General features: G+C 41.3%; 1 protein-coding gene across 16 annotated transcripts; it reads left to right on the forward strand.

The window, feature by feature from the left end:
• The first annotated feature begins 2,600 nt into the window (after positions 1-2,600).
• Positions 2,601-95,366, forward strand: LOC112248903 (far upstream element-binding protein 3). 16 transcript variants are annotated; one of them, XM_024418327.2, is made up of 20 exons: positions 2,601-2,734; positions 9,238-9,349; positions 18,409-18,442; positions 19,882-19,931; positions 20,108-20,179; positions 24,480-24,537; positions 24,873-25,053; positions 52,745-52,843; positions 53,132-53,236; positions 53,353-53,455; positions 53,658-53,758; positions 55,794-55,938; positions 68,718-68,753; positions 74,103-74,263; positions 75,906-75,976; positions 76,073-76,158; positions 79,870-79,938; positions 80,117-80,238; positions 85,594-85,662; positions 93,292-95,366. In XM_024418327.2, the coding sequence occupies exons 1-20, from the start codon at positions 2,639-2,641 to the stop codon at positions 93,298-93,300; spliced, it is 1,779 nt and encodes a 592-aa protein (XP_024274095.1). In that variant the 5' UTR covers positions 2,601-2,638; the 3' UTR covers positions 93,301-95,366. The 16 variants fall into 16 exon arrangements, with proteins under 16 accessions (XP_024274095.1, XP_042175500.1, XP_042175497.1 ...); XM_042319566.1 differs by having other exon boundaries at positions 68,718-68,741; XM_042319563.1 differs by having other exon boundaries at positions 55,797-55,938.
• The last annotated feature ends 29,511 nt before the right edge of the window (positions 95,367-124,877 follow it).

Here is a 124,877-nt window from a genome sequence, read left to right on the forward strand (position 1 = left end):
GTCTGTTCTGGACTTGGGTACTGTGAAGAGAACTTTGGTGGCATGTCTTGTGGGGTATCAAATCAAATGCTATTTGTCACATGCGCCGAATAGAACAGTGAAATGCTTACGTACAAGCCCTTAAACAACAATGCAGTTAAGAAAAATACAAAAAAAAATATTCAGAAATAAAAGTAACAAATAATTAAAGAGCAGCCAAGGTGAGTAATCGATGTTTTGATGTTCAGAAGCTACTTTCGGTCATAAGAGACGGTAGCAGCAACATTATGTACGAAATAAGTTACAAACAATGCGAAAAAACAAACAAAATAGCACAGTTGGTTTAGAGGCCATAAAACAGCAGCCATTCCCTCCGGCGCCATTATCACAATATGCATGGGTGTTCGAGCTGTGTGCTAGTAGTTTAAACAGACAGCTCGGTGCATTCAACAAATCAATACTTCTTACAAAACAAGTAGTAATGAAGTCCATCTCTCTTCTACTTTGAGCCATGAGAGATTAACATGCATATTATTAATGTTAGCTCTACATGTACATATAAGGGACAACCTTGCTGCACTGTTCTGGGCTAGTTGTAATTTTCCCAAGTCCCTCTTTGTAGCACCTGATCACACGACTGGGCAGTATTGTTTCTGGTATTGTTGTTAAGAAGGCAGAGTAGCGATTTATTATGGACAGACATCTCACCATCTTAGCTACTGTTGCATCAATATGTTCTGACCATAAATGTACAATCTAGGGTTAAATTTAATCTCCTCAACTCGCTCAATTTCCTCATTATTAATTACAATATTTAGTTGAGGTTTAGGGCTTAGTGAATGATTTGTCCCAAATACAATGTTTTTGAAATATTTAGGAATAACTTATTCTTGCCACCCATTCTGAAACTGACTGTTGCTCTTTGTTAAGTGCTGCAGTGATTCGAGTGACTGCAAGATATTTTCGTATAAAGGCATTTCTACCGCCATTTCTCGCATAAATAATGTTACAGACACAAAAAGATCCTACCATGTCGAACAAATTGTCTGTCAGCATTTATAAAATTGTACCAGCATATTGTGTTTCCATCAGCCTGGTCATTACTTTTTTCATGAGTCAGGTAATTAATCTGCATGAAATGGCTGTATGGAAACCAGGTTAATTATGTTTTTTTCCAAGCAAGGCTTGTATTGCCATTGTGAATAAAAGTCTATCTTTATAATGTAGCCTACAAATAAACATGTCTCCAACTCATATAACACACACACCCGCAAACTGAAAACGTGCACATTGTACAATAAATTATCACATTAATTTGCACATATCCACTGTAGGCCTATTTTACGAACTGCGGCAAAATTGGTTCCTGTTTCAGTCACGTCTTTGGTCATGTCCGCGTGCGTCAAACAAAATCACCCACATGATTGGTTGACAATAGAGCCTCCCACAAGGCAAGCGATGGCTGCAGGGTGAATATTACGAGCAACTGCAAAAAACTTGTGCCATGTTCAAAACAACTGGGAACACTTCCGAGATTTCAACACAACCGGGAACTCAGAAAAAACGAGCTCCGACTGAGAAAATTCGTTTTAAACGGTCATCCAACTCGGAATTCCCACTCGGGAACTCGGGTCTCTTTCTAGAGCTCCGACATGAATTTCACTAACGTCATGATCTGACCTTGTATTTTTCAGTTTCCAGTTGTCTTGAACGCGCCATTACAGTCGGCTTGCTGTCAAAACGGCATAACCTCTGATCACATGATTTATGTGAAGTTCATGCAGTAGGTGGGAATCGGACAATTTCCAGACCAGCCTTGGCCGGAAATTCGTCACTCGTTCATCCCGTGATTGTGTTTTCAGCCACTGGTAGCTGGGTGCTTTATGAGCTACAGTCAATTATGAGTGCATGTATACTTATATTAAATATATAATTATTAATATAAGCCTACACTATGATAGCCAGCACATTAATTAGCTAACTAACGTTAGCCTGCCTAGCTGGAACTTCTGAAGAAGGAAAATGTTTTTCTACAATTTCCAAAAGATTACCAAAACAAAAACATATGTACTTTTTAACGAGACGTTTGTGCCGTCATGTGCATCAGTATCACAGTTTCTAATTTATTTGCGTTCGTTTTTACTTACACTTGTATGTTGACTTCTCCAGTGATGTTGTTTTTAAATTATGGATTTTTATTAGCGGATTATGGGGCGGTTCTGGCCCCTGAGTTAACATAATTGTACACTCGCAAAACCGACTAAGAACGAGGGCTTAGGTTGCAAATTTCCCTTGTTTGGCTAATCATTTGGACCACCGTCCAAGATGGCGACGGGGATTCCCCCAAGGGCATAAGGCTAGCGTAAGTGGACGAGGGTGTGTCTTAAGTGTTTGTACTGCAGCCCTGACAAAAGTGATTTACTCGAACGCGTCCAACAATTGAGCAGTCTGGCCGTCACTGGTTATCACAGCTACAAAGTACACAATTATAGCTAATCCCCACAATGTGATTATAAACCTAACATTAACCAAACCGATAACCCTGTGCCTAACCTTAAATTAAGACAAAAGTGAATTTTTTTTTTATTTTTTTTTTACAATAGCCAATTCTGACTTTGTGGCTGTGGTAACTATTTACAACCGAGAAGTCTGGGTGGAGATGATGATGGCGGAGTTGGTGCAGGGACAGGCCTCCGTTGCTCAGTCCGGAATGAAAGCTGACGGCTTCGCCCACGCTTTACATCGGGCCCGACAGGTAATAGGAGTAGAGGAATTCGTGAAGGAATCAACTGAGGTTGAGCTAGGCCTTTTAAACGACTAATAAATAACTTTTATTTTAACTCGCCCATCTCTGCAGCTTGTGCTATGTGTTCATGAAAAACACTAGCCAGCGACCTAGCCAGCTAGCTAACATTCTAAGCTAGTTGACAACCACAATAGTTTCGAGTTTGCAATGAGTACTCGCGTGTGTTCATTTTGGCTGCAACAGGTCACGCCTGGAAACGATGTTTTTATGTAGTTTACCGTGTTGTTACCACGAAGTCTTGCAAGTTAAGTTATGTTAAGATCGCTACAGTAGCTAGCTACGTTTTCCACACGTGTCCAAATGCAACTTGTTGTTCAGTCACTGAAGTTCTGGGGTCGAACTGTGTGACCGTGCTCTCAAACCCATAACAATCCGTGACAAGTAGGCAAAGATTCCAAACACACCCACACGTTTTTAAACAGATCGTTATCCATATTGTTTCCCAGTTGTAAACATCATTGACTCAATTGCCCCCCGTGCAAGTAGGCTCCATTATGTAACTGGCAAGCACCATATTATGCACTGTGCTGGTGTGTCTAGTTAGGAACCCGATTAAAGAGCAGGTAAGGGTAAATTGTCACTAGTATTAGGGTGTTAGACTCCTGACCCAAATTGAACCAGGTTGTCTCAGTCTTGAACCAATATTCGCATCGCCAGAATTCAATCTGGAAAACTATTTTTGATGCTATATTTATAGTAAATGTAGCAATTATATGACAAAGGAACAACATTTCCACCTCTTCCACTGTCAGCAATTACTTATGTTGATATTCTTGAGGAATGTTAACTCACTGGTTTGAGACCAAAATCAACCAAAAATAGCTATATATTGAAAATACTGTGATTGAAGAAAAATTGTTAAGAGATTAAATGAATTATAATTTCTACACTTCAATATGGTTTAAATAGTTCAGACTGGAGTAGAGATTTAAAAACATTTTTTTTTTTACTCAAGACACCAACGGCCCATTAAAAACACTGTTTTAGAGGACAAAATTAAACTGTGGTTTTTGTGTTATACTTTGTATTCCATGTTATATACTTTGTATTCCATGTTATAGAGAAGCTTCCCAGGAACACAGAACATTTTATATCATGAGGATAGGATTGACAAATTCTGAGATATCTTATTTAAAATAGATCGTAAAAGGACAGGCCAATGTTGATCCCTTGTCAATAAAGCACCAAATAACCTGTCTGGATTCTTAAATTCAACACCTTTTGTCCAAAAACACAAGATCGGCTAGTCATAAGATCGGGTGGTCAGAATTGCTGTAGAACACAGAGATGACCCCCCCCCCCCTAAAAAAAAAAGTTTAAAATGCTATATTATGCTAAAGATGTACTTCAGATGGGGTGGCTACTAATTAGGCATTACGGAATACGTCATTTCAGTCATTTAAGCCCAATAATTTGAAGTAGGGTGGTCATATTAACAAATCTTCATGGTTGATGAAAAACAGAGTGGGTAACAATTTATGAAATTAGAATACAACTTTGTATACTGCTTTATGCAAATTAGATACATATTATGCTAATTCATTTGTATGGAATGAAATTAAGTATTGCTGTTTTATGCGGAACTGGGAGTTTATACTGAGGAGTAAGGTGCAGCCCGCGCACGCACCTGGGATGGTAATGGAGGACATATAATTGAGATTACATAATCATGAACAAAAAGCAGGGATACTATTTACCAATTAGTAACTGCTAGGCTGTATATATCACAGTAATGTTCTATTCAGTAGGCCAACTGATTAGGCCTAGTGCAAAATAATACGCCCAACCCTGTGCCTGTGCCACCTACACACAGTCTAACACAGACACACACTTCTCAGCATCCCCACACACACTAGTGATGAACTGATATGACATTTTTGGCCGATACCGATATCTGATAGTTTCCTTGCCAAAAGAACTGATACCGATAACCGATATTAAATATTTTAGTGGCCTTTTAAGCATTCTAGTACAGTTAAATAGTTAACACACACATGGATGAAGCGGTCTAAGGCACTGCATCTCAGTGCAACAGGTGTCACTACAGTCCCTTGTTCGAATCCAGGCTGTATCATGTCTGGCCGTGATTGGGAGTCCCATAGGCTGGGGGTAGGCCGTCATTGTAAATAAGAATTTGTTCTTAACTGACTTGCCTAGTTAAATAAAGGTTACACAAACACCACACAGACAAAAAAGGTATTTTGTTGGCATTTACTAATGTCCCCATTACTAGTAAAACATAATCAAAACCTATTTATTTCACTTACTTGCTGTGTTTACTTGACTTTGACTTGTCAAATAAGTTTGTTGACCAATCAGGACCTGAATATGACTGCACGTCACATAATAATTTAATGCATTCATACATTTTTTTAAAAGTAGTTATTACACATTGATTACACTCACTTGTATTTCAAATGTCACAACGATTAATCGATATGTGTGCTATGATGGTGATAAAGTTGTCTCGCACACCTACAGTGCTGGCTATAAAAAAACCTAGCTAGCTCATGGATGCAAACAATGTTCTTCCCTAAAAACATAGAAAAAATACATAATCTGTTTTAGTAGCTATAGTTAGTTGTAGCTATTTATTTTCATGAACTGAAGTTCAATTTCAATAGGTGAACCTCAAGTTACAACCTAGCTAATACTTACTCACAAGGATTCCTAAATCATTGCTAAGAGTAATGAAAATGACTGCAGTTTCTTCTGGTCATTGTTTTCAGGCTGGTTGTATTGGTGCTAGCTAGGTACCAAGCTAAAGCTAGCTACCCCAGAAGTTGTGGTCGAACAAATTATGCTTTATTACCAACTCTGTATTGCAAACACATTGTTCGTGGCCGGTGTTTGCTGACTTTTTTTGTACAGCTTTGACAGTGCTACTGTATCTTTTTTGACATGCAAAGACTCAAACGGTGTTCCATAGTATGTATATCGTGAAGCTACTAGCAGTGACGCTATTACTGTGTAACTCCAGTAGGGCAACATCTGAAAAATAGCGCACTTGGTAGTGGTACCGGTGCTCGACCAGTCGGCGAAAGTCAACATCACGCATGACAGAGAACGGTTCATTGTCAAGGGCAATGAATTCCATTATCTTGGCTTTAATGGATTTCGCCTTTGAGATGTCTCTGAAATGGTCTTACTCTTTCAAATGACTGCTTGACTTGTTGACTGCTTGATCCACACAGCAGACATTGTGGGCTAGTTTAGGAATGCTGTGTTGCACGTATAGAGCAAAATTGTACGTGGCGTCGTTACGTCATGTACCTTCGTTATACAGGTATGCACGTCAGCTTTGACATCGGTTTTGCAAATCGGGCGTTGAACTAGACATCAGCCGATACCGATGTTGGCATTTTGAGCTTTTATCGGCCGATTCCGATATGTTCACTGATATATCGTGCATCTCTAACACACATCACACATAGGCTGGGTATGTCTGTGTTAGGCTAGCACAGACACACACTTCTCACACACAAGTCTAAACTGTAACACAGTTTAAGGTAGGTCTACACCTGAGTTGGGTTACATTGTAATGTATTTTTTGGTGTTGATGCGTTACATTGGTGATGGGAGGATAAACTCCACCATTTCCAGTAAGAGACATTTGGTGAGCTCTCTGCGAGCCAGCTGCACAGAAAGATAGTTAGGACACATTTTCAATTCACTGATATTTAGCTATGTTTTTATTGATTGTAGGGCTGTAGCCACTGTTATTGTAGTTTTTACTTGAAAGAATAAAACCATCAGTCACAAAAATTGCTTTTGGTTCAATACAGCTGCAATGGGGTGGCAGTGTAGCCTAGTGGTTAGAGCATTGGACTAGTAACCGAAAGGTTGCAAGTTCAAATCCCTGAGCTGACAAGGTACAAAATCTGTCGTTCTGCCCTTGAACAGGCAGTTAACCCACTGTTCCTAGGCCGTCATTGAAAATAAGAATTTGTTCTTAACTGACTTGCCTAGTTAAATAAAGGTAAAAAAAATAAAAATGTTTTTTTTTAAATGGCACGTTACAACGGTATCAGGCTCTCCCACACAGCTAGCAAGCTAGCACAGGTCATGGAAATGGGGGTGGCGAATGGTGAATTTGGACCAATCCCTGACAACCCATCATCAAAACGTAGCTACGAAGCTCTACTTTGTAACCTGCTATGTTTTTTCAGTGTCTCTGAGAACATTTAACCTTATATTTCAGTCCAAAGTATGTTTGATGACCGTAGAACACACTCAGGACTTTCCAACACTTGTTGGCAATACAATGTCACATCAATCTTATTCTGGTATAGTGAAGAATACCATTCGCAAAGAGCAAATATGAACACCGATTTCACAGGATTCAGAAAAAGGGCTGTCCCACAGATTTGAACGTTTTAAGCATGACGCTTGATTTAAATTTGGGCTCATATTGCGTAAATATCATGACGTACAGTACTGGGATTTTTAGACAACTCCCACATTCATGTTTTCAAATGATTTATGTATTTTGACGGCAAAATTGTTGACATTTAGTGAAAATTGATTTGATTACTGCAGTTATCTTTGTAGAATTCTCGCATAGCGTCCATTGTTTATCGCGTTACCTAACACCTTAGTACTATATTATGTTTTTTCACTAGATTCCATAGATAATATGCCTATTTGTGCTACATAAAGGTTTTGGGTAAACGTAGATATTACAATGCTCCCTCTCATGCAAAATATATGTGATTTGTTTGATTGAACCCTCTATCACATTGTTTGACAGAATGCTCACCAACTAGCTCTTTGGCCCCAAAACTCATGGATAGAGGTGATAACAATTCGGCCTCTGAAAGATTCAAAATCATCTCAAGTGTCGACAATACATTTTTTGGAAGGGGAATGGTTGAACTGCATGGCTCCATTGGCTACTCAAAGCTCAGATGATACATTATTAAATCCTTTACACTTTACACAACGTCCCCATGTCTTTTAAAGCACGTGACGGTGAATAAGAGCAACAGAAAATGATTCTATACAGTGTTGCACATTTTTATTTTTATTTTTTTTCCTTGGTTGTCATTTGATTTCTCAAGGTTAGGCTATTTGGTTTAGGCATTTCAGTTGCCGATGAGTCAACCTTGTTGTGTTGTTCAGCAGATAATAGCTCTAGCACTCATGGTTACAAGTGCTTTTGACGCAATTGCCTGACGTGGTCATATAGCCCAATAATGAACTAAATGGCTTAACATTACTCCTTATAGTCCAAGGACCTTACATGTTCTGTTTAGAGGCGAATTGGCTCTGGCAGTCAAAACAGACAAATACTCCACCTAAATGTAGTTGCAGCCAACAGTATTTTTCAGCGACAAGACGTTTGTGGGGCCAGTCTTCCCTTTACACACAGGTCTTCTTGAGTCGCCGATGGCTAATTAGCGCATGCACGCTTCTGTTTTCCATAAACAAGCACTGTAACATGGACAGTGTAGCCTTTGGGCTGGCCTGTTACATGACACACTGCATTTCAGACAAGCCCACTCTGATTCTCCAGTTGTTTTCGGCCTGTTGTATTATTATCTCTGGTCTGTAAAAGATGAAGGAATAGCTAGACTTGGTGCCGTCCCACCCTTCGTCCCCTGGCCCATTGGGTTCTGGCTAGGGGGAGGCCTGTCTAATATGCTATTAACTCAGCCTGCTCCTTACTGGCTGGGAGTGGGTTAGTTTAGCCAGCACACTCAGCTTTATACCTGCCGTAGGCTCATCCCTTAGTGTACCACACACATAAACGGACATATGCCCATCCAGCTGTGTGTCTGATATAGAAACTATTGACAGATCAATCACATTCCATTTTCACCCCATCTGCCAGTCGCTTAAAACCTGCAATCAAATCAAATGTTATTTGTCACATGCTTTGTAAACAAAAGATGTAGACTAACAGTGAAATGCATACCTACGGGCCCTTCCCAACGATGCAGAGAGAGAGAGAATTGAGAAATAATAACTCATAATAATAAATACAAAATGAGTGACAAAAACTTGGCTATATACACAAGGTACCAGTACCAAGTCGATGTGCAGGGGTCTTCTGTCTGCTTTCCATAAACAAGCACTGTAACATGGACATATGGCTGTGTGGGAAACCTAACCCTATAAAGGTGTGTAGTAATTTGTTGTTTTTTAAAAATTCCTGCTGATATGAACAATATGTTCCTTATGTTTCCAAAACCGTACTGCAAGCAATGCATTTTAATGTTCAGAACAAGCGTCGGAGCGCTTAACAAACTTCCCCGGCCAGAAGATACTATCGTCACTAAAGGTAGCGTATGAATGGGCTTTAGTGGTCATAGGACTGGCAATTTTGATAAATGTAATAAGCAATTTTTTGGTGAAATGTTTCTCAGATTGTAACAACAATGAATACAATGGATGGATGAACTGTTGTATAGAAAATATGTGAAGTAATTATTATTTTCCTCACATTTCAGATGGCAGGAAAAATGAGGAATGAGCAGATTTCTCACCTAAACAGTTCCCCCCCTATTGTAGACCCCTCCATGTATGGCTATGTGGACCAGAAGCGATCGGTGGAAGACGGAGGTAAGCTGGTTGCTATTAGCCATTTCATTCTTCTCTTGCCGGCGATTTTAAAGGGATAGTTTCCTGAGGTTTTCACAATGTCTTAACTTTTTTACCTTGAAACGAGTCCATGAAAGATTAGTCACCAATCAGACATGCTTTATCTACTCATTTGCTGGATGCAGAGTTCATCAGAGTTCAAGTGAAGGTCAAGAAAATCATAGAGAAAGCAGACTGTATTGCAATCATCTCTGATGAGTGGTTGAATGTTTGTGGGCAAGGAATAACTAACTACATCATCTCCACCCCTCAACCAGTATTCTACAAGAGCACAGACACAAGGGACAACAGACACACTGGTCTCTACATTGCAGATGAGCTGAATGCAGCCATCAATGACCTTGGACCACAGAAGGTATCTGCACTGGTGACAGACAATGCTGCGAACATGAAGGCTGCATGGTCTAAAGTGAAGGAGTCCTACCCTCACATCACACCCATTGGCTGTGCTGCTCATGCATTGAATCTGCTCCTCAAGGAAATCATGGCACTGAAAACGATGGATACACTCTACAAGAGAGCCAAGGAAATGGTTAGGTATGTGAAGGGTCTTCAAGTTATAGCATCAATCTACCTCACCAAGCAAAGTGAGAAGAATAAGAGCACCACATTGAAGCTTCCCAGCAACACCTGTTGGGGTGGTGTTGTCATCATGTTTGACAGTCTCCTGGAGGGGAAGGAGTCTCTCTATGAAATGGCCATATCACAGTCTGCCGATATGGACATCCCCATCAAGAGGATCCTCCTGGATGATGTATTTTGGGAGGGAGTGGTAAGCAGCCTGAAACTCCTGAAACCTATAGCAGTAGCCATTGCACAGATGGAGGGAGACAATGCCATCCTGTCTGATGTTCAGACTCTGCTTGCAGATGAAAGAGAAGAAATCCGTACTGCCCTGCCCACTTCACTGTTGCTCCAAGCAGAGGAAACTGCACTTCTAAAATATATCAAAAAGCGTGAAGACTTCTGCCTGAAGCCTATACACGCCACGGCCTACATGTTGGGCCCCAAGTATGCTGGCAAGAGCATGCTGTCTGGTGCAGAGATCAACAAGGCCTATAGTGCCATCACTACCATGTCTCGCCACCTTGGATGATGGATGAGGTCATGGTTCTTGGCAGTCTGGCGAAGTACACTTCCAAGCAAGGGCTTTGGGATTGAGATGCAATATGGCAGTTGTGCCAACATATCCATCAGCCAGCTGGTGGAAGGGACTTTGTGGATCTGAGGTTCTTTCCCCTTTTGCCTCCATCATCCTCCAAATCCCACCAACATCAGCCGCATCAGAGCGCAACTGGTCCTTGTTTGGGAACACACTCACCAAAGCATGCAACAGGCTGACCAATACAAGGGTTGAAAAATTGGTAGCAATCTGAGGCTTTTTCGAGCCTGACAGCGTACCATCCTCAACAAGATTGGACAGTGAAGATGAGGCCTCAGAGTCTGATGTTCAGAGGTGGACATTGAGGTCCAGGGAGAAGACATGGAAGCTTGAGAAGAAGACAACCAAAGCTTTAGTTTCAAGACTATCATTTTACAGATGTATGTTGAAAACGTTTTTGGGCGATGCGCTGGATCATTGGGGATCATTCAATATTTCCTTTTGTTGTTTAGTGAAATCATCCCATGTGGAGAGTTAACTAATTTAATTAAAGTTCAATTCCACCTCTGAATATTCCCCAAAATGTGCAACCCTTTTATGTACATAAAACATAGATTTGAATATTATTCCAAGGTAGCAATTTTCTACCTTTGGACCCTGGTAATCTGTCAGGATCCAAAGGTATTTATTCAGTATTACAGTTTTTATTTTCTTCATCACAAATCCATTCATCCACAACCCAATCTAAGCTAGGTATGAAGATGATAAGGGGCAACAGTTTAGAGACATCTTCATCAATTTAATCTTAATACAAATGTCATTGAGTCTGAAAACATATGGGAGTTGTCGAATGGACCATAGCAATGGGGTAGAGATTTGTATTTGAGATCCCAAACAATCAGCATTTTGACACTACTGAGCTGAGCCAAGTTGTACTGCACTGGCCTCGTTACGCATGCACCGTCGTTGCTGTAACCAGGACAATGTGAAAAGAAAATATCAGAGCCAGCATGACAGTGTGAAAAGGGTATAAGAGTTGGCCAGTTCTCCTGCACTGGACGCCCTATCCTGTGGCGATGGAAAAGCGTACAGTCTTAAAAAGCCAAGCTAAGGAAAGTTGGATTTGAGTGACAAATGCCATTGTTTGCTATGATGGCACTATCCCGCTGCTCCTCTAAGTCACTTCTTTTTATTTGTCCATTTTGGGGGCCTGCCAGGCTGATCGTGGGAAGATCCATACTGAGTTGGAAGATTAAATACTGTTTAAATGTGGTCCTACTGGAACTGACTGTAGCCAATGACACCCGACTGGATTACTGTCTGTGTATTGTCTGTCGGAGAGAGAGAAAAATGTACAATTTGAAATCCATGAACCGCTGGTTTGCTACAATGGAAATCCTCCATAAATCTCTGAGACCTAAGCCACCTTCCTTGTGAGGCACCTACTGTAAAAGTTCCCATCAGCTAGGGATAGTCTTCTAATAGTGTCACACTATGCAAAAACAAATTTTCTGACCATTTAGAATATATTTAGCCAATTAAAAGATATCGTCAATGCACGGGGGGTTGTAATCTCAGATCATTTAGATATTCAGTTTGGAATTTTAAGACCCCTTTAGGTATAATATATATATAAACATTTATGTTATTAGCCCACAGGAACACTTTGAATAACCAATGGAAAAACAGATGGTCCAAAAAGGAAGTTTGTCCTATATATGAGAGATGTAAAACTCCAGGGGAAAAAATAAATGTCCTCTCACTGTCAACTGTGTTTATTTTTCAGCAATCTTAACATGTGTAAATATTTGTATGAACATAACAAGATTCAACAACTGAAAAAGACATGTGACTAACAGAAATGTAATGTGTCCCTGAACAAAGGCTGGGGTCAAAAGTAACAGTCAGTATCTGGTGTGGCCACCAGCTGCATGAAGTACTGCAGTGCATCTCCTCATGGACTGCACCAGATTTGCCATTTCTTGCTGTGAGATGTTACCCCACTCTTCCACCAAGGCACTTGCAAGTTCCCAGACGTTTCTGGGGGGAATGGCCTTAGCCCTCACACTCCGATCCAACAGGTACCAGACGTGCTCAATGGGATTGAGATCCGGGCTCTTCACTGGCCATGGCAGAACACTGACATTTCTGTCTTGCAGGAAATCCCGCACAGAACGAGCAGTATGGCTGGTGGCATTGTTATGCTGGAGGGTCATGTCAAGATGAGCCTGCTGGAAGGGTACCACATGAGGGAGGAGGATGTCTTCCCTGTAACGCACAGCGTTGAGATTGCCTGCAATGACAACAAGCTCAGTCCGATGATGCTGTGACACACCGCCCCAGACCATGACAGACCCTCCACCTTCAAATCGGTCCCGCTCCAGAGTACAGGCCTCAGTGTACCTCTCATTCCTTCGACCATCACCCCTGGTGAGAAAAAAACCACGACTCGTCAGTGAAGAGCACTTTTTGCCAGTCCTGTCTGGTCCAGCGAGGGTGGCTTTGTGCCCATAGGCGACGTTGTCGCCGGTTATGTCTGGTGAGGACCTGCTTTACAACAGGCCTACAAGCCCTCAGTCCAGCCTCTCTCAGCCTATTGCGGACAGTGTGAGCACTGATGAAGGGATTGTGCATTCCTAGTGTATCTCAGGCAGTTGTTGTTGCCATCCTGTATCTGTCCCGCAGGTGTGGTGTTCGGGTGTACCGATCCTGTGCAGGTGTTTTTACACATGGTCTGCCACTGCGAGGACGATCAGCTGTCCGTCCTGTCTCCCTGTAGCGCTGTCTTAGACGTCTCACAGTACGGACATTGCAATTTATTGCCCTTGCCACATCTGCAGTCCTCATGCCTCCTTGCAGCATGCCTAAGGCACATTCACGCAGATGAGCAGGGACCCTGGGCATCTTGCTTTTGGTGTTTTTCAGAGTCAGTAGAAAGGCCTCTTTAGTGTCCTAGGTTTTCATAACTTTGACCTTAATTGCCTACCGTCTGTAAGCTGTTTGTCTTAATTGGATCTACCCATCCCGGATCCGGGAGCGTTGTCATCAACCACAGTAATTAGCATAACGCAACGGACAAAAAATATTTTCTAGAAAATATTCATATTCATGAAATATAGTGAAACACAGCTTAGCCTTTTGTTAATCACCCTGTCATCTCAGATTTTGACAATATGCTTTACAGTCAAAGCAAGACAAGCATTTGTGTAAGTTTATCGATAGCAACCTGGTCACGAAAAGCAATCAAATTAAATAGTTTACGTTTGATGAGCTTTGGATGTTTTCACTCACAAAACTCCCAGTTAGATAGCAAATGTTCCTTTTTTCCAAAAATATTATTTTTGTAGCTGAAATAACTACGTTAGTTCTTCACGTTTGGCTGAGAATTCGACCGGAAATTGCGGTTACGACAACGCCGAAAAATATTCCAAATTAGCTCTATAATATCGACAGAAACATGGCAAACATGGTTGTTTATAATCAATCCTCAAGGTGTTTTTCAAATATCTATTCGATAATATATCAACCGGGACAGCTGTATTTTCAGTAAGACCGGGAGGAAAAATAGCTACCTCTGTCTATTACGCAAGAATTACTCTGAGAGGCCTCAGCCGGACACTTACGCAATGTAGTCGCTTACGCTTATTCTTCAACATAAAGGCGTGAAACTACGTCAAAATGCTGTAACACCTTGGGGAATACGTAGAAAAAAGAATCTGGTTGATAGCCCATTCACTGCTCAATAGGGACTCATCGGAACGCAGAGCTTTCAAAACATGAGTCACTTCCTGATTGGATTTTTCTCAGGCTTTCGCCTGCAATATCAGTTCTGTTATACTCACATACAATATTTTTACAGTTTTGGAAACTTTAGAGTGTTTTCTATCCTAAGCTGTCAATTATATGCATATTCTAGCATCTTGTCCTGACAAAATAGCCTGTTTACTTTGGGAACGTTATTTTTCCAAAAATGAAAATAGTGCCCCCTATTTTCAACAGGTTAATGACCGTTCCACAGGTGCATGTTCATTAATTGTTTATGGTTCATTGAACAAGCATGGGAAACAGTGTTTAAACCCTTTACAATGAAGATCTGTGAAGTTATTTGGATTTTTACAAATTATCTTTGAAAGACAGCATCCTGAAAAAGGTTATATAAAAAAGACCAGGACATTTGTGGGAACATATTTACCCCCCTTTTTTAGGCACTAAACTACTTCCATATATACACCAAAAGTATGTGGACACCTGCTCGTCGAACATGTCATTACAAAATCATGGGCATTAATATGGAGTTGGCATGTACCTGTTCGTGAGAGACTCTCCTTTCGATAGAGAGGCCATAATAGGTTGTAGGCCAAACTGTTCGGACGCTACAGACGTTTTTGTGATAAGACCGATTTTCGGGACATCATGGTCTGAGACACACCGCTGTAGCTCAGCCACCTTACATCGCAGATGCGAAAGGATATCTCTAGCTTAAACAGACAGAAATAGACTTGAGGGTTAATGAAGCCGGTGATTTATGTGGTAAACTCCTCAAACCCGTTGGATGAATCCCAGAACATATTCCAGTCTCTGCTAGCGAAACAGACCTTGAAGCTTAGCTTAAAATAGATTTATGGTCAGATTTGCTAAATGGAGGGCGAGGGAGAGCTTGTATGTGTTTCTGTGTGTGGAGTAAAGGTGATCTAGAGTTTTTTTTGTCTTCTCTAGTTGCACAGGTGACATGCTGGTAGAAATGAGGTAAAATTGATTTTTAGTTTCCCTCCATTAAAATCATTAGCCACTGGATGAGCATTTTCTTGTTTACTAATTGCCCGATACAGCTTGTTGAGTGTGGTCTGGTTGCCAACATCAGTTTGTGGTGATAGGAAAAATATAGATACATTCTCTTGGTAAATAGTAGCTTAACATGGGGTATTCTAACTTTGACCTTGAGACTTCCTTAATATTAGAGATTGCCCACCAGCTGTTCTTAAAAAATTGCTTAGGGATAGGAGTCCCGCTAGCGAGACAACTTCCGGTGAAACTGGAGGGCGTGCAATTCAAATAAATGATCATAAATATTATGGATTTTAAACATTTATGTACATATAAGTGTCTTATATCAGCTGAAAGCTTAAATTCATGTTAATCTAACTGAACTGTCTGATAGCTATTACAGCAAAAACATGCCAAGCGATTGTTTGAGGACGGCACCCCACATCAAAATATTTTTCCACCGGCACAGGGTTCATACATTCACAAATAACGATTAAAATAAATATTGACTGACTTTTTGAAAATCCTCCTCTGATTTGTCATCCAAAGGGTCCCAGCTAAAACATGTAGTGTCATTTTGTCATATAAAATTCTTCTTTATTTCCCAAAAAGGCAGTTTAGTTGGCGCCATCAATTTGAGGTATCCACTCGTTCAACAGGCAGAGAAAGGAATCAGAAAATCTACCCCTTAACTGTTTCAACAAGTCAAAATAAGTTTCTATTTACTCCTCAGATACCCTAAAATGTAATTGAACTATAATATTCATTTCGGAAAGAAGTATGTTCAATAGGAAACCGATTTTAGCAGGTGCGTAATGTCTTCATGGCGCGCGCAAACATGATTTTCCAAGACTGTGTACCTCAACTGATGTTTCTTATTTGTTTTTAAAGTTACAGGCCTGAAACCTTGATCATTGTCTGCTGACACCCTGTGTAAGCCATAGGAATTGCATCCAGGGAGCTAATTTTCAATACCTTTCTCTTGCAATTCTAAGAGTCTCTCAAAAAAATTCTGGTTGGTTTTTCTTTATTTTCTCCTACCATTTTTATTGTGTTATATTATCCTACATTATTTTAACATTTCTACAAACTTCAAAGTGTTTTCTTTCCAATGGTTCCAATTATATGCATATCCTGGCTTCAGGGCCTGAGCTACAGGCAGTTTACTTTGGGCACGTCATTCAGACAGGAAGTGGAGAAAAAAGGGGCCTAGCCCTAAGAAGTTTTAACAAAGACACACCCCCCCAACCTTACCCGATGCTGCAATACGGTCTTGACGATGCATAGAAAAACCAGCTAGAAGTCTCAGAGAAACATAGGATATTACAGTTCTTCAGTTCGCCAATAGAACAGAGGGTAGAGGCAGATTATTTATTTGCCAATGTAGTTTTGGTGAGCAGTATGTCTTGCACCGCCGACTCGTTGAAGTAGAAACCATCTAAATCGAGGTTAGTGATTGATCATTGTTCTGATGTCCAGAAGCTTTTTTCGGTCATAGGAATCATTATGTACAAAAAAAAAGCTTTTTCAACTTTTTGAGTGGCCCGTCCAAATTCGCATAGAAATGTGAGTGAAAGATAATCTGTATGTCGACACCTGCTCGTCAAACATCTCATTCCAAAATCATGGACATTGATATGGAGTTGGTCCCCCCTTTGCTGCTATAACAGACTCCACTCATATGGGTTGGAACGTTGCTGAGGGGACTTGCTTTCATTCAGCCATGATCATTAATGAGGTCGGTGGCTAATGTTGAGCGATTAGGCCTGGCTCGCAGTCGGCTTTCCAATGCATCCCAAAGTTGTTCAATGGGGTTGAGGTCTGGCCTCTGTGCAGGCCGGTCAGGTTCTTCCACATTGATCACGACAAACCATTTCTGTATGGACATCGCACTGGGGCATTGTCATTCTGAAACAGAAACTGTTGCCACAAAGTTGGAATCACAGAATCGTCTAGAATGTCATTGTATGCAGTTTGGGGAAGGCCCTTTTCCGTTAAGATTTACCTTCACTGGAACTAAGGGGCCTAGCCCGAACCATTAAAAACAGCCCCAGATCATTATTCCTCAACCACCAAACAATCATTATTTCTCAACCACCAAACTGTACACTTGGCACTATACATTGGGGCAGGTAGCATTCTCCTGGCATCCGCCAAACTCAGGTTTGTCCGTTGAACTGCCAGATGGTGACGCATGATTCATCACTCCAGAAAACGTGTTTCCACTGGTCCAGAGTCCAATGACGGCGAGCTGTACACCACTCCAGCTTGGCATTGCGCTTGGTGACTTTAGGCTAATGTGTGGCTGCTCGGCAATGGAAACCCATTTAATGACACTCCTTATTTTATTTATTTTACCTTTATTTAACTAGGCAAGTCAGTTAAGAACAAATTCTTATTTTCAATGACGGCCTAGGAACAGTGGGTTAACTGCCTGTTCAGGGGCAGAACGACAGATTTGTACCTTGTCAGCTCGGGGGTTTGAACTTGCAACCTTCCGGTTACTAATCCAATGCTCTAACCACTAGGCTACCCTGCCGCCCCAATGAACAGTTATTGTGCTGATGTTGCTTCCAGAGTCAGTTTGGAACTCGGTAGTGAGTGTTGCAACCGAGGATAGACTATTTTTACGTTCTCCATGCTCCAGCACTCATTGGGCCCGTTCTGTGAGCTTGTGTGGTCCAACACTTTAGTTTAGTTTTTGTCTTTTACTTTTGGTTTTGTACACCAGGTTTGAACAGCTGAAAATAGAGTGTTTTTGCTTATGGAAAAGATATTTCACAGCAGTATAGACGGTACATTGATTCTCTAAGGAATGACTGCTTGTTTTGTCACAAACAGAAATTTGGCAAACTATTAGAATTTCTGCAACCAGTAAATGGCGGAGCAATTTCTGGATATTGCACCTTTTTATTTTCAGCTCCGAAAAACATACAAAATAGTATAATTGGAACCTGTAAAAGGGCACCCATTGCAACGCATTTCAGGCTCTTTGGCATGGGTGCAGCCAATAATTTTTTCTTAATATATTTCGTATTAAAATATTTTTGAAGGAAAAAAAAGTTACCTTCACTAATATATTTTTCTCTCTCCTCTGCATCTCCCTCTGGCCCTGGTCTCCTTTCCGGCTGGTTCTTGCCGCCTCCCCTCATAGTAGGTAACCAGCTGGGAGCCATGGTACATCAAAGGTAAGCCTGTAGCCAGCACCAATTTACCCGCTGTATTGACAGACAGTAAATACATATTGATTGAGCAATCTGTGTGATTACTCCCTCTCCTCCACTTCATTTTAGCTCACTATCCAACCCAAATACACAACACTGGATCCCCAGCGGGATAGCGCTGAAGTACTTAGACCAGATAATGATTTGTGGACAGCTTCACCGTCTTCTGCTTTGCAAATATAGCGAAGTCTAAAGTATTATGTGTGTGGGTAACTGCCAAAATAAAGGAAACACCAACATAAAGTGTCTTAATAGAGTGTTGAGCCACCTTGAGCCAGAACAGTTTCAATGCCCTTTGACATAAATTCTACAAGTGTCTGGAAATCTATTGGAGGGATGCGACACCATTCCTCCACAAGAAATTCCATGATTTTGTGTTTTGTTGATAGTGGTGGAAAACGCTGTCCCAGGCGACGCTACAGAATCTCCCATAAGTGGTCAATTGGGTTGAGATCTGGTGACTGAGATGGCCATGACGTATATCGTTTTCATGCTCATCAAACCATTCAGTGACCATTCATGCTCCATTTGTGCCCTGTGGATGGGGTCATTGTCAGCTTATGGGAGCATAGCATCTTATGGGATGTTAATTGTTTAATTCACTCAGGAACCTCACCTCTGTTGAAGCACCTGCTTTCTAAAATATACTTGGCATCCCTCATTTACTCAAGCGTTTACATTATCTGTAGTTCATATGTTCTATCACAGTGATGGAACAGCAGATAAGTGTTAGCCATAGCCCTGTAGTGTAGGTGCGCAACATAATAATTTATTGACTCATCTGCTGGCCTATCTACACTGTATCCGTCTACTGCTACTGTCCACAAAAATATTAAATTGTCATTTTTTTACACGTACAAAACATTAAGAACAGCTTACTAATATTGAGCTGTGCACCCCCTGCCCTCAGAACAGCCTCAATTCATCTGGGCATGGACTCTACAAGGTGTCAATCATTCCACAGGGATGCTGACCCATGTTGACTACAATGCTTCCCACAATTGTGTCAAGTTGGCTGGATGTCCTTTGGCTGGTCAACCATTCTTGATACACCTGGGAAACTGCTGGGTGAAAAACCCAGCAGCATTGCAGCACTTGTCAAAACCGGTGCACCTACTACCATACCCCATTCAAAGGCACTTAAATATTTTGTTGCCCATTCACCCTGTAAATGGCAGACATTCACAATCCACGTCTCAATTATCTCAAGGCTTAAAAATCTTAATTTAACCCGTCTCCTCCCTTTCATCTGCACTGATTTGAAGTGGATTTAACAAGTGACATCAATAAGGGATCATAGCTTTTACCTGGTCAGTCTATGTCATGAAAGAGCAGGTGTTCTTTATGTTTTGTACACTCAGTATATATCTTGTCTCTTTTCACCCCACCCTCTTGTAATTTAGGGCTGTTTTGACAGAAGACTTCCAAGTGCCTGATAGAATGGTTGGATTCAGTAAGTACATGTTATGGGAGGTACGTTATGTGGTTTGGGATGTTTTTGTCCTTGGATGCTTGATTTTGAGTTACGTTAAAGGATGTATTTATTTTGTCAAACTGACACATTACCTGAACTATTTTCTCCACTCCCATCCCACTTTTTTTCTCCCCTCCTTCTCCCGCTTATTTTAGTCATAGGCAGAGGAGGTGAACAAATTACGAGAATCCAGCTGGAGTCCGGGTGCAAGATTCAAATTGCCTCTGGTAAAACAGTTCTAAATATACAAATCAAATTTTATTGGTCACATACACATATGTAGCAGATGTTAATGCTTGTGTTCCTAGCTCCAACAGTACAGTAGTATCTAACAATTCACAACAATACACACGAATCTAAAGTAAAATAATGGAATTAAGAAATATATAAGTATTAGGACGAGCAATGTCGGAGTGGCATTGACTAAAATACAGTAGAATAGAATGCAGTATATACATATGAAATGAGTAAAGCAGTATGTAAACATTATTAAAGTGGCCAGTGATTCCCTGTCTATGTACAGTGTAGGGATTCATGATATATTGGTGAACATATCGGAATCGGCTGATGTTAGCTAAAAATGCCAACATCGGTGTTGGCCATATGTTTAGTTTAACGGCAATGTTAAAAACCGATGTCAAAGCTACCATGCATACCTATATAACGTAGGTACAGGACGTAATGACACCACGTAAAATGATGGGCTTCACGTGCAACAAAGCATTGTTAACCTAGCCCACAATGTCTGCTGTGTGGATCAAGCAGTCAACAAGTCGAGCAGTCATTTGAAAGAGTAAGAACATTTCAGTGAGACAACTCAAAGGCGAAATCCATTAAAGCCAAGATAATGGAATTCATTGCCCTTAACCAATCAACCGTTCTCTGTCATGGGTGATGTTGGCTTTCGCCGACTGGTCGAACACCGGTACACACTACCAAGTGGGCTATTTTCTGATGTTGCCTTACCGGAGTTACACAGTAATAGCGTCACTGCTATTAGCTTCATGACATAGATACTATGGAACACCGTTTGGGTCTTTGCGTGTCAAAAAATATACAGTAGCACTGTTAAAGAGCAATAGTGGAATTTGCGGTTTGCCTTCAGAATAAAAGTATGTCATTGACAGTGATGCAAATGATTACAAATAGTAGCATTATGCCATACTTTTATTTTGAAGGCTAACCGCAATAGTTAACCGCTATTGTGACTAATCCTTATTGTGGCTAGCTTCACATAGATGGTCCGACCACCATTAATCAAATAAGAACTGTATTATAAATTAGGGTTAATTTAGATGACATCATGCTATATAGTTAACTAGCTAGCTATAGCTACTGAAACAGATTGTCGTTTTGCTATGTTTTTGGGGAAGAACTACATTGTTTGCATCAATGAACTAGCTAGCTTTTTTTTAATGATCAGCTTTACCAGCGTCATAGCATACATATCGATGAATCGTTGTGACATATGGAATACGAGTGATGGTGTAATCCATGTGTAATAACTATGTAAAAAATTATGTGACGTTCAGTCATATTCAGGTCCTGATTGATCAACAAACTTATTTGACATGTCAAATTGTGTTATTTGATGTGTTAAATAGTATATTTTTTGACACGCAAAGACCCAAACAGCGTTTCATAGGAATCCTGGTTGAGAATGAAACGACTGAACAAATGAACAACGAAACAGCACAGCAAGTAAGTGACAGAAATAGGTTTTGATTATGTTTTACTGGTAATGGGGACATAAGTAAATGCCAACAAATAACTTTTTGGTCTGTGTGTGTGTGTGTGTGTGTGTGTGTAACCTTTATTTAACTAGGCAAGTCAGTTAACTTCTTTGGGATAGGGGGCAGTATTTTCACGTCCGGATGAAAAGCGTGTCCAAAGTAAACAGCCTGCTACTCTGGCTCAGAAGCCAGGATATGCATATTATTAGTAGATTTGGATAGAAAACACTCTGAAGTTTCTAAAACTGTTTGAATGATGCCTGTGAGTATAACAGAACTTATTTGGCAGGCAAAACCCAGATGACAAACCATCCAGGATTTTTTTGGGGGGGGTCACTCTCTTTTCAATGGGTTTTCATTGGGAATCTAGAATTCTAAGGCAGGGGCTTGCAGTTCCCATCGCTTCCACTGGATGTCACCAGTCTTTAGAAATTGGTTGAGTTTTTCCCTTTGTGTAATGAAGAAGTACGGTCATTCAGAATGAGGGTAACTTGAAGTGTACTGTTAGATAGAGGCGCGTGACCAGAAATCCTGTATTGAACGCTGTTTATCCCGTCTTCAATTTGATCGATTATTTACGTTAAAAAATAGCTAAAGTTGTATTACAAAAGTAGATTGAATTGTTTGGACAATGCTTACAGGTAACTTTTGAGATATTTTGTCGTCATGTTGCACAAGTTGGAACCAGTGTTTTTCTGGATCAAACGCGCCAAATAAATGGACATTTTGGATATATATCGATTGGAATTAATCGAACAAAAGGACCATTTGTGATGTTCATGGGACATATTGGAATTCCAACAGAAGAAGCTCGTCAAAGGTAAGGCATGAATTATATCTTTATTTCTGCGTTTTGTGTCGCACCTGCATATGTCGCACCGCATATGCTTTTCTCTCTTTGTTTTTTTACTATGGTGCTATCCTCAGATAACAACATTGTTTGCTTTCGCCGTAAAGCATTTATGAAATCTGACACATTGGCTGGATTCACAGCAAGCGTAGCTTTAATTTGGTATATTGAATGTGTGATTTCATCAAAGTTAAATTTTTATAGTAATTTATTTGAATTTGGCACTCTGCATATTCACTGGATATTGGCCAGATGGGACGCTACCGTCCCACATATCCCAGAGATGTTTAAGAACAAATTCTTATTTACAATACACCATAATGACACAATACACCATAATGACAAAGCAAAAATAGGTTTTTAGAAATGTTTACTAATTTAGAATAATAATAAAAACAGATATGATGTTTACATAAGTATTCTGAACCTTTACTCAGTACTTTGTTGAAGCACCTTTGGCAGCGATTACAGCCTTGAGTCTTCTTGGGTATGACACTAAAAGCTTGGCACCTGTATTTGGGGAGTTTCTCCCATTCTCTGCAGATCCTCTCAAGCTATCTCAGGTTGGATGGGGAGCGTTGCTGCGCAGCTATTTTCAGGTCTCTACAGAGATGTTAGATCGGGTTCAAGTCCGGGCTCTGGCTGTGCCACTCGAGGACATTCAGAGACTTGTCCTGAAGCCACTCCTGCGTTGTCTTGGCTGTGTGATTCGTTTTGTTGACGTTGAGGGAGAGGTTAATTTCCTGGCACCACTCCGCCAGGGTCTTCACTTCCTCCCTGTAAACTGAGGTCAGCGAAGTGGCAGTGTTGTTTTCTACCTTCACCACCTGGGGGCATCCAATCAGGAAGCACAGGGCGGGGTTCAGTCCCAGGGCTCCAAGCTTAATGATGAGCTCTGAGAGTACTATGGTGTTGAAGGCTGAGCTATAGTCAATATGTGGATATGTGGTTTCCAGTTTGCACACAGTCCAGTGTAGCTCCTTGAGGGCCGCCGTTGTATCGGCTTGATGCGGAATATACACGGCTGTGACTATAACCGAAGATAATTTTCTTGGGAGGTAATTCATCGGCATTTGATTGTGAGATATACTAGGTTGGGTGAACAAAAGGACTTGAGTTTCTGTGTGTTATCATGAAACATACACGACCGCCTTTCTTCTTCCAGGAGAGTTCTTTATTCTTGTCTGCGGAAGGTACGGAGAACCCAGCTGGCTTTATGGATGGAGACAGTATTTCGGGAGAGAGCCATGATTCTGTGATACAGTGTATGTTACAGTCCCTGATGTCTCTGGAGGGAGATCCTCACCCTGAGCTTGTCTACTTTATTGTCCATAGACTGAACATTAGCTAGTAATATACTCGGAAGGGGTGGATGGTGTGCACGCCTCCTGAGTCGGACTAGAATACCTCTTCTCCTCTGGTGGCATCTTGGAGCAGCCTCTGGGGTAAGTTCAATTGCCCAGGGGGTAAGAACAAAGAATCCAATTCGGCAAAGACGTATTCCTGGTCGCAATGCTGGTTAGTTACCGCCGCTCTGATATCCCAAAGTTATTTCCGGCTGTATGTAATAACGCAAAAAACATTCTGGGCTACTAATGTAAAGAATTAACACACCAAAAAAACAAAATACTGCAAAGTTGCTTAGGTGCAAGAAGCAGAGCTACGATGTTTGTCAGCCCCATCGTACAGTATGTCCCTTAATGTCTGTGACTACACACACTTCCCAACACTTCCTGTCCTTATGTTAGATAATAACCAATATCAGATTGCTTTTAATTTTATATCTCATTAACATACAGTAGGACACAAGCTAATCAAGGCTGTCAGCAATGAGGTGATGATGCAAAATGCATTATCATGACCGTTTATGTTCTGTACTGAAAGGGTTCTATCTCAAAAACTTGACTCCTTTAACTGTATGCCAGCGGTTCTTTCTCATTGTAGAGAGTGGCGGTATGATGGACAGAGCCTGCTCCCTCAATGGAACCCCAGAGAGCATTGAGTGAGTTTCTATATTGAGACGTTGAACGTGACAGAAATTCTATAAACTCAGTAGCAGTATCGTCAACAATCCTTTGTCATTTTGAAAAGAACAATATGTCCCATTATTGATGGTTTATAGATGCTCACACACTGTATTAACTGCAAAACTACACATGTATTTAACTGTTACTCCATAATATTACAGTAATTGACCATACATAATAGTTTTAAAAACCACATTGTGGACTAATCATAAAATGTTGACACTGTAGGCAGTCATATTAGGCAATCATGGTACAGTATGTAATTGGTATTACCTAAAATACATCACATCTATATATCATTGATATGCAGCTGTTTGCTCTCCACCAGGCAGGCCAAAAGAATGCTTGGGCAGATTGTGGACCGCTGTCGAAACAGCCCTGGGTTCCACAGCGAGGCTGAGGACAACAGCTCAGTCCACGAGATGCTCATCCCAGCCAGCAAAGTGGGCCTAGTCATCGGGAGGGGAGGGGACACCATCAAGCAACTGCAGGTATGCCTTCTAAGATATATTTTTTATTTAAATCAGTTCTCTTGGGACATAGTACTTCCTCTAGCCTACTATACTAATCCTCTATGATCTACAACTAGCCTTATTACTACCATTATAACTGCAGTCACTACTGGTACTAGGCCTACAAAGCTTTTTTAATAACCTCTTAGAGCTCCCCCCTACTTTGTGCAATTTCCGCCTGAAGACATACCCAAATCTAACAGCCTGTAGCTCAGGCACAGAACCAAGGATATGCATATTCTTGGTACCATTTGAAGAAAACACTCTGAAGTTTGTGTAAATGTGAATTGAATGTAGGAGAATATAACACAATAGATCTGGTTTAGATAAAACAATACGATTTTTATTTTTGTATCATCTTTAAAATGAACAAGATAAAACAAACATTCAGATAGGATGATGGGGACAATTTCAGTGAAAAATATAAGAGGGTAACAGTACTTGTGCAAAGTTTCAGAATGATAACTTCCAAAATGAGTGTGTAACATGACATTTATCATGAAGTCACCCAGGTGTCCCACACAAGTAGCCCAAATGTACCCAAGTGGCAAAATTGGTGAAGGTATACATTTTGAAACAAATAACTATATACAAAATATCAAAATGGTATTCTAACTACAAAAAATGAGAAAAATACATGGGAAAAAAATAGCATGGGTAACTATTTACACACTTTCAATATTTGGAAGACCCTCAGTCCTCTATCAAATCAAATAAATGTATATAGCCCCAGCCTAAAACCCCAAACAGCAAGCAATGCAGGTGTAGAAGCACGGTGGCTAGGAAAAACTCCCTAGAAAGGCAAAAACCTAGGAAGAAACCTAGAGAGGAACCAGGCTATGAGGGGTGGCCAGTCCTCTTCTGGCTGTGCCGGGTGGAGATCACAGTGGTTGTAGAGGGTGCAACAGGGTTCCATAGCCACAGGCAGAACAGTTGAAACTGGAACAGCAGCAAGGCCAGGTGGACTGGGGACAGCAAGGAGTCATCATGCCAGGTAGTCCTGACGCATGGTCCTAGGGCTCAGGTCCTCCGAGAGAGAGAATTAGAGAGAGCATAAATTCACACAGGACACCGGATAAGATTCCCATTCGGAGTCAGTGTCACTGTGAAAGAAAATGTTCAGTTAGAATAGTTTCACATATGAGCCCTTATTCAACAGGTATAATAAACTGATATATATATATATATATATGGAGTAAAGGGAACATAAGGTTGAATATATTATTATGACCTGCTAGATCTACTGTCTCTTTTATATTATGACATTTCAGTTAGATCTACTGTCTTTATTATATTACAACAGACCAGCTGTATCTACTGTCTCCATTTCACTTTGGCCATTTTTGTGGGCCTGCCCTCCCCTCAACAGCCTCAAATAGGCTATTTCATGTGGGTTGGGGTGGGGCAGCAGACACGCATCTCACATTTCATGACATTACATGTTTATATATTGCTTCTAAAATTTAAAAAAAATCACAAATAATATTTTATATTATTATTTTCAAACAAGGGCATTAGCATGATAAGAACTTACCAGTCCAAAACGATGTCCTCTCCCGTTCAAAAAATATTCCTCCACAATCGCTAAATGAATCGTCCTACAACAATCTCTCTCACTTTCCCAATCAATTTATTCTAAAATTGTGTGTACATCTGTATATCTAAACTTAGATTTAGCTTTCCCTCCCTTAGTCACCAAACTGATTGATATATAAACAGCTAAATCTGCGCGTTTACCAAACACTGCAGTGCGTAATGTGTTTCTCCTTCCGGTATGAAACTTCAATAGCGAATGACTCTTTACCCTGGAGCTTACTACATGGGTTGGTCTTGCAACACATAAACTTGACCTATTGCCGTTTACCTCAGCTCATTGGCTATCTACCCAGCTAGATTTCAAGACGATCAGTGGTCATTGGGTTAAAAGACAGTCAATCAATGAAACAGCGGGCAAATCATTGGTGCACAATGATGTCATGACTTGTTGTCTTCAAATCGGTTTCCTTCAGTCAATACGTCCCGCGAAATGGCCCATCACTTTTGATTGTTACAAACAAACCAGTTGATTGCAGTGAAACCAAACATGACTGGAAAAGTCACGTTCTGTGTGGGTTATTTACCTAGAATGTGTCGTCGAAAATGGAATGAGACGGAATTCACGACACAAGCGGTTCACAAAATGTTTCGTGTTAGGCTATAAAAACTGATTTTATCAAACAAAAGATCATTCATTGTGTAACAATGGAGCATTGGAATTGCAAACAGACGATGATCGTCAAAGGTAAACGATTTATTTTAATGCAGTTTGTGATTATGTTACGCCTGTGCTGGTAAAAATTGTTTTTTTTTTATGGGGCTCTATGCTTAGATAATCGCATCGTATTCTTTCGCAGTAAATCCTTTTTTAAATCTGACAACGCAGTTGGATTAGCAAGATTCTAGGCTTTCGATACATGTGAGACACTTGTATTTTCATGAATGTTTAATATGACTATTTATGTAGCAATCACCGTATGTTGTGGAATTTCAGCCCGCTAGCGGGTTCCGTGCGCAGAGAGGTCAACCCCACTACAACTTATTTCGCAATCATAAATACTTGCACACACATTTTCATTTGGAAATGTTCATTTTCTAGTCTCTGCAGTCTTTTCTCAACTGTATCCACCTGTAAAGCTCATTTGTGATTTGAACATCAAGTAATTACTGCCAGTGACTGCCAAAACAAAGGAAACACTTGAGTAAACAAGGTTTCTGGCAGCTCTGTTATGGTGTGGGTCAGGGGTTAAAGTTCTCCCTTCCTCTCAGACACACTTACCCATCCATCCATCGACTTACCATTCCCACACAACATATAGCCTATGCATCCACACACCCGTTCTCTCCCACCCTCCTAGACATATTCATATTCACTATCCCTTACTCTTCCCTCATACTCCCGTTCGTATACACAAACACACCCACGCACATCCATAGAACAGCTATAAGACAAGACTTTATTTTAAATACATTTTTTTTTATATATAACCTTTTTTTAACTAGGTAAGTCAGTTAAGAACATTCTTATTTACAATGACGGCCTACACCGGCCGAACCCGGACGACGCTGGGCCAATTGTGCGCTGCCCTATGGGACTCATTCACAGACGGCTGTGATACAGCCTTTATTAGTCCATACAGGGTTGAAATATGCCTTCTGCTTTTTATCCAACCTAACAGATATACACACACATCCACACAAACACACACTAGGTTGGATAGGCACTAAAATGAAATAACGTTCTGGGTAGATTAGGAGAGGCTGTCTAGTCATTATTATTCCTTGTTTGCCATTTATAGCTAATATTCAATGGTTGTTATTGGTGAGAGTGGAGATGGGATTGGGATGGTGTGGCTGGGAGGGAATCAGACACTCCTGAATTAGGTGTGATGCCTTCGGTCTCTTTGTGGACCCACTCTCTCCAAGTAGAGCCCCACCAGCCACTATATTTTAATTTGTTAGGAGAGGAGTTGGAGTTTTAAAATCCCTAAAAAGGCACAGTGCCTCAAAGTACAAAGAAGTACTTCATATTTTTTTGTGTTCTCTCTGTTAAATGTCTGTTCTTTCTACATGGTCACATGTTATATAATATGCGTAATGTACAGTCGTGGCCAAAAGTTTTGAGAATGACAAATATTAATTTCCACAAAGTTTTCTGCTTCATTGTCTTTAGATATTTTTATCAGATGTTACTATGAAATACTGAAGTATAATTACAAGCATTTCATAAGTGTCAAAGGCTTTTATTGACAATTACATGAAGTTGATGCAAAGAGGCAATATTTGCACTGTTGACCCTTCTTTTTCAAGATCTCTGCAATCCGCCCTGGCATGCTGTCAATTAACTTCTGGGCTAATTCCTGACTGACGGCAACCCATTCTTGCGAAATCAATGCTTGGAGTTTGTCAGAAATTGTGGGGTTTTGTTTGTCCACCCGCCTCTTGAGGATTGACTACAAGTTCTCAATGCAATTAAGGTCTGGGGAGTTTCCTAGCTATGGACCCAAAATATCAATGTTTTGTTCCCCGAGCCACTTAGTTATCACTTTTGCTTTATGGCAAGGTGCTCCATCATGCTGGAAAAGGCATTGTTTGTCACCAAACTGTTCCTGGATGGTTGGGAGAAGTTGCTCTCGAAGGATGTGTTGGTACCATTCTTTATTCATGGCTGTGTTCTTAGGCAAAATTGTGAGTGAGCCCACTCCCTTGGCTGAGAAGCAACCCCACACATGAATGGTCTCAGGATGCTTTACTGTTGGCATGACACAGGACTGATGGTAGCGCTGCGCTCACCTTGTCTTCTCCGGACAAGCTTTTTTCCAGATGCCCCAAACAATCGGAAAGGGGATTCATCAGAGAAAATGACTTTACCCCAGTCCTCAGCAGTCCAATCTCTGTACCTTTTGCAGAATATCAGTCTGTCCCTGATGTTTTTCCTGGAGAGAAGTGGCTTCTTTGCTGCCCTTCTTGACACCAGGCCATCCTCCAAAAGTCTTCGCCTCACTGTGCGTGCAGATGCTCTCACACCTGCCTGCTGCCATTCCTGAGCAAGCTCTGTACTGGTGGTGCCCCGATCCCGCAGCTGAATCAACTTTAGGAGATGGTCTTGGCACTTGCTGAAACGCTCTCCTTGAAGTTCTTGATCCGATAAATGGTTGATTTAGCTGCAATCTTACTGGCAGCAATATCCTTGCCTGTGAAGCCCTTTTTGCTCAAAGCAATGATGACGGCACGTCTTTCCTTGCAGGTAACCATGATTGACAGAGGAAAAACAATGATTCCAAGCACCCCCCTCCTTTTGAAGCTTCTAGTCTTTTATTTGATCAGCATGACAGAGTGATCTCCAACCTTCTCCTCATCAACACTCACACCTGTGTTAACAAATCACTGACATGTCAGCTGGTCCTTTTGTGGCAGGGCTGAAATGCAGTGGAAATATTTTTGGGGGATCCAATTCATTTGCATGGCAACTTTTGGCCGACTATATAATAATTATGTATTCATACTATGACTCTCATCTTATTATTACATGGAATTGTCAGCAGATGTGGTTTTCCTGCAAGAGTTGCATAAAAAAAAACATTTACAGAGGAGCTGCATTGGAGAAGCCTATGCTGCTACCTACTATAGTAACAGCAGAGGTGTAGGCATCCTGATAAATAATACACATTTTCTTCCCTTATATCCCAGCCCCCAGACCGAGAGGGTTGCTTTTTAATCTTGTAATGTACCTTACATGGGGTGAAATACACATTATTTCATTGCATATCCCCCTAGGGGCAAATCTGTTTTCATTAGATATACACTACCTTTCAAAAGTTTGGGGTCACAAAGACATTTCCTAGTTTTTGAACGAAAAGCACAACATGAACTATTTTTTTTAGCAGGTGACTTAAATCACATATTTGACAAGTTAGACAGACATAGCAATTCAAAAGGCTCATTTTAAGGAGCCTCCAAAGAGGTGGAAAAATGTCATATCTACATACAAATAATTTACAGGACACCTGGATATTACTTTTCCCAACTACAAATGACAGTTAGTGACAGAATATGGAGAATGAACAGGCACATTTTCAAGACCCTGAAATTTATGAAATGAAGTGATTTAAAATAAACCTTTACCGTTGCAAATGTAGACAGAGAAGACAAACTTTTTTTTTAGAAAGAACCCATAACAAATATTTACAAGGAAAAGAAGAAAATACAATTCCTGAACTTAAGCAGGAATAATATATTTTACTTTTGAAGAGAGCCAACAACTACAGGTTAAACTCCAGTAAAGCATACGATTTAATAGAAAATAAACCTGGTAAACATCTCACACCTCTCACAAAACGAACACTCGCCAAACCAGTTAAACCAGTTAAAAAGAAACGTCCTATCACTGTCAACTGCGTTTATTTTCAGTAAACTTAACATGTAAATATTTCTATGAACATAAGATTCAAGACCTGAGACATAAACTGAACAAGTTCCACAGACATGTGACTAACAGAAATGGAATAATGTGTCCCTGAACAAAGGGGGGTCCGATAAGCTCAGTCCGATGATGCTGTGACACACCGCCCCAGACCATGACGGAACCTCCACTTCCAAATCGATCCCGCTCCGGAGTACAGGCCTCGGTGTAACGTTCATTACTTCAACGATCAACGCAAATCCGACCATCACCCCTGGTGAGACAAAACTGCGACTCGTCAGTGAAGAGAACTTTTTGCCAGTCCTGTCTGGTCCAGCGACGGTGGGTTTGTGCCCATAGGTGACGTTGTTTCCGGTGATGTCTGGTGAGGACCTGCCTTACAACAGGCCTACAAGCCCTCAGTCCAGCCACTCTCAGCCTATTGCGGACAGTGTGAGCACTGATGGAGGGATTGTGCATTCCTGGTGTAACTCTGGCAGTTGTTGCCAGCCTGTACCTGTCCCGCAGGTGTGACGTTCAGATGTACCGATCCTGTGCAGGTGTTGTTACACGTGATCTGCCACTGCGAGGACGATCAGCTGTCCGTCCTGTCTCCCTGTAGCGCTTTCTTAGGCGTCTCACAGTAAGGACATTGCGATTTATTGCCCTTGCCACATCTGCAGTCCTCATGCCTCCTTGCGGCATGCCTAAGGCACGTTCACGCAGATGGCAGGGACCCTGGGCATCTTTCTTTTAGTGTTTTTCAGAGTCAGTAGAATGGTCTCTTAGTGTCCTAAGTTTTCATAACAGTGACCTTAATTGCCCACCGTCTGTAACCTGTCAGTGTCTTAACGACCGTTCCACAGGTGCATGTTCAATAAATGTTTATGGTTCATTGAACAAGCATGGGAAAGAGTGTTTAAACACTTTACAATGAAGATCTGTGAAGTTTTTGTATTTTTACGAATTATCTTTGAAAGACAGTGTCCTGAAAAAGGGACGTTTCATTCAGTTTATAATTTTTAAAGATAAGGATACAAATGCTTTAATTAGGAGCAACAACGCTATTAATGACAAGATTGTGTTTATTGACACACCCGTGCGTCAATCTAAGTAACATAATAAAAAAATCCCTGTCAAACCCGTCACTTTAAGCTAGATATATCTGTTTTCTTGCACAGGCTTTGTTTCAATCCATTGCATCTGCCTATGTCGGCCTTCCGCATCTGTGATGGAAGACAGCGGTTTTTGTCAGACAATGAGACATCCTGAAAGTCTTCTCACCAAAACATCTTTAGCATCTGAACACTGATATGCCAACTTGTGTCTTTAGCGTCTGAACTGTTTGGGCTACAAATAGGGCTGTGGCAGTCACGAAATTTAGTGAGCCAGTGATTGTCAAGCAAATAACTGTCAGTCCTCACGGTAATTTACCATTTAATTAACAAACACATTTAGCATTTCTTGGCTTCTACACACAGCCCATAAGCCACTGATGCAGACCTTTGGAACATCTACATTTTAAAAAGTCTAATCTATGTAATACAGCCTACACCTTCTCAATTAATCCTTGTCCTTATGTTAAGTCCTGATCTGGCTATGCCATATGGCCGTTGGCTACACTAGTTAATTTAGCAGACAAGATTTGGTTAGAATTCTGTGGCATTATTTTAGAGTATGAAGAATACAGTTGCATAAAATAGAGGATATTGTCTTCAAACAATTTGAGGGAGTGCGCACATGTGGCTATTCTGTGTTGAGCGGTTAGCAAATAAATAGATACTCCAATATGCTTATTCATTTAATTTTAATGGTTCTACAGACATTGGGTTACAAGTTTTTTGATTATTAATACATTGTAAGTCTTCATGATGCGATCCTAATGATGACTTGAAAAAAGTAGTTTTTTTGCGCGGGCTGTACACACTTCATCAGTCTCTCATTCACAATTTTGACAAGCACTTGATAATGCCTCAATTTTTTTTAAATCCATGCCTTTTGTGGCCATTGTTCCCTTCTCCCTGAGTGCCCCAGAAGCACCTCTCACTCACATGGCTCTCCATCACGTGATCGGCGCTTTCTCACAGGCTACAAGTGAAGACAGACATTTTGGGGTCGCAACTGCGTGCGTCCTTGTCCAATTCCGTGGTGTATATTGGAAGAACGATCCACATTTACTTTTCGTCAGCCAACAAGATGTGTAGGCCTAACGAACAGCAAAAGCACTAGCCTATGTCAATCTACTATTCCCCCATAGTATAAAAGTTTACCAATTCTGTGCATGAAATAATCTGAATTTTTATGGGACAGTTGTGGGATGCCATAGATTTCAAATGTTTTACCCAATGAGGCTGACGCAACAAATCAGAAAGTTTAGCTTAAAATGTGATTAACTATTAGGCTATTTCTTCACATAAGCGCAGCAATGCACACACGGCAGTAGACTATATGCGTGAATGTACCATTAGTGGGAAAACACCATTATCAAAAGTGACCGCAAATGTGATTATGCATGTAAATGCGGCATTTTTGTGCATTTTTATGGTGAAAATTATCTTCCCCAAACTTGAAACTCATGTGCCGCTGTATGCCAGTTAGGTTCTACAACAACCCTTGTAAAGCGGATGAATGTGCCTAATTTTATGAAGTTATTTGGACACTTTTTAGTTGTGACACCACCTTATCGAAACATAGGCCTATGGGCTAGGCTACATGAGGTGTGCGACTATGATTAGAAAAAGTAGGGGGGAAAAGTTGTTTCTTGCCTTACGCTGGGTATCATTCACAAGTGATAATATATAATTTACAAGTGATAGGCTAATATTTTCCGCCATCAGACTATTCTTGATTTAATCTTGTCTTTATGTGTATTAAGTAATATCTATGAAATTTGTTTTGATTTAGAATGGACCATTATCATGCACCTGTCTGGAAACCGGGGCAATGGGAAAAAATACATGTCATCTCTGCACTTAATTAGCGAATGGAGGACACTTTTCCCATAGTTAATTTTCATGCCGGCCAGGTAGGCTATACTCCTGTTGTAAAGATAAACAATGTGCTTCATATTAAGAAAGTTGAGAAATAAATTAAAAGGCATAGTCTATAGAAAGCTGATGGGATCCTCCTCTTTATAATATAATAGGCCATCACTCTGTTATCTCTCGCAATTGCATAGTCTATAGAAATGTTGCACAAAATGAGCTCATGGGCTCTCATGAAGTGTTTGATTAGATTTTCGATTACATTTGCATTGATGTAAGAGTGATTAGAGAGACAATAGAGTGCTGAGGACCAGGCAGTTAGCAAGTTCAGTAGGCTACTGATGACCATCAGTAGCATCAGATCTTGGAGAACCCCAATTACCATGATCATGCTGTTTTAATCAACTTCTTGATATGCCTCACCTGTCAGGTGGATGGGTTATCTTGGCAAAGGAGAAATGCTAACTAACAGGGGTGTAAACAAATTTGTGCACAAATTTGAGAGAAATAAGCTTTTTGTGTGTATGACAAATTTCTGGGATCTTTATTTCAGCTCAGGAAACATGGGACCAACACTTAATAACACATTGTGTTTATATTTTTGTTCAGTGTAATATATGACCCCATTGTGGAATGGGGAGACTCTCATCTCTAAGTCTCCCATTAGTGTCACGGGACTCGTCTTGTGCTAACAAAAATAAGGGGTAAAATATGTTTTCAAAAAACAAAAATATTCTCCTAGATACTGTATAGGACATACACTTCAAAACCTTATTGCTTATGATTGATTTTTTGACTGTATTTTTCTCTTCCATTTATGAATGTGTTATTCAATGTGTTTCTATGGGCTATAGCTAGAGCACTCCTGATATCTCCTCCAGGAGTGATAAGTATCATTTTTATCTTCTTTGGCCTAGTACTGTATTTTTGCTAGCTTGGGCCATCTACTTTAAGTGATGCCTGTTTTCCCATTGGCCTACTTGGTGTGGGAACTGCTGACTGCTCACAATTTGCAGATAGTTTTTTACACATCAACCAGGATCAAGGGGCAGTGCAATTTGTGACTTGTTTTGGTAATCAGTGGCTGTATTGGAGGGGGAGCGGTTTCACGTCTCCCAGACAATCCGCAGTTAGTACAGGGCGGTGTGCTCTCTACCTCTGCTAGGGAATTAGCAATTAGTTAGTTCTTCAGTCTCTCCTGGGTTCTCAGCGGGAGCTGTAAGTGGCGGTCATGGCGTGGCGGTCATTGTCGCTGAAACAAAGACGGTTCTGCCGAGGTGTTCGTGGAAGGGAACAGAGGAATGCTCCACACCAGTCCCTCACTTGAGTATCTTACATAGTTAATTACGGATTATTTCATTTTGCTCTTTTGTAGCTTAGTCAACCATGTGTGTGTTTTCTATACCTGTTTACACCTCTCCCTGTAGGCTTTACAGACGCTCTCCACCCCTTGGTTGCAAACCTTCTAATTTAGTGTATCGTGCGTGCGCAACCCATTTGGAATTCCGGGTCTCTGGCAGCATTTGGAACTGCCGATCTGCGGTCAAGAACGCGGAGTTCATCTCAGCCTATACTGCCCTTTAGGCCCTTGACTTTTTGCCCTGACGGAGACATGTATCACCCCAGAGAACACTGCTACTCCAGCTGCTCTTTCTTCATCTGACCATGTTTTCTCTCGTAGTCCGAGAGCATCTGGTCGTCGGGGCACAGGTCTACTCATTTCTCCGAAGCGAAGATTTTCTCTTTTCTCCCTCTCACCTGTCCATCTCCTCATATGAATTCCATACTGTTACTTGTCCATTCAAGCTTAACATTATTGCGATTTATCGCCCACCAGGTGCCCTTGGAGAGTTCCTCAATGAGCTTTACACCTTGATAACCTAATTTCCTGACGATGGCTCACCGCTCCTCGTACCTGGCGATATCAACCTACCGACGTCTGCCTTTGATTCATTTCTTTCCAACTCTCTTTCCCGTCCTTGCCTCTCTTGACCTCATCTTTGCTAGAGACTGCTTTCCTACTAATCTTGCTGCAACCCCCCCAGCTCTCTGATCACTACTTTGTTTCCTTTTCTGTCTCTCTTTTCTCCAACACAAACCACTCACCCCCTACCCAGATGGTCATGCGCCGTTGCAATCTTCACTCTCTCTCTCCCACCAGTCTCTCCTCTTCTATCCTATCATCTCTCCTTTCTGCCAAATCCTTCTCCCTCCTGTTTCCTGATTTTGCCTCTTCGACCCTACTCTCCTCCTCCGCATCCTATGACTCGCACTGTCCCCTTTCTTCCCGGCCTGGCTTGGCCCTTCCGTCCTGCTCCGTGGCTGAGTGACCTATTGCGAGCTTACAAAACAGGGCTGCTGGCCACTGAGCGAAAGTGAATGAAAACTAAACTTCCGGAGGACCTATCATCCTTTCACTCCCCCTCTTTACATTCTCTTCCTCTGTATCCGCTACGAAAGCCCCTTTCCACCACTCTAAATGTCAAGCTTCTGCCTCAAACCCTAGGAAAGGATTTTACACCTTCTCCTCCCTCCTTAATCCGCCCCCCCCCCCTCTTTGTGGACGACTTTGTCAACCACTTTGGAAAAAAGCTTGACAAATTCACTCACACAGATCAACCCTACACCTTGACCTCTTTCTCCAGATGACATCCTGAGGTCTAGCCGCCTGACAACTTACCCACTTGACCACATCCCCTCCTCCCTTCTCAAGACCATCTCTGGAGACCTTCTCCCATTCCTCACTTCCCTCATCAACTCATCCCTGACCACTGGCTCTGTCCCCTCTTGACTTCAAAATGTCCAAAGTTCCTCCCCTCCTCAAGAAACCAACACCAACTTTCTCATTATCTCTCTCAGAACGATCTTCTTGACCCTCACCTGAGACTGCTCTTCTCTGTGTCCCAGAGGCTCTCTGCACTGCCAAAGCTGACTCTCTCTCTCTGTTCTCATCCTTCTAGATCTATCCGCTGCCTTCGACACCGTGAACCATCAAATCCTCCTCTCCACCCTCTCAGGGCTGGGCATCTCAGGCTCTGAACACTCTTGAATTGCAACCTACCTGACAGGCCGCTCCTACCAGGTGACGTGTGTCTGCACCACGTACTCTCGCCTCCAGTGCTCAGTTCTCCTCTATACACCAAGTCACTCGGCTCCGTCATATCCTCACATGGTCTCTCCTTTCATTGCTATGCAGATGACACTCAACTACTACCCCCCCTTCTGACACCCAGGTGGCTACACGCATCTCTGCATGCCTGGCAGATATCTCAGCTTGGATGTCGGCCCACCACCTCAACCTCAAGCTTGACAAGACGGAACTGCTCTTCCTCCCGGGGAAGGCCTGCACGCTCAAAGACCATTTCCATCACAATTGACAACTCCACAGTGTCATTCTCCCAGAGTAAAAAATAACCTTGGTGTGACCCTGGACAAACACCCTATCGTTTTCTACAAACATCAAAGCAGTGACCCACTCCTGCAGGTTCATGCTCTTCAACATCCATAGAGTACGACCCTACATCATACAGGAAGCGTTGCAGGTCCTAATCCAGGCACTTGTCCTCACCTGGCTAGATTACTCCAACTCGCTGTTGACTGGGCTCCCCGCTTGTGCCATCAAACCCCTGCAACTTATCCAGAACACTGCAGCCCGCCTGATTTTCAACCTTGCCAAGTTCTCTCATGTCACCCCTCTCCTCCGCACACTCCACTGGCTTCCAGTCGAAGCTTGCATCCGCTACAAGACCACGGTGCTTACCTACAGAACAGCAAGAGGGAACTGCCCGTCCCTATCTTCAGGCTATGCTCAAACCCTATTCCCCAACCCGGGCACTCCGTTCTGCCACCTCAGGTCTCTTGGCCCTCCAACCCTTATGGGAGGGCAGCTCCTGCTCAGCACAGTCTAAGCTTTTCTCTCTCCTGGCACCCCAATGGTGGAACCAGCTTCCCCCTGAAGCTAGGACAGCAGAGTCTCCTCCCTATCCTAAACATCTAAAACCCTACCTCTGCAAACAGTATCTTAAATAATGCTCCCCCTCACCAGCACTTGCACTTGACACCCCCTCCCCCCACACTTATAGCTCTGACTGTACTGATAGCTACGTCATTGAGGAAAAATGTACTTTCTCTTCCTGTGATATGTGGTTGTCCCACCTAGCTATCTTAAGATAAGCAACTGTAAGTTGCTCTGGACAAGAGCATCTGCTAAATGACAAAAAAGGAACTGGAAAGGCCAAATTTAATATTTTATCCCAAAGGGGGAGATCAGCTTTAACATTACACATACAGTTCCTACACCTTGGACACACCTACTCATTTAAGGGTTTTTCTGTCTTTATACTATTTTCTACATTGTAGAATAATTGTGAAAACATCAAACCTATGAAATAACCCACATGGAATCATGTCCTAACCAAAAAAGTGTTTAACAAATCAATGTATTATAGATTTTAAATCATTCAAAGTAGCCACACTTTGCTTTGATGGCAGCTTTGCACACTCTTGGCATTCTCTCAACCAGCTTCACCTGGAATGCTTTTCCAATAGTCTTGAAAGAGTTCCCACATATGGTGAGCACTTGTTGGCTGCTTTTCCTTCACTCTGCAGTCCAATTCATCCCAAACCATCTGGGTTTGAGGTCGGGTGATTGTGGAGGCCAGGTCATCTGATGCAGCACTCCATCACTCTCCTCCTTGGTCAAATAGCCCTTACACAGCTTGGAGATGTGTTGGGTCATTGTCCTGTTGAAAAACAAATGATAGTCTCACTAAGCGCCAACCAGATGGGATGGCGTATCGCTGCAGAATGCTGTGGTAGCCATGCTCGTTAAGTGTGCCTTGAATTTTTAATATATCACTGACACCAGCAAAGCACCCCGACACCAATTTTCACAGTGTGAACCACACATGCGGAGATCATCCTTTCACCTATATTGCGTCTCACAAAGACATGGTGGTTGGAACCAAAAATTTCAAATTTGGTCTCATCAGACCAAAGAACAGATTTCCACTGGTCTAATGTCCATTGCTTGTGTTTCATGGCCCAAGCACGTCTCTTCTTATGACTGGTGTCCTTCAGTAGTGGTTTCTTTGCAGCAGTTCGACCCATGAAGGCCTGATTCACGCAGTCTCCTCTGAACAGGTGCTGTTGAGATGTGTCCGTTTCTTGAACTCTGTGAAGCATTTATTTGCGCTGAAATTTCTGAGTTTGGTAACTCTAATGAACTTATCCTCTGCAGCAGAGTAAACTCTTTTTCTTCTTTTCCTGTGGCGGTCCTCATGAGAGCCAGTTTCATCATAGCGCTTGATGCTTTTGCGTCTGCATTTCAAGAAACTTTAAATGTTCTCGAAATTTTCAGAAAGTAATGTTGAACTGTCGTTTCAAGTTGCTTATTTGCGCTGTACTTTAAAATAAAATGTTATTGGTAACATTTACGTGTTTAGCAGATGTTTTTACAGGTGTAGCAAAATGCTTGTGTTTATAGCTTCGACAGTGCAGTAATATGTAACAATTTCACAACATTTACCCAATGCACACAAATCTAAGGAATGGTGTCAGAGCGGCATAGACAAAGATACAATATATACAATTGAAGTCGGAAGTTTACATACACCTTAGCCAAATACATTTAAACTCAGTTTTGCACAATTACTGACATTTAATCCATGAAAAATTCCCTGTCTGAGGTCAGTTAGGTTCACCACTTTATTTTAAGAATGTGAAATGTCAGAATAATAGTAGTGGTTTATGTCAGCTTTTATTTCTTTCATCATATTCCCAGTGGGTCAGAAGTTTACATACATACACTCAATTAGTATTTGGTAGCATTGCCTTTAAATTGTTTAACTTGGGTCAAACATGTCGGGTAGCCTTCCTCAAGTTTCCCACAATAAGTTGGGTGAATTCTGGCCCATTCCTCGTGACAGAGCTGGTGTAACTGAGTCAGGTTTGTAGGACTCCTCCCTCGCACACGCTTTTTCAGTTCTGCCCACATATTTTCTATTGGATTGAGGTTAGGGCTTTGTGATGAACACTCCAATACCTTGACTTTGTTGTTCTTAAGCCATTTTGCCACAACTTTGGAAGTATGCTTGGGGTCATTGTCCATTTGGAAGACCCATTTGCGACTAAGCTTTAACTTCCTGACTGATATCTTGAGATGTGCTTCAATATATTCACATAATTTTCCTACCTCATGATGCCATCTATTTTGTGAAGTGCACCAGTCCCTCCTGCAGCAAAGTACCCCCACAACATGATGCTGCCACCCCTGTGCTTCACGGTTGGGATGGTGTTCTTCAGCTTGCAAGCCTCCCCCTTTTTCCTCCAAACCTAACGATGGTCATTATGGCCAAACAGTTCTATTTTTGTTTCATCAGACCAGAGGACATTTCTCCAAAAAGTTCGATCTTTGTCCCCGTGTGCAGTTGCAAACCGTAGTATGGCTTTCTTATGGCGGTTTTGGAGCAGTGGCTTCTTCCTTGCTGAGCGGCCTTTCAGGTTATGTCGATATTGGACTCTTTTTACTGTGGATATAGATACTTTTGTACCTGTTTTCTCCAGCATCTTCACAAGGTCCTTTGCTGTTGTTCTGGGATTGATTTGCACATTTCGCACCAAAGTACTTTCATCTCTATTAGACCGAACACATCTCCTTCCTGAGCGGTATGAGGGCTGCATGGTCCCATGGTGTTTATACTTGTGTTCTATTTTTTTGTACAGATGGAAGTGGTATCTTCAGGTGTTTGTAAATTGCTCCCAAGGATGAACCAGACTTGTGGTCTACTATTTTTTTTTTCCCTCTGTGGAATGTTGCCCCACTCCTGTTCAATGGCTGTGCGAAGTTACTGGATATTGGCGGGAACTGGAACACGCTGTCATACTTGTCATTTCAGAGCATCCCAAACATGCTCAATGGGTGACATGTCTCGTGAGTATGCAGACCATATAAGAACTGGGACATTTTCAGCTTCGAGGATTTGTGTACAGATCCTTGCGACATGGGGCTGTGCATTATCATGCTGAAACATGAGATGATGGCGGCGGATGAATGGCACGAAAATGGGCCTCAGTATCTCGTCACGGTCTCTCTGTGCATTCAAATGGACATCAATAAAATGCTAATTTGTTTGTTGTCTGTAGCTTATGCCTGTCCATACCGTAATCCCACTGCCACCATGGGGCACTCTGTTCACATTGTTGACATCAGCAATCCGGTCGCTCACACGATGCAAGCGGTTGTGAGGCCAGTTGGACATACTGCCACATTTTCTAAGACGACGTTAGAGGCAGCTTATGGTAGAGAAATTAACATTCAATTGTCTGGCAACTGCTCTGGCCGGCATTCCTGGAGAAATACTCACTAGTAGGGATGTAAAACAAATTTGTGCACAACATTTGAGAGAAATAAGCTTTTTGTGCTTATGGAACATTTCTGGCATGTTTTTTCAGCTCATATAACATGGGACAAACATTTACATGTTGAGTTTGTATTTTTGTTCAGTGTAGATATGAAGACTTAAGATATTAATGTTTCAAGAAAGGAGTGTATATTTGGCCTGGCAAAGCGTCTTTTTTCTCTGACTGAATGGAAATTGATAATTTAGTTTTTTACTGATCTCGGCTGGTCTCGAGAAGAAAATAGTCAAGACCGAGTACAAATGTTTCTGACACCGAGACGTGACCAAGACACTCTGTCGTTTCAAGAACAGACTCGTAACACTGCTTTCAACCATCTTGAATGGCCTTTTTTCTATTCAAAACTTTGGAAACCTTCAACTTTCCAGCTGAAACAATACGTTTCATAAAAATATTATATAAATATCCATAAGCAAAAATATAAACCAATAGTACATTATCTGATGAATTTGGTTTAGAAAGGGGCACAAGACAGGGGATGTCTTCTCTCCCCCCTCATGTTTGCTTTGGCAATTGAACTGAGACAGGACCCAAACATAACAGGTATTAACAGAGTATTGGTAAACATGAATATAAACTACATTTATTTGCCGACGATCTCCTGATATACCTGACTAATTTTGAAAACTTTCAGAACTCTAAAATCTCAGGATATAAAATTTACATGGGGAAAAAATGAAATAATGGCATTAGGAAAAATAATATCTCATGGACCACATAAAATATCTAACACTTATGATGTTTAACAAGTGACAACAAACAATAAATATTTAAAGGTAACTTGATCCCATTACTCAACAGGATGAAAGCAGATCTAGTTAAGTGAAACAATCTTCCCATGAATCTTACTGTTAGAATAAACCTCTTCAGAATGGCATTCATTCAAACGTTTTTATATTTATTCTCTGTAATATCAATTACCTCTACCAAAGACATTCTTTAAAAAAGTAAACTCTGCTATAACATACTTTATGTGGGCAAGATAAACTCCATAGAATAAAATAAGTTTTACATCTTCCTAACTTTCCGGACTTGGAATTGTGTCAACTCACCACCCAAGCGTTTATTTGCAATATATTGTTAAATGAACTAAAGAGGAACAATCAGTACATATTGAAGATGTGCATGCTAATCCTGTGAACCTTTAAGTCTATTTTCAAATCAAATTGTATTGGTCACATACACATTTTCTTTTTTATATTATTGCGGGTATAGCGAAATGCTTGTGTTCCTAGCTCCCACAGTGCAGGAGTATCTACCAGTACACACAAGTCTAAAAGTAAAAGTTCAGAAATATATAAATATTAAGACGAGCAATGTCGGAGTGATATTGACAAAAATACAGTAGAATAGAATACAGTATATACACATGAGATGAGTAAAGCAGTATGTAAACATCATTAAGGTAACTAATGTTCCATTATTAAAGTGGCCAGTGATTCTATGTTCATAAAGCAGCAGCCTCTTAAGGTGCAGGGTTGAGTAACCGGGTGGTAGCGTGCTAATGATGGCTTTTTAACATTCTGATGGCCTTGAGACAGAAGCTGTTTTTCAGTCCCTCTGTCCCAGCTTTGATGCACCTGTAATGACATCGCCTGCTGGATAATAGTGGGGTGAACAGGCAGTGGCTCAGGTGGTTGTTATCCTTGATGATCTTTGCGACCTTCCTGTGACATCCATCAGGTGTTGTAGGTGTCCTGGAGGTCAAGCAGTGTGCCCACAGTGATGCATTGGGCAGACCGCACCACCCTCTGGAGAGCTCTGCGGTTGCGGGCGATGCAGTTGCCATGCGGTGATACAGCCCGATAGGATGCGCTCAATTGTGCATCTGTAAAAGTTAGTGAATTTCTTCAGCCTCCCGTCTGTGTGGGTGGACCGTTTCAGATTGTCAGTGATGTGTACACCAAGGAACTTGAAGCTTTCCACCTTCTCCACTGCAGTCCTGTCGATGTGGATAGGGGCGTGCTCCCTCTGCTGTTTCCTGAAGTTCACGATCATCTCCTTTGTTTTGTTGATGTTGAAGTAGGCATGCTTGGCCACGGTGTCATTGGTGAACAAGGAGTACAGGAGGGGGATGAGCATGCACCCTTGTGTGCCCCCTGTGTTGAGGATCAGCGAACTGGAGGTGTTGTTTCCTACCTTCACCACCTGGGAGTGGCACATCAGGAAGTCACAAGTGAGTGCTATGGGGTGATAGTCATTTTTATTTTTATTTCAACTTTATTTAACTAGGCAAGTAAGTTAAGAACAAATTCTAATTTATAATGACATCCTACCAAAAGGCCTCTGGCGGGGATGGGGGCTGGGGTAAAAATAATAATATAGGACAAAACAGACATCATGATGAGAAACAACACTACATAAAGAGAGACCTAAGACAACAACATAGCAAGCCAGCAACACATGACAACACAGCGTGGTAGCAGCATGGTAGCAACACATGACAACAACATGGTACACACATTAGTCAACACAGATAACAGCACAAAGGGCAAGAAGGTAGAAAACAACAATACATGACGCAACATAGCCAGAACTGTCAGTGTGTCCATGATTGAGTCTTTGAATTAAGAGATTGAGATAAAGCTGTCCAGTTTGAGTGTTTTGTTGCAGCTCGTTCCAGTCGCTAGCTGCAGCGAACTGAAAAGACGTGCGACCCAGGGATGTGTGTGCTTTGGGGACCTTTAACAGAACGTGACTGGCAGAACGGGTGTTGGATGAGGGCTGTTGTAGATATCTCAGAAAGGGGGGAGTGAGGCCTAAGAGGGTTTTATAAATAAGCATCAACCAGTGGGTCTTGCGACGGGTGTACAGAGATGACCAGTTTACAGAGGAGTATAGAGTGCAGTGATGTGTTCTATAAGGAGCATTGGTGGCAAATCTGATGTCCGAATGGTATAGAACATCTAGCCGCTTAGAGCAACCTTACCTGCCGATCTATAAATTACATCTCCGTAATCTAGCATGAGTAGGATGGTCATCTGAATCAGGGTTAGTTTGGCAGCTGGGGTGAAAGAGTAGCGATTACAATAGAGGAAACCAAGTCTAGATTTAGCTTTAGCCTGCAGCTTTGATATGTGCAGAGAGAAGGACAGTGTACCATCTAGCCATACTCCCAAGTACTTGTATGAGGTGACTACCTCAAGCTCTAAACCACATGACCTTTATTTTCGAGGGGTTCAGAACAAGGTTAATTAAGGAGGCTGCGAATTTTCGCAGCTTTTTGTTAAAAATCGCGCAACATTTCAGCGTCCTGCTACTCATGCCAGGAATATAGTATATGCATATGATAAGTGTGTGTGTATAGAAAACACTCTGAAGTCTCTAAAACTGGTTAAATCGTGTCTGTGGCTATAACAGAACGTGTTTAGGAGTCAAAATCCTTCGAAAAACTGTTCACCAAAAACACAAAAATAATTATTCATCTGCCAGTCAATGTATTGTCTAAGGCTGAAGAAAATACATGGGGATCCCCTGTAAATGCCTACAGCTTCCACACGATGTCGCCAGTGCTGGCATTTTGGGGCTGCTTTATCCTTGGTTTGGTGACGTATAGGCACTTCCTTTCTTGGGGCTCACCACAGGATGTTATGAAAGTGAAAACATGGAGTATGATTTCAAGACTTGCTGCTTTCGAATACAGATCGCCCCGTGATCAATTTGATTGATTATTAACGTTTATTAATACCTAAAGTTGGTTTAGATAAGTTAGTTTGAAGTGATTTGTAAAAGTTTATAGGCAACTTTTGTAATTTTAAAAAGTTACGTTGCGTCTTGTAAAGGGGCATTTTTCTGGATCAGACCGGTCTTCAGCAAATCACATTTTGGGTATACAATGACGGATTTAATCGGGAAAAAGACCCAATTGTGATGTTTATGTGACATATAGGAGTGCCAAGAAAGAAGATCGTCAAAGGTAATGAATGTTTTATATTTTATTTCTGCGTTTTGGGTAGCGCCGGCTACCGCAAAATCTGTTGTTTTGTTGACGGTCTGGTATTCTGGGGGTGCATGCTATCAGATAATAGCTTCTCATGCTTTCGCCGAAAAGCATTTTACAAATCTGACTTGGTGGCTAGATTCACAACGAGTGTAGCTTTAATTCAGTACCTTGTATGTGTGTTTTAATGAAAGTTTGAGTTTTATCGAAAACTATAGGTTGCGCTCTAAAATTTCCGCTGATTTGATCCCGCCACAGGGACCTAGTCCATAACAAGTTTAAGGGCAGAGAAAAGCTTGTTGGACACTAAGAACGCTTTGTTGTAGAGTGTTTAACACAAAATTCGGGGAGGGGCCAGCTGAGTGTACGACTGTGTCATCTGCATATAAAAATGGATGAGAGAGCTTCCTACTGCCTGAGCTATGTTGTTGATGTAAATTGAGAATAGCGTGGGGCCTAGGATCGAAACTTTGGAGACAGCAGATGTTCTGACTTTATACACTGCATTCTTTGAGAGGGGTAGTTAGCAAACCAGGCCAAAGACCCCTTAGAGACACCAATACTCCTTAGCCGGCCCATAAGAATGGAATACTCTACCGTATCAAAAGCGGTAGAAAAGTACTTTAGTTCAGTTGCCTTTGCTTTCTTGGGTACAGGAACAATGTTGGACATCATGAAGCAAGTGAGGACAACAGACTGGGACAGGGAGAGATTGAATATGTCCATAAACACTCCAGCCAGCTGGTCTGCTCATGCTCTGAGGATACGGCTAGGGAAGCAGTCTGTGCCGGCAGACCTGCGAGGGTTAACGCGTGTAAATGTCTTACTCACATGTCGGCCACGTCGGTTGTACTGTGTTATCCTCAAAGTGGGCGAAGGTGTTTAGCTTGTCCAGTAGTAAGACGTCAGTGTCCGTGACTGGTTTTCCCTTAGTAATCCGTGATTGTCTGTAGACCATGCCACATACGTCTCGTGTCTTGAATTGCAACTCCACTTTCTTTGCTGACATTTTTCCTGTTTGAATGCCTTACGGAGGGAACAACTACACTGTTTTGTATTCCACCATATTCCCAGTCACCTTGCCATGGCTAAATGTGGTGGTTCACCCTTTCAGTTTTGTGTGAATGCTGTCATATTTCCACGGTTTCTGGTTTGGGTAGGTTTTAATAGTCACAGTGGGAACGCCAATGTTATTCTCATAGGCTACCCGGAACATATCCCAGTCCGCATGATCAAAACAATCTTAAAGCATGGATTGAACCAGCGTTGAAAAGACTTTAGCACGGGTACTTCCTGTTTGAGTTTTTGCCTATAGGAGGGAAGGAGCAAAATGGAGTCGCAATCTGATTTGCCAAAGGGAGGGCTGGGAAGAGCCTAGTAGGCATCTCGAAAGGGGGATTAGCAGTGGTCAGGTGTTTTTCCAGAACGAGTACTACTGTCAATGTGTTGACAGAACGTCAGTAGTGTTTTAATCAAATTTGCTTTGTTAAATCCCCAGCTACAATAAATGCAGCCTCAGGATATGTGGTTTCCAGTTTGCAAAAAGTCCAGTGTAGTTCCTTGAGGGCCGTCGTGGTATCGGTTTGAGCGAGAATATACACGGCTGTGACTAACCAAAGAGAATTTTCTTTGGAGGTAATACGGTCGGCATTTGATTGAGGTATTCTAGATTGGGTGAACAGAAGAACTTGAGTTTCTGTATGTTATCATGAAACATACACCACGCCTTTCTTCGTCCCGGAGATTTCTTTTTTCCTGTCTGCACGATGTACTGAGAACCCACCTGGCTGTATGGAGGCGACAGTATATCCCAAGTGAGCCATGATTCTATGAAACACAGTATGTTACAGTCCCTGATGTCTCTCTGGACGGAGATCCTCGCCCTGAGCTCGTCTACTTTATTGTCCAGAGACGGAACATTAGCAAGTAATATACTCTGAAGCGGTGGATGGTGTGCACACCACACCTCCTGAGTCGGACTAGAAGTCCACTCCGAATACCTCTTCTCCGCCAGCAGCATCTTGGAGCAGCCTCTGGGATAAATTTGATTGCCCTGGGGGGTAAGAACAAAGGATCCAATTTGGGAAAGTGGTAATGCTGGTAAGTTACCAGCACACACAGAACATTAACAACTTCATAGTTAATAACGCTATAACGATATGGAAGAAAATTAAACGTATTCTACAAGAACCAATATTATTCCCTAAAAACACAACCCTATGAAACAATCCTTGGATAGCTTTTCAGAATTGGCCCACATGGAAAAATAAAGGCATAAAAAACGTAAATAACTTAGTAATAGGAAATTCAATTATTTCTGTCACAGATTTCAAAAGCAATTTTTGACTGACCAAGGTAGACATTTTCCAATACATGCAACTTAAAAGTTATATATATAAACATTTCCACCTGAAATCTTTTGGACATCAGAGCAATGTTGATGGAACCCTATTTGATACGTATATGATAGGCAATATATACAAACCTTGCAGAAATCCTATCCAACTGACAATCTCTAGAAAAAAGTTTAACTATTGGAATCAAGACTTAAAATATACTGATATAGGCACAAGATGGAGTGTTGGAACATAACTAACAAAATTAGAGTTAACGAAAATGTATGCTGAACCCAGTATAAACTAATGTATAGAATGTATTATACAAGAAACAAAATTCACAAATTCTACAGCACAATGGCAGTGTCATATTGAAGTGTAAAACTAGCACGGTCTCAATAATTCATGCCTTCTGGGAGTGCTATAAAGTCCAAAAGTCATGGGCAGACATAGAAAGTTGGCTGTCAGAAGTTTTACAAAGACCGATTACAATTAAACTTACAATCAGCATATTTCAAGACATGGCATATGGGGGTGTGGTGAGATACCCAATGGGGTGGACGATACTTTTCTGTACTTAAAAGCTGGAAATCAAATTATCCTCCATCACTATGCCAGTGGATGAATCAGATTTATCTCCGTAGCACACATATACATTTAACAGTTCGGTTTAAGGCCATATGGCATAGTGCTACAAACAATGGAATGTTCCAGGGGATGAAGGATGAGTGTGGTTGTGAGACATACCTCAACTAACCTGTACCCCTGCACATTGACTGAGTACCGGTACCTCCTGTATATAGCCTCTTTGTTATTTTATTGTTTAGTTAAGAAAATATTAACTTCATTGTTGGTTATGGGCTTGTAAGTAACAACACCTGTTGTATTCGGCGCATGTGACAAATACGATTTTATTTGTATGGTTGCGGTGGGAACGTGGGTCTGAGCAGGTGTGATGTTGTTAGAAATATGTGTTTTGTCTATTTATTGTGTTTATGTATGGTTATTGTTTGAAAAATAATATAAATAAATAAGACACCAGGACTGAGCTTCTCAGTCCTTCAACATAAAAATGATCCCTGGGAGGACCCCCAAGCAAGGGGCCTGGAATTGGTCAAACTCGCAGGTTTAATACATGTACAAAATGATCCTCTTTCCCTAAAAGCATGGTAGTCATGATTTTCTTACATTAAAAGGAGGTTAACTTGGCCCCAGACAATCGATCTGAGATGGATTTAAATTTCAGTCATGGGATTTTTGTTGTTGTTGCTTTAACTCCTGCGGTGGGGTGTGTCATGTCTTTACTATCATTAACTGAAGACTTATAGTTTTTATCAAAGATGCTTTGTAATTAGCATTTCGTGTTGAACTAATCAGGCAAATGTAATTAACTAGGAAGTCGGGGCACCAAGGAAAATATTCAGATTACAAAGTTTTAATTTTCCTAATATAACTTTTCAGATATTTTAATATCTGATCAATTAGTCTTCTGATGAATTACTTATTCTTTATTTTACCTCACGTTAGTCTCATTTGAATGAATGCTTATGAATGTGCTGCTGCCTACCACCGCTCAGTCAGACTGCTCTATCAAATATCAAATCATAGACTTAATTATAATATAATAACACACAGAAATATTAATATGGTCGAATCTGGAAACTATCATTTCGAAAATAAAACGTAAATTTTTTTCTGTGAAATACGGAACCGTTCTGTATTTTATCTAACGGGTGGCATCCCTAAGTCTAAATATTGCTGTTACATTGTACAACCTTCAAAGTTATGTAAAATTCTGGCAAATTAGTTCGCAACGAGCCAGGCTGCCCAAACTGTTGCATATACCTTGACTCTGCGTGCAATGAACGCTAGAGAAGAGACAATTTCACCTGGTTAATATTGCCTGCTAACCTGGATTTCTTTTAGCTAAATATGCAGGTTTAGAAATATATACTTCTGTGTATTGATTTTAAGAAAGGCATTGGTGTTTATGGTTAGGTACAGTCGTGAAACGATTGTGCTTTTTTCGCAAATGCGCTTTTGTTAAATCATCCCCTTGCGTTGCATCGATTATATGTAACGCAGGACACGCTAAATAAACTAGTAATATCATCAGCCATGTGTAGTTAACTAGTGATTATGATTGATTGGTTGTTTTTTTAAGATGAGTTTAATGCTAGCTAGCAACTTACCTTGGCATCTTACTGCATTTGGGTAACAGGCATGCTCCTCACGGAGTGCAATGAGAGGCAGGTGGTTAGAGCGTTGGACTAGTTAACTGTAAGGTTGCAAGATTGAATCCCAGAGCTGACAAGGTAAAAATCTGTCGTTCTGCCCCTGAACAAAGCAGGTAACCCACTGTTCCTAGGCCATTATTGAAAAAATGTGTTCTTAACTGACTTGCCTAGTTAAATAAATGTGTCCAAAATTGGTGTCCAAATATACCGATTTCCGAGTGTTATGCCATTCCGATTAATCGGTCGACCTCTAATATTTACGCTCAGTGTGTCGTCGGGATCTCTGTTGAAAAGTTTGTTTCTGTTGAAGAGTTTGTCCGCCCTCTCTCTGTCGCGGTTAGATGGATAGTTCAGAGTGACATTTATTCATGTCGTTATAGATAGATGTTTCGGCGGTTGTCGGTCTTTGCGTTCAATGATACCGAATTCCTAGCTGCAGACTAGTAGTTAATATCAAAGACTTATTCTTAATCATGTGGGATGGTTAAAAGATTCAGCAGTCTGGTCTCAAACCTTGGCCCTCTCGTTATCAAGGTAAGCTGGTCTGCAACCTTTTGTCCTCTCGTAATTTAGAGAAACATTGTCTGTTGAGAAATTCTCACGGTGGGGGTTTTATTCGGAAGAGCAGAAAAAGGCTGTCTCATGACGCCAGGTCCTAACTGTGTTCATGGGGGCGTGCCAGTGACTTAAGTGAAACTTTACACAGAAATACGATTCTCTCACATTACATCATTACATAGCATCCCATAATTTCACAAATAGTTTAATCATTCCTCATTCATCCTGTACAGCAATTAGATGCAAGCCTCATAACTGAGGCTATTATATAAACAGTGTTATGGTAATTTGGCCATATTGTCTCCCATGAGTTTCACAAAATTGTACCAAACGGAACAGTTCGTAGCTGGATTCTTCACCGATCTGTTATTCCTTCTCCAGAACATAAATGTTGTTCGGACGTCAAGTTTTGTGAGGATGAAGAAAATCCTTTTTTCTCTCTGTGAAAACTCTCTATACTGTGGCCATGAGGAGATGATCTGCTCCAGGAATTTATGAGCTGAGGTCGCAGCAGCCTGAGTGTAGGAGACAGAGAGAGGGGGGTGGGGCTTGCTGTACCCAAAGAGGGCAACGTCATGACAGGTGCATTTTCCTGGCATGGTTTAGGTCCACTCAACTCCTTAGAGGGAAAGGTAATCGCCAATAAATTACATAGGTTGCAGGTGATCACTCAGAATGGCTATGGTGAATCATTTCTATTCTGATGGGAGTGGTCTCTTTCAACATAATGCCCCATCCACAGAGTGGTCACTGAATGGTTTGATGAGCATGAAAACGATGTCAACCATATGCCACGGCCGTCTCTGTCACCAGATCTCAACCCAGTTGAACACTTATGGGAGATTCTGGAGTGGCACCTGAGAGTGTTTTCCTTTACCAACAAAACTATGGAATTTCTCATGGAAAAATGGTGTCGCATCCCTCCAATAGAGTTCCAGACACTTACAGAATTTATGCCAAGGCGCATTGAAGCTGTTCTGGCGGTTTGTGGTGGCCCAACACCCTATTAAGACACTTGTTGCTGTTTCCTTTATTTTGGCAGTTCCTTGTACCATGTTCACCATTTTCGTTATCTCCCTCGTATGGATTACCACAAAGCTCACGAGGCTTGTTAGCACAGGATTTGTTTCTCCATACTCTCCCTACTTAGTGTCTCTCTGCGTCAGTGATAGTCACTAATATTTCTAAGGCAACCACTTTTGTAAAACTACCTCATTGTGTGCGAGTCGCCATACCCATCGGAGAAGGTGAGTTGGGGAGGTTACAAAAGCAAGTTGATTCATACATGATATCACATTCTCCTTTAAAAACTAACAGTGTTAGTTATACAATTAATTGTGGACAGCAGGCCTAATTCATTGAAAGTGGATATTTCATGGAAACATATTTTATTTTTTGAGATGACGATTAGGCTATCAAAGCAATATTTCTCAGGTTCATATTGGCTTCCCTAAGAAGAAGAGGTTTGATTCATTCAGTCAGGCAGATCTAAAAGCAGGAACCTATAGTCCGAGATCCAGGCTAACCTTTTTCAACTTGCAAAGCTTATTGTTATAATTGAAAATGTTGTACCTGCAAGAGATGCCATTTGAACTATATTTTAAAAAGTGTTTTCTGTAAGATATTTACTGTCCTGTAAAACATGTAGATTTTTTTAAAGATAATATTAACATGGACCATCAAGCTCTTCAATTATCTATGTTAGGATACTTTGGGGTATCATTTTTTTTTTAAGCTGGCCTTTTTGGCATTATCTCAATAAAAGTGATAAAATAACACAAAGCTATATCAAATCAGGTAATGCCAAATTTCTTTCTGAAGGAAGTATGCTTTGAAATTATTAAAATGCGTCAGAAGGTTATTGGAAAGTTTTAGGAAAACATCAGGGCAATCTTTGTGTATGATGTCATGTTCTTTAGAGAATCAATTGATTTTCCCCAGTCATTTTCCCCAGTCATTCTGTGCGGATTTGTGACACTCCCTTCTAACAAGCCCTGCACTGCTTGCAAGTGTCATAGATGGAAACGGAAGACATGGACATGAAAGTCTTAAGCTTTCAGCATTGGGGTCATAATAGATAATAGCTCCAAATGTTCAAAGCTAGAAACAATTGCAAGATTCTACACTGAAACTGCTCTGTTTGTCCCAGGATGGTTTCGCGTATAACCACAGTTCTATGAACTAAGCGATGCGTTCAGCTGACTGAGAGGGAAACAACTTGCACAACACATTCATTCACTGTGTGTGATCTTTCTTAGGAGAGAATAGGAGTGAAGATGATGATGATCCAGGACGGCCCCATGCCCACCGGGGTGGACAAACCCCTGAGAATCACTGGGGATCCCTACAAGGTCCATGTGAGTGAAGAGTGGGTGGGGTGCGGCTTCAGTCGACCGTCACGGTGCACGCAGAATTATTTGCAGAAATCCTCACTTTTCAATCCAATACAGACCCTCCTCTACATTCCAGTGAGGCTTTCTGTTGACAATTATTTTGACTTTTTCTGATTTGTGATACAGATCATTTTGCACTTTGAAAAATGCATTAGGTGGTCACTCTTTACTCTTTGAAGATCCCGTTATTCCATCTCAGTCACCTCTGGGATGTACCGTCACGTGAATCCCATTTTCTTCTCCCCTTCACAGCAAGCGCGGGAATTGGTGATAGAGATCATCCGCGACAAATACCAGGGAGACTTGCACAGTGGCCGAAACGACTTTGGGTCAAGATTGGGTGGAAGTACTTTGGATGTAAGAATGCAATGTACAGGACGTCCAGTGAATGTCACAACCAATGACTATGGTGCCGTTTTGAACACACCCTTGATGTTTGAGCTCACATGCTTCAGGCCAATCCCTCCCTTCAGGTGGCTGTACCCAGGTTTGCAGTGGGGATTGTCATCGGCAGGAGTGGTGAGATGATCAAGAAGATCCAGGGAGATTCCGGAGTGAGGATCCAATTCAAACCAGGTGTGTGCGTGTTAACATATGTCAGATGTGTCATATGAACGAAGGTAGAGTTGGAATTATATTGGGGTATGCCATGTCTCTTATCGTACCATGACCAATTATATATGTGGAAAGGCGACTTTCTGTGTGTTGGTGTGTGGCTGTATCTGCTGTCAGTCACCACTGTTAGCTTAGTGTTGACCCTACTCCCTCCCACCAACAGATGATGGCATCAGCCCAGAGCGCATCGCCCAAGTGATGGGACAACCAGACAGGTGTCAGCACGCTGTCCAACTCATCAACGAGCTCACCCAAACAGCACAGGTACACACACAAAGACAGAACGAATGAATAGCTTGCAAGTAAACACTCAGAGCAAGGAACACATTGCACAGAACACACACATTATGGACAAGTAGAGTGCACACACAAACGCATAACATCAAGCAAACACACACACACTCGGCACAGAACACAAAACTCATGTGCCAAGCAAGCACACGTACCACTTGTGATTCTTATTTCCCAGTCAATTTATTTCCAACCAAGCTGCCTCTTGACCCATGGCTGCGTCCCAATGGCATCCTATTTCCTGCATACTGCTCTGGTCAAAAGTAGTGCACTACTTATGGAATAGGATGTCATTTGGGACTTGGCCTATGTTGCTGGAGTCTCCTGGCGTGTATTGCTCAGGTGGCCATTACAAGAGAATTACCATTTAGATATGCAGATACGATCTGCAACTCCTAGTCAAATACAGTTTACAGATATGTCATACCTTTGGTTGACTTTGCAGGCACAGACGATATCAGGGTTGATAAGATATTACATGGCATGTATTTTAATATATTGTTTGAAATGTCTTATTTTTTATTTTTTTATTTCACCTTTATTTAACCAGGTAGGCTAGTTGAGAACAAGTTCTCATTTGCAACTGCGACCTGGCCAAGATAAAGCATAGCAGTGTGAGCAGACAACACAGAGTTACACATGGAATAAACAATTAACAAGTCAATAACACAGTAGAAAACAAAGGGGGGAGTCTATATACAATGTGTGCAAAAGGCATGAGGAGGTAGGCGAATAATTACAATTTTGCAGATTAACACTGGAGTGATAAATGATCAGATGGTCATGTACAGGTAGAGATATTGGTGTGCAAAAGAGCAGAAAAGTAAATAAATAAAAACAGTATGGGGATGAGGTAGGTGAAAATGGGTGGGCTATTTACCAATAGACTATGTACAGCTGCAGCGATCGGTTAGCTGCTCAGATAGCTGATGTTTGAAGTTGGTGAGGGAGATAAAAGTCTCCAACTTCAGCGATTTTTGCAATTCGTTCCAGTCACAGGCAGCAGAGTACTGGAACGAAAGGCGGCCAAATGAGGTGTTGGCTTTAGGGATGATCAGTGAGATACACCTGCTGGAGCGCGTGCTACGGATGGGTGTTGCCATCGTGACCAGTGAACTGAGATAAGGCGGAGCTTTACCTAGCATGGACTTGTAGATGACCTGGAGCCAGTGGGTCTGGCGACGAATATGTAAGGAGGGCCAGCCGACTAGAGCATACAGGTCGCAGTGGTGGGTGGTATAAGGTGCTTTAGTGACAAAACGGATGGCACTGTGATAGACTGCATCCAGTTTGCTGAGTAGAGTGTTGGAAGCCATTTTGTAGATGACATCGCTGAAGTCGGATCGGTAGGATAGTCAGTTTTACTAGGGTAAGCTTGGCGGCGTGAGTGAAGGAGGCTTTGTTGCGGAATAGAAAGCCGACTCTTGATTTGATTTTCGATTGGAGATGTTTGATATGAGTCTGGAAGGAGAGTTTGCAGTCTAGCCAGACACCTAGGTACTTATAGATGTCCACATATTCAAGGTCGGAACCATCCAGGGTGGTAGTCGGGCATGCGGGTGCAGGCAGCGATCGGTTGAAAAGCATGCATTTGGTTTTACTAGCGTTTAAGAGCAGTTGGAGGCCACGGAAGGAGTGTTGTATGGCATTGAAGCTTGTTTGGAGGTTAGATAGCACAGTGTCCAATGACGGGCCGAAAGTATATAGAATGGTGTCGTCTGCGTAGAGGTGGATCAGGGAATCAGAAGGACATTGTCAATAAATGTCACTCCATGCTTGGGTTAAGCACCCAGGGTATATCTGTACTAGCTGGTGAGTGTCTCGTTGCTGTATGTAAAAAGTTTTAATTTAATGTTGGATCATTATGCATCGCTGCACTCTATTCTCATTGTATTTATTGTCTGTAATTGTCTTGATTTGTCTATGCTTGATGATTTGTTTTAATGTATGCCACAAACAAAATTTCCCCATGGGGATAATAACGTCATTATCTTACATGTGATTGGAGCAGGAACGTGATGGCTTTGGAAGTTCTGGAGGACCAAGAGGAAGGGGACGAGGCCGCGGGGACTGGGTCATGGGCTCACCAGGGGGACTGCAGGAGGTCACGTACACGATACTTGCAGACAAGTGTGGTCTGGTGATCGGCAAAGGTAAGGCAACTCAGTCCCTCAGTGCGCAAAGCAGTGTAGAACCTCAGAGCTACAAACACAAGTGTACAGTGCATTCGGAAAGTATTCAGACCCCTTGACTTTTTCCACATTTTGTTAAATTACAGCCTTACCCTAAAATTGATTAAATTGTTTTTTTTCTTCATCAATCTACACACAATATCCCATAATGACAATGCAAAAACAGATTTTTTCAAACTAAAATATGACATTTACATAATTATTCAGACCCTTTACTCAGTGCCTCGAGCCTCGAGTCTTCTTGGGTATGACGTTACAAGTTGACACGTGTATTTGGGGAGTTTCTCCCATTCTCTGCAGATCCAAGCTCTGTCAGATTGGATGAGGAGCGTCGCTGCACAGCTATTTTCAGGTCTCCAGAGATTTTAGATCGGGTTCAAGTCTGGGCTTTGGCTGGGCCACTCAGACATTGAGACCTGTCCCGAAGCCACTCCTGCGTTGTCTTGGCTGTGTGCTTAGGGTCGTTGTTCTGTTGGAAGGGGAACCTTAGCCCCAGTCTGAGGTCCTGAGCGCTCTGGAGCAGGTTTTCATCAAGGATCTCTCTGTACTTTTCTCCGTTCACCTTTCCCTCTATCCTGACTAGTCTCCCAGTCCCTGCCGCTGAAAAACATCCCCACAGCATACTGTAATTCTCTCACCACCATGTTTCACCCTAGGGATGGTGCCAAGTTTCTTCCTGATGTGACGTTTGGCATTCAGGCCAAGGAGTTCAATATTGGTTTCTCATGGTCTGATAGGTGCCTTTTGGCAAACTCCAAGCAGGCTGTTATGTGCTTTTTACTGAGGAGTCGTTTCTATCTAGCCACACCATAAAGGCCTGATTAGTGGAGTGCTGCAGAGATGGTTGTCCTTCTGGAAGGTTCTCCCGTCTCCACAGAGGAACTCTAGAGCTCTGTCAGAGTAAACATCGGGGTCAGCTCTCTGACCAAGGCCCTTCTCCCCTGATTGCTCAGTTTGGCCGGGCAGCCAGGTCTAGGAGGAGTCTTTGCGGTTCCAAACTTCTCCCATTTAAGAATGATAGAGGCCACTGTGTTCTTGGGGACCTTGAATGCTGCAGAAATGTTTTGGTACCATTTCCCCAGATCTGTGCCTTGCCACAATCCTGTCTCGGAGCTTTACGGACAATTCCTTTGACCACTCAAGCAGATTGTTTCTCTGACATGCACTGTCAACTGTGGGACCTTATATAGACAGGTGCCTTTCCAAATCATGTCATGTCCAATCAATTTAATTTACCACAGGTGGACTCCAAGTTGTAGAAACATCTCTAGGATGATCAGTGGAAACAGGATGCACCTGACATCAATTTCAGGTCTCATAGCAAAGGGTCTGAATATTTATGTAAATGAGGTGTTTGTTTTAAAAAAAATCTAAAATCTTGTTTTTGCTTTGTCATTATGGGGTATTGTGTGTAGATTGATGAGGAAAATGTTTTATTTAATTAATTTTATATTAAGTCAAGGGGTCTGAATACTTTCCGAATGCACTATATGTCGTTCAGAACACTGAAATGTTCAAAATTCACTTAATTGTATTGAACCATTTTAGAAATATATGGATTGCCTTTACCACGTGTTTTCTACTCATTTAAATGTTGGAAGTGTTTTTGTACTTGTGGGCCTAAGTTACCTGTTGGCCCCTTGCTTTTTCACTTTTTTTTTACTAACCACATGCCACTGACTTTGAGTAAAGCCAGAGTGTCTATGTATGCGGATGACTCAACACTATACATGTCAGCTACTACAGCGACTGAAATTACTGCAACACTCAACAAAGAGCTGCAGTTAGTTTCAGAGTGGGTGACAAGGAATAAGTTAGCCCTAAAACTATAAGCATTGTATTTGGAACAAAACACTCACTAAACCCTAAACCTCAACTGAATCTTGTAATAAATCATGTGTAAATTTAGCAAATTGAGATGACTAAACTGCTTCTTGTAACCCTAGATTGTAAACAGTCATGGTCAAAACATATTGATGCAGTAGTAGCTAAGATGGGGAGAAGTCTGTCTATAATAAAGCTATGCTCTGCCTTCTTAACAACACTATCAACCAGGCAGGTCCTACAGGGCCTATTTTTGTCGTACCTTGACTACTGTTTAGTCGTGTGGTCAGGTGCCACAAAAAAGTACTTAAGAAAATTGCAATTGGCTCAGAACAGGGCAGCACGGCTGGCCCTTGGATGTACACAGAGAGCTAATATTAATAATATGCAAGTTAATCTCTCCTGGCTGAAAGTGTAGGAGAGATTGACTTCATCACTACTTTTATTTATGAGAGGTATTGACGTGTTGAATGCACCGAGCTGTCTGTCTAAACTACTGCACACAGCTCGGACACCCATGCATACCCCACAAGAGGTCTCTTCACAGTCCCCAAGTCCAGAACAGACTATGGGAGGCACACAGTACTACATAGATCCCTTGACTACATGGAACTCTATTCCACATCAAGTAACTGACGCAAGCAGTAAAAATTGTTATAAAACACCTTATGGAACAGCTGGGACTGTGAAGCAACACAAACATTGGCACAGACACACAGTGTGTGTGCAGCAGCTAATGGGGATCCATAATAAATACAAATACCTGTGTCTGTAACCTGCAGAAGTATATATTTTTTGTTTAATACATGTCCGAATTTGATATGGCCCATTGGGTTGACCGGTCAGTCTGTAACTCTGAAATTGGTATCTTTGAGGCTCTACTGTATATCATATACAGTGCCTTAAAAAGTTTGGATCAATCTCAGGGTACAAGCTGAATCTAGGCAAGAGTGAGTTTTTTCCTGTAAACAAGGCTGCTTTAAAGTGCTCTTTTACAAGTACTCAGTTTAGGATTGTCCAGGATCAATTCACCTACTTGGGAGTTAAAGTGACAAGGAAATATTCAAATTTGTTTCAGGAAAACAATATTTTACTTTTTGGAATTCGCTACCTCTTTCTCTTATCGGAAGGATTAATGTCATTAAAATGAGTGTGTTGCCCAAATTTTTATATTTATTTCAATGTTTCCCCATTTTTATTCCAAAATCTGTTTTTATTTCACTGGATCAAACATTCATGCATTTTATTTGGGATGGCAAGGTACCAAAGATTGGTAGAAAACATTTACAGAAGCCTAGGTCATTGGAGGGTTTAGCTCTACCAAATTTTCAGACATACTATTGGGCTGCAAATTTCAGAGCCCTTCTGTACTGGCTGCAGACTGATCCTACTGGCCCTAGACCACTCTGGGTCCAGATGGAGTCTGAATCATGTAAACCTGCTGCACTTTCTTCTGTGTTGTGCTCGTCTCTCCCAGTGTCCCTAGGCAAAAGGTGTGTCAACCCAATTGTAAAGCAGTCTCTTAAAATTTGGAATCAGTTCCATTTAGCCTTTAGCCTCCGAGGCTTTTCTCTATCGGGCCCAATCAATCAGAACATTTTATTTCCTCCATCTTTGAATGATGGGGCTTTTGGCATCTGGCACTCACTAGGCCTCTCCTGACTAGCCCAATTATTCTTTGATGATACATTTGCCTCTTTTGCTCAGCTAAAGGAAAAGTTCAACTTGTCCCAATCCCACTTTTTCCGCTATCTCCAGACTAGGAACTTTGTCAGAGCTAACACACCTGAATTTCCCCATAGGCCTGCGAATACAGCTATAGAGAGCATCTTGGAGCTGAACAAGCTTCCTAGGGGCGCAATTTCAGATGTATATGCAATCATTCATGACTTACAGAATCCTTCTTTGGTGCCTTCAAAGACTCGATGGGAAAAGGATTTGGGGGAGGAACTTGGGGAAGACACCTGGGAATCTGTGCTGCACAGGGTGCATTCGTCCTCTTTTAGCACTAGACACAGCCTCATTCAATTCAAGGTGGTTCACCGTATCCACTGGTCTGGGGCCAAACTTGGAAGAATATTCCCTGATTTTGATCCTACCTGTGTCAGATGTAAAATGGAACCAGCCACACTGTTGCATATGTTTTGGGGCTGTCATAAACTGTCAGGTTTCTGGGAATTAATATTTAAATGCGTCTCTGATATATATATGACACTGTTATAGAGTCATCTCCCCTTACAGCCCTTTTTGGAGTACTGCCCATAGGTACCCTGTCGAGTCCATTCGGACACTGTTGCTTATACAACTCTTTTAGCTAGCCGGCTAATACTACAGAACTGGAAGATGGCAGCTCCCTCATCTTATAAATATTGGGTAGAGATGTGTTGTGCTCTCTGAAACAAGAAAAAATTCTATTCAATTCATGTGGGAACCCCAAACTGTTTAATGAGGCTTGGGCTCCATTCCGGTCTTACTTTAAACAGTCCATCCTCTGATGGCATTCCTATTAAAACCAAAATAAGTCTGTATTTGACCCCCCTATGACTTGGGGGGGTATTAAGGTTGATGTGCTTATTGATTGTGACCTGCGGATGGATGCCTTGTTCACCTTGCCCAGGCAGGGACTAAGATGTGAGCTTGTTTTTCCCAGTTATTTTTTATTTTTACATTTTGTTCACGCCTACATAAAATGATTCTTCTTTTTTTTTCTTCTTTTTTTTAAGCAATGTAAACTTTTTATTTTTGGTCCAATGGATGGTCGGTCTGTGGCCATGACTGTGAGTGGTTGCATTTCTCCACCCCTATCCCTTGACTGTTTACAGGAACAATGGTGAGGTGTTTGCTCTGTCCCTGTACTATAGATTGCCCTTTAACCTTTGTAGCCTTCTGCCTGGTGTGTTTAACTTGTCTGAAGTATGGTATCTTTAACCTGTAGTGACACCCCATCCCGTGAACGGGACCATTGTCATCATCTGACACTAATTAGCATAACGCAACGGACATAAATCTTCCTAGAAAATCTTCCTATTCATGAAAAAGTGAAATATATTGGAACACAGCTTAGCCTTTTGTTAATCACCCTGTCATCTCAGATTTGGAAATGATGCTTTACAGCCAAAGCAAGACAAGCGTTTGTGTAAGTTTATCGATAGCCTAGCATAGCATTATGTCCAGCTAGCAGCAGGAAGCTTGGTCACGAAAATCAGAAAAGCAATCAAATTAACCATTTACCTTTTGATCTTCGGATGTTTTCACTGACGAGACTCCCAGTTAGACAGCAAATGTTCCATAAAGATTATTTTTATACCCAAAATACCTCCTTTTGTTGGTCTCAAAAACCTCAATTTAACACACACATATTAGCAGATTTACATTCAGTATAATTATCCCATAATTCTACTATTAACTTTTTTAATCATGATTATAATACAGATCAGTATCTCAATGCATTCTTAATCTAAATTACTACAATTTACATGGTGTAGACCTCTTCAATCAACCTGATACCACAAAAGTGTAAACAATTTTATTGGCACAGTTGACCAACCCCCCCTCTCAGGCACTGATTCTTCTGGCGTCTCTTTCGTTTTTCTTCAGATAGCTTTACAGTTCAAAGTGGACGGCCCATGATAATGTCCCAATTTCAATGTCTCATCTTTACCACTCATGTCTTGTCCATTCGTCAACCAATATACCAGCATCATAAGAAAATGTTAGAACAGATCTTTCTCCATGATCACTCCAAGTGGACTCTCACTGTATGAGAGAAACATGAAAGAAAAGCAGTTGATAGCTTAGATCTGATACTGTACACCAATTTCTGGCTTGGTTCTTTTCTCTCGGTAGAAGTGTTTCGGAAAGCCTTCTTCAACGCCTTTGTCACTCTTCTTCAGCCAGTTAGAGGGGGTTTTGAGGTACACACACTATTCGGTCCAATTACTTCTTCCATGCATTAAGATACCGTCTGATGTCACTTTTCATGATAACCCCAAAAGAACAGATCAGAACAACAGTTTAGTTCAGTTCATTAACTACATGATGAATTATTACTTTTACCAATTATTCTTAATACACATATCTAAACATATTTCACAGAGAATATCAAAACATTCTATTGAAACTATTCTTTCAAATTGGTTTATACTCCCCATCTCACTGTCAACTCCATCGTAGAGCCAAGGATCAAGAAGTTAGACCTATACCTCTCGGGAATAGAACAAAACAAACACAACAATACACTCAATACAATACACTCCTTCACATATCACTTAAGGTATCACATATCACTTAACTTCAATTCAAACCCTCAAAAAACTGAATCCTCCCCCATGTTTTACACATATCTCTCCGTATGAGAGTAATGTAAAACAAAAACTGAAAAAATATAAAACAAAATTTCAACTAACCTAATCAAATTAAAATCACTAAACTGAAAAAAAATCCACAAAGAAAAATGATTTAACCCCTATGGTCATAGGAAAATAGACTTAAAGCAGCATACCCTTAGTTAAATGCAATGCCCTCTCCCTCTTCACAATGGTCCAAATTACAAATATGTCTAAAAAAACATATTTACCAATTACACAAATTATCTTGAAAGCAGTAGTACAAATGACCATAAATTCATTACCCAAATGGCTTTCCAATGCGGGTGATCAAGCCTCAACGGAAGGTCATATCAGAAGGTCATAGGTCATACAAAACCCTTCAAAGCAGTGTTTCACTATATTAAACAAATTGCAAACAATAGTCAAATAATTCCTACATGTTGTATTTCCATGTTCCCAGAACATTCCTTTATCAAAATAATTAGCGTGTGTAATGAAAACTCAAAAAATAAAAACTAATTAAAATCCCATGTGGTGAGTGCCCCTTTAAAATACCTTTGCACTAAAACAAAAACTTCCAGGCCCTTTTCAATGTGGTAGTTTATGGCCTCAATCTCACTCACTCTACCCAAGAGTATAGTCCCTGAAAACATTCCAAAGAGAGACAGTGAAATAACCATTTTCCCGGAGAAAACACAAAACACTTAGTTAGTATTCATTACACTACATCAATTCAGAAACTCAAACCTGAACTATAAACCAAACCTAATGATAATTCCACTGTACCTCAAATCATTAATCATAAGTTTTAATCAACATCAATGTATATGTATGATACAATGTTTAAGTTAAATCAACTCCTAAAACAAACCATAAGCAAATTAAAAAGGAATTCAAATAACCAAATTCAACCTAGCTAATTTCCCAAAACATATGAAATTGTTTTGACTATTGTGGTAACACTATAATTAAAATCTATGATACTCCCCCACTTAACATACTAGTTTACTAGTTTGGCCCAAGCTTGCTTTTCAACATTCATACCCATTCAGTCTTCTGCCAACAGGCTCTCAAACTACTCAACCAGCAATTACCTTTAATGACCTGACATTGTTCCACATAATGGAAAACATACTATAATGTTAGACTACATGAACTTTCCTGCTCAAATTAACTGGTGTTACTTAAACAATCAAACCAAGAATCAATAACCATCAGAATCCATTCTCACAATGTTTTACAATTTAAACTTTCAGATCTCCCTTCTTACAGCCAAATAAAGCCCAATCAACATCTCGCAATCAAAATTTTACTGCCAGAAATACAGAAAAAGAGTGTACCTGAACAACGGTCAAAACAATTAGAGTAAGGTTATTGTATATTCAAACTAATAACGCAAATGTACGTTATTCTACAACAATCTACCTGCCTCCAGCAACTTACCCTGACAATTAGTAGCCAACATAGCAACTAACTCTCTTCCATACTTTCAGCTCAACTTATCCTATTCCTTTTTTCCCATTGGGCAAAAATATACAACCCCTCTCATTTCAACGTTTTTCCTTACCTCTATGTAAGATTTAAAACCCAACTTTATAACTTCATCTTCTCTTTGCTCCTCACACTTATGAAATGTATCCTATTTTTTTTTAAATAACACACGCAGCGCCAAAATTATAACATGCGTCAGTTAATCTATAAGAATGAAAATCATTTCGGTAATCACTTTCTATCGCCATCATCTCTCCGCTATTATTCAGAATTTCTTTAACTTAGGTAACTGTCTTCTATTGATACAGTAATTTAAATACGACTCAATTCTCAATACATTATTCCAGCAGATAATTTAGTGAACAGGCATCGTCTTGCATCAAAATTCGCTTCGTTATTATTTTAAATTGAACTAGTCTATCAATTTAACCTAAACAATCTATTGTAAACGTTCAATTTATCCCTTCTATCAATTTGAACCAAACAAGCTATTAAAACGTTCAGTTTATATCTTATACAAACACTAGCGACCATAACTTTCCAGGCAAAACATACAAATAGATTATTTACAATCAAAAACTCAGAATTCAGTTAGCGCATTGACTGGGAAAGGAACCCCGGCCTCCCGCGTGGCAGGCGAGAATTCTACCATTGAACCACCATTGCTATGCAAAAAACTGAGATTCTCCGCAAATAAACCCACTTTACAAGTAAAATCAAGACACGTCACTATCGGCAATTCCCAGAAAAATAACAGCCCAAATATAATAGTACAAACGTTACTCCAGCTATGATTCTCAAATGCCAAATGAATAGATTAGCAATCAAAGAATAAAATCGACAGATAATTACTAGGAAACAGATATTGCGCCTTTTAATAAAAGTAGATTATGTTTACTTATGCAACGTATTTTAATTTCCCAGATTTTGTAGACTATTTTAATAGTGCTTAAAACCCCATCTTTATCAAATTATCCATTTAAGATACCAACTCAAAACCTACGTACGTCTATGAATGGGTGGTTTAAATTGTATCTAATCATTCTCAGCATTACTTTATCAAATCTCTAGCAATTGATTATACACACATACAATTTATCATAATTTCAAATTATTCACAGAATCCATATAAAACTTAAGAAATCTTAGGTACTCACACAGAACTTTAAGGATCACCCACACAGGATTGGTCAGATGTTCACACAGAACTGGTCAGACGTCCACACAGAACATCAGAACATAAAAAGTTTGCCCACACAGAGTCAACCTACCCCGCTCACACAGAACGGTCCGACAACTATTACCTAGTGATCCCATAACAAAATACTCACACAGAGTAACCCAGGGCATACCTGGCTAGCACATTTAAAATAATTGGAATTCACCACCTCTGAGGGTCACTTAGACAATCACACAGACGCACAGAATGAAGTCCTTCTTCCAATAGGGCTTCACCAAGTGCCGTGTTTCACATAGAATACACATTCCCCTGGCCCTCACCCCACAGACCGCACCAATCCCCACTGTGATCAATTCAGTGTCAGGACGGCTCTTGGTCACTCGCAACCGGACAGTGGCAGAGTATCTTTTGAGTCCACAAACCCTCAGATTACTCTCCCCTGACTCGACCCTGCTTACGCCGCCACGGTGCCTTCCTTACAAAGGAATTCACGCTCAGAGTATACGTAACAGGCATATTTAAAAAATAAAAATAAATAAAAATATTTTAAACTCGACTTCAAATCTGTGTGTGGTTCGCTCACTATTTTCTTTAAAAAAAACTCAGTTCGAGATGTGGTATCCACTCGGCTCGCTTCCTCTCAGATCAAAGGTTGGTCCATCTGCTTCGTTCCCAAAGTGTGGTTTCCCTAAGATCCCAAGTTTGGGGGATCCCTCGTGCACGATTTATTTACCTAGACCGTCAGAAACGGTCACCGAGTGAAGATTCACATCCCCTCCTCGTCGCCAAATGTAGTGGAAATGTCCTGTATTTACCAAATCATGAGAGCAAACCACACACAAGTCAGAGTTATCATAAAGTCCATCTTTAATTATATGAGCTCCATCACAACCCTGTGACTCTCAGATCAATTCAGTGTCTATAAATGAATTCTCTGAGAGTCCTTACACATTGCAACTGAGATCCTTTATAGCAAAGACACACATAGCCAGACAGCATTGGCTATAAATTATCGTTCAGCTTTGTCTCCTAAACTATGTTCTCATCTCGCTCTCAGGACCATAAAACAAATCCTCATGAACAGGCATATATCAAATACACCCCTCCTGGACAAGATCACAGACACACAGTGACTGGCACACAGACATTGTGGAGCCAAGAGATAATTGATTTAAAAGATATGTTTACATATGAAGACCAGCTTGACCCCTCCCCTCTCTGCGGCCCAAGTAACTTACCCCATGACAGAGAACAGATAACTGCAACCGGCCAACAGTATTATACAAAAATAGACATTCTGATGAGAAGTAACTCACAAGCATATAATGAAAATAAAACATCTTATCTATGTTACCCAAGTAATTCTGATTATTCCCCAACAAGCGTAACGGTTCATGTGATTGGATGCTAATTATTTGACTAGGTTACATGTATTTGACATTGTTGTTATTTCTCTGAACACTATATTGTTGAAGTTTATTTTCGGCAGTGAAACAAGGCTGCTCAGGCGAGGGGGGGGAAAAATTACTCACCCAAATGTATAGCCCTATTGGAAAATATAAATGTACTGTTTGAAAATGTGAATCACATTTCTATTTGTCGTACCCCCGACAGCATTGCGTGTACCCCAGTTTGGGAATACCTGCCATAGAGGTAGGAAACCGCTCAGGGATTTCACCATGAGTCCAATGGTGACTTTAAAACGGCTACAGAGTTTAATGGCTGTGATAGGAGAAATCTGAGGATGGATCAACAACATTGTAGTTATTCCACAATATTAACCTAAGTTACAGATTTTAAAAGGAGGCCTGTACAGAATAAAAAAATATTCCAAAACATGCATCATGTTTGCGATAAGGCACTAAAGTAAAAATGTAGCAAAGAAATTTAACTTTATGTCCTGAATACAAATGCTATATTTGGGGCAAATTCAACACATCACTGAGTACCACTCTTCATATTTCGCAGTATGGTGGTGGCTGCATCTTGTTATGGGTAATCTTGTCATCGGCAAGGACTGGGAGTTGTTTTGGGATAAAAAATAAATGGAATAGAGTTAAGCAAAGGCAATATTCTAGAGGAAACCTGGTTGTCTGCTTTCCACCAGACACTGGGAGATGAATTCACTTTTCAGCAGGACAATAACCTAAAACACAAGGCCAAATATACACTGGCGTTACTTAACAAGGTGACATTGAATGTTCCTGAGTGGCCTAGTTAAACTTTTGACTTAAATCTGCTCGAATCTGTGCAAGACATGAAAATGGCTGTCTAGCATTGATCAACAACCAATTGACAGCATGAAGAATAAAAAATAAAAAATAATGTGCAAATATTGCACAATCCAGGTGCTCTTAGAGTCCCAGAAAGACTGGAATCGTTTCCAAAGGTGATTTTGACATAAGGGGTAAGAATACTTATGTAAATGAGATATTTCTGTATTTTATTTTCATTGATTTTGCTACATTTTCAAAATACTTGTTTTTACTTTGTCATTATATGGGGTATTGTGTATAGAGAGAGGAAAAAAATGTATTTAATCAATTTTGAATTCAGGCTGTAACACAGGAAAATGTGGACTAAGTCACGAATACTCTTTGAAGGCACTGTATGACTCACTAGGGTGTGATTGATCTCAAAATGATAAAACCATTATCATTCAACGTATTGAATGCCCTATTCTCCACCGCCTTATTTAGAACACTTGTGTTCATAATATCAAATGGCATCGGGATCTGTTAGTTATACATTGTCCTCTCTATTATTAGCTGTGCTTGCTAAGCAAAGCACAACTCTAGATTTCTTAAATATTCTAATTATTAATAAGGGTGCATGCTGAAGGCAAAGAACAACTCTAGATTTTTTTACCAAATCGTATAATTTAATTTCTTTAACCCACTCTAGAGCTTAAACAATTTAAACTATTAGCACGAAACCAACTTCCATGTGTCCAGACTGCCCCAACTCGGGTTGCTTGAGAAAATATTTTTGATAGCATTTATACTTTATACAGTGGGGCAGAACCGTGTGGTTCTGGCATTTTTGCTCATCGTTCTTGTGATCATTTTGACCCCACGGGGTGAGATCTTGCGTGATATATATATTTGCATAAATAAGCGTGAATTAACTCACTAACAGTAACTCTTGAACCGTTCAAGCTAGCGACACCAAATCATATATTCAGGCTATCCTAACTTTGATCAACTTTCACTATATTAAAAACAAAAAACTACAATTTAAATGAGAATAGGCATTAGTGTGAAGCCTAAAAGAGAAAGGAAATTCACATGCGCACCACAGTGCCAATTCCACCCATGCTCTACCAAGTTTTCCCCAGCACACAGCTTTGCGCTACTGCAGTAACTATGTTCGTATTCTACTTCAAACTATGTGTAGGCAGGTTGCGTAGGATTTAAACCTTCTCTAACAGCTTAATTCATACTCTTAGAGGAGGTGCTTCCACAATAATGTGATTTGTACCACATGCAAGGTAAATGATTGGATTCTTCACACACCACAGTAACACATTATCCCATTACTCTACCTTTTCATGCTTCTTTTTTTATACATATACTGAAATAAAAGATTCCAGAAATGTTCCATACTCACAAAAAGCTTATTTCTCTAAAATGTTGTGCACAAATTAGTTTACATTCATGTTAGTGATTTTTTTTTTGTGTCGGGGACAGCCCTAATTCAGAGACATCAGTATCAAGCCCGTCTGTCAATTTGGACTTCATCACATCATCTTGCAAGTCTTTGTGTGCTGGCTCCATACATGTTTTTGTGAACACATACACAATTACGGTTCTATTACCAATAGCAGTTAGGGATAGGTGATATCTAACACAAACATATACTATGTTGAAGTTTGAACAGGTCAGACTAAACATACCAAATTATTTTCTCCCCATCAGCGACCATTGGAGAGCAGGCAAGAGGTGAGGCTGGAGGTGAGGTCTTTTCCAGAGCCCCATTGATGGGCATAGCAGCGTAGATCAGCTCCTGGCCCCTCATCAAAAATACTGGTCGGTCACACACACACACACACACACACACACACACACACACACACACACGCACACTGATGAGGGCCCCCTTGCTGGTCTTCTCTATGCTGCATGTTCGGCTACAAGCAGGACATCTCTCAAACAGCTGCAGCAGGCAATCTTATGAGGTGGTGTTGACTGGGAGGGCCTGTGACAGGGTGATATAATAGACAGCAAAGTGGTATTTTGTTCTAAAGAAGGACAAAGCTTTTTGCTAATGTACTTCACAACCAAAATGGCTCTACTAGTTGTATCTGCTTGCCTGTGAAATTAGCCTACTTGTTTATAAAGCTGTGTGTTTTTTAATACAACTTTTCAGATATACTGTACATAAACACATACATGACCAGCAGTCTATGGTCTAGTTACCTGTATACTCACCACCATTGCACTACGAACTCCAACCACGTATTCTGCATTATAGGGTCCTTCGGCAGGGCATGCAAACCATAGTTGGTCAGTACGTATAGGGTTTTTGTCTCAAACGGCCATGATAGTTTGAATACGTTGGGGGCGATGAAACAACAGGGGAAGCTGAGCGGAGCTAAGACGCTAATATTTATGTAAACTCTACACAGTTGTGTTCAAATATGGCATGATTCCACTATTTGTATCAGTTTGAATCATTTTCACTGGGGGACATTTATTTTAAAGGCAAACCACAAATTACACTATGAAATTTCACATATGAAATTGTGTCATTCCGAACTTTATCCGCAAGGTTATAATCCATCTTGTGTGACTCGGACATTTCTCCTACCTGCTGTGCTGCGCGGGCTGTGTCCGTGTACTATAGGGACACACTCGGGCCAACACAGCTCTGTGGGGGAAACGGCGCAACTCAACCAAAACGGATTATAACGTTGTAGAGTCCCCTCTCTCCCTTTCTGTCTCTCACTTTCTCCCCCTGCACTCGTGTGTGTGTGTGTGTGTTATATATATGGCTTTTAAAAGTGCTATTCTCACCTACGTAAAGTGCTTAATGAGGGGAATAATACATATGAAGAAATGTGATATTAATTGTTTGAGTTTCATTATAACAGCCCTCAATCATCTGGAAGATTGCCCCAGTCCTTCTAATGAGATCCGTTTTCCGGGCAATGGGCTCAAATGAGTGAATGACGGTTTCGAATTAGCTTATTTGCTATTCATGCTCACTCTATTGCCTGCTATGTAAAAGTCAATGACCATTTCGCGATTGGCTCACCGCGAGTGTGCGAGCTGCGGCGGGGGTATTTGTGTTTAGGGTGGGTCGGTTGAAGGGGGGGGATTCACCTATAATAAAGAACTGAGCAATAGAAATGTCATGTGCCTTCTGTGCAGAGGTGAATGGGACAAATAAACCTGGTTGCAGAGGGCCCCATCTTGGCATTACCATAAGAAACGGCCAATATGGATGGAAGGCAGCCGTTCTGTGCCCTGTCACGACGCCCTTTTCGGCACAGTGATTGATGTCTTTACGATGCCACATGCAGCCAGTGCCTCTGCTCACCCCTCTGTCAGACCTACATCCCCCACAAACCCCTGAATTCCACCACAACCCTAGTGAGAAGAAGGGGACAACCAAAGCGACGAGCCATGTTCCTTCCTAGCCCCAGTGTATAATATATGGCCATAGAACAATCCCCTATGGAATTCCTCAGAGGTGCATAGTGTGTTAGTCATATATATATATATATATATATATATATATATATATATATATATATATATAACAATTAACAAAGTCTACACTGTATTTCTGATCAATTTGATGTTATTTTAATGGACAAATGTGCTTTTCCTTCAAAAACAAGGACATTTCTAAGTGACCCCAAACTTTTGAACGATTGTGTGTGTGTGTGTGTGTGTGTGTGTATATACTGTTGAAGTTGGAAGTTTACGTACGTTTTTCAATCACTCCACAAATTTCTTGTTAACAAACTATAGTTTTGGCAAGTCGGTTAGGACATCTACTTTATGGTAATTTTTCCAACAATTGTTTACAGACAGATTATTTCACTTATAATTTACTATCACAATTCCAGTGGGTCAGAAGTTTACATACACTAAGTTGACTGTGCATTTAAACAGCTTGGAAAATTCCAGAATATTATGTCATGGCTTTAGAAGCTTCTGATAGGCTAATTGACACAATTTGAGTCATTTGGAGGTATACCTGTGGATGTATTTCAAGGCATACCTTCAAACTCATTGCCTCTTTGTTTGACATCATGGGAAAATCAAAAGATATCAGCCAAGACCTCAGAAAAATAATTGTAGACCTCCACAAGTCTGGTTCATCCTTGGGAGCAATTTCCAAACGCCTAAAGGTACCACGTTCATCTGTACAAACAATAGTACACAAGTATAAACACCATGGGACCACGCAGCCGTCATACCGTTTAGGAAGGAGATGCGTTCTGTCTCCTGGAGATGAACGTACTTTGGTGCGAAAAGTGCAAATCAATCCCAGAAGAACAACAAACGACCTTGTGAAGATGCTGGAGGAAACGTGTACAAAAGTATCTATATCCACAGTAGAAACGAGTCCGATATCGACATAACCTGAAAGGCCGCTCAGCAAGGAAGGCACTGCTCAAAAACCGCCATAAAAAAGCCAGACAGCCTTTTTCAACTTCACATGGGGACAAAGTTCGTACTTTTTGGAGAAATGTTCTCTGGTCTGATGAAGCAAAAATAGAACCATTTGGCCATAAGGACCATCATTATGTTTGGAGGGAAAAGGGGGAGGCTTGCAAGCCAAAGAACACCATCCCAACCGTGAAGCACTGTGGTGGCAGCATCATGTTGTGGGGGTGCTTTGCTGCAGGAAGGACTGGTGCACTTCACAAAATAGATGGCATCTTGAAGGAGGAATATTGTGGATATATTGAAGCAACATCTCAAGACATCACTCAGGAAGTTAAAACTTGGTTGCAAATGGGTCTTCCAAATGGACAATGACCCCAAGCATACTTCCAAAGGACAACAGAGTCAAGGTATTGGAGTGGCCATCACAAAGCCCTGACCTCAATCCCATAGAGAATTTGTGGTTAGAACTGAAAAACATTTTGCAAGCAAGGAGGCCTACAAACCTGACTCAGTTAAACCAGCTCTGTCAGGAGGAATGGGCCAAAATTCACCCAATTTATTGTGGGAAGCTTGTGGAAGGCTACGTGACATGTTTGACCCAAGTTAAACCATTTGAAGGCAATGCTACCAAATACTAATTGAGTGCACGTAAACTTCTGATCCACTTTGAATGTGATGAAAGACATAAAAGCTGAAATAAATAATTCTCTCTACTATTATTCTGACATTTCACATTATTAAAATAAAGTGGTGATCCTAACACATTTTTTTACAAGGATTAAATGTCAGGAATTGTGAAAAACTGAGTTTAAATGTATTTGGCTAAGGTGTATATAAACCTCCGACTTCAACTGTATATATATATTTTCAATTGCCACCTTGTAATTACTTTCTAAGTCAATAATAAGAAAAGATTATTGACTTGGGAAGTACTTACAATGTGGCAATTGAATTCACTTGTTAAGTCATAACAGAGTTCTGCCTTCCGCTACTTGTGCTACTGAATGCTAGCAGCAGGTATCTTAAATGGTAGGAAATGGATTCAAGTGTTTTGTACAACAATATTGATAGGAGACAAACATGATCAGGACCTACCTACACTGTTTACTCAATTCTTCAGAAATGCTAGTTTATCCAACAACTTGATTGACTTTCAAAATGCATTTGTACAACACTGGCTCTAAACCATTCAGAAATTCATTTCCAACCTATATGGATATGTGAAATTCCTCTGCACAGATTAAAGCTAAATTTGAATACACCCGCGTCGGAACAACAGGTGCGGTTACACCCGTGGCACATGCCCGGAGCACATGCAATCTTACCGATCAGACGAAAAGATTATGTGGGTTTGACTGTTACAAACTCTTATTCACATATAAGAGATAGTACTTAGTGGTCCTGCGTCTCCCTCATTTAAATTAATCTTAAATCCAAATCCCCCCTCTCTGTCTCTGGCAACCTGAACCAGCAGCTTCATTGATAGGGCCTTATTATCTCCGCTAACCATGGCCCACTCCTTGGCACTGAATAGTCAGTGCCTTTATTCCTCTCTCCTTCTGACTGGAGACCTCATAATGGCTTCATTAATGCAGAAGTTTCATTTGGTTGACAATGGGTTAATGGCCCGGGGTAGTCTATTGGCAGCGGGAGGAGGACTCTTTTCTCCGGCTTTTTCAGCCCGGGTTCAAGCGGGGTTGACAACGTGTCACCAAAATGTGAACAAACATGTAATTGATGTTCGGACATCAGCGGCCCCTACTTGAGAAGCCAGCCTGCTCTTTTGAGTCGAGGTGGAAGAACGGGTGGCCGTACGCGGGTCTTTGAGAGGACTTGGCACAGGGGGGAACCCATTTCTGAATGCCTGCCCTGCTCGCTTCAAAAGAGCCACAGACTGCAAAATTCAACAACAAAAAAGGGATACGGTTTAATAAAAGAAAAAGATCCTTCCCCAGCCGTAATGATTCTGTTTGGCCTGACGTGTAATTGCTCCCCACATACAGAAGTCGAGTTGCAGACAGTACATAGACTGGTGGCACTCATCAGGTGGCACTCACCGTTAATGTCGGGTCGGTGGGAAGAGCAATCTATTTTTGTTGCAAATTTTCACGGATGTAAAGGAAAATTGAGATGTGGAGAGGTGTATACTTTTTTGCTTCCTTTTTTTAGTTAATTAGCGTACAACATTCCCTTACACTTCAAATACGAACTCCAGACCTCTCGGCCATTGAGTCATAATATTAGAAATGCACCTTTTTATATGCAGTGTGTATGAATGCAGGTGAAGTACTAGTTGATCATATTATCATCAAAAGATTTAAAGGGATATCCGATATTGTTTTTCGCCGCTAATGACTAAATAATTCCAGATTGCTATTTGTGTACTTATTTGTGATGATAATATAGTTGCTCATTGAAAATACTGTTATGGTGAAAAACATAATTCGTCGTTGAAAAATAATTTTGTGAAACTGCATGGTTTTGATTTCAAATGGAGAATATTCTTGCGCATCACGATATCTTAACCATATATCATCGAGGTCAAATATTGCCAATTCCCAACATTATCATATAGGGGCCCAACACTATTGCATCCAAAACATCAAGGGCGCTGTCAAAGTATGTGTTATTCCCATCCGTCAGTGGCATCATGTGGTGTGATGTGTGTTGTTTGTCTAGGCGGAGATACCATCAAGAGCATCAACCAGCAGTCTGGAGCCCACGTGGAGCTGCAGAGGAACCCCCCTCCCAACACTGACCCCAATGTTCGCGTCTTCTCCATCAGAGGCACCCCGCAACAGATGGAGGTAGCATGCCAGCTCATTGACGACAAGATCGGAGTAAGTTCCCCCAAGTCAAGTGCCTTTAAGTCCAAAGACTAAGTCTCGATAAGTCAAAATGACTACCTATTTATTGTCTGACGACTTAAACTGTATTGCCTGACGACTTAAACTGAATTCTTCCGCTGCTCTGTGTTCACTACATACTTCAGTCTGAGATGGCCGTCTTTGAAGTCGTTTGTGGAGACATCAAAATGAGGGGTGTTGTACAAAACAAAGTCACCAGCGATTGGATAATCTCTAACAATTCAGATTATCAAAGCCAATGGTGAATTTTCACAATGCCGCTTTACCCACGTATGTTCTTACTCTGGCCCAACCCATCGGTTTCTTGGAGCAATCATTGTGGAAGTACTTAGATCCAGACTCATTGCGGAGAAGAAACTAACGTTCGTGGGCGTGGCGTAGCGTTTGGATGGAGCAACGAGTTTAGGTAGCTGAAATTGGATTTTTATTTTCGTAATGAGGCTTGCTTCCCACTTATGGCTAGAAAGAAGCTTGTTCAGGCCACTTTTCTCTCTGTAATTGATTATGGTGACTTGTTGTATATGCATGCAACCACCTCCTTCCTACAGAGACTGGACTCTGTTTATCATGCATGCTTGCGCTTTATTACAAATGCCAAGACACTCACCCACCATTGCACATTGTACCAAATGGTAGGTTGGACCTCCCTTTATATGCGCAGAAAGATACATTTGTATGTGTTCATCTACAAAGCCCTTTTGTGTAAATTCCCTCTTCAAATCAAATTTTATTTGTCACATACACATGGTTAGCAGATGTTAATGCGAGTGTAGCGAAATGCTTGTGCTTCTAGTTCCAACAATGCAGTAATAACCAACAAGTAATCTAACAATTCCAAAACTACTGTCTTATTCACACAAGTGTAAGGGGATAAAGAATATGTACATAAAGATATATGAATGAGTGATGGTACAGAGCGGCATAGGCAAGATACAGTAGATGGTATCGAGTACAGTATATACATATGAGATGAGTATGTAAACAAAGTGGCATAGTTAAAGTGGCTAGTGATACATGTATTACATAAAGATGCAGTAGATGATATAGAGTACAGTATATACGTATACATATGAGATGAATAATGTAGGGTATGTAGGGTTACCTCTGTAGTCTGGTCTCCTTCACCACCAGCAGTTACCATACCCGGTCTGCTAGGTGGTTGCTACTTAAAGTCCCCAGGACCTTCACAGTATTAAGCATGACTGCCTTCTCTTCTTGTGCACAAGATGCATGGAATAGTCTACAATCCATGCTTCATCTAGATTTGTTAGTGCCACTGAATTAATTTAAAATATTGATGGAAACTCTGTTACAGAGGAGTGTAAATGCTGTTTTTAGGCTGGATCATGTTTGTTTTAATTATGTAATGTATTGATTGTTGCTGCCTTCTTGGCCAGGTCTCCCATGAAAAAGAGTCTCAATGGTATTTTCCTGGTTAAATAAAGGTTAAATAAAAAATAAAAGCTAGGCAAGGCTACCTAGGCAAATTGCTTGCAATTTCTATGTTTCATTATTAGCTGTTAGTCGACTAAATAAATACCACCATGATTTAAATTAATTAAACTGTCGTTATTTACTCTAGTTAACCATGTTGAATGTCTCGTGTTTTTTCCAGGGCTCAGGAATAGTGAGCAATGGTAGTTTTGGGTTGAGCCCTTACACTCAAAGCCCTGCAACTCATCAAAAGTAAGTCACAGTTTCTGTTCATCCCTGTCATTTTTTGTCTACTATATGCATTTTCTTTGTGTTGCTGTCGTTCTGCCTGCTTTCTGTCTTGATCAGTTGTGGCAGTGGAGCCCAGACTTTAATGACAGGGGGATGGGGGACGGCTTATCAAACATGGCAGCCTCAAGGCCAGCAAGACCACAGTAAGTCACCTTAGCGCTACAACTTGTCTTAAGCACATCTCGTAAACATTTGGCAACGTTGTCTTGTATTTTACAATTAATATCAACTCCGCTAACATGGTGGAACCAGGCTGATCTCTATGTTCACCACTGAAAAGAAATGGTCAGCGCAACGATCAAGCTGGTTGCACTTGGCTAAAATGCTGCAGACCCCTTCCCTTTTTCCACATTTTGTTACAGTACTGCCTTATTCTAAAATAGGTTAACCTGTCTAGGACTGGGGTTCTGCTGAACCCCTCGCCAACAACCAATGAAATTGCAGGGCGCCAAATACAAATCATCAGAAATCTCATAAATCTAATTTCTCAAACATACAAGTATTAGGCACCATTTTAAAGATAAAATTCTCGTTAATCCAGCCACAGTGTCTGATTTCAAAAATGCTTTACAGCGAAAGCTCCACAAATGATTGTTAGGTCACCACCAAGTCACAGAAAAACCCTGCCATTTTTCCAGCCAAAGAGAGGAGTCACAAAAAGCACAAATAGAGATAAAATAAATTACTAACCTTTGATGATCTTCATCAGATGACACTCATAGGACTTCATGTTACACAATACATGTATGTTTTGTTCGATAAAGTGCATATTTATATCCAGAAATCTAATTTTACATTGCCGTGTTATGTTCAGTAGTTCCAAAACATGCGGTGATTTTGCAGAGATGCACATCAATTCACAGAAATACTCATTATAAATGTTGATGATAATTCAAGTGTTATGCATGGGAATTTAGATAAACTTCTCCTTAATGCAACCGCTGTGTCAGATTTAATAAAAACTATACGGAAAAAGCATGCCATGCAATAATCTGAGTACGGAGCTCAGAGCCCAAACCAGCCAAAAGAAATATCCGCCATGTTGCGCAGTCAACATTAGTCAGAAATAGCATTATAAATATTCACTTACCTTTTGATCTTCATCAGAATGCACTCCCAGGAATCCCAGTTCCACAATAAATGTTTGATTTGTTTGATAAAGGTCATCATTTATGTCCATATATCTTCTTTTTTTAGGGCGTTTGGTAAACAAATCGAAATGGGCGTGCAACTTCCAGCGGAAAGGTCGGACGAAACAGTTATATTCCAGACAGTTATATTACTGGTTGTAGAAACATATCAAATTATGTATAGAATCAATCTTTAGGATGTTTTTATCATAAATGTTCAATAATGTTCCAACCGGAGAATTCCATTGTCTGAAGAAAAGCAATGGTACGAGAGCTAACTCTCTCATGACCGCGCATGGTCAGCTCGTGGGACTCAGGCAGACCTCTTACTCATTCCCCTCTCATTCAGCCCCCCTTCATAGTAGAAGCATCAAATAACATTCTAAAGACGGTTGACATCTAGTGGAAGCCTTAGGAAGTGCAACATAACCAATATCCCACTGTATCTTCAATAGGAGCTGAGTTGAAAAACGACAAACCTCAGATTTCCCACGACAAACCTCAGATTTTTTTTCTCAGGTTTTAGCCTGCCATATGAGTTCTGTTATACTCACAGACATCATTCAAACTGTTTTAGAAACTTCAGAGTGTTTTCTATCCAATACTAATATGCATATAATAATATGCATATATTAGCATCTGGGACTGAGTAGGAGGCAGTTTACTCTGGGCACGCTTTTCATCCAAAAGTGAAAATGCTGCCCCCTATCCCATTGAAGTTAAATAAAAAAAGGTCCTCATCAATCTACACACAATTCCCCATAATGACAAAGCGAAACAAGCGAAACATCAAAATACCTTATTTACATACAGTTGAAGTCAGAGGTTTACATACACTTATGTTGGAGTCATTAAAACTTGTTTTTCAACCAATCCAGACAGGTTATTTCACTTATTATCTGCGTATTTCACTATCACAATTCCAGTGGGTCAGACGTTTACATGCACTAAATTGACTGTGCCTTTAAACAGCTTGGAAAATTCCAGAAAATTGTCATGGCTTTAGAAGCTTCTGATTGGCTAATTGACATCATTTGAGTCAATTGGAGGTGTACCTGTGGATTTATTTCAAGGCCTACCTTCAAGCTTAGTGCCTCTTTGTTTGACATCATTGGAAAATCAAAAGATATCGGCCAAGACATCAGAAAATAAATTGTAGACGTCCACAAGTCTGGTTCGTCCTTGGGAGAAATTTTCAACCACCTGAAGGTACCACGATCATCTGTATAAACAATAGTACGCAAGTATAAACACCATGGGACCACACAGCCTTCATACCGCTCAGGAAGGAGACATGTTCTGTCTCCTAGAGATGAATGTACTTTGGTGCGAAAAGTGAAAATCAATCTCAGAACAGCAGCAAAGGACCTTGTGAAGAAGCTGGAAGAAACGGGTAGAAAAGTATCTATCCACAGTAGAACGAGTCCTATATCGACATAACATGAAAGGCCGCTCAGCAAGGAAGATGCCACTGCTCTAAAACGGCCATAAAAAAAGCCAGACAACGGTTTGCAACTGCACATGGGGACAAAGATCGTACGTTTTGGAGAATTGTCCTCTGGTCTGATGAAACAAAAATGCAACTGTTTGGCCATAATGACCATCGTTATGTTTGGCGGAAAAAGGGGCACACTTGCAAGCCGAAGAATACCATCCCAACCATGAAGCATGGGAGTGGCAGCATAATGTTGTGGGGTGCTTTGCTGCAGGAGGGACTGGTGCACTTCACAAAATAGATGGCATTATGAGGCAGGAAAATAATTTGGAAGCAACATCTCAAGACATCAGTCAAGAAGTTAAAGCTTGGTTGTAAATGAGTCTTCCAAATGGACAATGACCCCCAGCATACTTCAAAAGGTGTGGCAAAATGGCTTAAGGACAACAAAGTCAAGTTATTGGAGTGGCCATCACAAAGCCCTAACCAAAATCCTATAGGAAATTTGTGGGCAGAACTGAAAAAGCGTGTGCGAGCAAGGAGGCCTCCAAACCTGACTCAGTTACACCAGCTCTGTCAGGAGGAACGGGCCAAAATTCACCCAACTTATTGTCCTAAGTAACAACGAGTAAACTATAAAAACAGACGTTGCACGCGGCTGAGTGGCATTTGATAATTTCGCCGCCTCTTGCGATATGTATATTGCATGTGTCAATATCGCAATTTCGGTGTAAATTGGATTAATTGTGCAGCCCTACAATGAACCAGGTGTAGAAGGTACACATTCGCTTTCATCCACTCTTCTATTTTACTTCTAAGCCAATTGGAAGGGGAGTCTACCATGGCTTTTTTATTATTTTTTATTTAACTAGGCAAGTCAGTTAAGAACAAATTCTTATTTTCAATGACGGCCTAGGAACAGTGGGTTAACTGCCTGTTCAGGGGCAGAACGACAGATTTGTACCTTGTCAGCTCGGGGGTTTGAACATTCGCAACCTTCCGGTTACTAGTCCAACTCTCTAACCACTAGGCTACCCTGCCGCTTGAACCAATGACGTCGGGGAAACATAAATGTGCAACAAATAACACATAAAGATTGTCAAGAAATTGCCAGTCAGGCTTTTAGTTAGTCAACCGTTTCATTTAAATGTTCCTATTATTCCCAAATCAAATTACTTCTGACAGGTTTGGGCAAAAGGCTGTACAGCAAGAAAAAAAAAGTTAAGTCAATTTGAAATAAACTGGTATTTGTTCTATATTTAATGCAATGTTATTTTATTTGGGTACAGGTCACAATGGATCCCAGGCAGGCCAGATGGACTACTCTACAGCTTGGGAGCAGTATTATAAAAAGCTAGGCAAGTGCTCTGACAGTGAAAACGCTGTCATACCCACATGACTTTTCGAACAATTGCATTATTTTTGCCATACATTTAGTGCAACTGCAGCAAAGCTTGCTCAAGATTGCAATTTCAATTATGATAGCTTTATTTGATGCTGTTTTCTCGGAATGTCTATACGCTTGTGTCCCAAAAGGTCAGACATCTCAGCAGCAGAGCTCACTCCCAGAATACAGTGCAGCTATGGCAGAATATTACAGGCAGCAGGGAGCGTACCTCTGGCCGGGTGCACAGGCAGCCCAGGGCCCAGGTCTTCAGGTAATGTACAACACTGCCAAACTTATACTAATACTGGTTCTAAACAGCTCTCTAAACAATGGTTTCTTCCACTAATTAGGCCTCCCTCTTTATGACTCTAAACAGCTCTCTGTCTTTAAACAAGCTCTGTCTCTAAACAGCTCTGTCTCTGCCTCTAAACAACTCTGCCTCTAAACCTATGTCTCTAATCAGCTCTGTCTCTGCTTCTAAACAGCTCTCTCTGAACAGCTCTGTCTCTGCCTTCAAACAGCTCTGTTTCTGCCTCAACACAGCTCTCTCTGCCTCTTAAAAGTGCCTGCTCTGCCTATGAACAGCTCTGCCGCTAAACAGCACTCTCTGTTTATATACACTGAGTGTACAAAACATTAAGAACACCTTCCTAACATTGAGCTGCACCCCCCCCTCCATTTTGCCCTCAGAACAGCCTCAATTCGTCAGGGCATGGACTCTACAAGGTGTCGAAAGCATTCCACAGGGATGCTGGCCCATGTTGACTACAATGCTTCCCACAGTTGTGTCAAGTTGGCTTGATGTCCTTTGGGTGGTGGACCGTTATTGATACACACGGGAAACTGTTAAGCGTGAAAAACCCAGCAACATTGTAGTTCTTGACACATACTACCATACCCCATTCAAAGGCACTTAAATCTTTTGTCTTGCACATTCACCCTCTAAATTGCACACATACACAATTAATGTCTTATTGTATCAAGGCTTTAAAATCCTTATTTAATCTTTCGCTTCCCCTTCTACACTGATTGATGTGGATTTAACAAGTGACGTCGATAAGGGATCACAGCTGTTCTTAATGTTTTGTACACTCAGTGTATGTCAACTATTACTGGCAAGTCTTGAAAAGTTTACATGCATGTGTGTATTGGGATGTGCTGTTGCGTACATGGTTAAACTACATAACATTTTCCTTTTTAAAATATCTTCCAGGAGCATTAGAGTGGACACCCATCTAATTAAGACTTTGGAATCATTGAGATGAAAAGAGAGCTATTAACAGTACTATTGAGGTTTCTAAAGTATATTTTCAACACTTTGCGGCGTACCTTTCCTTTTTGTAATGCATTCGCTGTAGAATAACTAAACCTAAAAACTGATATTTTACTTGGCAATTTTGGGATACACTCGTCTTAAGTATACTTTTTTTTATGTATCGCCTTGACTTTGACCAAGATGTAGTATAATCTATTTTGTCTAGTTTTTGCAATGAAATGGTATTGGCTTAGCAGTCTTGACGATTGGGTATAATGACAGGTGTGTTTTTGTGAACAATAATGTTTTAAGCATGCGTTGGCTTTTTGTTTTTACGTAGAACATTTTTAATTTTGAGAGATTGAAATGTAATGTGTTATTGTTGGAAAAAAGTTTTAATTTCTAACTATATTCCTGGTATGGTATCTCATTTCTTATTCAATCATGTTATTCTTCTGTGTCATTGTTTTGTTTTCTGTTCAGGAAGGTGCGGCTATCTAATTTCGGTTTTGAGACACATGCTGATAAATGAGTTATTATTCCTACATTAGACATCCTAGTTTTAAGCCTAAGTGTAATAAATGCTTATCAAAATGATATTTTAGAGAACTGGGATATTATGAGTTTGATTTAATCTTATGTATGTATCCTCATGTACATGGGTATTTAAGTATATTTGTTGAATAAGGATTGTTAGTGTAATATTCACAAGGATGCTCTCCCAATTTTATGTATTCACTGCTAATATGGTAAATGTTGTTTTGAAATTTGATGTTGCATCTCTCACTAAGTGCAAATATAAACCCAGCATGTCTTCTGTGCTCAAGACTGCTAAGCCGCTTTCATTCTACCTGTTCAAAATATTTGTTTTTGTATGGCAAATGTAAGTGTGATTTATTTATATTTTTGAACCGCCTAGCTTCCACAGTATCCCAACCAGTACACTTTGTTTCTCGCTAACATAATTGTTTTTGTTTAAGCAAGAATGTATGCTATGATTCATTAAATGATTACTCCCTACAATTTTTTCTGATGACAAGACATACATTAACCTATGAATTTTGTGTACATTTTTCTCATATGCACAGATAACCTTGTATTTAAAAGTCAAGTCATTTGTTTGTTTCTAGGGCAGTTGATATCATTTGGGCTATTGTAATGCACATTCCTGTTTTTAGATGTTTGCTGCCTTTTCAATGGCAAATTAGTTTAACGGCGGAGTTACCCAAAGAGCCATATCACTGGACTAACAAGTTCATCTTTCTGTAGCATACAGTTTGATTTAGATACCTTAAGTATAAAGTGTTATATGCCATAAACATGAATAGAGATTATATATTCTCACTTGTTTATTTCTATGCTTTCTTAGTTGTTTGACTCAGTAATTTGCCACAATTGCTTTTGTGGGGAAAATATAGAATCTTTATTTTTGTACTGTTAAAAAGTTGATCTGTATAATGATTTGTCAATCTCCCTAACAGTTTTCTTTGTTGCTGTATACCGTGCTTCAATTAAATCTACTCTCTCAAGATTGAGTATGAATTTAATCTGATCATATTTGATTTTTTTCCAGATCTAGAAGGACAAATGATGATTGCATGTGGACAGCAAATGTAATAACTAGTTTTCTGCCAGAAAAAAATACCATAAGTGTAATGTCTTTTCTGGTCTGTCATTCTTAATTTAGTCCATTAGTGAAATACATGCCCCCATCCCCTCACTTATGCAGTAAAACACATTAGCAAACAAAGTTGTAGAAGTCTGTCGACTTGCGGTCTAATCCTTTATGACTGTTGCCATCAAGCCCTAGCCCCAGATGGTCATGTGTTTCGAAATGAGAAAGCATGTGTCCCAAATGGCATCTTATTCCTTACATAGTGCACAACTTTTTCATCAAAAGTAGTGCACTATATAGGAAATAGGGTGCCATTTGGGATGTAGACGATGATGTCAACCCCTTAAAGTCTTCCAGTAATTACACATCAGATGACCTCTGCTTTAAATTGATGATCAGAATGGGAGTGCTAAATGGGCATTTTAAAAGTTGGAGACAGGAAGCCAAGCGGATCCAGTACATGGGATGTCGGCATGGGAATTACTGGCACGGCTCTACTGCACTTGCACTGCACTAATAGACGGTGGTTCCCATGCCAAAAGCACATTTGTCATCAATAACAAATGAGTAATTATTCCATAATGACCTCAAGGTGTCCCCTAATTGAGTAGTGTGTGTAGGCAAGGGTTGCCAGAAGTAATAAAAGCTGCTGTATTAGCAAAGGAAACATATTCTTAAGTGGAATTGTAAATAAAGATGAGCCTGCATTTATTTTGTGTGCCCCTGAGGTAGCTGACCCAAGATTAAACATTTAACTGTTGCTGGAGGAGAGCCATTTAGTTTTTAGTGTTTTTGTCATAGTGTTCAGAGTGGGACTCGACCTAAAGAAGATAAAATACATTTGATGTCAGAAGTTTACATACACTTTTGCCAAATACATTTCAACTCAGTTTTTCACAATTCCTGATTCCTGTGAAAAAAAATATTCATAATTCCAGTGAAGATTTTCTGTTTTAGGTCCGTTATGATCACCACTTTATTTTAAGAATGTGAAATGTTAGAATAATAGTAGAGAGAATTATTTATTTATTTCAGCTTTTATGTCTTTCATCACATTCCAAGTGGGTCCGAAGTTTACATACACTCAATTAGTATTTGGTAGCATTGCCTTCAAATAGTTTAACTTGGGTCAAACGTTTCGGGTAGCCTTCCACATGCGTCACACAATAAGTTGAGTGAATTTTGGCCCAGTCCTCCTGACAGAGCTGGTGTAACAGAGTCAGGTTTGTCAGCCTCCTTGCTCCCACACTCTTTTTCAGTTCTGCCCACACATTTTCTACAGGATTGAGGTCAGGGCTTTGTGCTTGCCACTCCCAATACCTTGACTTTGTTGTCCTTATGCCATTTTGCCACAGCTTTGGAAGTATGCTTGGGGTCATTGTCCATTTTTGGAAGACCCATTTGCGACCAAGCTTTAACTTCCTGACTGATGTCTTGAGATGTAGCTTCTATATATCCGCATAATTTTCCATCCCCGTGATGCCATCTATTTTGTGAAGTGCACCAGTCCCTCTTGCAGAAAAGCACCCCCACAACATGATGCTGCCACCCCTGTGCTTCATGGTTGGGATGGTGTTCTTTTGCTTGCAAGCATCCCCTTTATTCCTCCAAACAGAACAATGTTCATTATGGCCAAGCGGTTCTATTTTTGTTTCATCAGACCAGAGAACATTTCTCCAAAACGTACGATCTTTGTCCCCATGTGCAGTTGCAAAACTTAGTCTGGCTTTTTTATGGCGGTTTCTGAGCAGTGGCTCCTTCCTTGCTGCGTGGCCTTTCAGGTTATGTCGATATAGAACTCGTTTTACTGTGTGGATAGATACTTTTGTACCTGTTTCCTCCAGCATCTTCAGAAGGTCCTTTGCTGTTCTGGGATTGATTTGCACTTTTTGCACCAAAGTACGTTCATCTCTAGGAGACAGAACACATCTCCTTCCTGAGCGGTATGAAGGCCCCATGGTCCCATGGTGTTTATACTTCCGTACTATTGTTAGTACAGATGAACGTGGTACCTTCAGGCGTTTGGAAATTGCTCCCAAGGATGAACCAGACTTTTTTCTGATGATGATTTCTTTAGATTTTCCCATGATGTCAAGCAAAGAGGCACTGAGTTTGAAGGTAGGCCTTGAAATACATCCACAGGTACACCTCCAGTGTCTACAGAACTTGAGTCCCTCAGTGCAGATGAAAGTTGCACTCTTTGATGTTGCACTCTTTGTCATAGAATCCGTTGATGCTGAAATTCATTTGGAACAGTACAAGAGCTAACGTTTCCAGTATGGAGGTGATATTTGTGCCATCATAGTCTCGCCCACAAGTCTCTGTCGAGACGTCTGGTTTCACACCGCCTCAGAACGGGACTTGGCAGGAGCGGCGAAAACAGCCATCAGTTTTAATTGGCTGATCTCGCAGTCCACCGTTTAGTGCAACCCTTAGAACCCCTCCCTCACTTTCATTGTGGACTTCAAAGCGCGAGCAGCGCAACTGATTTTTACAAAGTGAGTTTTGAAAATCGCGTAGTACGCATCTTAGAAAGAGTTGTCACATATAAACTATATGCCCGAACTCGGAATCAATTGGGCTTCCCAAAAATAATATATACATTTTAACGACACCCCTTTCATGTCTCTGTAGCACATTGTTACCAGGCTCTAGGTGCCAGTTATTCACACCTCGGGACGAGGTCAGTACCATCAGAAGTAGAATCTGATGAATTCCAACACCTGACTTGACAGCAATGTGTATTTTTTTCACAGCCTTCTCATGACTGCCAGTCATCCTTTCCCAGTTGTCTCTACATTCCTTCAATGCAACCTGCTTTACAGGTGAGTGGGCCCAGTATAGATCTGTGTCTGAGGAGTTTGATGCAGCACTAGTTTGAACGTCTTGTGTAGCATTTCTTTATTGACCGCAGTGCAATTGTTCCTCTTGGAATCAGTTGAGATGTTCAAACTGTTTGGCTGCTGAGGCTGGCTGCAGACCAGACATTTAGATCAAAGGTATTCAACTCTAGTCTTTAAGGATTGTGTTTTCTTCTACTGATTTTCTTCTCTCTCTTTAAAACCAGGGAACCTAGCTTAGTTTAGGTCACTCTCTGGCCCTTAATTAGGAGCCTGGAGTTGAATGCATAAACTAGCCTTATGAACTATGAATCGATAGGTACCAATACTAATACTGCCAGGTTTTGACTTTAGCCATCACCTCTCTTGTTTCTTAGAATAATACATGCCAAGCAGTATTTAAAGGATTATAGGTTTTTTACTTGTATTCTATTTTTTTGCCTTTTAAATTTGAATCTGTTGGAGAACCCCCACTACACCTGTTTAGGTGTAATATTTTATTCATTACACTGTGGCTATCCTCAGTTCTTCGCTCCATGACTACATGGCCATGTTAGTTTTATCCTGGTCTGTGGCCAGTCTGTGAGATTGCAGAGAAGCTGGAATGTCACCATGACTTTAAAAGCACCAGGGAGCCTTACTATTGAATGACGTTTAAAGGGTAAGTAGTGTAAACGTAACATATGGATTTGCATTAGTATACGCATCAAGAGTCCCAATGCAAAGTTATGCCTCACTTTTCTACTTTTCAAATTATTACTTAAAACTGATTAGATTGCAGAAGTCATGTCGGAGAATGTTTTTCCGGCGTGTGATGTAATATGGAGGACCCGGCAAGCCAGCCTATTCCCTATAATGTAAACTCCAATATAAATTAACTTCAAATGTATAACTTCAAATTAAACCAAATCATTTGCACTCATGTCTACTGGTTTCAATTACATTTTCAGCCAACTTACAAGCAAATACTGAATTTATTGTTACAAATCAACTTTGCTAGCCAATAAGGTTGCTAGCCAACTAGCCTGTTACATGCTGACCAGACCGGACATGTCACGTGTGCAAGCGTCGCAAAATAAATTTAGAAATCCATGTTATTCAATTATTGCACCCACACTTCTTGCACGTGCCAACAAGCGTCTGTGATGCCAAGGGCTAAAATAGAAGTCATTCCTATTTCTGATGCAGATCGCACTGCAAGTCCTGCCTCTCCCATCTCCTCATGGGTTTATAGAAGCAGATACCCACGTGCCATCTCCTCATTGGCAATACCCGCGTGGGTGATTGAAAGACTAAATGTTTTGCCAGTCTTATGGTAATACTATGAAAGTGTAGATGCCTATCACCATATAAGTTTCAAAGATGAAAAGGCCTGGAAGGAGGAGAGAGGACTAGAAACGATTCAGTTGGCCGTTTTATATGTGGATTAATTGTCGGAGTAGAGGACCTTGTGAATTTTAGGTAAAATAACAACTCAATATCCCAGGACAAATTAGCTAGCAACAGAAAGCTAGCTAAATAGGACAAATTAGCTAGAAAGTGAAAACTAACTAGCTAAATTGCCATACATGTTTAATGCTTTTCGACCTGTCCCCAAATTAATGTCATTGGTTCAGAGTTTGTTTTGATATTTTAACCTGCGTGTTGTGATTGTGTTTAGTGTACAGGGACAAAATAAATGTATGCACGATAGCGCACGCGTGCAGACGGTTTGGGTTCTGTGTTAGTGTTAGCCCTACTAACCTGCTAACATTAGCCCTACCAGCCTGCTAAAGTTACATTAGCACTGAATGAGTCACCCAGTTGCTATCAACACCTAGCTTATATGAAAGTTAACCAAAGCTTTGGAAGTACATAACACCTGCTAACCAGTTATCAAATGTTAGATAAAGGGCATTCGGGAAGTATTCAGACCCTTTGAGTTTTTCCACATTTTGTTTTATTTTTTAATACATTTGAAAAACTTTCTAAAATCCCATTTTCGCTTTGTTATTGTGTGTAGATTGGTGAGGGGGAAAAATTATTCAATACATTTTAGAATAAGGCTGTAAAGTAACAAAATGTGGAAAAGGCAATAGGTCTGAATACTTTCTGAATGCACTATCCATAAGTATTCAGACCTTTTAATCGGTACTTTGTTGAAGCACCTTTGGCAGCGATTACAGCTTTGAGTCATCTTGGGTATGACGCTACAAGCTTGGCACACCTGTATTTGGGGAGTTTCTCCCATTCTTCTCTGCAGATCTGTCAGGTTGGATGGGGAGCGTCACTATTTTCAGGTCTCTCCAGGGATGTTCAATCGGGTTCAAGTCGGGCTCTGGCTGGACCACTCAAGGACTTCAGAGACTTGCCCCAAAGCCACTCCTGCATTGTCCTGTTGGAAGGTGAACCTTTGCCCCAGTCTGAGGTCCTGAGCGCTCTGGAGCAGGTTTTCATCAAGGATCTCTTTGTACTTCGCTCCGTTCATCTTTGCCTCGATCCTGACTAGTCTCTCCTTTGCCTGTCGCTGAAAAACAACCCCACAGCATGATGCTGCCACCACCGTGCTTCACCATAGAGATGTGGTGCCTGGTTTCCTCCAGACGTGACGTTTGGCTTTCAGGCCAATGAGTTCGATTTTGGTTTCGTCAGACCAGAGAATTTAGTTTAGTTAGTTTAGTTAGGTGCCTTTTGGCAAACTCCAAGCGGGCTGTCAGGTGCCTTTTACTGAGGAGTGGCTTCCGTCTTGCCACTCTACCATAAAGGCCTGATTGGTGGAGTGCTGCAGAGATGGTTGTCCTTCTGGAAGGTTTTCCCATCTCCACAGAGGAACTCTGGAGCTCTGTCAGAGTGACCATCGGGTTCTTGGTCACCTCCCTGACCATGGCCTTTCTCCCCCGATTGCTCAGTTTGGCCAGGCAGCCAGGTCTAGGAAAAGTCTTGGTGGTTCCAAACTTCTTCCATTTAAGAATGATGGAGGCCACTGTTCTTGGACACCTTCAGTGCTGCAGAAAGTTTTCGGTACCCTTCCCCAGATCTGTGCCTCGACACAGTCCTGACTCTGAGCTCTACGGACAATTACTTCTACCTCATGGCTTGATTTTTGCTATGACCTGCACTGTCAACTGTGGGACCTTATATAGACAGGTGTGTGCCTTTCCAAATCATGTCCATTCAATTTAATTTATCACAGGTGGACTCCAATCAAGTTGTTGAGACATCTCAAGGATGATCAATGGAAACAGAACGCGCCTAAGCTCAATTTCGAGTCTCCTTGCAAACATTTTAAAAAACCTGTCTTCGCTTTGTCATTATGGGTTTATTTTGTGTAGATTGATGAGAGGAAAAAAACGATTTAATCCATTTACGAATAAGGCTGTAACGGAAAGGGGAAGGGGTCTGAATACTTTCCGAATGCACTGTATATGCAGTTATCTTAGCCGGCCAGCTAGCGTTAGCTCTTTAGCCAACTAGCTATTAGTCTACCGCCACAACTAAATCATAACTGCATATCAAAAGCAAATAGAGAGCAGAGACTTACAGATTGTTGGCTGGGGCCCATTTGATGGTAAAACTTGTAAGAGTGCAGGCTCAATTAGCTACCAAATCAAGTGGGGGAGAAGAGAAATCCAATAGCTATATAGCGAGAAAATTCAAAAATAGATCGTTTCCAGCTAGCGTGCTAACACTAAGCCAAGGTGGAAAAAGTTACAACACTCCCGTAGCCTACTTCACAGAGAACATACCAAAGAGTTGGCAAAACAAAAAGGAGAACAGACGAGGTACTACACAAATAGAGGAAGCAAGTATGATTGTCTTTCATTTTGAGACCATGGCAACAAGCACCAGCACCTACTAGATAACAGCCACAAAGGCTGAAGAGCATGAGTATGCCGCATCTGTTCATTGTTTACATCACACTTCCTCGTGATTGGTGGATTGTAGATCACCACCGCCATGTGTTATTAGAAGGGGTGCAATGCTGGCCTGGTCCCTGTAGTGCTCCTCTCTGGCCCCCATTAACAATATCTACAGCTGTTTTCAAATCCACCACTCGTTTTTTTGATCACCCACTTCTTTTTACGTGTGCCCTACCTGTTGAGCTGCTGGAGATATAGGTTTAAGTTCACTTTGAGGGAACAGACACATTTGACTCTAATCTCAAGGACCTCAGCCACCCAAACCACAGCCTGTGAGATAGAATCTGTTTTTCAGTCTCTCGGTCCCAGCTTTGATGCATCTGGACTGACCTATCTTTCTGGATGGTAGCAGAGTGAACGGGCTGTGGCTCGGGTAGCTGAGGTCCTTGAGAGCACTTGCCATTTGACTCTAAAAGAGTCCAAATGTGACATTAGCTAGCTTACCCCTTTTAATACCCCTTGTAATACTGACACTTGTGGCTGCTTCCCGTGATGTATTGTCTCTGCCTTCTTGCCCTTTGTACTGTTGTCTGTGCCCAATCATGTTTACCATGTTTTGTGCTGCTACCATGTTGTGCTTCTACCGTGTGGTTGTCATATTGTGTTGCTGCCATGCTGTGTTGTTGTCTTCGGTCTCTCTTTGGGCAGTGTTGTGGTGTCTCTTGTCTTCATGTGTGTTTTGTCCTACACTTTTATTTTTATTCCCAGCTCCGTCCCCGCAGGAGGCCTTTTGTTACTAGTAGATTTGGATAGAAAACACTATAAAGTTTCCAAAACTGTTAAAATAATGTCTGTGAGCATAACAGAACTGATATGGCAGGCGAAACCCAGAGGAAAGTCCAACCAGGAAGGACTATTATTTTGAAGTACTATTGTTTTTCCATTGAAAGCCTATCCACCATACAAAGACTTAGGACCCAGTTCACGAGCTCTGTGGCTTTTGTGACATTTGGCCAGTCTTTAGGCATTGTTTCAGGATTTTACTCTGAAAAATGAGGGAGATGCACCGCTTTCAATGAGAGGAAATTTCCATCCATGAACCAAGCACGTGATAGGAGCGCGCATTTCTTGTTTACCTTTTCCATTGACGAAGATTTTGTCCAGTTTAAATATTATTGATTATTTATGACAAAAACAACCTGGGGATTGATTTTAAACATCGTTTGACATGTTTCTACTATCTTTTATTGTACTTTTTTTACTTTTCGCCTTGGTTTTGAGAGCGCGTTGTGCCTTTGGATTTCTGAACAAAACGCACCAACAAAACTGAGGTATTTGGACATAAAGATGAACTGTATCGAACAAAACAAACATTTGTTGTCTAACATGGAGACCTGGGAGTGCCAACAGATGAAGATCAAAGGTAAGTGATTTAATTTTAATGCTAAAATTTTTGTGACACCTTGGTTGGAAAATGGCTGTATGGGTTTCTGTGGCTAGGAGCTGACCTAACATAATCGCAAAGTGTGCTTTCACTGTAAAGCCTTTTTGAAATCTGACACAGCGGTTGCATTAAGGAGAAGTTTATCTGTATTCGTATGTTTAACACTTGTATCTTTTATCAATGTTTATGATGAGTATTTCTGTTATTTGTTGTGGCTCTTTGCACTTTCACCGGATGTTTGTTTGAGACAATGCATTTCTGAACATAAAACCCTAATTTCAAATGAGGTTTTTGGACATAAAGATTAACTTTATCGAACAAAACACATTGTTTAAATTGTTTAACATGAAATCTTGTGAGTGCCATCTGATGAAGATCATCAAAGGTTAGAGATGTATTTAATCGCTATTTCTGACTTTGTGTGCCCACTCCTTGGCTGGAAATGGCTGTATGGTTTTCTGTGACTAGGTGCTGACCTAACATAATCGTTTGGTGTGCTTTCGCCGTAAAGCCTATTTGAAATCAGACACTGTGGCTGGATTTACAAGAAGTTTTTCTTTAAAATGGTGTAAAATACTTGTATGTTTGAGGAATTTTATTTATGGGATTTCTGTTGTTTTGAATTTGGCGCCCTGCAATTTCACTGGCTGTTGTCGAGGTTATTATAAAATAATAGCACAACAATAGACTTAGTCAAAGACCTAGTCACCTAGTTGTCACAATCTGATAGTACATAGTAGTCATGGAACACTGGTCACTTTAAAAATCTCTTCTGGATAGGACTCTTCATCTAAAATGACATACCCAAATCTAACTGCCTGTAGTTCAGGACCTGAGGCAAGGATATGCATATTCTTGATACTATTTGAAAGGAAACACTTTGAAGTTGGTGAAGATGTGAAATTAAAGTAGGAGAATATAACACAATAGATATGTTAAGATAAAACAAAATGTAAAAAATATATGAATTTTCAAATTTGATTTTTTTGAGAGAATTTAAAACCTTTTTTGTAATAAGATAGTACATGAGATTGATTTCAAGAAATTTGGCTTAATTAATTTGATATTAATTACATTTAAAGGATTGGAGGATTTTAAATAAATATCTGAGGGGCATTTTCCATTAGGATCTGTGATAATATCTAAGGGGCTTTTATATAATTCTAAATTAATAATAATAATTTCTTTGTTTAAAAAGTAATGATATTTTGTAGATTTCGTTTTCATTTTAACCAAGAGTTGGCAAGAAAAAGGCCATTCTTAAACATGGGGTGAGACATTCTCACTAATTTGTAAATAAAGCCAGTTTGTTATTTAGGTTTCTCCAGAAATTATTTATTTTAACTTGATTATATAGCAGACATCACTTGCTTATATTCAGTCAACACATATATCTTAACCTCTCTGGGCTCGTTCGGGACGCTATAGCATCCCACCTCGCCAACAGCCAGTGAAAGTGGCGCCTAATTCAAAACAACAGAAATCTCATAGTTAAAATTCCTCAACCATACAAGTATTTTACACCATTTTAAAGATACACTTCTCGTTAATCCAACCACAGTTTCCGATTTTAAAAAGGGCTTTTTGGCGAAAGCAGAACATATCATTATGTTAGGTCAGCAACTAGTCACAAAAAGCATTCAGCCATTTTCCAACCAAAGAGAGGTGTCACAAAAAGCAGATATATAGATAAAATGAATCACTAACCTTTGACGATCTTCATCAGATGACACTCCCAGGACTCAATGTTACACAATACATGTATGTTTTGTTCGATCAAGTTCATATTTATATCCAAAACCCTCCGTTTACACTGACGCCATGTTCAGAAATGCCTCCAAAACATCCAGAGAAATTGCAGAGAGCCACATCAAATAACACCCGAGGGTATACGACATGTGAGTTAAGAATTAATATATCAGACTAAGCTGCAGCAAAGGTCTGAGTAGTCAACGAACCCAAAACGCAACACGAGGTTGAAGACAAAGGAATCATATTCTACCCATGCTACGGATGAGTAGCTGCATCTAAGAGAGTGAATTCAAGCACTGTATTTTGGCACTGTATAATGGCCCAATGACCACTGATGATCTTGAAATCTAGCTTGGAAGATAGCCAATGAGCTGAGGTAAACGGCAATATGTAATGGTTATACGTTCGAAGACCAGCCTTTGTCGTAAACTCTGGCGGAAAAAAAGTTCATTTGCCATTGCAAATCCTACCTGACAGAGCCACGAGTGTTACTCATAGCAGTACATCTGTTGATTTTATGTGTTGATACAGGGCTCATACGTGAGAGTATTCTTACTGAAACATTTTTTTTCCCCACAGTGGCAGTGATTCTGATTATGCGCCACCAATGTCTAGGTGTCCATCCCCCTCTGAAGCTTGTTCATCCAGCCGGACCCCTGCTGTCTCTGGCTCCACACCTACCCGGCCATCTAGAGGTTTGAAGTCAGTGACAAAGAAGCAGAGTTGGGGAAGACAGAAACCTGCAGACAGAGGGTCGTTGGCACTCTGTGTTGGAACCATTTCCACTAGTTTTTAGACCAAAAAGGCAGTCAGGACCTCAACTAGACATGACTGCAAAGTACAGACCCCTTTCAACTTTTTCAACTGTTTTTCACCTCGTCAGTTGTTGATTCCCTGGTGGCGAACACCAATAAGTACGGGGCTAAGTAGCAGGCAGGAAAGAAAGAGGCATGGAATCCCATTTCCATGTCAGACCTTTTCTGATTTCTTTCACTGGTCATTTACATGGGGCTGGTGAAGTTGAAAACTCTGAAGGACGACTGGAAAACGTCAGCTCTCTATCAACTTCCTTTCCCCACCACTGCCATGTCTTCTAAAAGGTTTCTGACTATCTCACGGGCGCTTCACATCAGTGACCCAGAAGTTGATGGGGAGAATGACGAGAGGCACAGCAAGGTTTGATAGGCCCTGCAAAATCAAACCTCTCTACCCCAGCATCGTTGAGGCCTGCAAGACCTATTTTCAGCCTGCCCAGAACCTGTCCATCGATGAGAGGATGGTAGCCTCAGGCCCAAATCAGCATCAAACAATACATGCGTAACAAACTCACCAAATGGGGTTTACAAACTGTTTGTTTTGGCTGATTCTGTGTGTGCCTACACTTGCAATTATTTTGTTTATGAGGGGAAAAACAGTTTTTCTACCGGTAATGGACTGAGTTATGATTCTGTTATGGAGTTATTGGATTTTCAACTGCTGGGGAAGAGCTACAAACTGTTTGTGGACAATTTCTACACAAGCCCTACCCTGTTTACAGAGCTGAGGAAGCGGGATGTGTGGGCTTGTGGCACCATTCGGACCAACAGAGTGGGCTTTCCAAAAGCAAAGGTGAACGACATGCCTAAGATGGCCTACTCTTTGTAAAGTGGATGGATACCAGAGAGGTGGTCATGTGCACAACTTTCCACAAATCCTTCAGTGGTGATCACGTCGTCAGGCATGTGAAAGACGGTAGCGGGGCATGGACCACAAAAAGTGTCCCCATTCCAGCTGCGTGAAGGACTACAACAGGGGCATGGGAGGTGTGAACCTGCCAGACGCACTGATAGGATACTACAATGTTCTCCACAATACCATGAAATGGTACAAGAAATTTTTCTATCATTTCATTGACATTGCTGTGGTGAATGCCTTCATCCTCCAGAAGGAAATGGCCAAGAGCTATGGACAGCCCCCCATCTCACAGCTAGCCTTCAGGGAGCTGCTCATCCAGGAGCTTGCTAGCTACAGCAAGTCCACTGCAGCACCTTCTGTCCCCTCCACCTCTGTCCCTTCTGCTCCAACCAGTGGTGTTCACCTGCCCAGATTAATCTCTGCAGGCATGAATGTGCCTCAGGGCTAAAATGGCACAGTAGGGAGACGTCGTTGTGCCCTTTATCACAGGAAATGCCCCATCACCTGCACCACCTGTTCAGTAAGCCTCTGCTTTACAGCAGAAAGAGACTGCTATGGGCCATGGCAACAGTAGCACAATATTGTGTAGAGGACTGAGGGTCTTCACAATATTGTAAATAGTTACCTTTTGTTATTTTTAATTTATCTTTTTAAATATTTGTATTTTTTCTGGGGGGAGGGCGTGTTAGAAAATAATTTATATATTTTGTATATAGTTATTTCCTTTCAAAATGTATCACTGTACCAATTCGGCCACTTGTGTTCATTTGGGTACATTTGTGTGGGACACCTGGGTGACTTCGTGCTCAATGTCATGTAGCTCACTCATTTTTGAAGTTATATGTCTAAAACTTTGCTCAGCTATTGTTGCCATCTTATGTTCTTCATTCAAATCATCCCCAGCATCCTATCTTTTGTTTGGCTGTTCTTGTTCATTTGAAAGATGATGCAGCAACAATAAAAAACAGAAAACTTGTTTATTTCCTTGTATTTTCTTCTACCAGATCTATTGTGTTATATTCTCCTACATTCAATTCACATTTCCACAAAATTCAGAGTGTTTCCTTTCAAATGATACAAAGACTATGCATATCCTTGCTTCTGGGCCTAAACTACAGGCAGTTAGATTATGGTATGTCTTTAGGCAGAAATTGAGAAGAAGAAGGGGGGCTACCCCGAAGAAGTTAAATAGTACCTGCAAAACACCAGTCTCGACATCAACAGTGAAGAGGCGACTCCGGGATGCTGGTTTTCTAGGCCGAGTTCCTATGTCCAGTGTCTGTGTTCTTTTGCCCATCTTAATCTTTTCTTTTATTGGCTAGTCTGAGATATGGCTTTTTCTTTGCAACTCTGCCAGGAAGGCCAGCATCCCGGAGTCACCTCTTCACTGTTGACATTGAGACTGGTGTTTTTGCGGGTACTATTTAATGAAGCCTTGTTTTTTTTTAATAATATTTTGGAGATTTCGTTTTCAAATAACAAAAAGTGAGTGAGGAAAAAGGCTTTTCTTGAACATAGGGTGAGACATTCTTACTAGTTTGTAAAAATTTTTTAAAAAAGAAGACCTTTTGTTATTTAGAATTATGTATTTCTGTTTTTAGAGGGAGAGAAACCAAAAGCCCACCGTCGCCTCATCAGTCTCCCGGTCGAGGCCGGAACAGGTATCGAACCAGCATCTGTAGCAATGACGTTTGCACAGCGATGCAGTGTCTTAGACCGCTGCACCACTTGGGAGGCCCCATCCACAAAGTTTTTAATGCTGATCAATTGCCTTGCACAAAGTATCTATTGTCCTTCTAATAGCCCATAATGGCGTTGTACAACGTGACCGGTCGGGAGTAGGCTACAATAAGAGCTAAAATAATCCTAACATTTCCACACCCTAATTGTGGTCTAACCAATACCCAAACGGAGATTCAGTGAAATAGAAATCTCATTGATTTATCGAGACCAGTCCCCATGCTTGTCTCAGAGCAGTGCTGTCTTGACCTCTGAATGCTATCTTTTTCCCCTTCCACTTGCCTCTTCCATTAATTTTGAAAGAGTATTTTCCAGTAAGCATAATCAGTGCTCTAACTCATCCCTTGTGCTGGTCTGGAGCAGTGACACAGGGCACCATACTAAACCACAAATTACCTCTATGTCCCGCAGCATAATCTCAAAACTTTTAGTTGAGCAACCACTGTAGGTGGGGGGCGGCACGATCGGTGGTTGCTCGTGCACGTGAAAGCCGCTCAGCTGAGGCAGAAAAAATTGGAGTATGCTATATTTTGGAAAACTACGCTCCCACCTAAAGCTTCCGGTCTGGAAAGCCCTTTAAAGGTTGATGGTTTTGTCCACCACATAATCGGAGCCATACCGCTCATAGTGTTTACTGTTCACATTGCCCTTACTTTATAAATAGTGATGCACAGCAGCATTGGCAGGAATGAGATGTCTGTCCAATGCGGCTGGCTATTCCCAAAGCGGGGCTTCTCCAGTATTCAGAAGCCCACCTCCCTCCTCCAATTCCCACTATCATCCAAATGCCCGACTGGGGCTTTCCGGCAGCTCTGTGAGTGAGAAAAAACATAGACTGAGCCACTACATGTGACTGATAATTGTAGCCCAATTTACTAAACATATGAATTAGTGCAAGGCCATTAATCTTCATGAGAAGTCTCAATTAAGCTGTTTTAGTCACCAGAAATGGCCATGGGGTCGAAGACTCCCTTCTCTTTTCCCAAACAGGTATTTAGCCTATTTTAAAACATGTTTTTTCAGGGCAGAGTTTATGAGCACATGTGGAACCAATATTGTATGGTTGCTGTGGCTTTTGTGTCAAATCTCATGTAGGCCTGCCTAGTTGAATTTAAACTGCACCAATCAAGCAGATATCATTATGTGTTTCATATGGGCTATATGGTCAGGACCATCAACATACTGATGGCTGGTTTACCCCAAACACAGATGAGGCTAGTCCTGGAATAAAACTTAATTAGGTTACTTTAAATTAAGTCTACATCCCAAAATGTACACTTAGAAAAAAAGTGCTGTTTGGGGTTCTATATATAACCTTTTGTTTTTTTGGGACAAGATTAAAGAACCCTTTACTAAAAAAAAGTTATACAGTGCCTTCAGAAAGTATTCATTTTTTATTTTATTTTATTTCACCTTTATTTAACCAGGTAGGCTAGTTGAGAACAAGTTCTCATTTGCAACTGCGACCTGGCCAAGATAAAGCATAGCAGTGTGAACAGACAACACAGAGTTACACATGGAGTAAACAATTAACAAGTCAATAACACAGTAGAACAAAAAAAAGGGGAGTCTATATACATTGTGTGCAAAAGGCATGAGGAGGTAGGCAAATAATTACAATTTTGCAGATTAACACTGGAGTGATAAATGATCAGAATTCATATTCATACCCTTGACTTATTCCACATTTAGTTGTTACAGCCTGAATTCAAAATGGATTAAATCATTTTTTCTTCTTCTCAGGAATATCTTATTTACATAAGTATTCACACCCCTGAGTCAAAACTTTGTAGAAGCACCTGTGGCAGCGATTACAGATGTGAGACTTTCTACTTAAGTCTCTTAAGAGCTTTTTTCACCTATATTGCGCAACATTTGCACATTATTCTTTTCAAAATTCTTTAAACTGTCAAATTGTTTGTTGATCATTACTAGACAACTATTTCAAGTAGATTTTGTGACTCCAACATTCACTGTCTTCTTGGTAAGCAATTCCAGTGTAGATGTGGCGTTATGTTTTAGGTTATTGTCCTGCTGAAAGGTGAATTAATCTCCAAGTGTCTGGTGGAGAGCAGACTGAACTAGGTTTTCCTCTAGGATTTTGCCTGTGCTCAGCTCCATTCCATTTTTTTTCCCCTGAAAATCTCCCCAGTCCTTTACAATTACAAGCATACCCGTAACATGATGCAGCCACCACTATGCTTGAAAATATGGAGAGTCATACTCGGTAATGTGTTATGTTGTTTGGGGCAAATCCAATACACAAATCCAACACTTTGTATTCAGGACAAAATGTGAATTGCTTTGCCACATTTTTTGCAGTATTACTTTAGTGCCTTGTTGGCAACAGGATGTGTGTTTTGGAATGTTTATTCTGTACATGGTTCCTTTTCTGCACTCTGTCAATTAGGTTAGTATTGTGTAGAAACTACAATGTTGTTGATCTATCTTCAGATTTCTCCTATCACAGCCATTAAACTCTATAACTGTAAAGATGTAATTAATAACTTCATCATTCTCAAAGGGATATTCAATATATATATTTTTACCAATAGGTGACCTTATTTGTGAGGCATTGAAAAAACTCCCTGGTCTTTGTGGTGGAATCTTTGTTTGAAATTCACTGCATGACTGACGGACCTTACAATTATCTGTATGTGTACACAGAGTGAGTCCATGCAACTTATTATGTGACTTGTTAAGCAAATTTTTACTCCTGGACTTTAGGCTTGCCATAACAAAATGGTTGAATACTTATTGACTCAAGACATTTCAGGGTATAATTTTTATTCATTTGTAAAAACAAAAACATAATTCCACTTTGACATTATGGGGTATTCTGTGTAAGCAAGTGACAAAAACATCATCTTAATTTTATCCATTTTAAATCAGGCTGTAACACAACAAAATGTGGAAAAAGTCAAGGGGTGTGAATACAGTGAAGGCACTGTATATAACTAGTGAAGGCAAATAAACTTGAGGGTTCTAACCCTACCCCAGACTGTAATGGGGATTTTTGAAAACAACAGCTAACAAACGCTAACTCAGTCACATCAAACTCTGAAATGACAAGTAACAATCGCTTTTCATTTGTTTCAGCTGTTTTCGCCTGGTCAGAAAAATATGTTAGCTCTCTATGGCAGGAGGGAGATCTAATTCATATATTGCAACATTGTTGCAGAGGTCTCAGTGGCAAACAGAAAGGTTCATATAAACCTATGCTGTTGCAAGCTAAATGCTAGCTAGATGCAAGAGGAAATAATGTGTTTAATAAAAGCATACATTCTTAGATTAAAAAATATTCAAATTGAACCGGTGGTTGAACCAACTTGCAAGTAACCTACAAATAACCTCATTATTTTTCTATGTATTAGGATAAGCAAAATGGATTATTTAATTCAAATATATGAAGCCAAATTCATTTTATAAACTATATCCTATGCTAGATAAATAAAAAATGCTATTATAATTTGAGCACCTTTTGTAAGATAGCTAGCTAAACAGAAAAGGCTACTTTAATTCGCCACTTTACAAGCTAGCCAGCTAACTCTTTCAAATAAACATATATATGCCAAATAAAGCTACAGACCATGCCTGACATTGGCAATTAGCTAATTGTTACTTTTATGTCAGTGTGGAGTCAATTTAGGGGACCATGTTTCATGAAGCAATTAGAAGACTTGCTGAATGAGAGGAGGTATGTATGAATGATTTATAATAAATTATGTATAATAAGTCTTGGTTATTCAATAGCCTACCTAGTTAATCATTATGTGTGGCATAGCATTTTGTCTTCATTTTGGCAGATCAACTCATTCTTATTTCTGAATATTAACTTGTTTTTGCTCTTTTTTTGTTTTGTTTTTTTGAACCAGTCAGGCAACAACCCATACTGTACTGACAGGGACGGATTTATTCAAGGGGGCCCAAGAGGCAGCAAAAAAAACAACATATACAGTAGATTAGAAATGTAGTACTGTATATATTTTAACATTTACTGCAACCGCTAACCACAGGAAGATTCAGGAGCCTGCTCTCAATGAGTGTAGACAGCCTGTTGCTTCCTACTGCCGCCCTGCTTATCGTCAGATGGTGGGAGGAGAGGTGGTAGGGGGCCCAATTGGGTAACTGTGGGGCCCTTCCTTGTTTGGGTAACTGATTTAACAGTAATTCAACAAAAAAAGAGCCAAAAAAACAATTGCGCAAGAGGCAGCAAAAAAAATTATACATATACAGTATATTAGAAATGTAGTACTGTATAGTTTCTAAAAACATTTACTGCAACCGCCAACCACTGGAGGATTCAGGAGCCCCTCTCAATGAGTGTAGACAGCCTGTTCCTGCCTACTGCCGCTCTGCTTATCGTCAGATGGTGGGAGGAGAGGAGGTAGGGGGCCCACTTGGGTAACTGGGGCCCTTCCTTGATTGGGAAACTGATTAATAGTAATTCAACAAAAAAAGAGCCAAATAAACAATTGCCTTCTTTTTTTAAACAAATTTATCCAACCACAGGAGCCCGCTGTCAATGTTCAAAATACACCAGAGAGAATAATTTAGCCACAGAGGATCAATAGTTTTTTTAATTAACTGGTTTATATTTGATCACAAGCACATACTGATAACTTTCAAAATAAAAGAAAGACCAACATAGTGTGGTAGGGTGTTGGCGACCACAACCTGGCAGAACAGCTTCAATGTGCCTTGGCATAGATTCCACAAGTGGACCTAAACCATGCCAGGAAAATGCACCCCACACACCATAACAAACTTTGTATCCCTTATTTACTCCAAGTGTTTCCATAATTTTGGCAATTACACGTTGCCTATCGTAAGGAAGGCCGCAATTTGGGCATCATACACGGCAAATATGCAGCTTGTTGCGTTGTAGCCATAGACATACAGTGCATTTGGAATGTATTCAGACCCCTTGACCTTTTTCCACATTTTGTTATGTTACAACCTTACTCTAAAATGTATTAAAAAGTTTTTTCCCCCCAGGTTTTAACACATTTATAAAAAATATAAAAAACTGAAATATTACATTTACATAAGTATTCAGACCCTTTACTCTGTACTTTGTTGAGGCACCTTTGGCAGCAATTAAGGACTTGAGTCTTCTTGGGTATGACGCGACAAGCTTGGCACACCTGTATTTGGGGAGTTTCTCCCATTATTCTCTGCAGATCCTCTCAAGCTCCTTCAGGTTGGATGGGAAGCGTTGCTGCACAGCGTTTTGCAGGTTTCTTCAGAGATGGTCGATCGGGTTCAAGTCCGGGCTCTGACTAGGCCACTTAAGGACATTCAGAGACTTGTCCCGAAGCCACTCTTGCGTTGTCTTGGCTGTGTGCTTATGGTCATAGTCCTGCTGGAAGGTGAACCTTCGCCCCAGTCTGAGGTCTTGAGCGCTCTGGAGCAGGTTTTCATCAAATAAAATACAATTGTATTGGTCACATACACGTGGTTGGTAGATGTTAATGCGAAATGCTTGGGCTTCTAGTTCCGGCAGTAATATCTAACAAGTAATCTAACAAATTCACAATGACTACCTTATACACACAAATGTAAAGGGATGGAATATGAATATGTACATATGAATATATGGATGCGCGATGGCCGTGCGGCCTAGGCAAGATGCAATAGATGGTATAAAATACAGTATATAAACTCAGGAAAAAAAAGAAACGTCCTCTCACTGTCAAATGCGTTTATTTTCAGTAAACTTAACATGTGTAAATATTTGTATGAACATAAGATTCAACAACAGACATAAACTGAACAAGTTCCACAGACATGTGACTAACAGAAATTGAATAATGTGTCCCTGAACAAAGGGGGGTCAAAATCAGTCAGTATCTGGTATGGCCACTAGCTGCATTAAATACTGCAGTGCATCTCCTCATGGACTGCACCAGATTTGCCAGTTCTTGCTGTGAGATGTTACCCCACTTTTCCACCAAGGCACCTGCAAGTTCCCTGACATTTCTGGGGGGAATGGCCCTGGCCCTGGCCCTCACCCTCCAATGCAACAGGTCCCAGACGTGCTCAATGGGATTGAGATCCGGGCTCTTCGCTGGCCATGGCAGAACACTGACATTCCTGTCTTGCAGGAAATCACACACAGAAAGAGCAGTATGGCTGGTGGCATTGTCATGCTGGAGGGTTATGTCAAGATGAGTCTGTAGGAAGGGTACCACATGAGGAAGGATGTCTTCCCTGTAATCCACAGCGTTGAGATTGCCTGCAATGACAACAAGCTCAGTCCGATGATGCTGTGACACACCACCCCAGACCATGACGGACCCTCCACCTCCAAATCCCGCTCCAGAGTACAGGCCTCGGTGTAACGCTCATTCCTTCAACGATAAACGTGAATCCGACCATCACCCCTGGTGAGACAAAACCGCAAACTAGTCAGTGAAGAGCACTTTTTGCGAGTCCTGTCTGGTTCAGCGAAGGTGGGTTTGTGCCCATAGGCAATGTTGTTGCCGGTGATGTCTGGTGAGGACTTGCCTTTACAACAGGTCTACAAGCCCTCAGTCCAGCCTCTCTCAGCCTATTGCGGACAGTGTGAGCACTGATGGAGGGATTGTGCGTTCCTGGTGTAACTAGGCCATTTGTTGTTGCCATCCTGTACCTGCCCCGCAGGTGTGATGTTCGGATGTACCGATCCTGTGCAGGTGTTGATACACGTGGTCTGCCACTGCGAGGATGATCAGCTGTCTCCCTGTAGCGCTGTCTTTGATGTCTCACAGTACGGACATTGCAATTTATTGCCCTTGCCACATATGCAGTCCTCATGCCTCCTTGCAGCATGCCTAAGGCACGATCACGCAGATGAGCAGGGACCCTGGGCATCTTTCCTTTGGTGTTTTTCAGAGTCAGTAGAAAGGTCTCTTAGTGTCCTAAGTTTTCATAACTGTGACCTTAATTTCCTGCTGTCTGTAACCTGTTAGTGTCTTAACGACCGTTCCACAGGTGCATGTTCATTAATTGTTTATGGTTAATTGAACAAGCATGGGAAACAGTGTTTAAAACCTTTACAATGAAGATCTGTGAAGTTATTTGGATTTTTACTAATTATCTTTGAAAGACAGGGTCCAGAAAAAGGGTAGTTTTTTATTTTGCTGAGTTTACATATGAGATGAGTAATATAGGATATGTAAGTGTCATTATTTAAAGTGACTAGTGATACCTTTATTAAATCAATTTATTAAAGTGGCCAGTGATAAGAGTCTGTGTGTTGGCAGCAGCCTCTCTATGTTAATGATGGCTGATTGCCAATCTGATGGCCTTGAGATAGTGGATGTTTTTCAGTCTCTCAGTCCCAGCTTTGATGCACCTGTACTGACTTTGCCTTCTGGATGATAGCGGGGTGAACAGACAGTGGCTCAGGTGGTTGTTATCCTTGATGATCTTTGTGGCCTTCCTGTGACATCCATCGGGTGTTGTAGGTGTACACCACCCTCTGGAGAGCCTTGATGTTGAGGGCTGTGCAGTTGCCGTACCAGGAGGTGATACAGCCCGACGGGATGCTCTCGATTGTGCATCTGGGAAAGTTTGTGAGGGTTTTAGGTGCCAAGCCAAATTTCTTCAGCCTCCTGAGGTTGAAGAGGCGCTGTTGTGCCTTCACCATGCTGTCTGTGTGGGTGGACCATTTCAGTTTGTCCGTGATGTGTATGTACTCTGAGGAACTTAAAACATTCCACATTCTCCACTACTGTCACATCAATGTGGATAGGGGGTTGCGCCCTATGTTGTTTCCTGAAGTCCAAGATATTCTCCTTTCTTTTTTGTTGACTTTGAGTGAGAGGTTATTTTCCTGGCACCACACTCCGAGGGCCCTCACCTACTCCCTGTAGGCTGTCTCGTTGTTGTTGGCAATCAAACCTACCACTGTAGTGTCACCTGCAAACTTGATGATTGAGTTGGAGGCGTGCAAGGCCACGCAGTCATGGGTGAACAGGGAGTATAGGAGAGGGCTGAGAACGCACCCTTGTGGGGACCCCGTGTTGAGGATCAGCGGAGTGGAGATGTTGTTTCCTACCTTTACCACCTGGGGGCGGCCCGTCAAAGTCCAGGAGCCAGTTGCACAGGGCGGGGTCGAGACCCTGGGTCTCAAGCTTAATGATGAGTTTGGAGGGTACTATGGTGTTGAATGCTGAGCTGTAGTCATTGAACAGCATTCTTACATAGGTATTCCTCTTGTCCAGATGGAATAGGGCAGTGTGCATTGTGATGGAGATTGCATCGTCTGTGGACCTATTGGGGCGGTAAGTAAATTTGAGTGGGTCTATGCTCTGAGGACGAGGCTGCCGTCCGAGGCTGCCGTCTGGTCCGGCGGCCTTGCGAGGGTTAACACATTTAAATGTTTTACTCACGTCGGCCACAGAGAAGGAGAGCCTACAGTCTTTGGTAGAGGGCTGTGTCGGTGGCACTGCCAACAGTCTTCAAAGTATGCAAAGAAGTTGTATAATTTATCAGGGAGCAAGACGTCGATGTCCGCGACGGGGCTGGTTTTCTTTTTGTAATCCGGGATTGCCTGTAGACCCTGTCACATACGTCTCATGTTTGAGCCATTGAGTTGCGACTCTACTTTGTGTCTCTACTGACATTTTGCTTGTTTGAATGCCTTGCGGAGGGAATAACTACACTGTTTTGTATTCGGTCATGTTTCCATTCGCCTTGCCATGATTAAATTTGGTGGTTCGCGCTTTCAGTTTTGCATGAATGCTGCCATCAATCCACAGTTTCTGGTTAGGGAAGGTTTTTATTGGGTTACAGTGGGTGCAACATCTCTAATGCACTTCCTAATAAACTCACTCACCGAGTCAGCGTATATGTCGATGTTATTGTATGAGACTACCTGGAACATATCCCAATCCACATAATCAAAGCAATCTTGAAGCGTGGAATCTGATTGGTCAGACCAGCGTTGGGTAGACCTAAGCATGGGCGAGGTATCTGCTTGGGGGATATATATATACGGCTGTGACTATAATCAAAGAAAATTATCTTGGGAGATATTGTGGTCGGCATTTGATTGTAAGGAATTCTCGGTCAGGTGAACAAAAGGACTTGAGTTCCTGTATGTTGTTATGATTACACCATGAGTCATTAATCATGAGGGACACACCACCACTCTTCTTACCAGAGAGATGTTTGTTTCTGTCAGTGTGACGCACGAAGAAACCTGGATGCTGTACTGACTCTGACAACATTTCCGGAGTGAGCCATGTTTCCGTGAAACAGAAAATGTTGCAATCTCTCTGGAAGGCAACTCGTGCCCTAATTTCGTCCACCTTGTTGTCTAGAGACAACGAGTAATATGCCTGGAAGCTGTGGACAGTGTGCTTGCCTTCTAAGTCTGATCAGGAGGCCGCTCCATCTGACTCTCTCTTGAGGGGACGACGTTGTTTTGGGTCGGCCTCTGGGATTAGATCCAATGTCCAGGATGAAGGTCCGAACAAAGGATCCGTTTCAGGAAAGTCGTATTCTTGTTCGTAATGTTGGTAAGTTGACGTCGCTCTTATATCCAATAGTTCTTCCCGGCTGTATGTAATAACACTTAAAACCTCTTGGTGTTAGGGGGCAGTATTTTCATTTTTGGAGAAAAAAACGTTCCCGTTTTAAACAGGATATTTTGTCAGGAAAAGATGCTAGAATATGCATATAATTGACAGCTTTGGATAGAAAACACTCTAACGTTTCCAAAACTGTAAAGATATTGTCTGTTAGCATAACTGATGTTGCAGGCGAAAGCCTGAGAAAAATCCAATCCGGAAGTGCCCCAGGTTTTGAAAGTGCTGCGTTCCAACGACTCCCTATTTAGCTGTGAATGTACCATCAATGAGCTTAGCGTAGTTTTACGCATTTCTGTTGAAGAATAGCCGTAGGCGGCTACATTGCGTAAGTGGTCACATGGTGGCTCCGAGAGAGATTCTCCCGTAAAATACAGAGGTAGCCATTATTCCAATCGGTCCTAGTGAAAAACGAATTGTCCCGACGGATATATTGTCGAATAGATATTAGAAAAACACCCTGAGGATGGATTCTAAACAACGTTTGCCATGTTTCTGTCGATATTATGGAGCTAATTTGGAATATTTTTCGGCATTGTGTTGACCGCAATTTCCGGGCGATTTCTCAGCCAAACGTGAAGAACAAACGGAGCTATTTCGCCTACCAAAATTATATTTTGGGAAAAAATTAACTTTGGCTGTCTATCTGGGAGTCTCGTGAGTGAAAACATCCGAAGTTCATCAAAGGTAAACTATTTAATTTGATTGCTTTTCTGATTTCCGTGACAAGTTTGCCTGCTGCTAGCAAGGCATAATGCTATGCTAGGCTATGATAAACTTACACAAATGCTTGTCTAGCATTGGCTGTAAAGCATATTTTGAAAATCTGAGATGACAGGGTGATTAACAAAAGGCTAAGCTGTGTTCCAATATATTTCACTTGTGATTTTCATGAATAGGAATATTTTCTAGGAAGATTTATGTCCTTTGCGTTATGCTAATTAGTGTCAGATGATGACAACGGTCCCGTTCACTGGATGGGGTGTCACTACAGGTTAAGATCCTCTGGGCTAACAATGTAAGAATAATGCATTAAAAAAAATTACTGCATAGTTTCCTAAAGACTTGAAAGCGAGGCAACCATCTCTGTATGCGACTCTGTACTTGGCTCCTTTCATCTTTCCCTCGATCCTGACTAGTCTCCCAGTCCCTTCAGATGAAAAACCTACCCACATCTTGATGCTGCCATGCTGCCACCATGCTTCATCGTAGTGGAGGTGCCAGGTTTCCGCCAGACGTGATGCTTGGCATTCAGGCCAAAGAGTTCAATCTTGCTTTCATCAGACCAGAGAATCTGGTTTCTCATGGTCTGATGGTCCTTTAGGTACCTTTTGTGGCTTCTGTCTGGCCACTCTACCATAAAGGCCTGATTGGTGGAGTGCTACAGAGATGGTTGTCCTTCTGGAAGGTTTTCCCATCTCCACAGAGGAACTCTGGAGCTCTGTCAGAGTGACCATCAGGTTCTTGAACACCTCCCTGACCAAGGGCCTTCTCCCTCCCCTCAGTTTGTCCAGGCGGCCAGCTCTAGGAAGGGAATTGGTGGTTCCAAACTTATTCCATTTAAGAATGTAGGCCACTGTTCTTGGGGACCTTCAATGTTGCAGAAATTTTTTGGTACCCTTTGCCAGATATGTGCCTCGATATAATCCTGTCTCGTAGCTCTACGGACAGTTCCTTCAACCTCATAGCTTGGTTTTTGCTCTGACATGCGCTGACATGCGCTGTCAACTGTGGGAACTTATTTTATCAGGTGTGTGCCTTTCCACATCATGTCCAATTAATTGAATTTACCGCACGTGGAGTACAAGTTGTAGAAACGTCTCACAGATGGTCAATGGAAACAGGATGCACCTGAGTTGATAGCAAAGGGTCTGCATACTTATGTAAATTCTGTTTTTAATATATAATACCTTTGTGACCAACCTGCTCAATTCGGTCTTATGTAGCAATGTAGTTGTGTTTTTTACATTGGATAAAAGTAGAGATTCAGAGCTCGTTCACAGATTGTTGGACCTGTGGTAGGAGTTGGACCCAGGGCCGGTGTTATGGCCGGGCCTTAGGGGGCCAGACCAGCCCTACCATACCTTTTGCCCTTCCAAATAAAATATTTAAATATTTATCATTTATTTGACCGAGATGCACGTAGACAGAAAGACGCATCAGTCTCAGTTAAAGCATCTGAGAAAACGAAACAGCGCCCCTCTATATCAATATGTGTAGACCATGAATCTGATGCTGTCTGGACCAAAAGAGTATGGCATGTCATACTATTTCTGGCCAGACAGCATCAGATACATGGGCTATATATAGTGGGGCACTTTTTTTCTCGCTCTGAGGCTTTCTCAGGTGATATAGTTTCTGCCGGGAGGAAGAGGTAAAGCGAGAGGGCTCACTCTTGCCAAAAATCTGTCTAGAATGCGTTTCTATGGGAATAATATGCAGACATAAGCTTGTCGCCTGCCTTCTTGCTTTTGGGACAAAGTCTCCCATTGTTTGTGCGGAGACATGAGCATCACTGAATTATATACAGATCAGTGGCGTTTGGTAATGTTTAAGATGAGGGAGGATGGCCTCCCAAGTGGCGCAGAGGTCTAAGGCACTGCCTCGCAGTGCGTCACTACAGACCCGGGTTCGATCCCAGGCTGTATCACAGCCGGCCGTGACCGGGAGACCAGTGATGCAGCGCACAATTGGTCCAGCATCGTCTGGTTAAGGCCGGCCGGGATGTCCTTGTCCCATTGCGCTCTTGTCCCGGGTGCCTGCAAGCTGACTTCGGTCGTCAGTTGTACGGTATTTTCTCCGACACATTGGTGTGGCTGGCTTCAAGGTTAAGCGAGCAGTGCGGCTTGGCAGGGTTGTGTTTCGGAGGACGCATGGCCTTCGACTCTCCCGAGTCCGTACGGGAGTTGCAGCGGTGGAAGAAGACTGTAACTACCAATTGGATATCACTAAAAAGGGGTAAAAGTACAACAAAAAATTGCTTTATTTCTATTACAGCATATTAGATGACTGTCATTCATATTCCATTCACCCAGCTCAATGTCACAGGTTTAGGCTACTACATGTTTCTCAAATTCTCCCTATACCCATCAAAAGTTTGCTACAACCTAGCCTATGAATGAAAGTAGGTGCACCGGTCAAGATAAAAATGTGAGTAATCAAGGTCACAGACAGTGACACATTCAATACCGCCTTGCACACTATTGACTGCATTTAGCTGATCAAAGGGGTAGTCATTAGTCCAACAGTTGAGAGTTTCTATTGGACAAATTCAGGTATGTTTCCCTGTTTCGTTCTGTTTTCCATTTAAAAAGCGTATTTCAACAGAATCGGCAAAATGGATACACCCCTGATCACATGCGAACACAGTTCCCTTTCATAGCAGCCACATACAAAGAGGATGATATTTTCCTTGTTGCATAATTCATTTTCACTTTGAAATGCTCTCCTCTCACCTTTTCACTTCGGTGCACAATTTTTTTTTTTAACCTTTTATTTAACTAGGCAAGTCAGTTAAGAAAAATGATTATTTACAATAATGGCCTACTGGGGAACAGTGGATTAACTGCCTTGTTCAGGGGCAGAACGACAGATTTTTACTTTGTTAGCTCAGGAATTCAATCCAGTAACCTTTTGGTAACTGGCCCAACGCTCTAACCACTAGGTTACCTCCCGTCTAACACTAAGGGGTCTGGAGTCTTTGGCAATTTTTAGGGCCTTCCTCTGACGCCACCTGGTATAGAGGTCCTGGATGGCAGGAAGCTTGGCCCCAGTGATGTACTGGGCCATACGCACTACCCTCTATAGCACCTTACGGTCTGAGGCTGAGCAGTTGCCATACCAGGCAGTGATGGTGGTGCAGCTGTAGAACTTTTTGAGGATCTGAGGACCCATGCCAAACCTTTCAGTCTCCTGAGGGGGAATAGTTGTTGTGCCCTTTTCACATCAGTCTTGGTGTGTTTGGACCATGATAGTTTGTTGGTAATGGAACTCTCAACCTGCCTCCCTTACAACCCCATCGATGAGAATGGGGGTGTGCTCGGCCCTCCCTTTCCTGTAGTCCATGATCATCTCCTTTGTCTTGATCACGTTGAGGGAGAGGTTGTTGCACCACACTTCCAGGTCTCTGACCTCCTCCCTAGGGTTGCACATTTTGGGGAATATTCAGAGGTGGAAACTTTCTGTGGGAATTAAGGGGAATATATGGGAATATATGGGAATTAACAGAAATATATGGGAATTAATATTAATACCATTTAAATATAGATGTTTTTTGCATTGGATATATTTACCATATCATATGGAGACATCATTGTAAATGTTTAAATGCTTCCAATAGACATTTTTTGCAATTCCATTGAATTGGGGATAGTGTAAACAAAATATGCCACAAGACTTATGTGTATCCCACATAAAAAGGTGCACTGTATAAGCTGACATTTTTAAATGAATTTTAGCGAAATTCTCAAAATTCCCTGGCTTAACTTTCCTTGGAAAATTTCCAGAAAAATCCAGACCCTTTGCACCACCAACTCTTGCCTATAGTCTCATCGTTGTCGGTGATCACGCCTACCACCGTTGTGTCATCTGCAAACTTAATGATGGTGTTAGACTCATGCTTGGCTACGCAGTCTTGGGTGAACAGGGACTACAGGAGGGGACTAAGCACGCACCCCTGAGGGGCCCCCTTGTTGAGGATCAGCGTGGCAGATATGTTGTTGCCTACACCTACTACCTGGGGACGGTCCGTCAGGAAGTCCAGGATCCAGTTGCAGAGGGAGGTGTTAGCTTAGTCAGGGTCCTTAGCTTAGTCATGAGCTTTGAGGGCACTATGGTGTTGAACGCTGAGCTGTAGTCAATGAACAGCATTCTCATGTAGGTGTTCCTTTTTGTCCAGGTGGGAAAGGGCAGTGTTGAGTGCAATAGAGATTGCGTCATCTGTGGATCTGTTGGGACGGTAGGCAAATTGGAGTGGGTCTAGGGTTTCTGGGATGATGGTGTTGATGTGAGCCATGACTAGTCTTTCAAAGCACTTCATGGCTACAGACCTCATTTAGGCAGGTAACCTTTGTGTTCTTGAGCACAGGAACTGTAGTGGTCTGCTTGAAATATGTTGGTATTACAGACTTGGCCAGGGACAGGTTGAAAATGTCAGTGAAGACACTTGCCAGTTGGTCAGCACATGCTCGGAGTACATGTCCTGGTAATTCGTTTGACCCGGCGGCCTTGTGAATGTTGACCTGTTTAAAGGTCTTGCTCACATCGACTACGGCAAGCGTGATCACACAGTTGTCCGAAACAGCTGGTGCTCTCATGCATGCTTCAGTTGTGCTTGCCTCAAAGCATGCATACAACTCATTTAGCTCATCTGGCTTCCCTTTGTAGTCCGTAATAGTTTGCAATCCCTGCCACATCCGATGAGCGCCGGAGCTGGTGGAGTAGGATTCAATCTTAGTCCTGTATTTACTCTTTGCCTGTTTCATGGTTCATCTGAGGGCATAGCAGGATTTATTATAAGTGTCCAGGTTAGAGTCCCACTCCTTGAAAGCAGCATCTCTACCCTTTAGCTCAGTGCGGATTTTCCTGTAATCTGTGGCTTCTGGTTGGGGTATGTACGTACGGTTACTAGGGACAACGTCATCGATGCACTTATTGATGAAGCCGGTGACTGATGCGGTATACTCCTCAATGCCATCGAATGAGTCTCGGAACATATTCCAGCCTGTGCTAGCAAAATGGTCCTGTAGCTTAGCATCTATGTCATCTGACCACTTCCGTATTAAGCAAGTCACTGGTACTTCCTGCTTTAGTTTTTCCTTGTAAGCAGGAATCAGTAGGATAGAATTATGGTGAGATTGACCAAATGGAGGGTGAGGGAGAACTTTGTGCGTGTTTCTGTGTGTGGAGTAAAGGTGGTCGAGAGTTATACATGTAACATGCTGGTAGAAATGAGGTAAAACGGATTTAAGTTGATTCCCTACATTAAAGTCCCAGGCCACTAGGAGCGCCGCCTCTGGATGAGCAATTTCTTGTTTGCTTATGGCTTTATACAGCTCATTGAGTGCGGTATTAGTGCCAGAATTGGTTTGTGGGGGTAAATAGACAGCTACGAAAAATATAGATAAAAACTCTCTTGGTAAATAGTGGTCTACAGCTTATCATGAGATACTCTACCTCAGGCGAGCAAAACCTTAAGACTTCCTTAATATTTGATTTTGCGCACAAGCTATTATTGACAAATAGACCACAGACCGCCACCCCTTGTCTTACTGGAGGTAGCTGCTCTGTCTTGCCGATGCACGGAAAACCCAGCCAACTGTATATTATCCATGTTGTCGTTCAGCCACGACTCAGTGAAACATAAGATATGACAGTTTTTAATGTCCTGTTGGTACTATAGCCTTGAACGGAGCTCATCCAGATTATTCTCCAATGATTGCAAATTGGCCAATAAGACAGATGGTAGAGGCGGGTTACCCACTTGCCGACGAATTCTCACAAGGCACCCCGACCTGCGTCCCATGTATCGGTGTCTTCTCTTCATGCGAATGTTGGGATTTGGGCCTGTTCGGGTATCTCGAGTAAATCCTTTGCGTCTGACTCGTTAAAGGAATCATCTTTGTCCAATTCGATGGTGAGTAATCGCTGTTCTGACATCCAGAAGCTCTTTTTGGTCATGAGAGACGGTGGCTGAAACATTATGTACAAAATATGTTACAAACAATGTGAAGAAACACGAAATAGCTCAATTGGTTAGGAGCCCGTAAAACGGCACCCATCTCCCTCCGGCACCATTCTATTCCATGAGATGTTTTAGATGTTTCTACAACTTGATTAGAGTCCACCTGTGGTAAATTAAATTGATTGGACATTATTTTGAAAGGTACACATCTGGCTATATAAGGTCCCACAGTTGACAGTGCATGTCAGAGCAAACGCCAAGCCATGAGGTCGAAGGAATTGTTTGTAGAGTTCAGACACAGGATTGTGTCAAGGGACAGATGTGGGGAAGGGTACCGGTCCCCAAAAACACACTGGCCTCCATCATTCTTCGATGGAAAAAGTTTGGTACCACCAAGACTCTTCCTAGAGCTGGGCGCCCAGCCAAACTGAGAAATTGGTGGGAAGGGCTGTGGTCAGGGAGGTGAACAAGAACCCTATGGTCAGTCTGACAGAGCTCCAGAGTTCCTCTGTGAAGATGGGAGAACCTTCCAGAAGGACAACCATCTCTGCAGAACTCCAATCAGGCCTTTATGGTACAGAAGCCACTCCTCAGTAAAAGGTACATGACAGCCCGCTCTGAGTTTTCCAAAAAGCACCTAAAGAACTCTCAGACCATGAGGAACAAGATTCTCTGGTCTGGTGAAACCAATATTGAACTCTTTGGCCTGAATGCCAATCATCACGTCTGGAGGAAACCAGGCACCGCTCATCACCTAGCCAATATCAATCAAATGTATTCATAAAGTCATTTTTACGTCAGACAATGTCACAAAGGTCTATACAGAAACCCAGCCTAAAACCCCAAACTGCAAGCAATGCAGATGTAGAAGCACGGTTGCCAGGAAAAACTCCCAGGGGGGAACCAGGCTCTGAGGGGTGGCCAGTCCTCTTCTGGCTAAGCCAGGTGGATATTATAACAGTACATGGCCAAGATGTTCAAGCGTTCATAGATGACCAGCAGGGTCAAATAATAATAATCACAGTGGTTGTAGAGGGTGCAACAGGTGAGCACCTCAGGAGTAAATGTCATTTGGCTTTTCATAGCCGATCATTCAGAGTTCGAGACGGCAGGTGCGGTAGGGAGAGAGAGAGAGAGAGTCTAAAACCTTGTCCGGAACAAGGTAGCACGTCCGGTGAACAGGTCAGGGTTTCATAGCCGCAGGCAGAACAGTTGAAACTGGAGCAGCAGCACGACCAGGTGGACTGGGGACAGCAAGGAGTCATCGGGCCAGGTAGTCCTGAGGCATGGTCCTAGGGCTCAGGTCCTCCGAGAGAAGAGAGAGAGAGAATTAGAGGAAGCATACTTAAATTCACACAGGACACCGGATATGACAGGAGAAATGTTCCAGATGTAACAGACTGACCCTAGCCCCCCGACACTTAAATTATTGCAGCATAATTACTGAAGGCTGAGACAGGAGAGGTCGGGAGACACTGTGGCCCCGTCCGACTATACCCCTGGACAGGGCCAACCAGGCAGGATATAACCACACCCACTTTGCCAAAGCACAGCCCCCACACCACTACACCGATCCTAGCCCCCCCGACACTTAAATTATTGCAGCAGAATTACTGGAGGCTGAGACAGGAGGGGTCGGGAGACACTGTGACCCCATCCGACTATACCTCCGGACAGGGCCAACCAGGCAGGATATAACCCCACCCACTTTGCCAAAGCACAGCCCCTACACCAAAGTACGCTAACATCCCTAAGGGGAAGCATGGTGGTGGCAGCATCATGCTGTCGGATGTTTTTCAGCGGCAGGGACTGGGAGACTTGTCAGGATCGACGGAGAGATGAACAGAGTAAAGTACTGTGAGATTATTAATGAAAACCTGCTTCAGAGCATTCAGGACCTCAGATTGAGGCGAAGGTTCAGCTTCCAACAGGACAAAGACACTAAGCACACAGCTAAGACAATGTAAGAGTGGCTTCGGGACAAGTCTCTGAATGTTCTTGAGTGGCCCAGCCAGAGCCCGGACTTGAACCTGATCGAACGTCTCTGAAGAGACCTGAAAAAGCTGTGCAGCGAAGCTCCCCATCCAACCTAACAGAGTTTGAGAAAATCAGCAGAAAACAATGCGAGAAACTCCCCAAATACAGGTGTGCCAAGCTTGTAGCATCATACTCAAGAAGGCTCGAGGCTGTAATCGCTGCCAAAGGTGCTTCATCAAATTACTGAGTAAAGGGTCTGAATACTTATGTACAGGGGGCAAAAAAGTATTTAGTGAGCCACCAATTGTGCAAGTTCTCCCACTTAAAAAGATGAGAGGCCTGTAATGTAATTTTCATCATATGTACACTTCAACTATGACAGACAAAATGGAGAAAAAAAATCTCCAGAAAATCACATTGTAGGATTTTTAATGAATTTATTTGCAAATTATGGTGGAAAATAAGTATTTGGTCACCTACAAACAAGCAAGATTTCTGGTTCTCACAGACCTGTAACTTCTGCTTTAAGAGGCTCCTCTGTCCTCCACTCGTTACCTGTATTAATGGCACCTCTTTGAACTTGTTATCAGTATAAAAGACACCTGTCCACAACCTCAAACAGTCACACTCCAAACTCCACTATGGCCAAGACCAAAGAGCTGTGAAAGGACACCAGAAACAAAATTGTAGACCTGCACCAGGCTGGGAAGACTGAATCTGCAATAGGTAAGCAGCTTGGTTTGAAGAAATCAACTGTGGGAGCAATTATTAGGAAATGGAAGACATACAAGACCACTGCTAATCTCACTCGATCTGGGGCTCCACGCAAGATCTCACCCCGTGGGGTCAAAATGATCACAAGAACGGTGAGCAAAAATCCCAGAACCACACAGGGGGACCTAGTGAATGACCTGCAGAGAGCTGGGACCAAAGTAACAAAGCCTACCATCAGTAACACACTACGCCGCCAGGGACTCAAATCCTGCAGATCCAGATGTGTCCTCCTGCTTAAGCCAGTACATGTCCATGCCCGTCTGAAGTTTACTAGAGAGCATTTGGATGATCCAGAAGAAGATTGGGAGAATGTCATATGGTCAGATGAAACCAAAATAGAACTTTTGGGTAAAAACTCAACTCGTCGTGTTTGGAGGACAAAGAATGCTGAGTTGCATCCAAAGAACACCATACCTACTGTGAAGCATGGGGGTGGAAACATCATGCTTTGGGGCTGTTTTTCTGCAAAGGGACCAGGACGACGGTGTAAAGGAAAGAATGAATGGGGCCATGTATCGTGAGATTTTGAGCGAAAACCTCCTTCCATCAGCAAGGGCATTGAAGATGAAACGTGGCTGGATCTTTCAGCATGACAATGATCCCAAACACACCGCCCGGGCAACGAAGGAGTGGCTTCGTAAGAAGCCTTTCAAGGTCCTGGAAGTGGCCTAGCCAGTCTCCAGATCTCAACCCCATAGAAAATCTTTGGAGGGAGTTGAAAGTCCGTGTTGCCCAGCAACAGCCCCAAAACATCACTGCTCTAGAGGAGATCTGCATGGAGGAATGGTCCAAAATACCAGCAACAGTGTGTGAAAACCTTGTGAAGACTTACAGAAAATGTTTGACCTCTGTCATTGCCAACAAAGGGTATATAACAAAGTATTGACCAAATACTTATTTTCCACCATAATTTGCAAATAAATTCATAAAAAATCCTACAATGTGATTTTCTGGATGTTTTTTCTAATTTTGTCTGTCATAGTTTACCTATGATGAAAATTACAGGCCTCTCATCTTTTTAAGTGGGAGAACTTGCACAACTGGTGGCTGACTAAATACTTTTTTTGCCCCACTGTAAATGTGATATTTCATTATTTTTTTTGCTCAAATGTATCATGATGGGGTATTGTGTGTAGATTGATGAGCGGGAAAAAACGATTTAATCAATTTTAGAATAAGGCTGTAACATAAAAAAATTTGGAAAAAGTCAAGGGGTCTGAATACTTTCTGAACGCACTGAACACACTCAATCGGATTGAGTTGCAGCTGTCAGTGAAAAGCTTCTAAAATATGTGTTTAGATAATGTGTCTTGAGTATAATTTAAAATGTTAAGAGGAGGAGGGGTGTGTGGTGAAGATATGGTGCGTCTCTCTCCAGAATGCACGCACATGTAGGAAAGTGCCCATTTGGCAATTACTGTTTTCTCTGTCATTTTTTTCTTCGTCAAGGAAGTCTTTTTTTTAACATCCATTGCGACTGATAGTTCCTCAGTATTTGAAAAATCTTTCCAACACTCCTGGCCTCGATATTCACCATGCCTCGGTATGAAAGAGCAAAATATCATGATCTGATGAACCTATATATCAAGTGTAAACGTCGTAAAAAAAACTGTCCCGAGGTCACTGGCACATATGCTAGTTGATAAAATGTTCCAAGTTCACTAGCAACAGCTTCTGGACACCTAGTGATGATTTGATACAATGTTGCACTTTACTAGCAATAGCTCAAGCCAAGACAGATAGAAAAGGAGGCATACAGGGGGAGTAGAGAGATTCATCTTCTTTAGGATATTTTGTACTGTTTTTATTTGTCTGCTTTAGGCCTATGTATTTTACTTAGTTTTCGATGGAAGTTATAGGCCTACTGCTGCATTGGCTATAGGCTATCTCTGAGTTCTATGCTCATTTCACAGTGTGTCAATGTCTCCATATGGCAGAGGCCAGTGCTCTCCCCATACTTGAATTTTTACTTTGAGATTTTTATCATTTTACTTCAGATTTGTATGATTAACCACGTGACAATGATTTTGAGAAATGAAAACGTCACTATTGAAATTAAAATGTTCAACAAAAATATGCATATAAAAATAATCTGAACTGGCAAGCAGATCGGTAGCTTTGGTAGGATAAATTGTAAGCTTCCCCCTTACTTGAAACTCATGAGCTGCCTATGTATGGTCTCTACTATTACACCCATTAAAACCTCTTAGGGATCCCTTACAGCTAGAATCCCGTTAACGGGATCGATTTGACAACATCCGGTAAATTGCAGAGCGCGAAATTCAAAAATACTAAATTGGTAATATTAAACATTCATGACGATACAAGATCATTTACAACATCATTTAAAAGCTTAACTTCTTGTTAATCCAGCTGCTTTGTCAGATTTCAAAAAGGCATTATGCCAAAAGCATACCATGCGATGATCTGAGGACAGCGCCCCGCATACAAAAGCATGAAAAACATTTTCCAACCAAACAGATGCTTCACGAAAGTCAGAAATAACAATAAAATAAATCACTTACCTTGGAAGATCTTCATCTTTTTGCAATCCCAAAGGTCTGTTACACAATAAATGGTTGTTTTGTTTGATAAATTCCTTCTTTATATCCCAAAAATGTCAGTTTATTTGGCGCGTTTGATTCAGAAATACACCGGTTCCAACTCGCCCAACATTCCTACAAAGGATCTAATAAGTTACTTGTAAACTTGGTTCAAACATTTCAAACAACATTTCTAATCCAACCTCAGGTACCCTAAAATGTAAATAATCTATAAAATTTCAGATGGAATAAACTGTTTCCAATACCGGAGATACACAACGAGGAGCGCGCTCTCATTCACGCGCACCAAAAGACTAGAGTCCACCTGAGTGACACTTAGAATACGACTACTTCTTCATTTTTTAACAACAAAAAAAACATTGAACAATTTCTAAAGACTGTTGACATCTAGTGGAAGCCATAGGAACTGCAATCTGGGTCCTAATAATTATGCTTTCCCATAGAAAAGCATGGGAAAATCCAATGACCTCAACATTTTTTCCTGGATGGATTGTCCTTGGGGTTTCGCCTACCAAATCAGTTCTGTTATACTCACAGACATTATTTTAACAATTCTAGAAACTTTAGAGTGTTTTATATCCAATACTACCATGCATATGCATATCCTAAATTCTGGGCCTGAGTAACAGGCAGTTTACTTTGGGCACCTCAGTCATCCAAACTTTTGAATACTGCCCCCTAGCCTTAAGAAGTTAAAAAGACATATGAACTTGTAAGCGCGTGCACACATAAGGAGGTCCTGTGAAAACAAAATGTCCGCTTATGGAAATCAAAGGCCAGTTCAACTGATTCGTTCTAGCGGAAAAATGGGTGGAATTGATCTGACAACTGCAGGGCTGCTGGCTTCACATCCTCAAAACATCCCCCTACTGTTGCGTCCTTGAGCATGGCCCTTAAACCCCACAACATGCTTTCCATCTAGGGGCACTGCACTGCAGATTGAAACTGTGCCCATCTCAACTGGTTGAGAATGGAGCAGAAGACCCATTTTTGTTGTTCGCTGTAACTAGTGGACAACGTTTAATTGTATGGTAAAGAAGTCAACCAGAGTTGACATGAGCCATCATTCGAACAAAGAGATGCCTCCCTGGTCACCAGTGCATATTTCCAAACTATGTTTGCATATAATGACAATACATTATAAAAACTACGCAGATATTATTTTGTCCGTTATTTAATTTTTATTAAATTATATTCTTAGCCTAAACCATTTTATAGTAGTAGCCTTAATTCAGAAATTGAACCATTTTTGTTCAGTGAAGAAGAAACTCTAGGGTTCTGATCAAAGAAACCTATAAAAGGGTTCTAAACGCAGCAAAAAAAGAAACAGCCCTTTTTCAGGACGCTGTCTTTCAAAGATAATTCGTAAAAATCCAAGTAACTTCGCAGATCTTCATTGTAAAGGGTTTAAACACTGTTTCCCATCCTTGTTCAATGAAACATAAACAATTAATGAACATGCATCTGTGGAACGGTCGTTAAGACACTAACGGCTTTCAGACGGTAGGCAATTAAGGTAACAGTTATGAAAACTTAGGACACTAAACAGGCCTTTCTACTGACTCTGGAAAAACACCAAAAGAAAGATGTCCAGGGTTCCTGCTCATCTGTGTGAACGTGCCTGAGGAATGCTGCAAGGAGGCATGAGGACTGCAGATGTGGCCAGGGCAATAAATTACAATGTCCGTACTGTGAGATGCCTAAGACAGCGCTAGAGGGAGACAGGGTGGACAGCTGATCGTCCTCGCAGTGGCAGACCACATGTAACAACACCTGCACAGGTACACGATGGCAACAACAACTGCCCGAGTTACACCAGGAACGCACAATCCCTCCATCCCTACTCACACTGTCCGCAATAGGCTGAGAGAGGCTGGACTGAGGGCTTGTAGGCCTGTTGTAAGGCAGGTCCTCACCAGACATCACTGGCAACAACGTCGCCTATGGGCACAAACCCACCGTCACTGGACCAGACAGGACTGGCAGTTTTGTCTCACCAGGGGGCGATGGTCGGATTTGCGTTTATCGTCGAAGGAATGAGAGTTACACCGAAGCCTGTACTCTGGATTGGGATTGATTTGGAGGTGGAGGGTCCGTCATGGTCTGGGGCGGTGTGCCACAGCATCATCGGACTGAGCTTGTTGTCACTGCAGGCAATCTCAATGCTGTGCGTTACAGGGAAGACATTCTCCTCCCTCATGTGGTACCCTTCCTGCAGGCTCATCTTAACATGACCCTCCAGCATGACAATGCCACCAGCCATACTGCTCATTCTGTGTGTGATTTCCTGCAAGAAAATAATGTCAGTGTTCTGCCATGACCAGCGAAGAGCATGGATCTCAATACCATTGAGCACGTCTGGGACCTGTTGGATTGGAGTGTGAGGGCTAGGGCCATTCCCCCCAGAAATGTCCGGGAACTTGCAGGTGGCTTGGTGGAAAAGTGGGGTAACATCTCACAGCAAGAACTGGCAAATCTGATGCAGTCCATGAGGAGGAGATGCACTGCAGTACTCCATGCAGCTGGTGGCCACACCAGATACTGACTGTTACTTTTGATTTTACCCCCCTCCCCCTTTGTTCAGGGATACATTATTCCATTTCTGTTAGTCACATGTCTGTGGAACTTGTTCAGTTCATGTCTCAGTTGTTGAATCTTGTTATGTTCATACAAATATTTACACATGTTAGGTTTGCTGAGGACTCTCTTTTTTTTGCTGAGTTTGTATAGATCTAGAGTGGAAGCAAGCGATAGAACCCTTTTTGGTTCTATACTGAACAAAAATATAACATTAACATTGAAAGTGTTGGTCCGATGTTTCATGGGCTGAAATAAAAGATCCCAAACATTTTATATAAGCAAAAAATGCTTATTTCTGTCACATTTGTGCACAAATTTGTTTAAATCCCTGTTAGTGAGCGTTTCTCCTTTGCCAAGATAATCCATCCACCTGAAAGGTGTGGCATATCAAGAAGCTGATTAAACAGCATGATCAGTACACAGGTGCACCTTGTGCTGGGTGCAAAGAAAGATCACTCAAATGTGCAGTTTTGTCACACAATACAATGCCACAGATGTGAGGGAGTTTTGAGGGAGTGTGCAATTGGCATGCTGATAGCAGGAATGTCCACCAGAGCTGTAACTTCAATTTACAGGATTTGGCAGTATGTCTAATTGTCCGAACAACCACAGACCACATGTAACCATGCCAGCCCAGGACCTCCACCTCCAAATTCTTCACCTGTGGGATTGTCTGAGACCAACCACCCCAACACTTGATGAAACTGGGTTTGCACAACCAAAGAATTTCTGTACAAACCAGGAAAACTAGCCATCCTCACCAGGGTCTTGCCCTGACTGCAGTTCCGAGTATTAACTGACTTCAATGGGCAACTGCTGGAGAACAACTGCTCTTTACGGATGAATCCCGGTTTCAGCTATACCGGGCAGACGGCGTGTATTGAGTCGTCAACGTTGTGAGATTGACCCATGGTGGCGGTGGGGTCGTTGTATGGGCAGGCATAAACTACGGACAACAAACACAATTGCATTTTATCGATGAATGCACAGATATACTGTCACCTCATGTTTCAGAATGATAATGCACGACCCCATGTCTCAAGGATCTGTACACAATACCTGGAAGCTGAAAATGTCCCCGTTTTTCTATGGCCAACAGATGCATATCTGTATTCCCAGTCGAGTGAAATCCATAGATTAGGGCCTAATGAATGTATTTAAATTGACTGATTTCCTTATATGAACTGTAACTTCTTGGAAATTGTTGCATGTTGCGTTTATATTTTTGTTCTATAAGGAACCTTTTTTTCTGGAATGTAGCGCTAATTTAAGAAAGGTTATGATTGTTGTGTGTCGCTAAATTTGGCCACTTTGCTGTAGCTATAACCTAAATGGTATTTTAATATCAGGGAATATTGGCCTTAATTTGATTGATTTTATGTTTTGTTAGTGTGGTTATAAGTCGTTCAAGTTGACCTAAAATGACTACGTAGCAATGCATAGGCTTCCGTTGACCACGCTTATTTAATAAATATGAGGACAGCCATTTACATTGTTTTGTGTTAGCCCAAAAGTTTCTACTTCTGTCGTTTTATTAATATACCAATAGTTTCGTAACTTGTGGAGCGCATAATCTCTTGAATGATTGTCAATTGTCAATCATCTAACTAATTAATGTTGCAAAATAGGCTACTACTACATGTCAAATTACCAATGGTCTGTTTGGTATTTTGAAATTGTAATTTGTATTTCCCAAAGGCTGAAAATTCACTCATTCAAACTCTTGGCAGGCAATTTCAACCATAATTATGCTATTAAAAACCTACTTCTGATAAATACATCTCGAGCTGTGTGCCTTGCACTCCCGTCTTCAACCATTCGTTATTTCTTGTTACTCTATAGTGAAAATAAGAACCTACTAACTCAGCCACCTGTGATTACACTTAGGCCTATCCTTGCCTCGTGGGGATGCGCATCGATTTGTTTCATGTAGTAAAATGCTCTTTAAACCTTTCCTTGGTGCGCTTAATAATTCAATTTGAACTCTTCACTAATTTGAGCACATGTGCTTGGTCTCTAAACACTATTGTTTTTTGTCGTATTCAGAAGTGTGCCACAAAATCTGGGTGTATAATTTAATTGAACAGGGAGCTTATTGTGCACTAATTTCTCGTGTGTCGCAGACACCGTCCTTTATTCAGATGGAAACCTAAAGTGCATTTGATATGATAAACTCCAAAGCGGTTAGAACCAGCATGCATTATCCATTCACATTATCGCCATAATGAAGCGAAACGCGAGACTGGACAAGAGGCTTTCTTTTTGGATTATTAAGACTGTGCACATGTCCTCGCTTGGCTACGGATCAGTGTTGGATGAATTAGTATTTAGCATTATTGTATGAATACGGTAAATTAATATGTTTACATTATTGGTGATATTGTGTTGGTTGGATTGTGTTAGATATTAGGCGGGCCGTTGGAACCCAATTTGAGTGTGCCATTTGGGTACATTCCCATAACCACTTATGTGATGTCGCAACCTTTTACAAAACGTCTATTAATGCTTTCTGTTTGCTTTAGAGCCCTCTATTTCTTTCGTTCTTTTCAAATCCTCGTCTTCACATAGCCTGTAAGAAACCTACATTTTTGTCTCCTATTCTTTCTCTCTCAAATAATCAGCCGTGTGCCAAAAGTGTCCCTCTTGTTTTTACGCGTGCCAGTCACCTGCTGTCTCCCTTAGCCGCCCTCATTCTCTACCCCCGTTTAAAGAAGCTTGCCTTTCTCTTACCAATTCTTTTGACTTTCAGTAGTCTGTTTCTCTAAATAGATTCAGATTGGGTACATATTGAGTTCCCATTGTCTCTCAAGGGCTGTACTAAGCTAATTAAAGTTTATCCTACCAAATAAAAAAGCATCTCCCGGCCTCGCTCCTGTTAAATTCGCCCATCGCTTTCCAGCCAAACTCCCCCATTTTTACCCCATGAAAAAATCCTCTGTTCATCGAGTCAAATCAATTGAAAAACATTTGCAAATCTCCATTATTCGTGGATTTTTGTCTTTCTCTTTTCACAAAAGCCACAGAAGGAGCTTGCTGCTTTGTGCAACTGAGCCGCGCAGGGAAGCTATGAATTCTAAATAAATTACGCATTGGGGTACCTCTCTTTTATCTTTCTGTGTAGCCTACAGCTTTTCTTTATTTTCACTTTATTGTTTGCAATAAACTTTTACGCAACACTAATAAGACATCGTTTTAAATGTGTCTGTTTCTGCCTGAGTTTAGTTGCCCCTAAATATGGACTAATTCGCTGGTAAATTAATTGTATGATATCCGCGCAATCACTTATTCTATAGCATATCCAGGTTATTTTCTATTCACTATTAAGTAAATTTTTTATTAATAGTTGTATGTAGCATAAAGTTGTTTGTTTCAGTAGGTTAACTGGGTCGTGATACTGCCGCTCGCATAATCTGTGTCCATGGGTCCCACATGTGCCCATGGGAGTTTTACAAAACACTTGTTGAAATTCAAGCGTCCAAATTAGCAATATCAAACTGGAAATGGTCTGTTGTTGCCAAAGGGAATTTGATAAATCATTAGTAACTACTCCAATGTACTCTGATAACGTTTTGTGTGTGTGTGTGTGTGTGCGTATGCGTGTGCGGCTAGCTATAGTTCTCCAAAACATGCAAAACTAGACACTCCATAACATGTTTAGGTTAGTTTCCTGCTGTATGCTAACTCAAATTCGCCAAGACAACGTCATTAAATATTGTATGAAAATGTTTTGCCAGCATATTTTTCTCTATATCTATTTAGGGATTTCATGAATGTATCTTAACTGCAGGTCCTTTTATTTCATATGTCTATACCTTCGCTTTTACATCGATGATATTACAGACCAATAATAATTGTATGAGCTAGGCTACTGTTTACTGGAAATATCAAATGTAATTCTTACTGCTTATTCATAAGGTCTATTTTTATATTTCTTCAATATCCTAGATATTGTCCATCCCTCCCGGCGTATTTCTTGTTCAACTGTCTAAAATCACATTTCTTCGAGTGCAATAAATGTTAAACTGCAATAAATATAAATCAATCTCAATGTGTGCAAATCCTATTCAAAAGCGTAGAAAAAAATCCCGAGAAGAAAAATCGAGGGGGGGGGGGGCCCTAAAAAGCAGGTGTTGAGCAGTAATCTCTTTTCGTGCCCTGTCACTCACCTTCGTTTTCCCTTGTCACTTTGTCGCATGCAGCCTTCTCACTTCGAGCGCCTTTCTTCATTTTCATCTAAAAAAAAATAATCTCGTCCTGCACTTGTAAGACCCCAACCTGGTCCAGATTTCCCAACCATCCCCTTGTATTTATCCAAATAAAAGATGAGTGCATCGATGTCAAATTGCTCTCAAAACACCATGAAAGATTGATTTGCAGCACTTTCCTTTCAGCTGACATTATTGCGAAGAGAGCAGAATAGGGAACCCGCGAGCTTGGATGGAATAAAGATGTTCTCTCTGCTGGAAAAGGGGGAAAACTACCCATTTACTCCCAGTCCATCAACCCTGAAAAACAGGAAAATAAAGAGCCATGTCTATTCAAAGAGAGTCCGGTACACCTCTTAACACTGTCACAATTCTTAAGGCTTTATATTAA

This window comes from Oncorhynchus tshawytscha, unplaced genomic scaffold (assembly GCF_018296145.1).
Source record: "Oncorhynchus tshawytscha isolate Ot180627B unplaced genomic scaffold, Otsh_v2.0 Un_contig_766_pilon_pilon, whole genome shotgun sequence".
Classification (NCBI taxonomy): Eukaryota; Metazoa; Chordata; class Actinopteri; order Salmoniformes; family Salmonidae; genus Oncorhynchus; species Oncorhynchus tshawytscha.

What these genes read in the sequence shown, in the direction of transcription:
- LOC112248903 (XM_024418327.2), top strand. Translation starts at nt 2,639, where the DNA reads ATGATGATGGCGGAGTTGGTGCAGGGACAGGCCTCCGTTGCTCAGTCC. An exon ending in AGCTCACCCAAACAGCACAG is followed by an intron (nt 53,759 to 55,793) that starts GTACACACACAA and finishes ATGTGATTGGAG; the next exon opens with CAGGAACGTGATGGCTTTGG. An exon ending in GGCAAGAGGTGAGGCTGGAG is followed by an intron (nt 68,754 to 74,102) that starts GTGAGGTCTTTT and finishes TTGTTTGTCTAG; the next exon opens with GCGGAGATACCATCAAGAGC.